The 130,581-nt window shown below is 49.8% G+C and overlaps 6 protein-coding genes across 12 annotated transcripts in view; 4 read left to right on the top strand and 2 right to left on the bottom strand.

Annotated features, from left to right (window-relative positions):
- The window catches only part of LOC102111337 (syntaxin-binding protein 4-like), a 46,502-nt gene extending 758 nt beyond the window's left edge, over positions 1-45,744 (top strand). Inside the window, exons 1-22 of one of the 3 annotated variants that reach the window (XM_088064100.1) lie at positions 52-134; positions 9,598-9,671; positions 15,101-15,196; positions 16,016-16,085; positions 17,058-17,132; positions 25,428-25,513; positions 26,212-26,332; positions 28,720-28,861; positions 29,051-29,157; positions 29,912-30,065; positions 31,602-31,674; positions 34,606-34,703; positions 36,590-36,686; positions 38,645-38,772; positions 39,259-39,351; positions 39,830-39,895; positions 39,992-40,180; positions 40,638-40,754; positions 41,926-41,975; positions 42,828-42,958; positions 44,151-44,208; positions 44,975-45,744. In XM_088064100.1, coding sequence (XP_087920226.1) covers positions 115-134; positions 9,598-9,671; positions 15,101-15,196; positions 16,016-16,085; positions 17,058-17,132; positions 25,428-25,513; positions 26,212-26,332; positions 28,720-28,861; positions 29,051-29,157; positions 29,912-30,065; positions 31,602-31,674; positions 34,606-34,703; positions 36,590-36,686; positions 38,645-38,772; positions 39,259-39,351; positions 39,830-39,895; positions 39,992-40,180; positions 40,638-40,754; positions 41,926-41,975; positions 42,828-42,958; positions 44,151-44,208; positions 44,975-45,077 — 2,148 coding nt within the window. In that variant the 5' untranslated portion in view covers positions 52-114 and the 3' untranslated portion in view covers positions 45,078-45,744. Of the gene's footprint in view, positions 1-51; positions 135-7,967; positions 8,050-9,597; positions 9,672-15,100; positions 15,197-16,015; positions 16,086-17,057; positions 17,133-25,427; positions 25,514-26,211; positions 26,333-28,719; positions 28,862-29,050; positions 29,158-29,911; positions 30,066-31,601; positions 31,675-34,605; positions 34,704-36,589; positions 36,687-38,644; positions 38,773-39,258; positions 39,352-39,829; positions 39,896-39,991; positions 40,181-40,637; positions 40,755-41,925; positions 41,976-42,827; positions 42,959-44,150; positions 44,209-44,974 lie in introns of those variants that run through there. The other 2 variants (XM_088064099.1, XM_014252541.2) reach the window with 2 other exon arrangements.
- Positions 45,745-52,022: 6,278 nt separating this feature from the next.
- On the top strand, positions 52,023-91,572 carry SEC14L5 (SEC14 like lipid binding 5). 3 transcript variants are annotated; one of them, XM_005522794.3, is made up of 17 exons: positions 52,023-52,098; positions 55,813-55,918; positions 57,758-57,833; positions 71,756-71,905; positions 72,014-72,145; positions 74,210-74,338; positions 74,959-75,169; positions 76,876-76,988; positions 81,584-81,773; positions 82,070-82,158; positions 82,532-82,602; positions 83,235-83,406; positions 84,029-84,163; positions 84,528-84,665; positions 85,381-85,626; positions 86,516-86,694; positions 87,666-91,572. In XM_005522794.3, exons 3-17 carry the CDS (start codon positions 57,771-57,773, stop codon positions 87,769-87,771), a joined length of 2,124 nt encoding a protein of 707 aa, XP_005522851.1. In that variant the 5' UTR covers positions 52,023-52,098; positions 55,813-55,918; positions 57,758-57,770; the 3' UTR covers positions 87,772-91,572. The 3 variants fall into 3 exon arrangements, with proteins under 3 accessions (XP_005522851.1, XP_087920035.1, XP_087920036.1); XM_088063909.1 differs by lacking the exon at positions 52,023-52,098 and adding an exon at positions 55,366-55,385; XM_088063910.1 differs by lacking the exon at positions 52,023-52,098 and adding an exon at positions 55,685-55,703.
- A 337-nt stretch (positions 91,573-91,909) lies between these two features.
- On the bottom strand, positions 91,910-101,803 carry NAGPA (N-acetylglucosamine-1-phosphodiester alpha-N-acetylglucosaminidase). Its single transcript, XM_005523133.3, has 10 exons — positions 101,640-101,803; positions 100,907-101,392; positions 98,108-98,247; positions 97,426-97,534; positions 97,067-97,195; positions 96,043-96,251; positions 95,212-95,259; positions 94,016-94,147; positions 93,804-93,864; positions 91,910-93,278 (listed from the first exon to the last, which is right to left on the bottom strand). Exons 1-10 carry the CDS (start codon positions 101,801-101,803, stop codon positions 93,047-93,049), a joined length of 1,710 nt encoding a protein of 569 aa, XP_005523190.2. The 3' UTR covers positions 91,910-93,046.
- A 5,627-nt stretch (positions 101,804-107,430) lies between these two features.
- Positions 107,431-116,801, top strand: ALG1 (ALG1 chitobiosyldiphosphodolichol beta-mannosyltransferase). 2 transcript variants are annotated; one of them, XM_088064360.1, is made up of 13 exons: positions 107,431-107,653; positions 107,729-107,806; positions 108,959-109,062; positions 109,512-109,660; positions 110,162-110,251; positions 110,896-111,006; positions 111,843-111,955; positions 112,829-112,867; positions 113,437-113,496; positions 114,209-114,319; positions 115,253-115,367; positions 116,093-116,168; positions 116,584-116,801. In XM_088064360.1, exons 1-13 carry the CDS (start codon positions 107,431-107,433, stop codon positions 116,716-116,718), a joined length of 1,404 nt encoding a protein of 467 aa, XP_087920486.1. In that variant the 3' UTR covers positions 116,719-116,801. The 2 variants fall into 2 exon arrangements, with proteins under 2 accessions (XP_087920486.1, XP_087920487.1); XM_088064361.1 differs by having other exon boundaries at positions 116,368-116,801.
- A 1,731-nt stretch (positions 116,802-118,532) lies between these two features.
- EEF2KMT (eukaryotic elongation factor 2 lysine methyltransferase) lies at positions 118,533-124,137 on the bottom strand. 2 transcript variants are annotated; one of them, XM_005522793.2, is made up of 8 exons: positions 124,005-124,137; positions 123,872-123,934; positions 123,146-123,226; positions 122,846-122,947; positions 122,529-122,662; positions 121,042-121,349; positions 119,909-120,058; positions 118,533-119,108 (listed from the first exon to the last, which is right to left on the bottom strand). In XM_005522793.2, the coding sequence occupies exons 1-8, from the start codon at positions 124,086-124,088 to the stop codon at positions 119,008-119,010; spliced, it is 1,023 nt and encodes a 340-aa protein (XP_005522850.2). In that variant the 5' UTR covers positions 124,089-124,137; the 3' UTR covers positions 118,533-119,007. The 2 variants fall into 2 exon arrangements, with proteins under 2 accessions (XP_005522850.2, XP_087920132.1); XM_088064006.1 differs by lacking the exon at positions 124,005-124,137 and having other exon boundaries at positions 123,780-123,927.
- Positions 124,138-125,163: 1,026 nt separating this feature from the next.
- NDUFB6 (NADH:ubiquinone oxidoreductase subunit B6) lies at positions 125,164-128,008 on the top strand. The gene is made up of 4 exons (XM_005522792.2): positions 125,164-125,520; positions 125,589-125,681; positions 126,730-126,774; positions 127,856-128,008. The coding sequence occupies exons 1-4, from the start codon at positions 125,341-125,343 to the stop codon at positions 127,922-127,924; spliced, it is 387 nt and encodes a 128-aa protein (XP_005522849.1). The 5' UTR covers positions 125,164-125,340; the 3' UTR covers positions 127,925-128,008.
- The last annotated feature ends 2,573 nt before the right edge of the window (positions 128,009-130,581 follow it).

Raw genomic sequence — 130,581 nt, 5'->3', positions numbered from 1 at the left:
AGCTCTGGAGGAGGCTTTTTTGGTCTGGCCAGACCTGAACCTCTCCCCAGCCGAGACCAAGAGCCCAGGGCACGCTGAAGGCAGCGGGGACCGCGATCCCTGCCCTGCTGGGACATGATCCATCTCCGGCTGAAGTAGGTCATTGGAGCGAGGGCTGGGGGGACTGCGGGATGGCGAGGGCAGCACCCCGGGGTGACTGCGGCCGGGTCGGTGCCTTGAGCTGCTGTGCTGATGCTGCCCTGCTGCTTTTGGGTGCAGAAAAGGCAGAATCAGTTGGCGGTCGGAAGGAGGTGGTGCAGGACAGGAGTGACCGCGTGGCTGCGTTTGGGGCAGCGCTGCAGGTGGGTGCTGATGCTGAGAGGCCGTGGGGAGTGTGTGGGAACATCCCCGTCACCTCACTGGGGGCCCCTGGGCGTCCCTGGCTCCACGGGACTGTCAAACCCTGGTGCCCTGCCCCTGCGAGGCAAAAACGGTCAAACCCCATTTTCTACCTCACAAATCTGCTCATATGCTGGAATTTTGGGTCGAACCCACCCTCGGCTTTGTCCACTGGGCTGTGTTTGGTTTGGAAGGAGAGGGGTGGTCGGGGGGGCCGTCCCCCACATGTGGCGGCTGCCAGATGTGCTGGCTGTGTCCGGCTGTCTGCCGGCTCCGTCGGGACGAGGCGGAGGATGGCGAGCAGATGGCCGGGAGATAACACCTCCCCGGCACTCCGATAAGGATGACCCCGCTCTGCCGCTGATTAAAAGATTAATTTTGGAGTTTGAAATAGGAATTTGATGAATAAACGCGAGCCGTCAGCAGAACCTCACCCGGCAGTATCGGGGCGGGGGGTGGTGACTGTCGCGGCTGGAGCGGCTGCTCATCCCTCATCCCTCATCCCTCATCCCTCATCCCTCATCCCTCATCCCTCATCCCTCGTCCCTCGTCCCTCGTCCCTCATCCCTCATCCCTCATCCCTCATCCCTCGTCCCTCATCCCTCATCCCTCATCCCTCATCCCTCGTCCCTCGTCCCTTGTTCCTCATCCCCGGTTTCTCCCGGTGCTGATGCCGGGGTGACCCCGCAGGGCTCTCCTGGGGAGTGGCTGCTGGAAGCTCTAAGCAAGTTTTGCAGTGATGGCTTCTGTGCAGAAGCTTTGCCAGAGCCAGTAGGAAATAAAACAGCCCTGAAGGTGCCATCGGTGCTGGACCAGGCTCTGTGTGCTCTGGAGGGTTTGCATCCGCTGCTGGATCCTCACCAAGCGTGGTTGGGTGCAAGACTGACCTGGCATTTCCACCAGCCCTCTTGGAATTTTTATTGCTGCCTGTTTATGGCTTGTGCCAGGGTCTGGATTGGAGCACAGGGTTATTTGCAGCTTAAGGATGGATCAAAGCTCTTCCCAAGAGCTGCACTTCCAGTTCAGCAACATGTTCTGAAATCTTTCCCAAAAATATGTGATTTTCCCATCTTTCCCTACTCAGCCATTTCCCTCACCTCTCTATCTCTACTTTTCTGGTTTCACTTGGATGAATTTCCTGCTGTGGTTCTCAGGTTTTCTCCCATTAAGGCAGGGTGGGCAGAGGCTGGCCAGGCTGGCAGAGCAGCTCCTGCAGCCCCCACCAGCCCCTGTTAATAAGTTTATAACCAATCCAATCCCACAGCCCAGGGGATTTAGGCAGCCAGGGAGATTTATAATCCTGTTAACCCTTTGCAGCAGTTGACACCCAAAATGGGGCCACAGGAGTCCCCAAGCAGAGCAGCAGATCACACCTGATGGGAAGGTGAGAAGGAGGAGGAGGAAGGAGAAAGGCTTCATTGAGGGAGAGATGGAGCACCATGGAGCTGCTGTGTTGAAAATGAAGGCACCTGTTTGAGCTCCCCCATGTGATTGTGTCAATCCCCATCTCAGGGGTACATCCAAGGGCTGGGCTGGAGCAGATCTTGGGGGATGTTCAGCTCAGCTGGGCTCTGCCATAAATACCTTTCCTAGAAACTTCTGCCAGACCAAGCCTGACTTCCCTTCTACTTTAAACAGTCTCTCCTAATTACTGAAAGTCAGGCTAATTGAAGAGGGTTTTTTTGCCTTTTCCCCTACCAAAACCTTTTGGAACAGCACAGGAAGAGCTGTGTGTTGATGTCCACTGGAAAGGACCTGTAACCCTTTGTTGTGGTTTAACCTCCCCAAACCCCAGCAGTCTCCAAGAGTGACCATCTTCTCCCTGGGCAAGAAGAACCTCCAGAAGATGCTCCACCACTCTTTACTTGATGCATAACTGTCAGGTGGCATCAGCTTCCTTCTGCAAGCCCCTCTCTGCCTGGGGGTGAAGGTGATGGGCAGCAGAGATCTGACCTTCAGGCAGCAGAGGCTCATTGGGATGAATCCCTCATGGTGAAGAAATCCACTGGCTGAGAAGGATGTTGGAAATAGGGATGAAGTTTAGAGGAGGGTGATAAAAGGGGTTAAGAACAGAAAAGTCTGCACCAGCAGTGAGAGGTGGCATCTCTACCTGCCCGAGGTCGTGGTGGTCTGCTGGTCACTGTCCTGTCCTGGGAGAAGGGGCCTTCCTCCCTGAGGAGTGAGAATGTGCATCAGCCTCCTCCAGCAGAAGGAGGGAACAAGCACTGGAAAACTGCCCAGCCATCAAATTCTCCTCACAACTCCATCTTCAGGCTTGGCTCAGGTGGGAGGGAGGGGTGATCCACCTGCAGGAGTGGGGAGGGTGAAGCACTCCCCAGGAGCCACCACTGCCCTCTGCAGCTGGAGGGTCAGAGGAAGGGATTGAAGGGGTACTGGGGTCCACATGGTGCTTGGGAGGAGGAAAGTGCCCGTGGGCTGTGGGGACAGGGTGTGGGATGGTTGACAGCCCTGCCCATGTGGATGAAGGAAGGAGCAGTGTCACACCCCAGGGCTGGCTGCACCTGCTGCCACCCTCTGCCCACATCCAGGGAGAGGCTGAGCCCTGGGCTGGGATGGGAGCCCAGGACTGCCCATCCCTGAGTGCTCTCTGTAGGACCTACCTGCTTCCTTCCAACTTTGGCACTCCTTTGGGTGCAAGTTACTCCTGGAGTGGTTCCAGCTGGACACGAGAGGAAAACTTTTCATAATGGGAACAATCAGCCTTTGGAATCACTTCCCCAGGGAATTGGTGCATTCCCCAGTGTTGGAGACTTTCAAGGTTCAGCTGGGCAGGGTGCTGGGCTTTTGACAAGAAAGGTTGCACCAAGTGCTCTTTGAGGTCCCTTCTAACCTAGTATTCCATGATTGTTTGTTCCCTCTTCTGTTCAGACTTGTCTGTGAGCATCTCCAATCTCCTGAGCTCATCTGAAGTGACTCCATGGGTGTTGTTATGAGAGTGCCATGGGCTGCACTGGGACTGTGGGCAGCTCCTCCCCAGATCCAGAGCAGCTGATTGATTTTTTGATTTATCCCCAATGCTTTGTAGCTGATCCTGCAAGCAGCACAATTGCATTTTTCCATTTTCCAACCAGATGTAAAAGCCTCTGCAGCCTGTGCTAATTTTGTTGTGTCATGAAATGAACTCAATAATGATCCAGTGTTCCTGCTGCTGCCTGGGCAGCCCGTGGCTCCCTGGAGTCACTGGGAGGACGGCAGAGACCGTGACCCAGTGCCCTGCTGGGGTGAGCCCTCCCACCTCCAACCTTCTTAATGCCACTTTCCGGAGCTGAAAGGCCTCAGACAGATCTCACTTCCACTGCAGGATGTCCTTCCACCTCTAATTCCCACCCACGCAAACCTACCTGGACTCTGTTCCTCCTCTCAGCCAGGCACAGAGGCTCCCTGCGGCTCAGGGGTGCTGCTGTCAGCATAACCTTCCCTTCCCCTTCCCCTTCCCCTTCCCCTTCCCCTTCCCCTTCCCCTTCCCCTTCCCCTTCCCCTTCCCCTTCCCCTTCCCCTTCCCCTTCCCCTTCCCCTTCCCCTTCCCCTTCCCCTTCCCCTTCCCCTTCCCCTTCCCCTTCCCCTTCCCCATCCCTTCCCCATCCCTGTGCCACTGTTGGCCAAGCTCAGGATCCTTCCTGGGGCTGTCCCCTTTTTGGGATGGAGTGGCCCTGCCTGGATCACTGGGATCACCAGGGATGCTGCTGTGGGATGGGGCCAGGCTGGACATCCCCATGGGGTCTGGCCATGCCTGGGCTCAGCTGCTCCCCACTCCTGGTTCCTGGCTTTAGCCTCCATGGAAGGGCTGGAACAGCTGAGGAGACGATGCTTCCATTTCTTTTAAGGCCTTAACATGGAGATGACCCCATGTCTTGGTTCTGGACCACAGTTTTTGGGCACAGGTAGATATGGAATACATTAACAGCCAGGCTGTGAAGGGCTGTTTGGCTGGGGGAGAACTCACTGCGCCCCCAGTTTCAAGTGGAAGTGTTTCATGAGAGATGAGCCTTGAGTGATGTCTTCCCATTCGCTGCTGGACATGTTGGCCATGTGATGCCAGCACTCCCAGTGACTTCAAACCCATCACTCCCCTCGTGATTCCCAGCTCTGTTTGCTTGTTGTCTGGATAGGAAGGACAAGAGCAGACCTGAGTTAATTTTTATCATAACTTTACCATTGGTTGTACTTGTTTCAGCCACTCTCTTCCCCTCTTTTCTTTCTGAAGCCCAAACCCATCACCACCACCTTCTCCACTGCTTCCTCTTGGCAGTGGTTTCTGTGCCTCTCCCTAGCACTCCCAGTTTCACTCTCCCACACTTTCCTCTTCATGCTCTCTCAGAAAAATATACTGGAAATGCACCTGACTTGTGCTGATCCAGCATTTTTAACTCTGTGCTCCTGCTCCAAGACTTATTTTGATTCTATTTACAGTTTCACCCATCCCTGCCTATAAGTGGTAGTGTTAAGTAAAGCTGATTTATACAGTTTCACTCAACTTCTATAAAAATATTTTTTCCAAGGAAAAACATTTTTTCCATTGAGAAAAAAACCCCATTTTTCAATAAGTTTTAAACTCATTTTTCTAACAGTCTATGAAAAAGTGGACAAACAAGTGAAGCATGTGTTTATCTGCTGGCCAGCCCCCATTGTTCTTAATTCATACTCCTTCTATTCTCTCATTTATTTAAAAATCTGAAGTCTCACCAGCAGTTCTGTGGAAAAAGAATCCTGGATTAACTTGGAGTTGCTCAGCTGGGTCCCAGCTCCATAAGGATCTTGAGCACACAGGACAAGCCCTTTTCCAGTAGGATGTTTGCCTTCAACACTGGTTATACAAATTAGTCCTGGGACCCTCAGGTAGACCACAGGGGGCTTAGAAATCCTTCCTGAATGTGATTCCAACTTTTAAACCATTGAGAATCCTCTGAATAGTTTCTGTTGAAACTTCCTCTGATAAGAGATGTGTTCAGCAGCAGTGTCTGATGCTTTTGCCAGGCTTGGTGTGTGTTTTGGAGGATGGAATTCAGAGTTTGGAGGGAGAGTTGGAAGCTGAGCACTTCTCTTCCCTGAGGGCCTCTTGGATTTGGTTTTCATTTATTTTACCAGCTTGTGGACAAGCGTGTGGCTTATTGCAACATCCCACAAAGTGAGAGGACCAGGAATCCCAGCCTTGGGCAAGTGAAGGACTTCATGTCAGAGGTGCTGGGCCCTGAACACATCAGTTTAACCCTGAGTGTAGAACTGTTCCCTGAGATGCAGAAATCAGGGTGGGTGAATTACTGAAGTGCCAGGCAGGAAAATTTTCCCATTTCCCTGCAAATTTTGGGTTGGCCTGACTCTAGTGAGCTTTCCTGCAGCCCCTCTGAAACTGATCTCTTATCACAGAGTCACAGAATGCCTCCAGTTGGAAGGGACCTTAAAAATCATCTCATTCCATCCCTGTCATGGGGATGGACCCTTTCCAACCTGGCCTTGGAGATTTCCAGGGATGGGGCAGCCACAGTTTCTTTGGACACCCTGTGCCAGTGCTTCAGATTCATCCTGTTGCCATTGCCTCTGGTGCTTGTGCAATTCCTTCCCTTCAGCATCCCTGATTTATTCCAGCCAAGACTCTGGCATTGTGTGACAATGCATTAGCAGAGTCCCAAAGGATCTTGGAAGGTTTTATGTGATATTTTTTGGTGGTGGGATGGAAATGTCTCTTCCTCTCACCATTGATGCATCAGAGGACTTGGAGTGTGATCCTGAGTGTGAGTGGCAGGAGGCTGCTGGCTGAGGGGTGCTCAGAAAGGTCACCCCAAGCTGGGTATGGTGCCAGGACTGTCCTGCCCCTCAGGGAGCTGTGCCCTGGTGTGGAACAGCTCCCATCGTAGAGCAGGCACAGAGGGAGGGTTCCACACCCCACCACTGAATTCCTGTGCATGTTCTGCCAGCCTTGAACGGGTCAGCAAGAGCCAGAGCTGGTGGTCATCAGGTGTTGGAACCTCCTGCCTTAATTTTTGGCTCTCCACACCCTGGTCATTTTCTGTGGGATGGCAGGAGAAAGAGCATCTCGCTGCTGTTGGGTTGCTGAGGGGATGGGCAGGTTTGTGAGGCTCTTGAAGGCTTCAGTGTCCAACAGATTTGAAGATGGGCCCAGGTAGCACCCCTTGTGCTTAGTCTGGTTTGGCCAAAGCCCTGACAAGGGCATGAACTGGGTGTGGGCACATCCTGCTGTGCTGGGGTGTGCACAGTGTGTCCATCACCAGATGCATCTACGTTTGTCTAGTTGGCATTACTTATCTAAATTTTATTTTTTTAGCTAGATAATTTAATTTTTAGGAAAGTTTTGCTGTCTAAATGTCAAATTTACTCAGATTTTATATGACATCTGAATGTCTTCAAATGAAAGCAATTAAAAAAAAAGACAAAATGCAGAAGGACTTTTCCAATTTGTCATTGTTTTGAAACCTTGTACTTGCCGAGCGAGGCTTCACACGAGGCCGTCAGGGAAGCTCCAGCTGATAAAATCAGTTGCTCACTCATGGGAACAGCAATATCCAGCAGCTTGGACTCAAGGAATGGTTTGGCAAGGAGTGGCAGTGCCAGGCAGGCACGTCCACTGCAGTCAGTGCTCCCCTAACGAGGTCAAGGGCCACTAATGGGGCCTGGCTAGGAGCCTGCGGAGACGCTGTGGGAACAGCACGAGGAGGACACCGCTGATAGAGTCGGGGCCAAGAGCTTCCCTGTGACCTCAGATGTCCTCAGGGCTGGTTGGGATGCAGGACCAGCGTTCTCCTGCAGGTCCAGGGGAGTACACTTCCTTTCTCAGGAAAGGTCACCAGATCTTCTCCCCCAGGATCGCAGCCCTGCTCCTGCCAAGCCCCGAGGTGGCTGTTCTGCTCCATTCCCATTCACTGGCAAACCCTGGATAATTTTCTTTCATCCCTCCATGCCCCCATCCCACAAAACAGTGGTCCTGCTGCTTCTCCAACTGGATGGTGGCACCAAGATAGGGATGGAAGAGGCTGTTGAAAGGCAAGTCAGGCTTCTGACCTCCCAGCAGACAGGAGGACAGCTGGACTTGTTCTGCACTAAGAAGGAAATATTGTGGGCTGGAAAAGATGCTAAAACAAAACAAAACAAACCCAAAAATCCTCAAAAATCAACATTAACCCTAAACCCTCTCAGTGCCACTGAGTCTGTTAGTGCTTCCAAAGCTTTACTATGGATTTTAATCCTTTAGGGACGGTGACTGCACGCGTCCCACACCGAACACTGCCCTTCCTTCATCCCTGGAGGAGCCATTCCCAACAGTGCATTCCAAGTAATCCCTGAGTTGTGCTGAGGATGAGGGGCCAGCCCTGCTCGGGGCTGCAGGAGCTCCGGCCCCATGCTTTGGGAAGGCACTCGGATGGGCCATGCTGGCTCCGGCTTGCGTAAGCTTTAATCTAAAGTTGGAGATGTTTTGAGCCGATCTGTGTTAATGTTGGGTGGAATTAACATGCATACGGGGAGACCACGTGATGCCCTCCGACCTCCCCCTTTTTTCTTTTTCCATTTTTTTTTCCCCATCCCTTTAACGGATTCCTGCCAAATCAGAGCGGCTGGTGCTGGCAGGGCCGGGCTGCCACCGCCGGCAAAGATGCCTGCGGTCTCTGTCCTTTACAAGGGAGCCATCATCATCAGCAGGTAACCTCCCCCAGCTGGGGTGGGAGTGGGGAGGGGGTCCCAGGAGTCCTGTGGCTTCCACTTCCAGCCCAGGTTCTTCTCTGTGGCTCCTCCAGGAGCAGGGTTGGGATGCAGGGTTTGCTGGAATAGCCCAGGACGCCGTCGCTGGTTGGGTTTTCTGCGCCGGTGGCATTAGCAGAGCTTGGGGCTGCTGTGCCCTGGAGTGGGGATGATGATAAGAGTTGATCGCAGGGGGATGATGATAAGAGTTGATCGCAGGGGGATGATGATAAGAGTTGATCGCAGGGGGATGATGATAAGAGTTGATCATACCAAGGAGGCACCTGCTCTGCTGAAACTGCGTCCGTATGGTGCCTTCCAGCCCACCGCGAGCGCCCAGGGCTCGCCCGGGGAAATTTCCTCGGCGATTTACTCAAAATACCCTGAGAATCCTGGGTGGGGGATTGAACCAGCCTGGGCCCAGGGCTGCTCTGCCTTCCTGGGATGCCTTTGGGCTCCATTTTTCAATAGCCAGATGTGGCCAGTTGTTTGTTCAGTCTTCAGTACAATGCAAGAATAGCAAGGAGAGGCATTTTTTAACAGGGAGAAAACACTTCCAGTCCCAATCTTAGAGGTGGAAGTTACTGGCTTTGCAGGGTACCTCAATGTTTTGAGTTTCATTTTGGACTCCTGGTAGGTCCCTGCAGGTTATTCTTATCCTGCATCTCACTGGATTTGGAGCAGCTTCTTGTTTTCCACAGTGTTGTTCTTCCTCATCCATGTTCAGATCTGGGACCTGATATCAATTAACAAACCTTTTCTGTTGCGACTTAATGCTGGGGAGGTTTTCGGTACCTCCTCAGCTGTGGTTTCCCACCTGGCACATCTGGGTCAGGGTTTCTCAGATCAGGGTTCATCCATCCTGACGAGCCCAAGGAGAAGTGCTGGTGGTCCCTGGTTTGGAGTCTGACATCTGTGGTTGGGGCAGGGTGTTTTGAGGTCATTCATTTGGGACCTTGACTAAGGGTGTTTGGGGGGAGACTGTGGGATGTTTTGAGGAGTTACTTGCCTTGGGGGAATCTCAGGTGTGTGTGATGCTCTTCTACCCACTCTGGTGTGTGATGAGAAGCTCCCACCAGACCAGACAGGACTTGGAGCAGCTCTTGCATCCCCTTTTCCAGACCCTCTGCGTGCATAAAAACCCCTGAGAGCGCATTGTGCCCGGCCGTGTTCATTACAGGCTGCCTGTGTTTGTGAAACTGCTTTATTTGGACACATGGGCCCGAGCTCTGATCTCATTTCCCGGGAGCTGCACAGCTGTCCAGCCCCGATAATCTGGGGTAATGAATCACAGACAGGTCCATCAGATTTGCTGGGTGGGGAGGATGATGTTCAGCCCTGCACATATTCTCTCATTTATCTGTGTAAACCTCGGGGGGGCTGGCTGGGGGCTGAGTTCCGTGGGTGCCTGGTGGGCAGGTGGAAGGGACAATGTGCCTCTGTGTGTGCTGGCTGTGCCTCTGTTCTTTTTGGCCTGTGACAGAAAGCTGCTCCTCTTGTCTCCCCCAGGACACTCATGGGACCGTACGGGATGGATCGAACCGTGCACTGCTTCGACTTCTACGAGTGTGCAAACGGGCTGGGTGAGCAGCAGGGACAGCAGGGTGGGCTGGGATACCTCAAACGTCCCCCCAGTCCCCAGAGCCTGTGGCAGGATGTGCCTCCCTGTGTGAAGTCTGTCTCACTGGTTCTTGTGTCTTGTGCCTGCCTGTGTCGAGCATCTTTTGCACCTTTTGCAGCTGTGACATTAAAAGAATGTCAAAATCCCAACTAATTCCATGGTAATGGTGAGCAGCCAGTGCTGGGATCTGTGCAGGAGCCTGAGGCCACAACCCCTTCCCTGAGCAGGATGAGGAGGAGGGACCTTTCAGAATTTTCTGGATTAAATCAATTAAAATGCTAAATAAAGAAATAGAATCCCCAGCACTTGCCTGCCCCTCTGCAGACTTTTACCCCAGAAAGCCACCCCAATGGGTGAGGGAAGGCGCTTCCTACAGCACTCCTGGGGTCTGGGATGCACGAGCAGGGTCTGGAAAGTTTGGCCCACGGGGAAGGAAATGAGCACTGAGTGAGTCAGGTGTCCTTCCACAGCGCTCTGAACTTCAAAGCATGGAAGAGAAGGGAAAAGAGAAGGTCACATCCATCAGAACATGAGAAAGTCCCAGGTTCATGACACTCAGCCCAGAGGGATCCAGCACAGCATTTCTTCTGACCTCTGTGTATCCAGTTGTGCTCTGCCATGGACATGATAAAATAATCTGTGATCCTGCATCAGGATTTCAGTCTCTCCCCTAATCTCTAATTGTGAGTGCAGCCCACCCTCCCACAGAGCAGCTGGGCACCTCTTGGTGAGACCCCTCAATGACCATTTGGGACAAGTTCTGAAGAGTCACCAGAGAAACAAGTTCAGGTTTCCTGAGACCTGAGATTAATTATGCATTAATTATTGGCTCTCTCCAGCTCTGGGGTAACAGGACTTTCTCCCATGGGAGGATGGTTTTGCTGACTCTTCCCCCAGCCATGGGGTTCATGGGAGTGCAGAGAAATGTCTTTACTTGGTGAATATGATATTTTAATCTCCAGAGGTGGATTTGGTTGAGTTGATGGGATTTCAGCTGCTGGGTTAGATTAGCTCATTAAAGGAGGAGGCCCAGAAAAGCTGGATGGGGCCATCACTGACCTCTGGAAGAAGTGACAGATGTGGCAGCCCTTTGTCAGCCACTTCACTGGGTTCCAGTTTCTCTCCCCCAGTCTGTGGCCAGAGGGTCTTTGCAGGGTCTAGAAGAACCTCTACAGCAAATTGTGATGTGCTGGAGGATGCTACAATAATGTGGATTTCCTAATGCCATCAACAGCTGGCTTCATCCTCTCCTGTGAGGCTTGAAGCACTCAGGATGAGCAATCATCCTCCAGAAATCATGGAATGGTTTGGGTTGGAAGGGACCTCAAAGCTCATCTCAGATGAGCCATGGGCAGGGACACCTTCCACCATCCCAGGCTGCTCCAAACCCCATCCAGCCTGGCCTTGGACACTTCCAGGGATCCAGGGGCAGCCACAGCTTCTCTGGGCACCCTGTGCCAGGGCCTGCCCACCCTCCCAGGGAGCAATTCCTTCCCAATATCCCATCTAACCCTGCTCTCTGGCCCTTAATCATCCTTCTCTGATGAGTGGTGCTTACAGAATCCCTGTGCCTGTGAGAGATGTAGCTGCTTAGAGTAGGTTTATTTGGGAAAAGAAAGTGCCTTCATGAGTTTCTCGAGCTGAATGCAGGTGTTACTCCAACAATTTCTCAGGCTGGATGCAGCCATTATCCAAACATTCTCAGGTAGGATGCAGGTGTTATCCCAGCAGTTTCCCAGGTAGGACGCAGGTGTTATCCCAGCAGTTTCCCAGGTAGGATGCAGGTGTTATCCCAGCAGTTTCCCAGGTAGGATGCAGGTGTTATTCCAGCAGTTTCCCAGGTAGGATGCAGGTGTTATCCCAGCAGTTTCCCAGGTAGGATGCAGGTGTTATCCCAGCAGTTCCTTTGGAGCAGCATCACTGCTCGGTGCCAGGTCAGCGTTTGGCCGCGGGTCTGTTGCTCTGTGGCTTTAGGTGGAAACCCACATATGAACCTCAGCAGAAGTTCAAAGGGGTTACCTGGCAGCTCCTCAAACCTGAACCTCGAATTAAAGAATAGCCATCAAAGGGAAGTGCTGATTAAGGAGCATTTCTCAGAAACACTGAGATCCCATTATCTTGACCTTCATCTGCTTAGGACAGGGCAGTGAGTGATTCACCTCCAATCTGTCCCTTCCTCCAGACAGAAAAAGCTGGCGGGGGCTGCAAGATCAACAGAGGGATTAAGGGAAATGTAATTGAACATTGCCAGCTTAGGCACAGAGCAGGAGGCCCCTCACCATGCCCAGCCTGGCAGCCGGTGGGGTCAGGACGCACCCGGGATGATCCCAGTGGGACTAAACAACCAGATTAGCCAGGACACCCCCTGACCTGTGGGACACGGATCCAGGAGCAGGTGAGATTATAGCCTGAGAACTATGACTCTGACATTAGTAGGAGAGGGATTAGAGGCACCAGAGAAGCTTGAGGGTCTTGGAAAAATTTATAGGATTGTTAAAAGCCCAAAGAAAACACAGATTTGGTCAGTCTTACCTCTAAGTCCATCTGGAGTTTTCCTGGCAAACTTTGTTCTGCAAAAGTGAAAAAAATAGAGACATGGACATCAGCTCCAGGACCTTTGCCAGAAAGGAAAGATTAAATAGAGGGATCCAAAATAGGCTAGATTATCTGGCCCTAAGTATGACTTAATAAGCATTATACTGGGACTTTGATGCTGTGATAATTAAAGAGCCGTTATTTACCTACATTGGGTCCCAAATAGAAATTTGATTGAAGTAAATATTTATAAAATATGTAAAAGAAATATCATCCCAGGAATGCTGCTACCACAGTCCTGGATGATTCAGGTTTGCTGCCATCAGTCACCTGCTGTCCCCTGGTGTGGTCTGAGCCCTCCCTTCTCCTCCTCCTCCCTGCCCCAGTGGGGACTCCCCAGTGGATTTTGGGGGGCAGGACTGGCACCCAGAGCACCTTCGTGGTGAGGTGATGGGTGCGAGTAGTGGGCAGAGCCTGGCAGAATCCAGCTGCTTTCCCACTGGGGAAACAAGGGAGTTAAAACTCGGGGATTTTTCCTCCCCTCGTCCAAGTTTGAGTGTGTCTGGAGCAATACTGTGAGTAATCACCGATTTTAATAACAAGATCGGATTTTCTCATGACATCGTTGGGGATAAAGGAGGATTTGGAGATACTTCAGCTATATTAAGGCATTATTACAATTGATTTGCAGACACAAAAGGGAAATGAGTCATTATTGATTTGATACCTCGGCACAGGCACCTGTCCCACACTGGGCTGCTGGAGATGCTGCAGCTGAGCCTCTGCAAGGTGCAGATTTTTATACTGTTTGTCTGATGTGCTTCAGCATTCCTAATTCCTTTGTGTTACAGTGTGAAGAAAGATGTAGAATGAGTTCCTGCCTCATCCCCTTGGCTTGGGCTGGACTTCCAGTCTCTTCCCCATCCAGGGGAACCGATGGGGCTTTGCCTCTGCAGGACCCCAAGGTTTCTCAAGCCCATCTCTGTTCCCTGGGGTGTCTCTGCAGAGCCAGCACAGGGATCCCCTGGCTCCATAGGGAGCAGAGAAATTTCCAGCTGAGCATCCCTGGCCATGAACATGTTTTACCTTTGGCCCACGGCCACAGCATCTCCTCCCAACTTTTGTGTGACCGACACCTTGGTGAGGCTCATGCTGCTTATAGATACTTTTTTGGGGGCAATATTTCCAATTTGAGTGAATTTATTTTATAATGCAATGGAGAAAATATTAGTGCCCATTCCTGAGGTGTTCTGCTGGGAGCTCCCTGTTCCAGCAGTAAATCAGCTCCTCAAAGGTGCCTGGTTAATGCATTAACCCCAGGGAATAAACTCCAGCACTCAGGGCTGGGATTTGGAGCTTGGGAAAAGCAGCAATTGGTGCATATAGAAATTAACTGGGAAATTGTAATAATTTAGCTTTAATCTAATTTAATATAAAGGTGACTTGAGAGACAAAGTCTTTCCCTAGAGGCAGATGAAAACTGTGAGGAACCTGAGAGCAGAGCTTGGGTTGCAAAAGGAAGGGAAACAGGGATGGAAATGATGCTCTGTTCTGAGTAATCCCGATCCAGGATCCTTTCCCACCTGTTCCAGAAAGGGTTCCCAGGTTTTGGGGAAGCAGCTGTGCCCTGTTTTCCAGAGGGAGACGTTTCTGGCAGCCCAGGACCTCTCCCGGGCTGGGAGCAGCCCCTCAGCAGCCTGGGGATGGAGCTGGCCTGGCGCTGGCCTCAGTGGCACCGCCCGGCCCCCGCCTGCCCTCCCGGCCAGAGCAGCAAAATGCCCGACCGGCGGCTCTCGGGAGAGATTTGTTAATTAAAGCCAGGATTTTTAATTCTTCTGTCCACAGCCTGGATCTTCGAAGTAGGACTTAACGAGCGCTGGATAAATAAGTCTCTTGGACCTTTTCCTGCCAGCCAGCTTACGCAGGCCGCAGGGACGGGCCCGTGGCCGGGGGGGCGGCTGTGAGGAGCAGGAGCCCCGAGGTGCTGCAGGGCCCCGAGCTGAGCTGGGCCGAGGGGTGGCTCACACGTGGAACCGGGCTCATCCCTGTGCTCCTGCCTCTGCTGCTCCCCCCAGGCCAAACTCTGACAAAAGTGGCCACTCCTGGATTGTGGCTCTGCCATCGGTGGCTGTGTCAGAGGCTGAGGGGCTGGTGGGGCCTGAGGTGAGCAGAGGTCTCGTCACCACTGCGGTGCCTCTGGGGCTTGTCCAGACGTGCACAGGGAAGGAATCTCCTGGGGGAAACACTTGTCAGCAGGAATGTTTTCATCTGCAGCAGGAACAGATCCTTTCCCATCAGTGATGAACTTGGAGCTGCTGGAGCGAGTCCAGAGGAGGCCACGGAGGTGCCCCAGGGAGCCTCTGGAGCCCCTCTGGAGCCAGGCTGGGAGAGCTGGGGGTGCTCACCTGGAGAGGAGAAGGCTCCAGGGACACCTCAGAGCCCCTTCCAGGGCCTAAAGGGGCTCCAGGAGAGCTGCAGAGGGACTTGGGACAAGGGATGGAGGGACAGGACACAGGGAATGGCTTCCACTGCCAGAGGGCAGGGATGGATGGGATATTGGGAAGGAATTGTTCCCTGGGAGGGTGGGCAGGCCCTGGCACAGGGTGCCCAGAGAAGCTGTGGCTGCCCCTGAATCCCTGGAAGTGTCCAGGGCCAGGTTGGACAGGGTTTGGAGCAGCCTGGGATAGTGGAAGGTGTCTCTGCCCATAGCTCTGGGGGTGGCATTGGATGGGCTTTGAGGTCACTTCCAACTCAAACCATTCCATGGCTCAGAATTTGGGGCTGCGTCCCTCAGACATGGCCTGTGCGAGCTCTGACTCTCCTGCCTTTGTGTCATGGGCTGTATTATTCCTGCAGGCATTAAGGTCATCGGTGGCATCAAGGAACTCACTGGAGAGGAATATGGAGTTTATGTCAAGAGGATCCTTCCAGGGGGTGTTGCTTACGCGGACGGTGAGTGAAACACTCGGAGTTCATGAGGGGCAGAGTGCCATGAGGCCTGAGAACAGCCCAGATCGAGGTATTTATTTCACACATTTGTTTCATCTCTTATTAGGTATTTTGGGTGCTTGCTTGGAGATTTTCCAGGGGTTGGGGTATTTTTTTAGTGTGGAAGTTCTAACATCTGACAGCAGCCTTGGACTGGCTCCTCTGCATCTGTACAATTGTTTTGTGTGTGTAGAGTCTTGTGTGACCCATCTCTGCCACACAAGAACTTTCCTGTCCTTTCCCACCTCCCTGTGGCCCCAAAACAACCAGAGATCCTTTTGCAAACTCAGCTCTGCTCTGAGTCACTGATTTAATTCTGAATATGTTCAGCTAAGTAGGTATTAGGGGTCTGCAGAGCTCACCTTTTACAACTGCAGCTAAAAAGATTTCTTTTTTTCCCAGCTGTGTCATCATTTTCCCATCCAATAAAGGAAAAGGAATCCAAAACAGGTGGAAGTGGCTCTCATGGTTTTCTACCTGACCTCAAACTGAACTGCTTGACCTCAAAGTGAATTAAGCAAAAGCTTTATTGCAGTTTTCAGTATTTACTTTTGCAACTTCCTAGAGCAGAGGAAGTGCTGGGACATTGGCACTGGTTGTTCCGGGAGGTTGCAGAAACTTCTTTTTTTATGGACATCTGGAAAAACAGGTTAAACAAGCATCTCTGGAACAACCAATGCATTTTTCATCCTGTCTCTGGGCACAGTGAGGAACTGCACAGCCTCTCCCAGTCCCTTCAAGCTGTATTTTCCGCAGTTTCTATCCATTAGTTTTCTTTTCTAGGGCGCCTGCAGCCAGGAGACCAGATCCTGGAGGTCAATGGAGATTCCCTAATTGGGGTTACAAGTGAGAGGTACCATATCCAAATGGAAATTTTCCATTCCTGTTGCTTTTGTGTGATTCTGTGGAGGACACCAGGGCATCGCTCCGTGTGCTGCTCCCAAGAGCCAACTCGGAACTTATCAGACAGAAAGATTCAATATAAAAATAGACCAGTGAGCCCAAATTGTATCTGAGATACTCAGCCATTTTCCCAAAACACTGGGTTTGAAACAGCTCCTGGCACCTCCACTCCATCTGCTGCAGCTTCCCAGTAATTCCTGCAGTTCCCAGCACAGGAGATCAGCTGGTGCCTGAGCCTGACAGTGCTGCTCTGAGCAGGCAATTCCTTCTGGAGCCAGGATCCAGCCTCTCAGCTCCCCACCAAGAGAATAATTAGCAGCTCCACGGGAGCACCAGCACTTTGGGAGCTCTCCTTTCCCATTAAACATGGTGTTATCCTATTGTCTGCCTTGCATTCCTGCACAGGGTGCCGAGGCTGGATGGGAAGCAGCATGAGCAGCTGGTCCTGATGCCAAAGCCCCCAAGCAGCTGGGTTTGGTGATGTCCACGAGAACATCTCTGTGGCTGTGGGAGGCTGTGCCAGGGGTACTTGTATTTTGACCCAGAAAATGGCTGTCCTTGGGATGGAAATTTCCCCAGGCTGGGAATTGCAGAATCATGGAATGGTGTGGGTTGGAAGGGATGCTAAAGACCACCTCATTCCAGCCCCCTGCTATGGGCTGTGCAGGAGGATTTGCTCACCACCACAGGGGTCTTCTGGGTTTTGTTATCAAGGCCTTCTCCCTTACTGCAGAAGTGACAAAATCAGGATATGGCTTGGCTGCCCTCGGCCTTACTACCAGGGCAGGGAACAGGGCTGCTCCACAGGCATGCAGCCAAACCCTGGGTCAGGGGTCTCTGCCCAGCTTTGAGGAGAGCAGGGTGAGACCAGTGGAGCACCACTGGGAGCTGGGATTGACGTGTCATGGTCCTTGTGTTCCAGGGCTGTGGACATCCTGAGGACGGCGTCGGCCACCAGCCACATGCGCCTTCTGATAGCCCGCGATGACGATGCCAGGTAAGGGGGGACATGGCACAATGGGAAGGGGGGTTGTGGCACTGGTTGGCACCACAGCTGGAGAGCCTTGGGGCAAATCAGGCTCAAAGCCCATGGGGAAGGTGGAGGTGGCCAGGGGTCTTTGTTAACTGTGCACTGGTGGGAATTCAGTGGAGCTGTAATGGAAGGGAAACAAAGCTGGGAGCTCCCAGGTGCAGCCCTGCCTGTGAGGGGGCTGTGGGACATTCCAAAGCTGGGAGCTCCCAGGTGCAGCCCTGCCTGTGAGGGGGCTGTGGGACATTCCAAAGCTGGGAGCTCCCAGGTGCAGCCCTGCCTGTGAGGGGGCTGTGGGACATTCCCAGCACTGAGCAGATTTCCGCAGGTGTTTCCCCAGGGAGGACCAGGGCTGCTCTAGTGTTTGGTGTAGGGTGGCACAGCTCCCTCAGCTCTGCTGTGTGCACATTGTGCACAGAGCTCTCCATGAAGATGTACAGGGACAGCAGGATCTTCCCTTTCCTTTCTGGTTGGACACATTAAGGTCTTCCTTCCCCAGAGGTTTCCTCCTTCTCAGGGAGGATGAAAAGTTTCTCCCTGAAACCTGTCCCCTCCCTGGAAAACCTTGCTCTCTCTGGAGAGACTTAGAGGGTTTTGGAAGGAGAAGGAAAGAGCTCAATCTTGTCTTGACTGGATTTAAGCTGTGTGGGACAATGACAGTGCCATGAGAGAGGGCAGAGCTGTGGGAACCAAGGTATGGATTAGTGGGGTCTTTGCTGACATCCCACAGGAGATCTGGCACAATGTCCTGGCACATCCCCTCCCTTGATAGAAACAGGGGCTGGGAAAGCTGAGGTGCTGCAGGAGCCAGAGGAATGGGGGTGGGATTTGGCAGAGCGTGGCTGTGGGCAGGCAGGTTCCTAGCACTGGGGCTCTGCTCTGCCTGGGTGCCTGAAGGTCAGAGTCCCTTGCTCAACGCACCCACATCCCGTTAGTGCTGGAGATGATGGACTCATTCCTTATCCATCAGCCGCTGTGCAGCGTTCCTGCCTTGGCAGAGCAGCGACAGTGCCGTAATGATGGGCGTGAGACTAATTCTGACACAGCAACACACTGCTGGAAGAATTATTTGCTATTAATGATGGGCTGCTTTTAGCCACCCTCTTCCAGGGGAAATGGCATCTCCTATTATTACATTAAGTGCAAGTCCTTCAGCAGCTCTGAGGAAGTGCTGGGTGAAGCAAGTAGCTCACCAGAGATCCTTTGGGAGCAGGGATGCTCAGGATGCAGTTCTGGATCACAGCAGTCCCCTTGGCAGGGCAAAGTGCCAGTGGGCATCTCACACTCTGTCCCAGCAGGAGGGATGGGATCCCACAGCTCAGCGGGGATCCCTGTGTCCAGCAGCAGCAGCAGGACCTGCTCCTGGAAACACTTGATATCTCAGCCAGAGCCCCCAGTGCAGGTTTTCTGCCTCCACCCTGATCTGTTTCAGGCTGTTCATGCATCTCGATTTCCCAAATTGCAGCAGATGTTTCCTAAAGCACCCGCACGCGTGGCTCCAGCTCCCCCCTGCTGTCGGCAGTCCCCGGTCGCCCTGCAGGCAGCTGGGGCAGGCCGGCAGGGCAATGAAACTTTAAGCAATTTATTTGGCCTCCGTTCACTGGTGGTTATCTGTTAAATCTGCAAAAGGTTAGCCAGAGGGAGAGGGGGGAAGTAATCAGTTTATTTATTTTTTTTTTCCCCAAAAGATTTGCAGAGATTTCACTTACATAATCATCTCACAAACTGTTTAATACACGAATACGTATCTCCAGGATTAAGGGCTGTGGGAACATGGGGAAGGATTTTTCTGCTCTCCACTTTTTTTTTTCCCCACATAGTTTTGTCTTTTATTGATGCCCTGTTATCTTTTAAGTCTGTCCTTGAGTGTGTGTGAGCAGCCAGCTGGGTGGAAAGGAGCCATCAGCTCTGGGGGCAATGCCTGTGGAGGTGCCATGCCATGAGCTGTGGGCAGCCTCCCTCCTTCCCACTGCCCAGAAAAGCAGCTCACAAGACCTGAAAGCTGAGGAGGACACGGGGCAGAGAAAATTCAGTTTATTTTCAGATCCTTCCTCCCCAGAGCACTCAAGGCGCACTGGAGGAAGGAACGTCATGGCTCTTGGTTTGGATCCAACCCTCCTGCCAATTTTCCCAATGACTCAGCTGAGTAGCATTTTGTTGTGGTTGCCCTCGGGTGAAATTGAGTCATAAACGCTATTATTTGTCCCTGGAGTTAATTATAGGCCCAAATTACCTGTGCTTTTCATGGAACTCAGTCTTTGGCATGTATCAGATGCATGTTTTGGGCCTGTCGCATCAGCTGGGCTGCAGAGAGCAGCAGTAATGCCAGGGCTTAAAGCAGAGAATTTAGATTTGGAGCTGGACTCACCAGGTTCAGGTGATGCTTAAATCTGATTTTCATCTGTGCTGACCTTCAGCTAATAAGGATAATTTTATTGCATAGTCATAATTATTGTTTATTCATTCCCAGCTTGAAAGTTACAATAGTTCCTTGTTTCTCTGCATTGCACAGATATCAGCCTGGTCTGTCAGGTTTATCACTGGGAGGAGCCAGTTTATTCTGCACCTCTAAGTCCTGGCATGATAAAATATGAAATTCATTGTGTCTACACACGAGATGCACCCCCAGCATCCCAGGAATGGGGGCTGTTGGATTAACAGGGCTCACACAACCAGCAGGAAGGAAAGGCTGCTTCTCTGCAAGTGCCCTCCAGTGTGGAACACAATCACAGACCCACAGGATCAAGAGGCTGGAAAAGATCTTCAGGATCGAGTCCAACCTCTGACTGATCTCCCAGCCCAGAGCCCTGAGTGCTGTGTCCAGTTGTTCCTTGGACACCTCTGGGGTGGGGACTCCACCACCACCGCTCTGGGCAGCCCTTTCCAAGACTTGAGCACTTTTTTCATGAAGAAATTCCTCCTGATGTCCAAACTGAACCTCCCCTGGCCCAGCCTGAGGCTGTTCCCTCTCCTCCTGTCCCTGTTCCCTGGGAGCAGAGCCCGACTCCCCCCGGCTGTCCCCTCCTGTCAGGGAGTTGTGCAGAGCCAGAAGGGCCCCCTGAGCCTCCTTTTCTCCAGGCTGAGCCCCTTTCCCAGCTCCCTCAGCTGCTGCTGCTGCTCCAGCCCCTTCCCAGCTCTGTTCCCTTCCCTGGACACGCTCCAGCCCCTCAGTGTCTGCCTTGTGAGGGGCCCAGAGCTGAACACAGGTCCTGAGTTCCAGGCCCAAGGGGTCTGAATCTGAAAAATCTGCCTGCAAAGGCAGAATCACTGCCCAGGTCATTCTGCCCACACCGTTTTTCCCAGCAGAGGGGTTGTGGCTGGAGCTGATGCCTGGCTTGTTGTAGATGCAGGATGGTCCCTCCTGTCCTGCCAGCCCTGCATGTGACAGTGACAGCTCAGCCCATCGTTGTTCTGGGCACTTGGAGCTAAACTGGCAGGGAGGCCTGGGTGTGCCAGGGACAAAGGCTGTGCTTTGGAAAAACCAGCCAGCCTTTCCCAGCACAGTGAGATGCACTGTGCCTGGCACTGCTTCCACCCCACCCAGAGAGAGGGAAAGGACCGATGGTTTGGCTTGGAAGGGACCTCAAATCTCATCCCATTCCACCCCCTGCCATGGGCAGGACACTTCCCACTATCCCAGGCTGCTCCAAGCCCCATCCAACCTGGCCTTGGACACTTCCAGGACACTTGGACAGCCACAGCTTCTCTGGGCACCCTGTGCCAGGGCCTGCCCACCCTCCCAGGGAACAATTCCTTCCCAATATCCCATCCATCCCTGCCCTCTGGCAGTGGGAAGCCATTCCCTGTGTCCTGTCCCTCCATCCCTTGTCCCAAGTCCCTCTGCAGCTCTCCTGGAGCCCCTTTAGGCCCTGGAAGGGGCTCTGAGGTGTCCCTGGAGCCTTCTCCTCTCCAGGTGAGCACCCCCAGCTCTCCCAGCCTGGCTCCAGAGGGGCTCCAGCCCTTGGGGAATCTCCATGCCCTCCTCTGGACTCGCTCCAGCAGCTCCACGTCCTGCTGCTGTTGGCCCCAGGGCTGGAGGCAGCTCTGCAGGTGGGGTCTCACCTGAGAGGAGCAGAATCCCCCCCTCCTGCTGCCCACACTGGGGTTCAGCCCAGCCCTGGGGGGTTTCTGGGTGCTCATGGCCAGGGAAAATCCAGCTGTCACCCACCAACACCTCAAATCCTTTTTGTAGGGCTGCTCTCAATTCCTTCTCTGCCCAGTCTGGATTGGTGCTTGGAATTGCCCTGACCCAGGCACTTGGCCTTGTTGTGCTTTATGAATTTTGCACAGTTCTCCCTCTCCAGGCTGTCCAGGTCCCTCTGGATGCCCCATCCCTCCCCTCCAGGGTGTGACCTCCCCACAGAGCTGGGTGTCAGCTCTGGGCTGGCTGTGGGTGCCCTGATTCCACTGGAGCTGTGTGTGAGAAAACCTGCCTTTGTGACGTGTTTGGAGTGCTCCGGGTTCACGGCTCCCACTCACCTGCCCGTTTGTTTTTTTTTGAGACAAACCAGTAATTTCTAATGTCACAGACTCCACTTTCTCTCCCAGCTGTGGTGCAGAGCTGAGGTTTCCAGACGCTGTGTAACCTTTGATGTAGGATTCACCCTTTGTTCTCCCAGGAACAAAAGGGCAGGACAAAGAGGCATTATGAGATAAAATAACCATTTTCTTCAGGGAGATTGACCCCTTGCTGCTTAATCTGTAGTAAAGTCATCCTGGAGCTGGCTGCTGCTGGCAGACCCCCCATCCCACCCTGGGGCTGGCTGAAGGCTGTCCAGGGCCAAGCTCTATTGCAAGCATCCTCCAGACCTCAAATGTTTGCATCCTAATGAAAAAAATCCTGGAGAAGGGCTTGTTAAAGTGAACTTTCCACCTCATACAACGCCATGGTTGTTGTTTTTTAATAAAGCTGGGCATTTTAGTCCTCCAGGCACCTGACAATTCACAATGTTTTAGTAAGGGTCAAATTTTAAATATTAAAGACATCTTCTGAAGCCTCTTGGTGTCTGAAAGCACAAAGCAAGGCCTGCTGGCATTCCTTCAGTGCACTCGTTCATTAATCGGCAATGTTTGGGCATCGTCTGCCCGCGTCAAACTCCTCCAAACACAGCACTGAGCACAAAATTAATTCCCAGGAGACTGGCACCAGAAAGTGTTTTACTTTCTGCTGGGAAAAGTGTGTGCCTCAAGTTAGTCATGTGTTTGTGTTCCTGGTGGAACTGGGGCTGCTGGCAGGACTGACCAACAAAGCAGGAGCTGGGATGGTGGCATTTGGTCACATTGTCCCTGGGCTGGACCCAGTCTCACAGCTCATTCAGGCTCCTGAGCAAACAATGATAAACCTCCTTTGTGGATGAATTTCAGGACACAAAATAAACAACATCAAGGAATGCTGAGTCCATGCATGTCCTCACTTATGACAGTTTGGCAGCAGAGGTTGGTCATGGGGTTTGCAGGGTCACAGAGCTGCTGCACCAGTTCCATTTGCATTGACTAAGAGTATTTCAGCCATTGTTTGGCGTTTATAACCTTCTCTGTGCTCTGGTGGATTATTGTCTAAGGAAAATGGAACAATAGATGACCACAGAAATACTCAGCCCAAAATAAAAGCTCAGTGCTTGTAGCTTGGTAACCACTGAGAATAATGTGTGAGATTCCAGTGTGTTGGACCTGCCCCTGCACAGGGTCAGGGAGGGGTAAGGCCAGGGCAGCAGAAACTCAGAGGCTTTACTGGGAAATTGGAATAATTCTGCTGAGATCCTCCCAAGGCTCAGCTCAGGGATCCACAGATCAGCAAACCAGGGCCTGACTTGTCTTCTGCCTTCCCAGTGCTTGTGGAATCAATTTAGGTTGGAAAAACCCTCTGAGACCCTCGAGTCCAACCCTTAACCTACCACTGCCAAGGCCACCATTAAACCATGGCCTCAAGTGTCACATCCACATGTTTTTTGAACACTTCTAGTGATTCCACCGCTTCCCTGGGCAGCCTGTTCCAGCCTGACATCCTTTCCATGGAGAAGTTTTCCTAATATTTTACGTAATTTTGGTGCCTTACATTATGGAACTGCCTCCCCCCGCCCCCATGCACAGTAAGTGCAGGTCACACAGAGCTGGCCCCACACAGCTGTCCCTTGCTGGGCCACCAAATGCCTGTCACTGTCTGAGGAGTAGATCCAATAAAGAATTCCAGTGCTTGGAGAATGGCTTTGATCATCCTCATGTCCCCTCTACTGATTTATCACCACAATCACCGGGAGGTCACAGCATCTTCTCGATGTCTGGTGGCATCTCGGCTATTCCTGGGGAAGTTTGTGCCCAAGAGGTGAAAGCCAAAAGAGCTTTGTGGGACATGGGGTTTCTGAACAAAGTCATGTCTTTTTTAAGTCCATGGGCTTGGTTGATAAAGACAAACTATGGATGCAAATATTGGGATTCACCAAGGCATGTCACTGAGCATTGTGTGACACTTGGGTTTTAAATTAGCATTAAATGGAATGAATAAGGCATAAATTTGATGGCAATATTAGATAAGGCATGCGCTGGTCTTTGAAGTTTGTTAATGAGCTGGTTGTGACTGGGAAGATGTAAATTACTGAGAGCACTTCCAGCAGGAACCTGAGGAGCTGATGATTCATTCATCATTTAATATTGTTGACTCTAATCTAGCCAATAACACCCAACATCTGTCCTGGTGAGGAACGCAGATGATGCAGCGTCTGCGAGTGTGTCACAGCAGTCTCCTCACTCAGGGATCTTTGCTGTGGCTGGGTTCCTACAGGTTCACCTCTTGAGCTTGTCTGACTGTCAAGCCTGAGAGGGAGCCACTCATAACCAGGCTCTTCCTGAGGCTATGGCATCAGGAAGGCACCTTCCCATGGGGATTCCCTCCTGCCTTCAAAGACAACATCTAATGGTGTTACTGTGGCCACTGAAACAACATTTCCAGGGTCTCTCCCACTGCCTGGATGCTTATTAACTGGCATGTGTAAGAAATTAATCATCCTTGAGGATCTCTCTGCCAAAAGGTCAGATCTGTCAGGTGGGGTTTGGTTATGAAGGGAGAGAACCCCCAGCACTGCAGAGGGAGAACATGAGAGCAAAGAGCCAGCATGGCAGGGGTGGATCAGAAGGCTGCTGGACATGAACATGATGAAGATGTCATTCCTTTCTGTGCCTCCTCATCTGAAAGGATGTGAGGGGCTCACAGCAACTCAAAGAAAGGTTTCAGAACTGAGGCAGGATCTGGTAAATGTGCACAATGGTAGCTCTTAACGGAATTCAGAAAAACTCAGGATGTCACACGTGGCAAAAAAAGGTCACAAAGCAAATCACCTGTGGTGTTCAGGTAGTTCCAGCTCATCAAGGGCTCAACACACGGTGGTCAAACTTAATCTGGAACAAAGCATCTGGTGCTTGGGCATGGAGATCGCTTTCCAGGGGATCTGGGGGATGCGACTGCATGCAGGTCTTTGTTGTCATGTCATGCTCCAAGGGTTTAGCTTGTGATGTGTGTGGAGAACATCATCATGGATTGATTGGGAGAGTGGGCTGATGCTTCTGCAGATGCCCCAAAAGCCATCTCCCTCTTTACTCCAGCAAGAGTTACAGGATCTGCTTTCTGTCCAGGAAAAGAGGAGAAAAAACAGAGAATAACCTGTATTTAACTGTCCTAGAAGGAGTCACAAGTAGGCCAAGAATTTCTGGATTATGTTTTCAGGAGTTACAGCACCTTCTGGCAGGGTTTAATTTGTGTGGTGTGTTTGCAAAACTTTTGAGCCTTATAGTTGGGGGTGAAAACCTTCCCAGGAAGGTTCATGAGGTGGGGTGCAAGACAGGATGCAAAGCAGGGCTCCAGTATCCATCTGCCCTCTCTCAGGAATGACAGTTCTCAGCACAGAGCCTGTCCATAGAATTATAGGATCATAAAGATTGGGAAAGACCCTTAAGGATACGTCCCTTCCCAGCTTCTCTTGCCCTGAACACACTCCAGGCCAGGGAATGTGCACTCTGGAGCTCCAGCCCATCAGAGGAAAGCTGCACTGTCATGAGATTGAGTACAGACCAGAAGCCTTGCACAAGCTCTTGAAACCCACGTGTTCTCCTTGTGCATGAGGAAACTTTGTCTGCTCCCCACAGCTGGTGAGCACCAGCCCTGCAGCCTTGGTACCATCACGGCCATCAGAGGCTCTGTTGCCATATAACATGTAGGGGAGTTCTGAGCAGCAGCTGGCTGGTTTTGCTTTCATGTGGTTTTGTTTGCAGGAGAGAGTTCTCTGAGCTGCTGGAGAAGTTCGGCTCCCAGAGCAACACGGGCTCAGCGCGGAGCTCACCGATCCTGCACAGCGGCAGTGAGTAGCTCAGCAGGGAACTGAAAGCCCCTCTCTCTGCAGAGACAGTTTCCTTTATCCCAGTGTCATTCTGAAGGAGCTGTGCTTGGATTTGAGTAGGTGTTGGGGTGGAGGCTTGAAGAAAGCTCATCCTTATTGCAGACCCTTGGTGCAAGCCCAGAGCGTGGCCAATGCTGCCATGGGATGATCAAGGGAGACTTGAATTGGGGTCATAACTGCTCCCCTGATCCCCAGATTCTGCCTGATGTGCTGGGCAGGTGACTCCATCAATAAATGCAGCTGTAGATTTTTGCTCTGGATTTCAAGGTGTTTCAGCAATAATTCATTCAAAGATCATTATTTTTCATTTGCAAATGGGAAATGTTTAATGAGATTCAACAAGACTGACCTAAGCAAGATGCCAGCACACCGAGCAGTGTGTGCCTGGGGAAGGAAACTTTCCCTATGCCTTGGCATCCCACCAGAGAGCTGCTGGCCCTTCCCCTATGGCAGAGGTGTGTGGGGCTGGCAGAGGGGTGAGTCCCACGCTGGAATTGTGCCAAGGAGGCTGAATGTGTCCTCTCCTTCAGCCCTATCCTGATGCCTTTAACCACCCCAAAAATCTAGGAGTGCAGCATCAGCTCTCAACAGCAGAGCAGGGGGGTGGGTGATGCTGGAGTGTTTGTGTGCCCTGGACTGACTCTGCCTTTGCTGTTCAGGTCGATACCTGGAGAGCACCTCCTCAGGCTCATCCTCGCGCTCCCAGAGCCCGCTGCTGCTGAGCCCTGCCAGCTCCCACGGCCCCTTCCTCGGGAGCCTGGCGCACGCTCCTCACGCACAGTACGTACGCATTTGGTGGTCATCAGGACGCCACCAAATGTCAGAGGGTACAGCCAGTAAATAATTCCAGTGCTTGTTGAGCAGTTTTGTTTATCCTTATGTCCTCTCTACTCTTCTGTCACTACAATGGTTCAGAGGCCACAGCATCTTCTGGATGTGGTGGTGACATCCTGGCTGTTGCTGGGAAGTTGGTTCCCAAGGGGTGAAAAGTTTCCCAGTTGAGACAACCAGTATGTCTGCACCATGGTTAACCATGCAGCAGCTCCTCTTCCTCCCCTCTGAATCCCAGGGAGAGGCCATGGTTTACAGCCAGGGCTTTTCACATCACCTTATAAACCACGAGCAGAGTGTTCCTGTAAGGCTGGTGCTGCTTTCAGGAGGTGTTTTAGGAGCTTGTTTCCCATTGCCCTGCTCCTGGCACTTTGGCTCCGTGCTCCAAGAGCGCCAGCACCCCTCCATGCAAACATCCCTGATGCCCTTTGCTTTGGGGTCATCAGCCTGCAGTCACCACATCCTTTGGTGGCCAGGGCATCTCCCAGAGTGTGTTTTCATGTGGTCATCTGCCCTTGCATATTCCACAGGGTCGGAGGTTTGGACAGGCAGAGCTGGTTTTCCTGCAGAGTCTCATCTCCAGGCCCTTCTCCAGAGGGACAGCTTGGAGTGTGTTCACAGTCATGGAATGGGGACCATTTGTCCCCAGGGCTCACAGCTCCCCTCCTTTCCCAGCACAAACAAGCCAAGTTACTGGTAAAGAGAATCAGCCCTCACTGCAGAACCAGTAAATCCTCTTGCTAAATACCAGCTTATTAGGGATTTGCAGGGGACAAATATTTGGCACCAGAAGTTTAAGCTGCTTGCATGGAGTGAGAGACCCACACAGAGGAGACACCGGATCATCTACTTGGCAGCTGGTTTGGACAAGCCCTCCTTACTGTGCTGTTAATTCCTTCCGGGCTGAGATGTAGAATCCAGAATGGGTTGGGTGAAATGGAACCTCAGAGATCATCTTGTTCCAACCCCCCTGCCATGGGCAGGAAAATGGGCATTTGGGCTACAGGGGCCTCTCCTGGTGGCCTCCTTGCCATGCTGTGCTGTGTTCTGCTTGTCTCCATGCTGGTGCCAGGCCCAAGTGGTCTTCCCCTGGAATCACAGAGCACTGGTTTCAGCTGAGCATTGGTGGTCAGCTGTGAGATGTAATTTGGGCCATGGGTCTTTCCATGCGTGTGGCTGCCACCCCTTCTGCTCACCACATGTCCCCAGGCTGTGACTTCTCATTGTGGCATCACCTGAGGTCCTGCCACTCCACTGAGCAATGGGAATTGGATGAGATGCAATCTCACCACAGTCAGTGTCTGAGATTTTGGGTTGAACAGAGCATTTGAATGTTGTATTTCATGACATCATTTCCCTAAGATTAAAGCAATGTTTTTTCATAAGACTAAGGCACATGGACAGCTTCCACTGGGGTATCTGACCACCAGGGATGGCATTGCTTGGGAACATGTGCTGGTGCCACTGTGAGGCAGGGGATGCACAGCTGCTGCTGTGTCTGAAGTTGTAACACAAGGAGCCAGTGCAAACAGTGGCTGCTATGGAAATAAACTGAAAAGTGAAAAGCCAGCTGCACCCACCAGCTTTGGAGGAAAAGGCTTGCTGATCCTCATACACCACCAAATCCTTCCTCAACCCACTCCCATGCTGCCCATGGGAGCTCAGTGAAATCTCTGCTCCCACAATTCTGCTACTGCCAGACCTCCCTGCGGTGGTGGCCTGTAGAGTCCTGTCCAGCAGCTCTCAGGGGGAAGGGCCCAGCCTGTTTGCTGCTCCTTTTCATCCTTGACTGAGCGAGCCACCTGCCACAGCAGCAGCTCTCAGTGTGGTGGGTGTTGCTATAAAGGATGCCCATTTCTTAGGGAATCTTGGATGATTTTGGCTCCAAACCCTGGTTAAGACACACCCAGCTGTGTATCCCGAGCTTCACTCTGGTGTTTGCTAAGAGCTGCTTGATAGCTGATCCATCTGTAAATTGCTGTCTGGTTATTTAGTTGGATTCAAGTAACAACCACGTTGATCATTTGTGTGCTTTTGGCTATAAAACCAGGAATGCCAAATATATTCTAGTTAAATCTTTAGTTTCTTCTTTAAATGAGTAATTCTCTATTTAGGATTAGGGGGAATCAGTCACCTTCATAGCATTGAACAATGTCTGCCAAAGAACAGGAGCCCTCACCTCCCCTTTCCAACGGTGGGTGGAAGAAAGGATGCAAATAAAAGGCTGGAAGAAGGTAGAAGGATCAGGCATGGAAGAAGATCCAGGCAGTTTGTTCAGCGATATGAGAAGATAATCCAGATCACCCTGAGTTACCTGCTGACTTCTCTCCTTGCAGCTACTCCATTGACTCTGGGATCCAGAGCATTTCTATAGCAAACTCCTCTGGCTTGGGGCTGACAATCAGTGGTGGATCCAACAGGCCTGACGGACCCATGATTTATGTCCAAGAGCTTCTGCCAGATGGGGACTGTTACAAAGTAAGTCAGCATGGAGACCCTCAGGAGCTCTGCCATGGAGACCTTTCCTAGAGGCTGTGGCTGTTCTGAAGCAGCTTTTCTAAGAGTAGATGTATAATTGCATGGATTAATGAGGATTTGTGTTGCAGGAGAAGGCTTTGGGCAGAGATATCCCCTCTCAATGCTGCGTCTTTCTCTGTGCTTGTTTAGGATGGCCGGCTCCGACCTGGAGACCAACTCATCGCTATCAACAGAGATTCTCTGGTGGGCAGCACACATGAGGAGGCCAGAAAAATAATTGAAAAAGCCAAATTCAGGTAGGCATAGAAAGTATTTCCTTTCATCATCAGGTGGTGTTGTGTCTTAGGCAGAACACTTCATGCCAAGGTTTGGCTTCAAGGGCACTGTTAGTCTTAAATGATGCTTTAAGGTGGACACATAAGGAAATCTTGAAGGCATGGATCATCCTGGAGTGTAATCCAGACCTTCCCTATGTTCTGGGCTTCATGAGTATCTCCTATCACTGCCCAGAAGAGCTTTGAAACAGAACTGAAGTTAAAAAAGGGAAAAAAAACTCAGGAGAGGACTTATGGATCTGTACAGGAGGGCAGAGCCAGGTGGAGATTGGGCTTTTCTCCCAGTTAACAAGTGACAGCACAAGAGGAAACAGCCCCAGGTAGTGCCAGAGGATGTTTAGACTGGATATAAGAAACAACTTCTTCATGGAAAGGGTTGTAAAGCTCTTGGCACAGGCTGCCCATGGCAGTGGTGGAATCAGCATTTGTAGAAGTGTTCAAAAACCATGGAGATGTGGCACTTGGGGACAGGGGTCAATGGTGGCCTTGCCAGTACCTGGGAAATGGTTGGACTCGATGATCTTAGGAGTCTTTCTCAACCTTAACCATTCCATGATTCAATGGAATGCAGCTGGTGGAGATCCAGCTGCACTGGTACAGGCTACTCAGGCTTAGGTGAGGTTGTCCTGGAGACAGAACCACAAGCATGGGAGCTCTGCAAATTTGTGCCTTTTGTTTTGTTAATAAGATGTTGTGTGTTTGTTGTTTGTTAAAGACACGAGGGAAGCACAGAAGTGGCCTTTATTCCTGGGAGGGGACGGTTACATCCGGGACTGTCAGTTCACAACAACATCCCATCCCCGCCTCCAAAGGCTGTGGGAAATGGCCTGAGCTCCTGCAGGCTGAAGGTCCACGTGAGGTCCCCAGAGGTAGGTGGAAGTTCATCTCAATCCTGGGATCTTTCCTTGGTCAGAGAACTCTTCTTTAGGGAGTCCCTGATAATACTTCTGGAAATCCTGTGGGAAGTCTGTACTGTTGATGTATTTACCTGCAGGCAGATATTTTAAATCAGAAATAATTTCTTCTCTCTTGGGTTTGAGACAGAGATAGATCTGTGGAGGTAATGACAGGAGTTTCATCTCCAGGGCCTGCATTCAGACCTGTTTCAAGAGTCTCAGGTTTAAAGAAAAAACAAAGCCCTTCTGTGGATAGCAACCTGCATCTCATTGGGCACCAGTCATAGGGCTGGAAGGGATCTCTGGAGTCAGTTTGATCTAGGCTCCTAGCCAAAGGCAGGCACAACTCTTTATTCTTCAAGCCCTCTGATGAGGATGAATCCCCAGCATTCCTGCACAGCCCATTCCTGCTCCTGACTACTCTAATGATAAGCCAGGTTCATTCCTCCTGCAAAGCCAAGCTCCACATTGTGTTTGCAGAGAAGTGCTCGAGCTGTGAACAGCTGGACAGGGTTTATCCACACAACCCTCAGGGTCTGCAGCTCCATTGTGTGCATTTGTCACTCCTCTCCTGAACTGGTGCCATGCTGGGTGTCCTTTCTGTCCTCTTCCACACAAATTTCCTTCAAGAGGGGCTGGCTGGATGTTCCTGTCATACACCACCATTCACAAAACCTCTTGCTTTCCAGCCCTGTGGGGACACAGACTTGTATGAATGTCACATATGTGTTGCCTAGGCTGGAGATGTGCCCTAGAAAGGCACCAGGGCCCCTGGAGCTGTGCTGAGTGCTGTGGTCAGACCCCTCCCCCCCAGCCTGTGGGATGCTATACACTTGTATGAAATCACACCACTGGCTGGACTGAAATGGCTCCTTTCCTCACTTTGCTGCTGCAAGATGGAACTTCTGATGAGGTCTGGACTTCCACATCAGGGAAAGAGTGCCCAGGCACATGTGCCACCTGTCTGTATGTCCTCAGCAGTCTGTGCCCCTCTTGGCATCCAAGCCCCCAGCTGTGTCAGAGATGTCTTGGTGGTGCTCACCCTCAGGTTATTTTTCCCTCTTCCTTGTGCTTTCAGCCATGACATAGCACACAAGAAAGGGTGTGAACTGATCTCAGCTTCCTGCCCTGCTCACTGGGATAATTATGGGTTTGGGGTAAATATTACACCTGGCTGTGGTCAGACTTGGGACCTCCCTGCTGGGTTGGATGCAGAGCTTTGGGGAGAATCTCTGTGGAGAAACCAGGTGAGGTCAAAACCAGCCTCAGCACTCAAGCACAGTTACAGCAAGGACAGAGGTGTTTGTGTGTGACCAGAGGTTTTGGGCTGGCTCAGCCTGTGCCAGGTGCTCCCAAAGGAACCCCTGGAGTACTTTCAAGCCCACCTGCACAAGAGATATATGTAGTGCCCTCATGGCTCTGCCTTGAACTCCTCTATCTCCTGCTCATTATTTACACCAGCAGATTCTTCTTAGCAACTGTCTGTGCCATTTTGTCTTGTTTTTCTAGAATAGGCGTGAAAATCCTTTTCCTGTGCCTTCTTTGTCACCGGACATTTGCCCACCAGAGCTTACGGTCTCAGGTGAGTCCTGCTCAGCCATTCTCTTTGTGTGGGTGACAAACAGCTGCGGTCCCTCAGAGCTGAGGATTGTGAAATTATAGAATCACAAAATCACAGAATGGATTGGCCTGGAAGGGACTTTAAAGCCCATCTCATTCCACCCCCTGCCATGGGCAGGGACACCTTCCACTGTCCCAGGTTGCTCCAAGCCCTGTCCTTGGACACTTCCAGGGATCCAGGGGCAGCCACAGCTGCTCTGGGCACCCTCCCCCCCCTCCCAGGGAACAATTCCTTCCCAATATTCCATCTAACCCTGCCCTCTGGCAGCAGGAATCCATTCCCTTGGTCCTATCACCAGATTTTTATCAGTGTTCATACTGCTGGAGTGGAATTTAATGGGGAGATAGTGACACTCAGCCTGCTCAGAGAGAGGGCCGCCAGCACCTTGGTTTACTCAACAAGTAGTAATTATGTCCATGTTTGCCCATAGTAGCAAAACTCTTTACTAAAGCATTCAAGGACTGAGGTATTCATAGGAGACAAATTCCTCCACTCTCAGCCTGTGGTTCATTTGCAGCAGTGGCTTTGCTCACCCCAGACATGCAGAAGGTTCTCCACAGGCCACATTCCCTTCTGGTGGGAATGGGGGGTCTTGGACACACAACATGAAAGCAGACAGGTTGGGATGTACACAGCAACTGTGGGCTCTGCCCAGGCTTTGAGGATGCGCTCAATTGGCCAAACTGGGAAATGGTTTAGAGGTGTTAAATAAATCAGATTTCTCTCTACACCCAAGCTTCAGTTTTTTGCTTATTTTTCCATGTTGTGTTTCATCTCTGTGTTTTGGGTCTCCTGAGCTCTTACCTTTTGTGGAGAGACCCACTCTGTACATCCAACAGTGTGACAGCAACAGGGGGTGAACCCGAATCACCCTCCAGCTTCCCAAATCCCTTAATACTGTTGAGGAAACCTCAATAATCCCCAGAGTCCAGGAAGACAACCTCCACCAAGGTACCCCCATCCCTGTGATAGGAAGGTAACTCCTGCCCCAAGGGAAGGATGGACTTTCTCAACAAATCCTGAACAAGTGCTGCCTCAAATCTTCAAATACTTTCAGCCTCAAATCCAACAGCCCTTCCTTCCCTGGGACATTGGCTCTGCTTACAAATCCCTGTGCCTTGCTGTAATTCCTTCTGGAAGGCTAAGAGCAAGCACTGGAGGTAAATCATGTTTAGTCCATACCTGGGATCAGCAGGAGATGGAGCAGCTGCTCCCAGGGTTGTCTGGCTCACCTTGGGCAAGCTCAGCAGCTTCAGCTCTGCCTTCCATGCTCCACTGGAGAAGTCCTGGGACAGGGATGAGCTCTGTCCTCCCTGCTCTGAGTGCTCTGCAGATGCCAGGGACACTCTCAGGTGGCCACCATGGACAGCCAGTCCCAGTGATGGGGACAGAGCAACCCAGCCCCAGCAGTGACCCACCCATGGCCTGACTTAGCTGGGGGATTTTATCACTCCAGGGTTTGAATGTGGGATGCCAAGGAGGCTTTATGTCAGTGTTGTCATCTGTGGAGACAGACAACTGGCTTTGAAAGAACAGCCAGGCTGGGAGCCTGGGCCAGGCAGTGCCTCTCTCTGGGTGCCTGATGGATGCCCTGGATATGGCTGTGTCCAGAGCTGACAGCAAAGCCACATGGAGCTAATCCTGATTAGCCATGGCTCCAAGGGTAACGGCTCTGCCCTTGAACTTGGAGAGGGAAGTGGTGGTGGCTGATCCAGCAAACCCATTTGCTACCTCTTGCTGCTTCCCAGCTGCTGGCCTTAGCAGAGCAGATGGATGCCTGGATTAGGAGGATTATACAGCACCTCTGCTGCTCCTCACTGCCTTCTCCTGGCACCTGGGCTCTGCCCTGAGGGACAGGAGGGTGAGGGGAGAAGTGCTGCAGGGATTCCAGAGGAGCTCTGTTATTTGGCAAAACAGGGCTTCCCGTGATGTTAACCAGATCCCAGGCAGGCAGAAGGAATTGCTCCCTGGGCAAATCTCGTGGTTGGCACAAGACGGAATTTTGTCCCCTGAGCTGATGGTTTGAGGGCGCAGGGTGGGCAGGGACAGGCACAGCAGCCCTGCACTCTTCTGGAGTCTGGTTGGGTTCTTCAGGAGCAGGTAACGCCTTCTACAGCCCTTTTCCCTGGGAGTATCATGGTTCCTTACAGCCAAGGGTTAATCATAATGGAAAAGGTGGGGTTCCCTCCAGGGATGGAGGGGCAGGGCTTGTGCTCTGGACCTTTCCAGCTGTGCAGCAGTGCTGGCAATGCTGAGCCAGCTGTTGGCAGCTGGATCGTCCAGCTCATGACAGCTTTTCACCAGCACAGCAGCTGCTGCTTCTGCCTCTCTCTGCCTCTGTGGCTGCTTCACAGCACATGTGGCTCCTTCTACCCAAAAAAACCTGCCTGCCCAGCTGAGGGGAAAAGGGTTCAAGGCTTTTTGCAGCCTTGGGGAGGGAAAAAAAATCTCAAAGTGGTGCTTTTCTACATCACTTCTAATCTGTTCATTCCTATGGGTGTCAGGAATTCTTTCAGTTTTGCTTAATCAGAGTAGACAAGAACCAGGCAGATTTTAATTAATTTTTCTCACAGTTCACCATAACTCCAAGACTCCACAAAACTCTGTGACTGGAAATTTCCAAAGTGCTATTTTTGCAGTTCTTTGTTCCTGGATGAAACATATTGTTTTAAACCATGCTGAAGCCCAGTTTCAGAAGGATTTGCCTCAGTATCCAATCTTTCCAACAGAGGCCTAGTTCAGCCTTCCAGAGTCAGTTTTAGTAAATCCTGGACTTGGATTTTTGCCCTGCTGCACACACTTTCTATTTCATACATCAAGAGATCTGAATTTCACTTTGCAGACGCCTCTACCCAAATGCTTCCCCATTAATATTTATTTTTGATTTTTCAGCACCAGCTTCTGCTTCTAACTACAAAGCAGCTTCAGGCACCAAACCTAAAGTAGCACTGGATCCCCATATCCGGCTCAAGGATGGAAAACTGGAACTGGTAAGTGGCAGATCCCTCTCCCCAAAGCAAGGTCTCCTCCTTGTGCACTGTGCAGGAAATAGTCCATCTTCAGGTGAGCTTGCTGGAGGTCGAGTCCAGTCTCTGAAGGTAAAGAGGGTGAAACATTCTGACTGTGTCCATCCCTTGGCTCATCTTGGCTGTTTCTTGGCTCCATGAAGCTCCAGAAGTCTTCTCCTGGCAGCTGCACCTCCCTTGGACATTATGCTGTTGGCTAAGGTTGTGCCCTCCAAACTTTTGGTCACTGCTAGGGTGACCTCAGGCAGTCTGGTGTGGGGAAGGGAAGGCTGAGATAGGAGATACCTCATCGAGAAGCCATCCAGAATCGCTGCTTTTTCCATCATTTTATAGAAAACACATTCCATGGGCATGGAGCGGAGCTGCCCGTGTGCTCACCGAGACCCCGGTGAGGGGCAGGGTGCCTTGGGGGCCGTGTCCCAGTCTGGCACTTTGGGTTTTTCCGGCGTTTGAGAGGGGACGTGGGGACAGAGGGCCCGATGTGCCGAACATCTGCTGCCCCCCGCCGGCAGCGCGGCGGAGCCATCCCCGGAGCAGAGTTATTCTGCCAAAGAGTGATCCCGGCAGCATCTGCACAGGACCCCTGCTCCTCTGGGGGACAGAGCGACCCCTGCTCCTCTGGGGGACAGAGCGACCCCTGCTTCTCTGGGGGACAGAGCGACCCCTGCTTCTCTGGGGGACAGAGCGACCCCTGCTCCTCTGGGGGACAGAGCGACCCCTGCTCCTCTGGGGGACAGAGCGACCCCTGCTTCTCTGGGGGACAGAGCGACCCCTGCTCCTCTGGGGAACAGAGCGACCCCTGCTTCTCTGGGGGACAGAGCGACCCCTGCTCCTCTCGGGGACAGAGCGACCCCTGCTCCTCTGGGGAACAGAGCGACCCCTGCTCCTCTCGGGGACAGAGCGACCCCTGCTCCTCTCGGGGACAGTGGCTCCTCTCGGCTGCCAGGAGCGCCTGGCTTCGCTTTGAAAAGCTGGGTTAGGCTCGGGCGGTTGCAGTGGTGACAGGGTGTGGGGTGACACCGGCTGGGACAGCCTGAGGTGGCTTTCGGGTGGCCAACCCCGCCGACATCCCAAAGCCTGGGAGCCTGCAGCGCTGCCTTGCACTGGGCAGAGGAGCAGGAGGTGGGACAGGAACGGGACAGGGACTTGCTGGGGCTGGAAAGGTGAGTGAGGGTCCCTCCGCAGCCCCTTCCCAGGGAATTTCCGGGAGCTGCTGTGAGAGAGAGCTCCGAGTGCAGCCTGGCACAGGTCAGCGTTTCACTCGGGCTCTTTCTCAGAGTCTGCTGAGCTCGACTTTGTCTTTTAAAAGCTTTCAGCTGCTGCTGCCAGCAGGGAAGTGGGGCTTGCACAGTTTATCTGCTCCTGTGCTGCCCTGAGGTTGAATTGATAAATATCAGTATTAGTTAGGGCGTCAGGAGTAATGAGAAAGCAAAACATGCAGTGGAGGAGCAAAATGTTTGAATGTCTCCTCTCTCCATGAGAAATACTCTGTTAACAGCTTTTATCTTCCTGCTCCCAAACACAGTTTCTGGGAAGAAAGAGAGAGAAGAGGCAGAGCTCTTGCCAGTTGAGTCTTGCTAAAATTCCACTGGCTTTTGATAAAAGTCCTGAAAACTCATCAGATCTGCAAATCTGATTGCAGATAAAATGTTCTTGGAGGGATGTGAACCTGTGCTCAGGAACAGACATTTCTGTACGTGTGCAGCAAAGGAGAGACTGGAAATCCAATCCAAGTCTGTTCCTTTGGGAGATGCTGCCTGGAGAAACCCAGAAGTGTCTTCCCAGTGCTTATGCCAAAGATTTGCTTTTCCAGTATTTTTCTTTTCAAAGGCTCCTTGTTTCTGCTCAAGGTTCTGCAGTATCTTGGTCTGGATGTGACTGAGGAGAAGAAGAGGCAGCTCCGGCAAAGCCTGACCACGGACTCACAGGGGACTGTGGCCTACGGAGGTGAGTGGGAGCTCTGCCCAGGGGGGACCTGACCTTTCTGTGTAGTTTCACTGGCAGCTAAAAAGGGACAGAAGTGGCAGGAGAGACACCTGGGTAGTGATGGAGCCTGTAAAGAGGGAAAGTCACAGGCACAAAGGAAGGCATTCTGTAGAATCATGGAATCCTGGAATGGTTTGGGTTGGAAGGGAACTCAAAATTCATCTCATTCCACCAGACACCTTCTACTATCCCAGGCTGCTCCAAGCCCTGTCCAAGAGGACACTTCCAGGGATGGATCAGTCACAGCTTCACTGTGAAACCTGGGCCAGGGCCTCACTGCCCTCACAGGGAAGAATTTCTTCCTAACATCTAATCTAAACCTACTCTCTATCAGTTTAAAGCCATTCCCATTGTCCTATCATAAAGTCAGACTAAAAGAAAGTTGGTGCAAGGGCTTACTTTCCTTAAAATCCCACCTTTCCTAGCAGGAACTGGCCAGAGGGGACACAGAAAATAAAAGCCAGTTCTGCCTTCTGTGGCCTTCCAGAGCATGGCTGACCCACAGGGTCTGCTCCACAGAAAACTTCCAGCAAAAATCCAAAACCATCAGCAATGTCCCCAGCAGAGAGAACAGTCACAAGGCATCTGGATCAATGTTTTGTGCAGAGTGAGGGATGGGACACAGAACCACAGCCCTCTCCTACCAGTGACTGGCATTGTCGTTTCTGGCAACAGAAATAAGGATGTTTGGGGGTATTTAGCAAATGTGCTGCTTTTGCAGAGACTCTGGCTCCTGCTGCAGCCCAGGGACTGAGCACCATCCAGGACAGGCTTCAGGATGGGACCATGTGAACCTCACAAAGTTCAACAAGGCCAAGTGCATGTTCTGCGCCTGAGTCAGGGCAATCGCAAGCACAGATCCAAGCTGGGTAGAGAAGGGATGGAGAGCAGCTCTGGGGGAAGGATTTGGGGTGTTGGAGGATGAGAGCTGGCCATGCCCTGGCTGTGAGCACCCAGAAACCCCCCTGGGCTGGGCTGAGCCCTGGTGTGGGTAACAGGAGGGGGGGATTCTGTCCCTCAGGTGAGACCCCACCTGCAGAGCTGCCTCCAGCCCTGGGGACACCTCAGAGCCTAAAGGGGCTCCAGGAGAGCTGCAGAGGAACTTGGGACAAGGGATGGAGGGACAGGACACAGGGAATGGCTTCCACTGCCAGAGGGCAGGGATGGATGGGATATTGGGAAGGAATTGTTCCCTGGGAGGGTGGGCAGGCCCTGGCACAGGGTACCCAGAGAAGCTGTGGCTGCCCCTGGATCCCTGGAAGTGTCCAAGGCCAGGCTGGACGGGGCTTGGAGCAGCCTGGAATAGTGGGAGGTGTCGCTGCCCATGGCAGGGGGGATGGAATGGGACCATCTTCAGAGCCCCTTTGTGCCCAAACCATTCCATGCTTCTGTGATTCTGTGACTGGAAGCTCTGGGACCCTTGTGCCACCTCCCTGATGGTTCCCACCTGTCCCACGCAGCCTCTTCTGCTGTGCTTTCCTTCATGTCTGAAAGCAAAATGAATGTGGATTTTCAGACTTGTCATTTTAACACCTTTTCTAAGTGCTGAACTCACTGAGTTGTCTTTTTGTTTAAATCAGCAACATGACAAATGTCAGCAAGTGCCTTTTGTCAGGGAAATGTGGGTTTAGCTTAAAATTTTAAAACTTTCAGAACCACAGTGGTGAAAATTCCCCTGTGAAAATATCTGGGGTTTTCTGGGTTTTAGAAATGTAGGTTTTTTCAGTTGGATAAGAGACAGGAGTCCGATAAAGACTGTCAATAACTCATTTGAGCTTGCTGGGATTGCTGATGAACCCAGGATTATCATCTCTAAACCCTGCTCAGCACCAGTGGATGGCCCCAAAATCAGTGCCATTTTCTCCTAACACACAGCAATTTTCTCTTTTAGCCTGGTATAAACTGATTGTTTCTCACAGATGTTCTCCAAGCTCTCAGGGATCTGATGCAGGAGGAGCTGGATGAGGCTGGTCTGGATTCCAGCTCTGTGCTCTTCACTCAGCATGAAGTGGCCAATTTGCTGGATACATCGGCTTTTCACTCCCCGGTCAGTCACCCCAAAGCTCTTCTACATTGAATCCATGGATTTTCTACATGAAATCCATGGGATTCTGAGATGGGAAAAGCTAAATTACCATCTTCTGCTTGTTCTAGAGTTAGAAAGACAAGGCAGAACTATTCATTAATCATTTTTTAATAGGTAATTCTATAAAAGACTTCAAACTTCTCATTTTTAATAAGGAAATAACAGTGTCTATGGGATAATATGAGGAAGCAGCATGGCAGTTATGCAGAAGGAAAAATAGCCATAATTAATCAATTCTAAGTAATTTCATTTGGTTCATGAAGTGAAAATTCACTCTAGCTATTTCAGCAATGATGAGGGATCAGAGAGTGAAATTCTGTGGGGCAAAATGAACCATCCTGGAGCTGAATTATTTAATGTGCCTTTTGATCTATTGCATAAAAATGCTGACTTCTTTTTGAGGCGATTTTGATTCAATGTGTGATGAGTCTGTCCCTCTCCTTGCAGACTTTTGACTCTCTCAACTGCAATGACAGCGAGGACCTGGAGCAGCTGCAGCTGGAGATGAGGGATCTGCGGCACGAAGTCCGCAGGCTGAAGGTGGAGCCTCCCTTGGAGCAGATTTCTTGGCTGGGGTGTTCTGTAGCTCTCCATGGGGGTAATGGGGTGGCCCATCCCTCTGGAGAAGTCACCAGTTTGCATTCTGTGCATTCCTCGTCACACAGGAGCCTCTCACCCTCCACTCTCCTTAATTGACTCTTTCTCACTCTCAACCTCAAAGGAAAACTTATTTGTACTCAAAGCATGCAGTCCCATCTCAGCAGGTAGTTAATATATTTAAAAAGCAGGTCTCATTAAGAGTGTGTGATTAACAGAAGCAGTGCCTGTCCTCTCAACCTCACCTGGCTCTGAGCACCTCAGCTGTGTCCAGCTGGAATTCTGCAGGTCACAGCCCTAAAAGCTCTCCCTGTGGGGGAGCAAAGTGCACAGAACTTCTGTAAAATAATATTTTGGTGGGTAGGGGCATTCTAGAAAATGTCATTTGTTGCTTCTAATCTGGTGAAAATATTTCCCACAGTCTCTCCTGAGAGAAGTGGAGAGCAGCAAGAAGTTGATGGAGGATGAGCTCCAGAGGCTGAACCAAGTTAGTGAAGGGATTTCTGGGGTGTTTGGGGTGGGTTTTGGGGTTGGCAGCTGAGGGGGATGTGGTGTGTTCATCAGAAGTTCTGGGTGCTTGCAGAAGGCGCTGGGGTTCCTGTCAGAGAACCGGACCCTGCACAGCAAACTGCAGATGGCCGAGGTGGTGCAGAGACAGGCTCACAGCGCAGAGCAGGACTATGAGGAAGTGATCCACCTGCTGGAGGCTGAAATTGCAGAACTGAAGATGCAGCTGGCAGGGAAAAAAGCAAAGCACGTCTCTGAAATAGAGGTAATACAACCCCTCGGTCTGGGGAAAAACCCACAACCCCTCAGACTCTCCTTCTGTGGGCTCAGAGAATCATGGAATGATCTGGGCCAGAAAGGACCTTAAAGCCCATCTCATTCCACCTCCCTGCCATGGGCAGGGACACCTTCCACTGTCCCAGGCTGTTCCGTGCCCCATCCAACCTGGCCTTGGACACTTCCAGGGATGGGGCAGCCACAACTAAGGCTACCCTCCTTCAATTTACACAGGAGAAAATGAAACAGCACATAGATCATTTGCTGTGTGGGACCACAAGGCCAACACAGTCTCTGGATCTGTTATAATATGCATAACTTCCACTGTCCCTTCCCAAAGGACACTGCTTTTGCTTTTTGTAGCAAATGTCACAAACTGTTGTTTCCAAAAGCTAAGGCTGGAGCATCACCACCACCTTTCTCCTCCTCTTGTGTCCCTGCCTCAGGAGGACATCCTGGAGCTGAAGAGGCAGCTGTCCCTGGCTGATGGCCAGCTACGAAAATCCGAAGTGTCACGGAAGCGCCTGGAGATCTGCAATAGGAAGCTGCTCCTGTTTGTGCAGGTGAGGTGTGGAACTGCCCCGGTGCTGCAGCATCACCACGGCCTCTTTCCTTCAGGGTGGTTTTGCAAGTCCAATCAACTTCCTGCTCCATAAGCAAGAGGGGGACTTTTTTCCTGTCTCACCCAAAAAGTCACTGTCTGTTGATTAGGAGGAAGCAGGGAATGAACTCAGATCTCCTCATATCCCTGGGAGCGATGCAAACTCCGTGGTGCAGGTTTTGCTGGTGGCTCTGCTCTGCCTGGCTCCCTCTGCTGAGGCTGCTCTAGGAACTTTGCTGTCAAAATCATCCCTGCTCACCTTCCCTTGCAATAGCTGAGGGTTGCTTCTCTATAAACAGGAGCCTGGAGAGTGGCCTTGCTCTTCCAGTGCTTTTTCCTCCCTGGATTTCCTGCAAAATCTCACAGTTTAGTCTTTCAATTGGCAGTTTTTCCACTTCATTCCCCATATTGGGAACACCAGTATGTGTAATTAATAAACTGGCCAGCATGGGAAAGATTAGTACTCAGTGAATCTGCTTTGGCTACTGGTGGCCTGTCCCAAGAACTCTTGAAATCAAGCAGAAACAGTGGAGCAAAAGGAAATGTAGACACTGTGTCCTCTGCCCCAGAGAAGGAAGAATTAAATGCCCCCAGAGATTCAGCACTATGTGCTAGAGCCTGTGCAGTTCGGGGTCAGACTTTGGAAATATATCTCACTTGACCCCAGGGTCAAACATCACAGGATTTTGAGCACTTGAGCAAAATATCTTCCTTTTTTCTCCAGCCCTCAGTAGTGTTGGAGAAGTGCATGGTAATGAGAGCTTACACGTGCAGGTCCAGGAGCCAGGGCTTGCTGGCAGCAATGATCACTGAAATGCAGCCTGCAAAATTATTCCTTGGAAGAGGATTTTTGTGTTGCATTTCATATATTTTAGCAGCAGTATTAAAATGCAGAATTCAGATGTGTCTGTAGATTCATGAATACTGCCTGAGCTGAAAAAGGCCTTGAGATATTCGCTTCAAGGGCAATGAATAAGCAGAAGCTGATTACTGTCATATTAAATCTGATCATCAGGAAAAACCCATGGGGTTTGTTCTCAGGAATTATTCATTCCTCCAAGTTTGAAACCTTTTTCTTTTTTTCTTTTTGTTTTTCTTTTTGTTTTTGTTTTGTTTTTTCTGTTGCATGACAGAACATTCACAAGGTCCTGAGTACACACAGTCATTTACCAGATGAGAAAAGGTAGGAGATGGCTTCTGGGAATGTTGAACAGCAACATGAAATGTCCTTTTCTGACATTTCTCAGGGGAAGGTGCTTCACACGTAACCTACCCAGAGTTTCTAAACATACTTTCACTTTGGAAGTGAAACCATGGGAGAAAGATGATCTGAGGCTGCTGGTGGGTTGGTGTTGGGGGATTTTGGCCTCTGTTCAGGCTTTTTTTGGGAGTGAGTTGCTGAAACTCTGCTTGGGTTAAATTGCTCTTGTCAGCAGAGACCCCAGGCATGTTTCAGAGCAGCAGAATTTTTACCCACCTGATTTTCCAAACATAAACCAGGTTTTGGCTCCAGGACCACATCCTTTTTTATCAGCAGTTAGGGTAGATAGCGTGTAAGCAAAGCAAGGAGCTGTCAAGACTCTCAGCTGCATGAAAGGCTGCAGAAATAGAGCTCAGGCTTCTGGACTCCCCTCCAACCTGAGCCTATCTCCTGCCACTTGGGCAAAAATGTACCACAACTCTGTGTGTTTTTAACTGATTAAATCATTGAAAAGTGGTTGTCCCATCAATAATGACCAGTCCCTTTAAAGACCAGTTTTTAAGAGGGAAGGAAATCAGTTTTTAAGTTTTCAAGCTGGTTATTTCTAATATAATGCAGGGGAAATGCTTTTAACAGATTCTAAAGAATACTTTGCTATTTGTCTGTAACAAAGCAATGCAAGCGTGTCTAACAGACACTTAAATGCAGAGGGATGGACATGCAACCCCCCAAACACGCAGAATTTATGTAGCACATCCTTCCTGAGAGGCTGCCCAGGATTGTCAATGACCATTCTCTGACAGAAGTATTGATGGCACTTTCCGTATTTATAAGCGTCAGCCATGAAACAGAAGAGGATAAAACAGATGCAGTCTCAGACACATCTCTTCCATCTTCAGATCTTGTTGACCTTTTGCTATCAGAAGCTAAAGAACTGTTAGCACCAATGCTCTCCAACAAGGACGGTAAGCACTAAATTAACCAGAGAAAGCTGAATCCCAGCAAGTCTTAGGGGTTTCTGTCAGTGTTATTGACAGTTTCCAGCACCTCCCTTGTTTTTCCATACCAGTTGAGCCTCCCTGATTCTCTCATGCTCACTGAGATGTAATTGCCCTCCCTATATCCATGTGACTCATCTTTGAATCTGCAATGCAAGACTTGTGCCAGGGCCAAAGGAAAGGTGTTTATCCAGGGAAAAGAAACAGGCAGGAGGATGGTTTCACAGAGTCATTGAAATGCTGGTTGAAAGGGACTGCTGGAGACCAGATCTTCTGCTCCAGGTAGGGCTATCCCAGTAGAGGGGATCTGCAGTGGGTTTAGCCAGCCAGGATGGAGATCCACAGCCTTCCTGGATGGTGTTCCCTCACTGCTCTGAGACAAAGACCTTCCCAGCACCCAGGGCAGCCCCCAGGGGCAGCCTGTGGCAACTGCCCCCAGTTACACTGGCTGCACTGCTCAGCTCCAGCATCCTTTAATTGCCCCTGACACAGCAGTGGGGGCTGTGAAGTTGCCTCTTGGCCTGTTCTTTGCCAGGCTAAATAAGCCCAGCTTCCTAAGCCCTCCCCACCCTCTCCCTGCAGGCCTGGGGTTCCCTTGCTGGACTCTGTCCAGTTTCCCAACAGCTTTAAACCCAGGATCCAAACTTTCCTTACACCATTCAGGTACAGCTACAGCAGTGCTGAACAGAACAGAAAAGTCATCTCCTCATTTCCTTGGAGTAAAAACCAGCCATGCTCCTTTTTCCTCACATCTGTGATAAAATCAGGGAACAGACATCGAGCTCCATGGGAGTCTGGATTAACTTTCCCAGTCTGGGACTCTGAGCTGGTCCATGAGCCATAAACATTTCTTGGTGGCAGTTATTTGACTCTTCCCACACAAAATGAGAGTCTGACCTCCTCAGTGTCACGTTCAGGTGAATGCACAGCCCCAAACAGGTGCTATTCACCAGCTCAGTGTGGCCACAGCCCAGCACTGGCTTTGTCTCAAAGCACAAGACACAAAGGAAATAATTGCAAGCTTTCAGGAGCACCTCTGGTTTACGAGCACTGTCAGCATTTTCTGAGCTCCTGCCCCATTTAAATGTGCATTATCATAATGCAGCAGCATTGGGCATGTTCTCTGCACTAACATTTGGCTCTGTGCTTCCATCTGCAGCTCTGCCATGGGACAGGGACCAGTGCCTGCCTGCTGAAGGAATCCCAAATTACAAGGAGTAGGTGTCAAAACTGCTGTGGTCTGTAATTTGGACAACACAGATACTAAAAATTCCCGTTTGTTTTGTTTGGGTTTTTTTAACCAAAACTGTTGCTTGACAACTTTTGATCAGACAGTCTAGGAGAGGCCTCCAGATGGCCATGACAGAGAAATACTGTGAATTTCCTAGACAGAAAGAGACTTCTGCCCTGTAAGGTGTGAATTCCTGGATTTCTCTTTTGCGTTACAAAATACTGGTTTTCCTCTGGGCCAGATGGGAATTTGTGGTTCTGTGGCTTGTCTAGCTGCCATTTTTATAGTGCACCCTGTGTAAGGGAAAAAGCGTCACTGAATATGTTAATCTTTCATGCTGTGATATCGAGATGCTGTGAAGCTCCAGACAGGGAGAGCAGGATGATATGGCTTTGTTTGGACCTGAAACTGTTAAATTTCCCTGAAACCTCTTAAATGCCTTATGTTTAACAGAGCCATTTCCTAAAGTTATCTGAAAGGGCACTTTGAGACCTAAATATCTCGTAGCACTTTCTTAGCTTAACTCAACATGAAGATCTGCCAGCACAGTTTTTTGTTTAGGTACAAAGTACCCATTTGCAAATGATAATTTCAAGGTTATGAAAAGCGTTTTCAGACAAAACAGGCAGCCTGCACAGTCTAACCAGGCAAGATCTGTGGCTTCCTCTTTTTTCCTAAATTACGAGTGCTGTCTTCACATTATCCTCTGTGTCCTTCTCCCAAACTACCTAAGGCATGTTTCTCCTTTTCAGCCACCTTCATCAGAAGACCACGTGGCCCCCTCCTGCAGGCCAGACCAAGAGTGACCAACCACAGTCACCAAGCCCAACAGAACTGCCTAAGAAGCCAACATAAATATCCCATGGCTTGGTGGTGCTCCCAAGCACGGCCACCCATGCCATGGGAGAAGGGAAAGACACCCCCAGGCACCTCAGCTTCCAGGCCAAGCAGACTGAGAACAAGCTTTCTAACACAAGACTAATTCTTCCTAACTATCCAAGACTTTTTCAGCCACCTCCCCTGCATGTCTACCTCTGAGTTACCATACAAGGCTTTTTGCTCACGGTTTTGCAGCTTTATAGGAAAAATATTCTCAAGAGGCTACAGAGGCCTGGATTTCAGTGGCAGCCTTTTAGAGCTTGTATTCTGGGTAGCATGAATGTACCTGAGGGACTCAGGGGTCTCCAACAGATCCCTTTTGGTATTTCAGATGAAAAACCAAAGTCTATTTAGTGGCTGTAATCAAAGCAGCTTAATCCGTAGTGTCCTAGCTGTCTTGGGGTAGGTAATTCTCTTTTTATTCTTTTTGTATAGTTTATCCCAGCTGCAGTGCTTGAAGGGGGAAGCAGCACCTCAGCAGTTGCTGGCTAGAGTGCAGGACAGCCAGCAGGGTGCTCCGGTCACAGTGTGGACACCGAGCCCTCCCTGGAACGTGGGGCAGGACATGGTGGGCATAGTGAACATAGCTCAGGAAAGGTCCCTGGTGTCACTGGGAAATGAGATCCACACAGTGCAAGACTGAGACAGCAATGAATGGGGATCGGATCTGAGATGGGCAGAGGTCTGGAAAATAAAATGGAAACGCTCCTCACAAGGAGTTTGCTCTCTGGGTTCTGATTGCAGCTGCTGCGTTCAGCGTCTCACAGACAAAGACACAGCTTGAGACCATTTTTCCTCCCTCTTATTTTGGCAGCTCCTGGGGTGATGCATTGAGAAGTTGCAGGAAAATGGGGTACAATCTGGCTTTTACAAATAATTTGTTAAGATTACTTCAAATCTTCTTTGTGAGGGTTCAAAGCATGTGGATCTTTTATTGTCTAAATTAAAGGCTTAGGAAAAATCATGACCCTCACCAGTATCTCTTGCACTCGAGGTATCACTGCACTGCTAAACCAGCAACTGTGTGGTGGAATATATCACATAAATAACTAGTCTGAAATTTTGGGTAAGCTTAATTTCATAGCTTGGGGTAAATTAAATCTTGGGAGTGCATACCTCAGAATATAAATTAAAGGACTTCTTTTAAAAGGAGATATACTTTTGGACTGCTTACAAGGAATATTCCCAGGAAGAAGAAAATACTCATCTTGGGATACCCTGTGTTTAATAGCTCATTCCCCAATGCTCTCTGCTGTGATGGAATGATAGCAAATCCTGGTGTTACCTGTGGGTTTGGCCCTAGAGCTCTGTTCTCATCTCCTGTATTACACAGACAGGAGGTACACAAAGCAAAATCCAGTATCTCCAGTCTGGTGTACCCTGACTCTGGAAAAACACCTCCAGTTCCCCTAGGGTTACCCAGCAGATCCCAATCTGCTCCTGGCAGATGCTTTTCTCCAAAAGCATTTGGCTGGAGGTGGCATCCTAGGGAGATGTCTCCAGCCACTGCTTGTCACACTTGTCAGGGAACAGCACAAACAGGATTTTGTGAAGGAGCAGGTCTTGGGCTATGTTATTTCATATACCCCATGCCACTTGAGACACTTGGGAGAAAAGGGGAAAGTTATGGGGAAAACACACCTATTTAGGTTGCACTTGATCAGCTAGAAAATCAACAATCTGTTGTGGAAATCAACACAAGTTTCAACACCACCTCTGACAATCATGGAATACTTCTCACAAAATACAAGTATTGAGCTCCACCTCCTTGAGTGCTGGAAAGGCACAGACCACTGACCCAGCAGGGACCAGTCATATGGTCTGAAAGAGAAATCCTTGATGCTGCTTCCACAGTCTGTATTATTCAATAGATCTCTATTTTAATGTCCCAAGAAAGGAGATTTTGTATTAGAGCCTCACAGTGGATGAGGGTTTGGATGAGATAACCACTGTGCAGTTGGTGCTGGCACCTGGCAAGGGGTGGAAACAAGGGGATGCTGTCCCAAGTATTTGGGGCCTCCTGAACTGTTTCCAAAAGAGCTGTGAAGTTCTTAACTTTTTAAATAGCCCAAATAGCTCTTTGCTCTCAGCTTACTGGCAGCCCCTCTGGAAAGGAAATCCTCCATGTTCCCATCGGTCACTGGAGAGCCTCACATCAAACAAGGATCAAGCATTGCATGCTTCCCAAAGCTTTCATGTTTCTTAGCTGATGTCCAATATTTCCTTTGAATTTACCATATTCCTTTTGCCTTTGCTCCGAGCCCAGGAGACTTCCCTCTCTCTGTGAACCCCATTGTTCCTAACGCCACCTCTGCTAAGCTCTGATAAGAGCTGTGCTCCTGGAGGTGATGCTTATTTTGGTGACCCAGAATAACAAACCCGTGTCAGGCTTTACTCCCAGGCAAGGGGAATCAGGCAGAACTCAGCAAGGCAAGGGGTGACATCTCCTCAGAGAGCTACCGAGAAGCATAAGGGGAAATGCATGAAGGAACAAACAGCACAGAAAGAGAAGTTATTTAAATAGGATGTTCTTCATTCACACAAAGCCTGTCTAGCACTCTGCAAGAGAGCTGAATTCTGGATTAATTTGCAATACTTTTGGCTTGCTTGTTAGGTTGTGGAGATGTGCTGCTGTCGCAATGTGCTGTGTTTGTCTCAGAGAATCTGCCTCAAAGGGTATCAAAATGACTGCACAGAAATGAGGAGGAGTATATGTGATAAAAATGAGACCTGAATAATATTAGATCTTCCTGAGTGGCCAGATCCTAAGGGGATCCTATATGAAAGATGGAGGGGGGTTGCTACAAGTGCATGTACTAACAGGACAAAGGAGAACTCTTCACACTGACAGAGAGTAGGTTTAGATTAGATACAGGAAAAACTTCCCTATGAGGGTGGTGAGGCTCTGGCACAGAGAAGCTGTGGCTGCCCCTGGATCCCTGGAAGTGCCCAAGGCCAGGTTGGATGGGGCTTGGAGCAAACTGGGATAGCGGAAGGTGTCCCTGCCATGGCAGGGGATGGAATGTGATGGGCTCTAAGGTCCCTTCCAACCCAAACCATTCTGTGTTGCCATGATTCTATGATAGACTGGAATATGGTAAATATTTTAGTAGCCAAAATGCAGAGGGGCACCCTATAAACAGAGCATGTCAAGACACTGCAGGTGATAAACTCAAAACTCACAACTCAAAAGATGCATTTAAAGAGCATCAGTGGGATCAGCTGTTGAGCTGGAAGCTTTGGGGGTTAAATATCACTGATGGGATGAGTTTAGTTTGTATTTATCTTATGCAAAGCAGAAATTCAGTTCTTAGCTGCTGGTGGGTCAGAGGGTGGGAGACCCCTCTACCTCACAAAATAAACCAAACCAAGGTTGGGGTATCTATTTTAAAAGCTGCAGAAGCAGGGAAGGCAGGGCAGGGAGTCACCTCGGCATTACCTCGGAAGGTGAATGTAGCAGGGCCATTAGCACATTGTTCATCTGCAGTCCCACCGGGAAAGGAACACAATCTCAGTTTACTGGTCTCTAGTTTCATCCCTGCCACTGATCTCTGCCATCTCGCTGTGTGACCTTGGGCAGCACATTTCATCTCAGTTTTGCACCAAATAACAAACGGGACTGAGAGTGGTATGGGGAAGGCAAAGCCCTAGGGATCCACGGGATATGGGAGCAACCTCCTGGCACAAGAGGGTCTGTGAGTGCTGTGGGGTTGGATACTGCTGGTCTGTTTACAGTGAGGAAAGCCTCAATATTTCTTTCAACTTTTCCTGGATCTCAGAACAGCAGATCCAGCTTTTGCTCAGCTCTGGTGAAACACAGTAAGATGAAGTGCTTAAAAGGTGTCTTTAGTGATGTGTGGAGGTAGCAGAGGTGAGCTCCAGCCTAGAACAGTGCAGTGGAGTAGGCTGGTGTGTCTATCCCTGTGTGTGGAGCCTCTTCTTTCTCTCAGCTCCACTCAGTGACACCTGGACTGAAGCCCAGGTTTAAAGAGTGGAATATACCTTCACACTGCTTTAAGTGGGGCTTCGAAAGGCAGGTGAACTTTACTGATGAATTTTTAAAGCAAGTCTTTAATGTTTAAACAGTGCTGATTTTCTAAGAGCTGTTGAACACATGTGGCAGAGGGCTGGACAGCACCTCCTCAGCATGACACTGCAGAAAGGGCAGGGCTGGCGGTGTGAAACTTCCCTTCCCTTCCCTTCCCTTCCCTTCCCTTCCCTTCCCTTCCCTTCCCTTCCCTTCCCTTCCCTTCCCTTCCCTTCCCTTCCCTTCCCTTCCCTTCCCTTCCCTTCCCGCACCTTCCCGCACCTTCCCGCACCTTCCCGCACCTTCCCTTCCCGCACCTTCCCTTCCCTTCCCGCACCTTCCCTTCCCGCACCTTCCCTTCCCTTCCCTTCCCGCACCTTCCCTTCCCTATCTTTCCCCTGCTCAGAGCCAAGCCCACCCCAGCACCACCATGACAAACACTGAATTTTCTGGCCTCACTGATGCAGCTTTGTCACAAACCTCCTTTGCAACCTCTTTCATAACAAGATAAATAGGAATAACAATACCCTGAACAATCCCTACCCCTGCACGTGACACACCAGTGCACTTGAATTGCTGTTGATTTTTTTTTTAATTTATGCCACCAGATGAGGCATAGAAGTTGAGACAAAAGCAGAATTTGAAGTTCAGTGCCCTTGCAATGGGGGAAGTGGAGGCTGAATGATATCTCCAGACCAGATGTCCTTCCTGGAAGACATTCTCCTTTCTAAATGCAGGAGTTCCTGGGCTGGGCTGCTGAGGGGTGAGAACTTCTTTCTGAGGAGCTCCCATGAGAAAAAAACTGAGGGTCAGTGCCAGCCCTTGAGGCAAACACCCAATCCTGGTAGGTGGAAGGACAGTCAGGGCCCTTGGGAATGCCCCAGAGAGTTGGCCCAGTGTCAGGGGAAAATGCCAAGGTGACCTTCTGGTAGCAGGAGAAAACAAGTGATGGAAAATGGGAATTATAGTCAGGGCTGCACAGCAGAGAAAAGGATCAGTTGGGACTCACCAAAATCTCATCCAGCTTTTATGACCTGAACAAAAGGGAAACCACCACAACTAGGGCACAAAGTAGTTACAGGCTGGTGTAAATTCTGTAGCAAGAAGATGGAAATAATGCTTTATTTTTTCTTCTGTTTTCTTCTGAGGAAATTTAGCAGTAAATGAGGAACAGAAAGTTGCATTGTGATGGGAAACTCAGAATATTTATTTATAAATAATTACATTTTGTTTTTATTCTGAATATATATTTATAAAGTAGATGTTGCAAGCCTTGAGTAACTTGGTGGCTTTTGATGCCAAGTCGTGCTGTAAAGGTCTTTAGGAAAAGTGCTCTGACTCTGTGGGCTGCAGCCTTGGGAGCTCTGACATTTGATGGTCTGGGGGTTGGTTGTTTTTGAGCAGTGTCAGGCTGGTCTCCTCAGTCTGAGACAGCAGAACATTTCAAGAAATATTGCTGATCAGAAATAGCACTGCAGCTTCCTGAAATGCCTGCTCAGATAAGGGGACACTCCACAGCTGGAAGTGATAAGCAGGCAGGAAAAGACAAAGCGGCAGTAAATGTGATGTTACTTCAATACCAGCAGGCAAAGGGGCAGCTGGGCCTTAGAGAGAACCTGAAAGGAGGCTCTGAAGGTGCAAAATGTTCTCCAGCCAATCTCTCACATCCCTCTCCTCCACCACTCTTGGTGCCACACACCCCAATGCCCCAGAACCAGCTGCTCAGCCACTCTGATACTCCAAAGTTGGCAGTGTTGGCATCATTTTCTCCATAGAGCCACTGCACCAAGGACTGTCACTGGATGGTGACAACTGCCCAGCACATGGCCTGAAAAACAGGGGCCACTCACCCTGAGCTGCAAAACCTCCCAAGATTCACCAAGCACTGCACAGATTTTCAGAGCTGCTGGGAGAGGGGGAAGCTGAGAGGTGAGGATGACTTCCAGTGTCACTTGGCTGGGTGATCCCCTTGTACCTCATTAGAGAGTACAGTTTGGGGAGTATTTGCTCAAGGTGCGGTTCACAGGTGTATAAGAAGTCACATAATAAATCAAACAATACAGTGCAGTGATAGGGTGAGCGAGTCCCTCGTGAAGGGCTGATCCACCCTGGGATGAGCAGGATTTGATTGTGTTTGGGAGCTGCGGCTCTGCCTCTTCCAGCCCCGACCCGAGAAGGTTCCTCCTCCTCAGGGGCAGGTGCCAGTTTGGGGAGAGTCATAGAAACATGGAATATCGTGAGCTGAAAGGGTCCCATCAGGTTCAACTCCTGGTCCTGCACAGGACACCCAACAATCCCACCCAGTACCTGAGATCACTGTCCAAGTACTCCTTGAGCTCTGGCAGGGTTGTTGCTGTGACCACTGTGGGATGGGGTGAGCTCATCTCCACACACACCCCTCGTTATTCTCCCTTTCTGCTCGCATGAGAACTCACCTGGAGACGTGCCTGGGTCTGGAGTCCTCAGCACAGGAAGGATATGGAGCTGCTGGAGCGAGAAAGAGCGAGTCCAGATGAGGCAGGGAGATGATCAGAGGGATGGAGCAGCTCTGCTGTGGGGACAGCCTGAGAGAACTGGGAGTGTTCACCTGGAGAAGGCTCCGCGGAGACTTCCCTTCCAGTGCCTAAAAGGGCTCCAGGAGAACTGGAGAGAGACCCGGGACAAGGGATGGAATGACAGGACAAGAGGGAATGGCTTCCCACTGCCAGAGGACAGCGTTAGGTGGGGTACGGAACAGGAATCTCCCCCCTCACGGCCGGGGCCCACCTTCCCCTCAGCGAGATGGCGGCGGGAGCGCGCGGCGGGGGGGGGGGGGGGGGCGGCACGTGCGGGGGGCGGGGCCCGCCTGCGCCCCCCGCAGCACAACGGACAGCGCCCTGCGGGGGCGGGGCCGGCAGAGGGGCGGGGCCGCCGCAGCCGCGGGACCGGCCGAGAGGGGGATGGGCCCGGCCGGGCTGCGCCGCGCCCGCGGTGAGGGGGAGCGGGACGGGCGGGAGGGGAGCTGGGATCGGGAATATGGGTGTGGGATACGGGAGGCGGCCGCGGTGAGCAAGGCTCTCCGAGGGTCCCTTGGGGCCGCCGTGTGAGGGAGAGCCGGGGGGGTGTGAGGGGTGTGAGGCTTTTCCTGCCTCGTGTGCCCGGGCCCGTCGTGAGGCGGCAGAGCGGGGCCGCCGGGTGGGTGTGCGGCGCCAGGAGCCGCTCTCCTTCAGCCACGAGAAGCTGAGAGGGAAATTTTAGTCATAATCCTGTGGGATCAGTGAGGGAGCCGGTGAAGACCCGGGCGGTGGGCTCGGAGTGTCGGGGGATCCCTTCAGGTGCAAGGGCAAAATACAGCGGTTCTAAAGTTGTCAGGTTTGTGGGGGGAGTGGGACGGACGCCGGCTGAGGGGCGGGCGGGGTTCGCTCCGGGTGGGCTGAGCCATGGAGGGGGCTGCGAGTGCGACCCCAGCACCAGCCCCGAGCGGCTCCGGAGAGCCGGGCACGCCGAGCTCCCCGCGGACTCGGGGTTCAACAAATCTGCCCTGAAACTCGCCCTGAAGTATTTATAAACTGAAAGGGTGATCCTGAGCAGTGGCTGTTAAATGCATTGATGGGTTTGGCACAGGGTGCCCAGAGAAGCTGTGGCTGCCCCATCCCTGGAAGTGTCCAAGGCCAGGCTGGACAGGGCTTGGAGCAGCCTGGGCTAGTGGGGCTAGAGCTAGCCCATAGCAGGGGCTAGAACGAGATGGGCTTTAAGGTCCCTTCCAAACCATTCTGTGATTCCATGTTTTCAAGTCAGCTTGACTAGGTGAACCGAGTGTATTCTCTGGGTCGCTTGGCTTAACTCCTCCAAGCAGTAAAATTGGTCTATAGATGGTGAGGTGCTTGATGTGTTGATGGCACCACTTACCTGGTGGGGCTGATGACAGCCAGCCTCTGTTCAAAGAAAATACAGCTGCAAACTTCATTCAAGGCAGACTGAAACAGTTTGCTGGTGCTTTGATGTACTGTCGAGTGAGCTGCTGCCTGGGTCTACTCTTGATTTACACATGAAACTGAAGCATGGGTTCCTTGGCAGAACAAGGATGTGAACTTGTTGAAGTGGGTCCAGAGGAGGGCACAGAGACACCCCAAGGGCTGGAGCCAGGCTGGGAGAGCTGGGGGTGCTCACCTGGAGAAGAGAAGGCTCCAGGGACACCTCAGAGCCCCTTCCAGGGCCTAAAGGAGCTCCAGGAGAGCTGCAGAGGGACTTGGGACAAGGGATGGAGGGATGTGAGGCTCTGGCACAGGTTGCCCAGAGCAGCTGTGGCTGCCCCATCCCTGGCAATGTTCAAGGCCATGTAGATGGGGCTTGGAGCAGCCTGGGATAGGGGAAGGTGTCCCTGTCCATTTCAAGGGGGGGAAACAGGATGGGCTTTAAAGTCCCACTCCAGACCATTCCAGGATTCAGTGTCTCTTATTTTTAAATTGTGTTTGAGAACTGAACTATTTCCTACACTGTGGATGGATAAATCAATGTGGTATGACTTCCTGTGGAGTAGTAAGGTGAGGAATGAGGGGGGGTTTACTTCAGGAATGCTTATCTCCTGCTGCAGGCTGGCAAATATCAGGGAGTTAATGTATTGCTGTGCGTAAAAGTTCTGTGGCAGTTGTTTGGTGAGAAAATTACCTTATGAGATGGATGTGTGGAAATATTGGGCATGGAGCTTGTTGTGATACACACATGGAAGAGAAACAGCTCTGAGAGCAGAGTGCTGGACACTGTTCCGTTTCCTTCTTCCCCTCAGCCAAAAAGACTGTTCCTTATTGTGTGGTTAGGAACGTTTAAATGTTGTTTGGGTGTTTGTGTTGCTTGTCTTTGGTTTTGATCCATGCCAAGACTGCAGGTACTTCTGCCAGGTGTAGGAATGACCTGCACCCTCTGTGCTGCTTCACCTTCTCCAGAGGTGTTTCTCAGGGGGCAAAATCAAGTCCTGCCTGAGCAATGTCTGCTTCTAAAAAATGGTAAAGGTTTATTGTGGCACCGTTCTGCCTTGAGGCTTCCTTATATCAAGCTTCAAAAGACTTGTTCTTAAGTTCTTAGGTGAAAAAGCTCTAATAAATATCCTGCAGCTTGGTACTGTGTTATTATTCTGTGTGTAAAGCATCAATTACAATATCTCCCTAAGTGAAAGGCACCCCAGGCAGAGGAAATGTCACACATCTTTCTCTCCACCTTTCTCTAGAAGACAGGAGGAAAGAATGCAGCCCTGTGGAGTCTCCCTTTTCTAACTGGAAATATCAGCCTAGCTGGGTGCCACAGCTGGCTTTCACGTGGTGTAATGGTATTTGAGGAAGTCAAGAATCCTGCTATTTTCAGCAGGTCTTTGTCAAAAACAAAACAAAAAAACCTGCTTAGTTCTCTTCAAGATGAAAAGCAGCCACCACAGGTGGGAGAAGTTAATAAAGTCACTTGCTGCCAGTTCCACATCCAACAGGCAGCTCCAGTGTGGAAGGAGCTGACTGAGCTCTGTGCCTGGGAGAGAAGCAGGGGTAGGGGGTTTGATGCAGGGATTTCTGTATATTTAATCTATACGCTCAGTTTCTGATTTCCGACCATCTGGCTATATTCTGTTGAGTAAGCTGCTCCTACAAATAGTAGAATAGAATTCAAGCATATGGAAAATCCCTTAGGTGCACAGTGGCTGATTGTAGATGAGAAGGAAACACACAGTTAATGTCACTGCCTGTCCCTTTGCTGTGTGTGGTGATGTGTGTTCCTCACGGGAGCCCTCACAGGCCTGCTTTCTGTGTTGGGGGAGCTTCGGGTGCACGACTGTTTCTTCAGAATTCACGTCTCTGGAATGCTCCCAGAGCTACAGCAAATGCCATCAGGGCTCCATATCCCTCCTCTTCCCTGGAACACCCAGCAGGTGGATCTTGAGCTTGTAATGAGCTCTCTCTGCTTGGTTCAGAGAGGAGTTGCTGTGTGGGCTGGAGCAGAAGGGGTGCCCAGGGAGCTGAGGCTCTCGGGGCTCAGTGCTGTTGTCACAGTGTGTCACAGGATGCTTTGTGGAATGTGGTGGCTGTTGCTGTTTTCCACTTTCAGGTGTGCAAGAATTGAAATACTTTTAATATCTGCTTGAGATGGTTGTTATTTTTGCAGATTTGTTGCTTCAATACATTAACAACTCCAACTTCCAGGCTTTTATCAACTACTCCTGGGCTTTTATCAACTACTCTGGGCTTGGCCAGCTGGAATTGAGCCTCTTTCTGAGTGTTTCCCCATGGATGCTCCAGGTGTGCCTCCACCTGTCGACTGAGATTTCTAAGGTCATGCTGCAGTTCAATGTGTCACTGCTCTTCACCTGACCTGTCTTTCTTGATATGTTTTTTTAGCCAGATGCTAATAGGAAGTCGAGTAGGGAGCTTGGGCCACTGTGTAGAGCTGGATGGGTGTTAGAGGAGCAGACATACTCTCTGGTTAGGTGGTTTCTTTCTGGTAGTTGAACACACCTGTTTATAATTTGAGTGGAACACAAGATGACTTTAAAAACACATCTGTCTTTGATGCTAAAGCCCTGGGAAGATGCACGTCTTGAGCCCAGATGCCCATTGGTAACACCTGAGACTCTGTCCTTACCTGTGCTAATCATCACCTTCAGCCAAATATGTCAAGTAGCCATCTTTCACTGCCTTTTCTGATGTTTTTTTCCCTTTTTTCCAGGACTTAGAGCAGGAGTCCCTGTTGCTTTGAGAAGCACAATGACCATCTCACAGCTCTGTTTGGAGGAGAGGGTGTAGAAGGTCTGCTGCCACTGCACTCTCCTGAGGTATGAAAGATTTCTAGGCCAGTTGTGAGTTATCAGCTGTCATTTTCCCACTGTTTCCTGTGGGTAAAATAGTCACTGGCTCTTTTTCCCAGCCTTCCCTTAGCTGGGGAAGCACGGAGGCAATAAACCTGTGGTAGCTGGGTCCAGCAGCTGCCAGGGAGCAGCAGGTCTGTCCAGGCAGCTAAAGGCTGCTGAGCTACACTTGTGCCATCCCACTGTTCTGTGGTTGGTGCCTCTGTTCCTGGGCTGTGGGTGATTCTAGACTGAGTTCTGTTCTAGACTCTGTTCTGAGCCTTCCTGCTGTGGAGGTCTCTCACCTTCTCCTGCAGAGGTGCAAGAAGTCCTGGTGAAGGAGGTGAGGTCAGAATAAGCAAGATCCCAGCTAAATGTACTTGAGGAGGCTTCTCCAGCTCTATTTGCACTCACGGGGAGGGTCCCCACCCAGCCTAATCATGTTACAGGTCGTGTTCCAAGGTGCCCTGTGCCTCTTGGCTCGGGTATCTGATACCTGATAGCAGCCCGGGCTTCCTGGGGTGTGCTTGCCCTGCTCCTCTCGCTGCACTCTGGGTTGGATGCTCTGCTGGTAGGTTTTTCCCTGCATTGACTGGCTTTTAGCACCAGTGAGACTGTGAGAGATCCAGCGATTCCTGACTTTTGCTGCTTGGGTAATGTGATCCTCTGCAGAGAAACTGTCTGATTGCTGGACCCTATTTCTCAAAAAATCCCCCATTCTCAGGTACTCAAACTTTTAAAGTCCTTTCCCCCTTGCCCTTGCTTAGATTTTACAGTGTGATGGCATTTTGCAGTAATTTTTGAGGGAGAATCTATTGCCTTTTCATGTTTCACCTCTGGTTTTGGGCTGAAAATGTCAGGGATAAGTTGTCTGAGTGCTCTGACTGTTGAGTTCAACGCTACACTGCGTCATGTTGCCGAGGGCTGTGTCTGCTCAGCAGTGGAATTTGAGTGGGGTGGAATGAGCACAGTGCCTCCAACCAGCCATCCAGCCTTTTGTGTCCTGATGTTCATGGATGGCATTAGCAGGAGCAGTACAAAGGAATTCCTAAAGGAATTGCAGAAAGCACCCTAATAATGATTTGTGTAGCTCCCTTGAGATGCTGGTTACTGATGCATGTTTGAGGGTTAAAACCCAGGCAGGAGAGTCTGAGGGAGGAATCCTGATGAGGACAGTGAGAGGTGGCTGGGAGCAGGGAAATGCTGAGGACTGAATTGTTCCCATTGCCTGCAGTTCTTGCCTCAGTTCAGCTGGAACAGTCGGCATCCAGGCAGTGGGATGTGATTGCCAGCTTAGCATCAGGCATGTTCTTTCAGCATGCTGCTTCCTTTTCCTTCCTTTCCGTGAGCTAAAACAACTGAATCCTACTTTGTGCACAAAAGTATTTAAAACACTGAGCTATGGGAAGCTGTGGAAGCTTTCAATGAGAAAGATTTTGCCCTAATGATTACAGATATAATGTAGGGAAGGGGGATATGGAAAAGAATTTCCATTTAAGCTCTGCAAGGCTTCTAAGACAGGCTTCTTCTCCACAGTACGATTCATTCTGCCTTTACATCTCTGTTTTGTGCTTTAATTGTTGGGAGTTCTGTTGGAGCTCCAAGTTGAATTTACTGCAGTACTGCTGGGAAGCAGCACAGGATGCTGGAAACAGGGACTGCAGAGTCTTGTCTCTGCCACTTACTGGGCAAGATATTCTACCTAGTAAATCTTCTCTCTATTTGTAAGGAAGAGTTACAACTTCTAGTAAAATCTGTAAAAACGACCTATGTATTGCACTGCTTGACGTGGGGGATCTAAAATATTCCAATTTTTCTCTATTACAGGTGTGTGGTAAAAATGGTGCAGAAATACCAGTCCCCAGTTCGAGTCTACAAATACCCTTTTGAGCTCGTCATGGCAGTGAGTAACACTCAACACTTTCTCTGCTCCAGCTGCTGAGGGCCAGTGGGAGGTGGGGACTGCAGGTTTGGCTGATGTCTGTGTCAGTCCTGCTGCAGGAGCTGAGCCTTAGCTCCCCTCCTTCAATTCTCCAAGAAAAATAAGGATCAGTATCTCAGCATTAAGAATGGAAACTTAATTGTTAGAAGGGGGGGGGGGAAGAAAAAAAAACCTAAGAAAATCCAACCTTCTGTAATTATTCTTTGACAAGGAAGGAAAAAAAGAAATTGACATTGTTAGGCAGGGTCAGTTTGTGGCCAGACACCTTCTTTGCCATATCACCAAATGCCACTCAGTTCAAAATCTGTCCAGATGTGATCCCAATTAGCACTGTAGTATGGATGTATCTACTGGATGCTGAATAATACTGAGCTTTTTGATTTGGTTAAAGGCTGGAAATCCTAGGAAAAGGTCTTCTGTGTTGTTCTTCCCAATCCACTCTGATTGAACTGTCAGGTGATCTCTTTCCAAATTTTGTGATTTCCACAAGGGGCTTGAGGGCTGTCATTGAAGTTCATTTACTGGGGATGCAGAAGGCTGATGTTGACCGTGGGAGCTGCTTTAGGCAGAGTTTCTCTCTGACATTCTGGGCTTTGTCACAATGAGGTGTGAGTCAGATACCCTTCTCAAAGGTTTGCTGTTGCATTTCAAGGCAGCATTTGGGCATTTTTAGAGGAGCTTGCTTATGGAGTCTTGCAAGGTTTTGTTTTGCAATCTACTGGGCATTTCAGTCAGCTGAAGGGATCCCCAGACTTGGTGTTTGCCACTTTTACCTGCTGCTTCTTCCATTGCCTGCTCCCAGTTCCTTTAGTCTATGGGAGTCTGGGAATGAGGATGGAAAGCTGCAGCCCTTGCAGACAGCTGATGTGATTCCCATGAATGGAAGGGAGAGTCTCTATTGAGTTCTTCTTGACAATGTGGCCTCTTCAAGATTCCTGAGAAATACATGCCTTTAGATTTGTTTTGTCCAAAACAGCCTCCAGTCTTTTATTTCAACGGTCAAAACTGGGGCAGTTTATTCCTCATTGTGAATAAGGGACCCCAAAAGTAGCAGCAGCTGAGAGTGATTGCTGTTCACTTTGCTGTCTGATCATCCAGATGAACACTGCTTTTGCTGTCAGTTGAGCTCCTTCCCAAATGCACCCTCTTTTTTCCCAGTCTTACCCAGATTTGCCATGTCTAAACCAGTAACGTGCCACAGAATTGCCCTGCCCAGTCTGGGGCTGATGTCTGTGGCAGTGAAGCTTTCCTGGCTATGCTCTTTGCTCTCTCAGTGCATCCTACCTGAGAATAAGACACCAGCACCTGTGATGAAGATCCTGGGAGCCTTTGCTCCGTGCATACCTCTCCACATTTCTGTTGTCTCTTTTAGCAGGATAAAGCTACCACCAGATGCTCCTCAGTAGATTGGCTGCTAATTGAGAAGGGCTGCCTTGACACAAATCCTTTGTAAGCTTGTTAGCACGTGTCTAAAGGCTTAATTTTGAAGTGGTTTAGTTTTATTTGCTTTCAGTTTTTCAGTATTACAGAACTTAAAATTCCCTGGGAATTGAGGGCTGGCATTGTAAATGCCACCCTTTAGTTGTTCAGCAAATCTTAGCAAAGTTGTTAGTTCTCTTTCCAATGAACATGTTCCTTTTGCAGGGTCACCCAGCAGACTGTGCTGTGGAGTAGGGAGCTGAATATAGACCCCTTAGCCCCCTCCTCCCCCACGATGTCCTGTGAAAATCCTGTGTTCCCAGCAGGATCTGCTGTTGTAGAGCAGCATTTCAGTCTTGTGGTGGTCCGTGCAGGCTGAGCTGGATGCAGACATGGTTACACCACAGTTGCTGTGTTCAGATGGAGGCTCCCGTTGGTGTGGAGGCAGCGCGGATCTCACGGATCTCACAGAGCTGTCAGGTACCAGCTGTCAGTTGCTGGAAGTTTTGTAGGGAAGAGTGGGTGTGCAGTGAAGCTGTTTTGCTCCTCAGCACGTGGCATTGCTCTTAATCTCCTTCACCATAAATCTGACAGCAGCTGCCTCAGCACTGAGATTCAGCTGCTTTCATCTTTTCCCTCAAATGCTGTGTGGGAACCTTTGGAGTGCTGAGGTCTCAGGCTGTGGTAGGAAAGCAGAGGATGCAGGGGTGACCCCAAGACACCCCTATATTTTACAGATCTTTGGGCACCCTTCAGTCTGATACACTTGTGCTTAATTCCTCACAGGGGAGGGTAATCCCTCACAACACGGCCTGAACAGAACACAGGAAGTAAATTGGGAAAAGTATTTTTCCCTCAGAACCTCCAGTGTTTGGACCGTACTATAGAAAGCAGTGGGTGTGCTTTGCTCACATAGGAGAGTTTGAGAAATAGGGTTGTCACAGCCAACTTTGGCAAGCAATTCCTTGTTTCCTGGCCTGGCTCACACAAGTGGTGTTTCCCTGGCCCTTTGTGGAGCCCACCCTCAGGAACAGGAGTTCTTCAAGAAGGAGAGACTTGTGGAATTGTGCAGAGGCCATGTGTGTGCCTGGGGCTTTGCTCCAGGGCCGAGCTGGGGCTTTTCCTGGTGATACCTTTGTTATTGTGTGTCAGGGTAATTGTCTCTGGATTTACACTCTGCCATTTGCTAATGCTCCCGCAGCTTGGGCTGGAGCATTTGCAGGCAGGAGATTTTACATGTATTCCAAGTCCTTGCAAGGACATTCCCCTCCTTGCTGTCTTTGCCAGTCCTGTGCATTTGAGGAAGTAAAAAGGAATCAGCTTAATAAGTCTTGTCATTTGGGAGTTCTGAGTTTTTTCTTTTTTCTTGTCCTTACTTCTAAAAAAGATTTAAGCAAAGGGTGGTTTTTCCACACCTGCCTAAGGTCAGTGTAGTCATATCCACCTGCTTTGTTCCTAACTTGGATACACATTAATGGATCAAAAGTATTATGCTCTTCAAACACACATTCAGTGCCTGACACCTTCATGCCCTATACTTGAAACAAACCTTGCCTTCCATTATGCTTTGTTATCTTGTTGTGTTTTTCCTTTCTATTTTATCTTTTTTGTCTGTGTCCTCTTTTAAATGGAGCTGTTCCTCCCATGGATTGTCCATGCCTCTCTGGGCCCCATCTTCCCTTCAATTAGATCAGTGGATTTGACATTGCATGTCTTCTGATTTTATCTTATAGCCAAGAAAATTCCCAAGTATAAACTTTTCATTTTCTTTCCGTTGTAGTTGGAAAGCTAAAAGAGATTTTTGAAAAATGTTGTAATGAGTGAAAAGTCCAGAAGGAGAGGTACCTGTGCCACATACCGGCAAATATTTCTGAGCTTCCTGTGATATATTTGGGATGAGAATTTGGCTTGGGTGAGCAAATCCAACATGCAGGAAACAGCTGAGAGAGAAAGAGATTGCATATTTAATGTTATTTGCAATGAATTATTAGGTTAGATGAGATAGCTGTAGCTGGAGGGTTTCAGCTTTGAACAGGGTGGGGAGTTGTGTTCCTGTTATTTTTAGTAGTGCCTCAGCCCTTCATGCTCACGGTTGACATCAGCCATTTTCACACACTTTAGAGGATTTATAGGATTAGGTCCCTAAAGCTACAGGTTGGGAATAACCCCCCAGAGACCTTACAGGGTCTTCTGTATGTGATGGATGATTTCAGTTGCTGCATTAGTTGTGCAGATGAGAAATCTGTGACAACACTTGTCAATGATTTGCTTCTCTTGCCACAGTGCACTTCATGTTCCACTCTCACTGCTGAGAGCAGTTTACGACTTCTGCTGCAAGAGAGGGATCTTTCTGCACTACTATATAAAAATAAACAATGATTTTGGGGAAAAAGAACAAAGATCAGGGAGGTTTGGGAGGTTTGCAGGAGCATCAGCTCCTATTGCCTGTGCAGTTGTATTTTGTGCTTGAGACAAAACTGCTGTGGAGCCCCACATGTGCCTGATGTGAGTCAGTGCTGCTTTCTGCTTGACCTCATTTCTTGGTGCTGCCCACGGCATGTGCTGACACATATCTGAGCAGCTGGGAGCCTGAGCTCTTGGACACACACACATGAAGAGCCTTGGTGTGTGTTTCTGTGCTGGCTGAGTGCTTCTCATCAGGCCAGGGCAACTCTGCTCCTGCAGCAAGAATTTGGGTGGGGGTGGCTCCTCTGAGGTTGCCTTTTTGGTGTGGGGATGTTTCTGACTTCCAGCATCACTCTGGTAGACCTGTGGCAGCTCATGAATCCCCTGCATGGCTCTGCAAGTGAAAGCTGCAACATCTGAGCTCCTGGCCTGCACTTCCAAGCAGCTCCCTGACTCTTCTGGTTTTAGTGGCAATTCAGTGTTCCTTGAACACTGGGTGTAGAACAGTTTGGGTTGAAGGGTTGAAGGGACTTTAAAGTCCCCTTTAAAGCTCATCTCATCCCACCCCCTTCCATGGGCAGGGACACCTTCCACTATCCCAGGCTGCTCCAAGCCCCATCCAGCCTGGCCTTGGACACTTCCAGGACACTTGGACAGCCACAGCTTCTCTGGGCACCCTGTGCCAGGGCCTGCTCACCCTCCCAGGGAACAATTCCTTCCCAATATCCCATCTATCCCTGCCCTGTGGCGGGGTGAAATCATTCCCCTTTGTCCTATTACTCCAAAGTCTGTCTCCAGATCTGTAGGTCTCCAATGTTCTTTACATTTAGTTGATCTGCAGTTTTTTATTTCACAGGCAAGACAAAGTAGGAAATTAACAGTGGATGGTTCTGCTCCAGCTCAGTACAATTTGAGTGTCAGAGGTTCTAATGAGCTGAGTGACAAATTTAATTCAGGCTATGAATGCTGCAAGTTTATTTAAAGTCAGAACTTGCTTCTCATGGAGTAAGCAGCAGAAATATTCCTTCTCCATCATCTTTACTCTCTCATCCTGTACACAGGGTCATACCCATGAAAAGCAAACATCCACTGTCCCAATGTGAGATGTCTTTCTCTTGTCTGTTGTCTTGCCTGACTCTCAGGAGCTGTCCTGATGGTTGTCACTGGATTTGGCAGTGATCTTCACTGCTGTCCCTCAGTCATCAGCCTGCTCTGCACTGCACACTGGCAAAGCTTTTGCTCCTTTCCAACAGCTGAGGATCTGGCTTGAGGGTTACAAGCAATAGTTACCATCCAGGACAACTAAAATCAAAATGCATCACTCATTTCACAACCATCCTAACCTTCTTTTGTATCACCAGTTTTAGGAGGGTTGTAGATGTAGGCTAATAGAAAACAGCTCCTTGCTGTTTTGGCTGTCAGGCTTAGCTGCAGGAGAAGAAACTGAATGCTGGAGATCAGGTCCTGACAGCCAGAACTGCTTTCTATACACTTTTTCAAACTTATTTTCCTTTTCAGCATCAACATGCATTATGTTAAAGTTTTTCAATTTTAAATAGCTTTATTTAATGACTTCTTCCTGTTGCCTTTAGCAGATTGAATGTATAAAGAGACTGCTTAAATCCTGGTGTGCTGAATGTGCTCTCTTCCCTAGTGCTGTGGTGTCTTAAAGGGTTTGATATTTCACTGGCTGATGAAGTGATGCTCCTGCAACAGAACCTCTGAGCCCTCTTTTGCTACTTAACACCCAAACAGCTTGGGCTGTGCTGGTAACAGATGAATGGTATGAGAGCTGTACAATGCACAAGCAGGCTGATGTCTAGCAGGGGTCACGTCAGCTCTGTGGGTTTGTTCAGAGTGACAGTTCAGTGTGTGTGTTCACAGCCCAGCCAGGCCTCAAAGGCTGCTGCTGTCTTGCTTCCTAAGTGCTGCAGATTGTCAGGTCACCTACAGTGCCGTGTCCTACAGTGCCAGGGCACTGATGCACCACAGAGGACACTTTGGGGGGTTCCTGACTGCTGAGTTGTAATTACAGGCTGGAATCCCCATCTGGAGCTCCACATTGCACCATTATGCTATTGTCACAGCCTGGTTTTAAATAAAGTAGAATCTTAACTAAAATAGTTGATGCTGGTTCGTAATCTCTGCTTTCAAGTGTGAGCTCTGGAGCCAGGAGAGCACTTGCTGCAGGGAAGCAGAGCAGTTTCTGGCCACTGGAATCCTCAGAAGCAGCAGTGAAGGCACAGAGGGCTGTGTGGAGCAGCCTGGGAGGTTGGAGTGGAGCTCTCAGTGCAGCAGCTGCAGGAGTGCCAGGGGAGAGGATCCTGGTGTCCTCTGTGTCCCTGGGTGGCTGCAGGTGACACAGGGAAGAGCTCTGCAGTGTGTCCAGTGCTTGGAAGCTGCTTTCCAGCTGCTGTGACACAGGTAATGGCACAGCTTTTAGTTACTGCCTGAAATGGTATTGCTGGCTGGCAGGACCCTAGAGATGGAAAATCAATGTGCAAGGGGGAAAATGCTTCAAAGTAGGTGCTCTTTGGTGTCAACCCATGCCACACATGACATGAAATGCCTTGATAGTAACCTAAGCTGTATTTAAGAAATCTCTGCAAAACAGGATCTGCTTTGTTTGTTATTGATTATTATAGATATAGGTTATAGATTTTTATTTATATATAGATTGTTTGGCACATGAAACTTGACAATTCCTCCTTGGATGTGGATGGTGTGCCTGCAGCCATGGGCTGTGCCAGGTATTGTAAAGAAGGCAGGTTCCCTCATCCCTTTTTTTTTGCCATGTTTGGAAGGTGAGTTTGCTGTGACTGCCAGAAGCTACTGGGTTAACATTTTATGCACTTAGAGATAATCTAGTGTTGACTCAAAGACATGATGCTTCAGTGTGACTTGAAGGCTTGAAACTCTGCTGTCAAGATACACTAAAAATATCTCCTCATCTTCCTGCTGAGCAGCATTTGGCACCAGGAGCCTGGGAGTGATGCTCTGTGTGTCAGCTGGGCTGGCTCTGCACTGGGGGGCTCAGCCCCAGGCCCTGCCACCTCCTCCCTCGGCATGAAGCAGGTTGAGAGTGAGCAATAGTTGGGAAAGAGCTGACGTTTCTCCTGGGATATCATGGTGTGGGATGTTTCCCCTCAAGCAAATAGAAAGTGTTCGGTGCGTGCTGTTTGTCACAACTGCTGGGTGATGGAAGAGCTGCTTATTCATTGGGAGCTCTGGAGAACTGCTGGCAACATCTGCACATCTCCCTGTGTTTTGTGGGGACAACAGAGGACTCAGAGCTTTGCTTTGCCACTGCTCAGGCTCCATTTGCTGGGCAGGATGGTGCTGGAACCACGTGTGGACTGGAGAGGGTTTACACTAATTCCAAGGGTCTGTACAGGTTTACTCACCTTCTCCAGCTGCAGCATGGAGGTTATTTCCTTGAAGGATGGGCTGTGTCTCAAGTTTAATCTGGTGGGTGCTGGCTGGTGCAGGGATGGCTGAGCTCTGAAGGGAGCTCCAGTTCAGAGGCACAGCACAAGGAGACCCCTCCAGCTCTGCTATATCACCTTTACCTCATCTTCCAGTAGTGGCCAAAAGACCCTTCTCTACTTAACACATAGGTGCAGAAGACAAATTATGAACTCTTCAGCAGGGGCTAAAAGAGGTGGTAAAATTTAGAATCATATTTAATTCTTACATCTCAACTAGTATGGGCTTGTTTTAACTGCTAAGCACAGTGACCTGCCCAAGTCTGACCCTGAATCGTGGCCAATTTGTATAAATTCTCACTGCAGCTTCTGGCAATGACAGAGTGTCCTTCCAAGTAGCCATTAGTTTGTGAGCCAGCCTGTTTGATTTTACGGTGAATCATCAAGCAGTGAATGTGTGATGTGACACTTGACTGCTGTGTTTTGCTCTTTCAGGTGTTAGTCACATGAGATCTCTGCTTCCTTGCCTTCCCATTTGGTTTCTCTCTCTCTCTCCACGCTGGGCTCTGGCAAGCAGTGGTTCCTGGATAAGGTGTCACTTCTACAGATTTTCGTAAAGGCCAAAGCCTTGTGCTGTTGGTGACCCCAGCTGCTCCACACAGAGTTCCCTCTCCCAGCAGAGGAGAGAGAAGACTGCAGCAGCAGCAGGACAGCTTGAATGGGATATTGTTCCTTCTCAGACAGGAGGTCAGGCACGTTGGTGGCTTCCAGGGAGGGCTTTGTGCAGCTGCAGTGCAGGGCCTGGGTTTAGGGAGTTTGCTGTGGCCCTCAGTTGTGTCTGTATTGCAATAGATGCTGCTGCTCCCTGAATTGTCTCTTTCACCAAAATCTGAAGGAATGAGGCAAATAATTGGCTGTAGTCCAGGCAGAGATAACACTGGGTCAATGTTTGCAGTCTGGGTGCTGTTGTCCCATGCACTTCTCACTGGCAAATCTTTTTCCTCTGGCCAGCAGAAGTGTTTCTTTTTTTCCCTCAGGTCCCAAAGACTTTTACTGTGCATACTCTGCACCTCCTTGAAATGAAGTTCTCTTTTTCCCTGAATCAGTGCTTTTCTATACCCTAAATATGCATTTGGTGCCTCCCACATTGTTCCTTGTATATTTTATCTTACTTTGTGGCTAGTGGGAAGCTGGTATCTGATCTGTTCAAAGCACGTGGATTATTGTGTCTGGTGTGTGCAGACTCTGTGGTTCCCTTCAGCACTGAGACCAAGCAGTGGGAGGGACTGCAGGATGAAATTCCTCTTTCCTAGAAGGCCTGAATCTGCAGAAGAATATTTATGTATCATCAGAGCTGCTCAAAAGCTGTTCCAAATGCATCCTCTTCCTACTTAAAAGTGATGAGGTGTCTTCATCTTGCTTCTCATCATCTCTTTTCAAAGGGCTGATGATCTGGGCATCTTCTGCTCAAAATCTGGTATTGTAACTCCTCGCTTCCCTTCCTCTAAACACAGGGGTTCCTTTTTCCTGGAAACCTGCACATGGCTGTAACATAAACTTGAAGAATCTCATAATTAATACAGATTTAAACATTGTCTGATCATGAACATTTGAAGTGTTTTAGCACAAGGATGAAGTCTTCTCCTTGTCACATATTCATATAATATTGACTATAAATTCTGTCTACATCAGGTGTACCACAATTCAGTTTCTTTGTTCTCCACACAATGCAATTTAATTTCCCCCCCCCCCACAGCTTTTATATTCTTGGGGGTCCCATCTAACAGAAGCACATGGAAACCACTTGGGACCCAGCAGGCTGGAGGGAATCACCTCGGGATGTGCAGGGGTTTGGCTGCTGAGGTGTTTTGTTTCCTGCTGTAATTCAGTGGTTACACTTCCCTGTTGTTGTGCATTCCTGAGGCCTCTGTGGTGTAATTGATTTCAAGGTCACTTCCTAGAAAACCCTGCCAAGGAGAAACAGGAGTAGCTGTTAGAAAGATGCTGCCTGCTGGCCATGGCCTGTGGGGCCTGTAGGAACAGCAGTGACACAGCTCTCAGAGAGGAGGGCAGGAACACTCTGGCACTGGCAGGATCTCTGGAGCTGGGAGTGTGCAGGACCTGCAGAGGGTCCCTGCTCTGCAGGGGAAGGGGCTGAGCACATGGTGTACGGGGGGTGTAGAGGAGGGTAATTTCCTCTTTTCTCTATGGCTGTGAGGCTTTAGAATGTCACTTTTGGGGCTTGACACTTGTGGTTTTGTATCATTTGTTCTTGTTTGGCATCTGGCTGACCTTTGGAGTACTCCTCTCACAGGAGATGTGGGGTTTGTACTGGTTACTGAGTATTTAGCCAACAGTTTAGAACATTTCCAAGCATGGCTTCCTGTGTTGTGCTCAAGCTCTCACAACCTTTTTTCACTTTTCAGTGTTGTGTTGGTCCCATAATCCATTTGGGGATGGATATTTACCAGACCAGAAAAAATCACTTGGATGCATTTTCCAGGAGGTCACAGGGCAAAAGCTTGGTCAGGGCACTCTGCTGATTTCACAGTCAGCCATAGCACTGTTAATGATCACTCCTTGTAATTAATCATTTGTCAGCTTCAGTGGCACTGAGGGGTCTTTGTTGGTATGCAGATGTCACTATAAGCAGTTGGAAATATCCTTACCCTAGTTTGGGCTCCCTTCAGTGTGAAAGGAAAATGTGACACCATTGAACCTTTGAGATCTTTGACTTTCCTGCATATTTTAACTTTTCAGCTAGAAATGGTTTTGCTTTTTTTTTTTTTTGAATTTAATTTCGTCTTTGTTGAATTTTTTCATTCCAGTGAATGGTATCTAAATGCTTCTTTTTTCTTTATATTTAGATGCACCCAAAATAATTGGTTATAGTTCTAAGCAAAATATATTGACGAGTTCAAACAGATTCCAGGTCCCTCTGTCTTCACTGAGCCCTCTTGTGAAATTTAATGTGTGATTTCACTTTCAGGATTGCAGAGATTTAAATGACTCTTTGAACTGTTGGTCACAGTCCACTACAACAAAAGCACTGATTTTTGCAACAATTCTTTTGTCAGAAATCTGGGAAAAAACAACTTGATTTAGGGAAGGACGCTGGTGGGCCTGAGCCAGCACCTCTTCTGAAATGGTTGGTTTGGGTATGAGGTGTTATCCCAGTGGGGTTTAGAGGAAGGGAGGGAGTGGCTTCATGGCACCATTAATTTTGTTATGCATATATATATTTGAAATACATATCTGATCTCCTGTTGGAGACTTTAGTCATCCCAATGTCTTTCTGAGGTGCAGACCCACAGTAGAGCTTTTAACACCCAGTGCTGGCACAACACTGCTGTTGTTCCTTCTGGGAAGGGAGAGGCACAGAAGGGAGAGACAAATCCTGGGTCCTGTATCCTGCTCAGTGCAGATTTCCTGCAGGAAGGAGCTGGAAGAGCAAGTGCAGACAGCCACAGCATTAAAACAATTAATACTGAATACTCTGTGCCTTTAATTTCTGTGGGATGTTCTGTTGTCCACGTTGGACTGCAAAATCCCAGAGGAGGAGACATAACAGCCTTGTGATGGCTCGAAAAAAATTAAGGATTTCTCTGTCTTTATAACCTCCCTCAGTTTCCCTGTTGGAGCAGCAATGGGCTGTTGCACAGAGATGCTGATTTTGATAAGAGGATGCTGGGTGCAGAAATGGGCTGTTCTCCTGCTCAGCTCAGGCTGCAGGGGTGGAAAGTTTGGGTGCTCTGAGAACAGCTTTGCTGTGACTGCAGCGTGGGGCTTCAGCTGTCCTTCATGTGATCTCAGGCATCTTCCCTGCTGTATTTTTAGAGCTGTTGTGCAAAGAAGATTAGCAAAGGACTTAATATCAATGTGGATATGGATTCTTTCTCAAATATGGCAATGTTCCCCCTATTTAGGTGATGTGTTTGGGCTCGTGTCACAGTTATATCACCAGGCTGTGCACTGCCATGTACCTCTGCCCTGGCCTCTCTTCCTGCTCCAGATGTTGTTTAGTTCGCTGAAAAAGTGGCTGCACTCATAGTCCTGGTCTTAGTTTTGCTGGATCTAATGACATTTTATTAGGGAGTTTGTTTCCAGCTGAATCAAGTCCCTACTTAGTGGAGAAAGAAGCAAGGAAGTTGAGATCCAGTGGTTTACCTTCAGATGGGAGCCACAGGCACCTGGATTCAGTGGTGGTTTCAGACTGGCTCTTGTGGCCTCTCTGTGGTGAGGGGGCACTTACAGGTGAAGCTGTTCAAGTGAGGCCTTTGGAGGGTCCTGCTCCTAGGAGAACAGCTCTTGTTTGTCTGGAAACTCCCTCAAATGTTGCTGGCACAGCTGCACCCCTGAAAGAGCAGAATCACTGGATAATTTGGGTGGGAAGGGACCTTAAAGCCCATCCAGTCCCACCCCCTTCCATGGCAGGGACATCTTCCACTATCCCAGACTGCTCCAAGCCCCATCCAGCCTGGCCTTGGACACTTCCAGGGATCCAGGGACAGCCACAGCTTCTCTGGGCACCCTGTGCCAGGGCCTCAACATCCTCACAGGGAAGAATTTCTTCCTAATATCTGACTTAAGTGTGTCCTCTTTTAGTTTAAGACCCTCTCCCACTCTCCTATCACACTGCCTACCCTTGCTGTGGAGTTAATTGGGGCAGCCTTCTCTCAGGAAAGGGCTTTCAGTGGCATTTTTTGCAAGTGTGTTAAGGGCACATGTATGGAGTGACATGGGACAAACTGCTCAAAACCAGTTGCTAAATATTCTTGTATCCCAGTGGCCTCTGAAGGTGTTCTCATCAGCATGCACTGTCCAACCACTTGGGACTCCAGTAACTTAGAGTGGGTGGCCTGAAGAGATACATTTTTTATGTGCTGGAACAGAAGAGACCAGCAAGGTGAAGGCTTTGGCCTCAGGATAGCCCTGGATGGTGCTTTGGAGTCTGGAGGGTTGGCAGAGGGCAGGTGGGAGCACAGATAGGAGGTGTTGACTGTGCCTGGGCAGGTGAATGGGCTGGCAGGTGCAGGGAAGAGAGCAGGTACTGAGGTGTGCAGCCCTGGAGCAAAGGGTACCAGGAGAGGATGGCTGGGAGTGTCCTGTGGCAGTGCCTGACACAGATCCATGAATTCCCATCCTAACAAATAAAGCTGCTTAAAGCAGCGAGTGTGCTTCTCTTGGCTGGAGCCAGGTGGATCTGTGTTAGAAACAGTCACTTACCATTGGAATTCTGGATTTATCTAAGCTGGTTTTGTTATTCCTGTGATGAGGAGTGAAAGTCACGGGTAGAAGAACATGAGAAAAGTTCTCTGAGAAGTGTGGCAAAGCAAGCAGGACAGTGCTGAGGGACTGGGAGAGCAGGGTTTCAAACCTGCGTGCTTCGCTCTGGCCAGGGCTCCAGCTGGCAGCTGCCTGCACTTCCCTCCTGATACTGGAGCAACACAACAATCTGAAATAACTTCTTTCCCGTCCAGAGGTCCAGGAGCAGGAGATATGGAATGTGTCCTTAAGTGCCTGGGCTATTTTGGGAGCAGGGCACATGAATCTGTGCAGGGGCATCCAGGCTTTGCATTGCTGTGCTAACGGGAAGCTGACAGCACAGCTCCAGCATCAATGTTTACTTTTGGGGCAGAGAACTCATGAATATTTTTATTTTTCTGTGCTGTATAAAATGATGGCATCTTCTGGAAGAAGGGAAGATGACAGCAGTTCCTATAGGAATTGCCTTGGAACGATGGTCAAAACATCTTATGATGGAGATGTGGAACTCTGAGAGTCCGGTGGCAGGAGAGCACAGGTTCTCTTCCTGGAACAGCTGCAGTGGAATTCTGGGCAGCTTGTGCAGCTACCACATATTTGCAACAGCAACACAACATGCAAGAAGTTTTTCAGAAATCCAAGGAAAACATTCCATCCTGCAAACATCTTAGAATATAATAAGAGATTAAAAAGTTAGGGAAGGAGCAGCAGCAGCAAGGTACTGTTTGTGCAAGTTAACTTCACTGCAAGTGCCAGCGAAGACTGGATTTCTGCTGGAGCTGCTAAAGAAGCTTTGGGGAAAGGATTTTTCAGAGGGATGTGCTAATTAGAACAGGGAAGATTTCAGAGCCAGGACAGAGTTGTTTTAGAAATGGATAAATTGAGGCAAAGTGAGTAGCCAGTAATTGCTGGTCATACCTTTGATAGTTGAGGGCAACTGAACTGTTGAGAGAACTGTTTGGCACGTGACATTTTAAGGCTTCATACAGACAGTATTGACCTAGAGATTATAAAATTCAAGTCTTTAGCCAGCAGAAGTTGGCAGAGCTGTGTTTGCTTTTGCTAGTTAGGAGCTTCCTGATGCTGAAGTGATGATTCCCTTCCTAGTATTCTTCAACAACAGGATTCTGTTACTACTTCATGTGTGAAGGAAAAGTTATGTTAGGACATGCTTGGCTGGTGACCAGCGTGGTGCTGTCCCTGCTTGTACCTGCTCTGCTTTAACTTCATCTCTGAGGAAACTGGGGCTGACTCAGGGTTCGGGGACCTCAGTTTTGTTGGACTTTCACTGTAAGGGAATTAATAAATTCAGAAAGAGTTAAAATCAATTTACCCAGAAGCTGAAATTTACTTTATTTTCACTTCTAGGCCTATGAGAAGCGCTTTCCTACATGCCCAGAGATCCCAGTCTTCCTGGGGAGTGAAATCCTGCATGAATCCAGGAGTGAGGACGGAGCCATCCATGTCATCGAGCGGAGCTGCAAGCTGAATGTGGATGCTCCCAGGCTGCTGAAGAAGGCAGGTGGAACCTTGGGAGAGAGAGGCCTGGATTTTGTTGGCTGGCTCAGATAGATGAAGGCTCCTAAAGTTACTCTTTTCTCTCTGTGTTTCCTCCCTCCTCTTCAGATTGCAGGGGTAGAGTATGTCTTCTTCATCCAGAAGAACACCGTGAACTGGAGAGAGAGAACCCTCCGCATCGAAGCCCACAACGAGACCTTTGCCAACCGTGTGGTGGTCAGGGAGACCTGCAGCTACTCAGTGAGAGCTCTGCTGTGGCTGGCTGTGCTGGGAGGGGGCACTGTGCACTCACACACAGGGTGAAGGTCCCTGAATGGATTTGGAGCACCTCTGCAACACTGGGCTGTGATTACAGACTCTGGGGCTGGAAAGGCTGTTGGGTCCTGCCTGTGGGTTTGTTCAGTTGCTTTGGAGGAAGGGCCTGGAGAGACAAGACAAGGAGGAAAGGCTTCCCATGGACGAACTGGGCATTGGGAAGGAATTCTTCCCTCTGAGGGAGGTGAGGCCCTGGCACAGGGTGCCCAGAGCAGCTGTGGCTGCCCCTGGAGCCTGGAAGTGTCCAAGGCCAGGTTGGATGGGGCCTGGAACAACCTGGGATAGTGGAAGGTGTCCCTGGCCATGGCAGGGGGTGGGACTGGATGGGCTTTGAGGTCTCAATGATTTTAAAGGTCTCTTCCAACCTAGCGATTCTGTGTGTCCATCCAAAGCATTCTGTGATTTCATATGGCTTGAGAAACTTCCTCAGGTTGATTGTGATTCCCTGCTTGAAGTGAAAGTGGAAAACAGAATTGATGCTCCAGAACTGCTGGTGTTCCCTCAGTTTCTTTTTGATTGAAGTTCAGGCTAACAAAAATATCTAGAGCTTGGGCATGTCTATAAATCTAGATATCTAGAATTAAACCCTTACTCTTCATTATTTTAAGGGCCTGAGTGAAATCTGTCAATTAATTTTGCCCACAAATCAGTTAAAGTTTTAGCACCTTGTTTGCTGTCATTTTCATGCTTTAAAGATTTGGAGAAAGGACTTGAGCCTTGTTTGTGGCCTGGGCTGTCTCCCTTTGTGTCTGTTTCTGTGGTGTTTCACTCTGCTCTGAGGGCCCAGTCACCATTAAATAGCCTCAGCTGTTTCTGGAAGCAATCAGATCCTGCTTGTTGTTCCTTATACAAATGTCCAGATCCTGTTACTTACCTGCCCTTCTGGCAACTTGACAGCACCTCAGCTTCTTGGGAGTAAGCAGGCTGTAAAGAGCTTCAGGCAAAAGGAGGAATGGGAAAGCTGTGAACATTTTGGATGGTGAGGGTGTTCTGAGCCAGAGATCCATTGGTGGCTGCATAAGGCTTCCTAAAAACTGCTGTAAATCAAACTTCCATCATCCTCAAAGGTCTGAAATGCTCCCAGGTCAGCTCTGAGATTGTTACACTTGCTGATTTTGGCTGTGTCCTTAGGAAGGAAATGTCAGCATCTGGACTTTGAGGGGAACAGGGTGGGAGCTGCTGGCTGCATCCTCAAGATGGTTCCCTGCTCTATTTTTACCAGTTCCCTTTTCCCTGCCAGAGTGCACCGGAAGCAGGTTTATTCTCATCTTTCCTTTTCTGCAGCACTCTCTGAGGCAACTTGGAGAAATATGATCCTGCTCCTGCAGTTATTTAATATCTCCCCCAGGAATTTGTCTTTTATGCTGTCTTTGTGTGGGGGCTGGAGTTGTTTTTCTTTTGTGTCAGTCTGTGAACAGCAACACCTGCAGAGAGAAGGCAGAGCCTTCTCAGGAAAGGGTTAAGTTTGAAAGAGGAAGAGATTATACCATATATAGAGCAACAGAGGGGAAATAAGGGAAAGGTGTATGTTGAGCAGAAGAGTGGGAAAACTCCTGCTCTGCCACATCCCCAGCATTCTGGGGAGAAGGCTGATGTTAGTCTCCCATCCAAAACTTAAAAAGAAACCTGGTTTGCATTTTTCTTCTTTGCTCATGTAAGAGTTTTAATTGCATGTTCCACAAGGCCATCCCTGTCTTTCCATAAAGAGACCTTGACTTGATGGTTTGAAGTGGGCTGTTCCACTGTTATTTTTGTGCAGCTTTTCCTACTACAGTTCAGGTCTGCTGGGGCAGGGATGGGTTTAAATCTTGATTTCCTTGTGTGTGTGAAGAACGTTGGGTTAGCAAAAGTCTGAATGTCCAGTTCACGATGGGTTATCACAGTGGGAATGAACCTGGCTGGTCAATCCAGGTCTGCAGTGCCTCCTCTGCCCCCTCTCTGTAGCTGTGGAGGTTAAACCACCCCTCCTGTGTGTTCCCCTGGCTGCAGGTTCACCCTGAGAACGAGGAGTGGACATGCTTTGAGCAGTCGGCCTCTCTCGACATCAAATCATTTTTTGGCTTTGAAAGCACTGTGGAAAAAATTGCCATGAAGCAGTACACCTCCAACATCAAACGGGTAAGGTGGGCTTCCCTGGCTGCCAGAACAGCCCAGGTCCTCTATTTGCCTCTCTGTAAACAGACCCAGTGTAGTTTTGTGCCCTTGCTTATGACTCTGAAATCCCTCAGTTGGTCAAAGGAAGGCAAAGCCTGCATGCAAAGAGCACAGAATGATCTGGAATGTGTCTGTGCAGGGATGGGGCAGGCTGTGCCCTGTCAGGAGGATGGCAGTGGGTGCTGTGGGTGCCAGGCTCCTCGGACACTGGGGACACTCTTCTTGTGCAGGAAGGGAAAGTTCTGGGTGAAGATTGCCCCCCGTCTCCAGAGCTTGGGCTTGGGTCAATGGCTCTGGGCTGCAGAGGAACAGGGCAGCTAATTGGGTTTGGGAGCAGGAGGATGGGGTAAAAGTGTTAGAAAGGCAGCTGCAGCCATAGACTGGGATTTGCCTGGCCATTATTGTAATTCATCATTCACAGGGGATTTTTCATACTGGAGGTTTTTTGACAGGATCATGAGGATGGAAGGAGAGATTTCCCCTCTCTTTTATCCTTAACACCATTAATCATCTGTCCTGAGGAAACTCCTGTGCCTTGCTGGTTCTGGAGGAGGTTTTTTCCTAATGAGAATTTTCCCCTTCAGGGCAAGGAGGTGATTGAGCACTACCTGAAGGAGCTGATCTCCCAAGGGATCACGTTCATCCCTCGCTGGAGCCCTCCCGCGGTGAAGGAGGAGCAAGCCCCGGCTGTGGGACGGGTCCCTGGTGACATCCTGCTGGATTCTGGGGCTGCTGGCACCAGCAGGGAGCCGGCTGCCAGCCCCTGCCCTCCCCCAGAGGCTGCCAGCCCCGACGGTAGGCACTACCCAAGCAGCAGACTCAGTAGCACTAAGCAAGGAGCTTATTTTCATTTCTCTTGGCATCAGGTTTTTCATCTGGAGTGTGGGGGAGTTGGAGGAGGAGGGAAAGCTATTTTCTTTTTTTCAAGAAAAATAAACAATGGAACTTTTTTTCCCCTAAAACAAAAAAGCTGTGCAGGCAGTATGTTTTGGAGTGTAGAAAAAAATTAGGTTTCATCAGCCTTTTAAGGTATTTTATACTTTAAACTGGAGAAGGTCTCTTCAGTATGCTGGAATTAAATATTTTATCTGTTCCAAAATTAATATTCTTTGGGACAGGTTTGGATGGTTTTTGGCCCTGTATCAGGCCAAGACAAACTTGAGGAATGCCTCCTAATGCATTTTTCCCACAAAATTCCCAAATCAAACTTTCTTTCCCGTGTGTTGGTCTGATGATATCTTCTAGACTAAATAATATATTTCTGCGGCAAAAAGAATTAGGAGGGACCTTTGAATCCGGATCTGCTGTAGTAGAAACAGTTGTTGTCATTCCTGAGAAGGAAGGGCAGCACTTGTTTTGCTGAGTGTAACTAGGGAAAAAGCTTGGAATTTGGGAATATCAGTAGTTCTGCTCTCTCCTGACATTCTCTGTGAGCTTTTCTGGAAAAAGATGGGACTCCACAGAGCAGCTGATTAGAAGAAATGTTTGAGATTAATGTTGACCTCAGAGTGGTGGGTCCAATCTAGCAGAAGAGGAGAGTAGCCCTTATTTTTCTGCCCATATTCCTGTTCAGGATAGGGTTAGCTTCCCTGGGTCTGCTCCCAACTTCTGGGGCTTCCATGGGATGTCTCACTTCCAAATGCAATTTCTGTGTTATCTTGCTTATCCTGTGGGTGTTCAGGCCTCTTTCACTAGGTGATGGCACTTACTGAGAAGCTTGTGCCTGACAGAGCCAGCTCTGAGGTGTCCCCAGCCCTGCTCCCTGTGTCTTCCACCCCAGCTGCCCTGTTCTGTGGGCTGGCAGCTGCCAGCCCTGGGTGGCACATCCCCGTGTCCCTCACTGGTGCTGGCACATCCCCGTGTCCCTCACTGGTGCTGGCACATCCCCGTGTCCCTTGGTGCTGGCACATCCCCGTGTCCCTTGGTGCTGGCAGTCACCAACCCTTTGTCCTTTGTCCCTGAGCTGGAGGAGCCTTGAGCTGCTTGATGTGCACAGGACTTCTCCTGCCAAAAGCCTCCCTGGCTGTCGGAGATGTGCTGTTGTTCTCCCTTTGTCTCTGGTGTCCCTGGGCAGAATAATGGCTTGGTTTTCCAGCAAGCCACTTGTCACTGCAGTTGTGCATGAGATTTAGATGTGAGATGGAAGTGCCCAGGTCTTGGAGCAGTTGGTGAGCTGAGTGCCAGAGCTCATGACAGAGCATTTAAAACTCCTGCTGGAGCAATTCAGGACTGAATGGAATATTGGTGTTCCTAGAGACAAGTGGAGTGATCCAGCTGTGATACAGCATGTACTGCCTGTGGCCTGATGCCCCAGTCACCAGGAGAGTGTCCCTCCTCCCTTCCCTTCCCCCCTTCCCTCCCTCCCACCCACAACCCGCAGCTGGAATGAGGCTCCTGAGCAAATCCCATGTAAATCATAGGGAACCCAAGGTGTAGAAATAACTGCTCACCTTGCTTCTGGCTGTGCCAGTCTGCTCTGAGTTGTTGTTTCCTCCCTCCAGCTGACAAACTGGACGCTGATTACATCGAGCGCTACCTGGGCCAGCTCACCCCGATGCAGGAGAGCTGCCTGATCCGCCTGCGCCAGTGGCTCCAGGAGACTCACAAGGGAAAGGTGGGTAGGGCAGGCACAGAGGGGCATCCAGGGGGAATCCCCAGCTGGGATGGGAAACCCTGGCTGCACAAACAACCCAAGAGGCTGGAGTGCCACCACAGGAAGGGACCTGGGGCTCCTGGTTGATGTTGAGCTGAACGTGAGTCAAGCCTGGCAGCCCAAAGGGTCACCATGTCCTGCAGGCACTGTCCTGCTCTGCTCTATGCCAGAGTGGCCTCACCTCTAGTCCTGGACACCACAATATAAGAAGGATCTAAAGCTGTCAGAAAATGCCCAAAGGAGGGACACGAGGATGGGGAAGGGTCTGGAGGGGAAGCCATAGGAGGAGCAGCTGAGGGCTCTTGGTTTGCTCAGCTGGAGGAGATGGAGCACAGAGCTCACCAGGGCTGCAGCTCTGATCTCTGCTCTCTGTGACAGGGACAGGAAATGGCTGGAGCTGTGTCAGGGAGGCTCAGGCTGGAGATCAGGAGAAGGTTCTTCTGCCCAGGCTCCCCAGGGAATGGGCACAGCCCCGAGGCTGCCAGAGCTCCAGAAGCGTTTGGATAATGTTCTTGGGGATGCACAGGGTGGGATTGATGGGGTGTCTCTGCAGGTTCAGGGGCTGGACTGGATGATCCTTGTGGGTCCCTTTCCACTCAAGGAAATTCTGTGGTTTTCTGATTTTTCCCTGAGAAGCAGCACAGGCACTGAGGGGCAGGTGTGTCTCTACTCTGCTGCAATGTCCAGAAGCTACCTGGCCTCCTTTTGGAGGAAAGTCTCTGTCAGACCAGCAGGGTAACCAATATGTGACTGGGAAAAGAAAGGGTCTAGGGCAGCATGAATGCCTCAAGGGGGTTTAACTCCAGATTTTCTGATGGAGAGGAATTAGGAGGGAAGGAAAGAAGGACCAAGGATAGCACCAGAGAGAGAAGCTGGGTGGGCTGTGTAGATAAAGGGTGCTTGGGAAGAGGAGCTAGTGATCCCCCTTGGAAACAGAAGACACCTGGATGAGGTTTCAACAGTAAAAGCTGCCTGGCTTACAAGGAATCAGCTCAGTCAGGATGGGTTAGGTGAGTTACTTGGCATTCCTGGGTTTGGGAAGATTTTCATTCTCTTTTCTTTACCTGGCCTTTCCAAAAGTGACTGCTGCTTACAAGGTGCTTTGCATGCTGTGCTGTATTTCTCAGAGCATGTCTCATCTGAGTACAGGGAGTCTGAACATGATTTAGAATGCTGTTTTTGCTGGGAAAAGTGAATGTGAATCACCTCAGTAGAAATAAAATGTAGCTAAGATTTAGTGCTATTGTTCTGCTGCTGTTGAACTCCTGAAGTTCCCTTGTGTGTGAGCAGGCGTGCAGCTTTTGTTGGTACCCAGGAATGTGGATGGAGAAAGAGCTCCCAGAAAACCAGAAGAGAACAGGAGGTGTTTGGGCAGTGTGAGAGGCTCCCAGCAGCTGATAAGCTCCAGACACCAACAGTGCTGTTGAATTGTAAGAGCTGATAAATTCCCACCACCAAATATCTGCCAAAGCTGGCCAAGGCCACTGGTGTACAGCAGCATCAACAGTTGGATAACATGGACCAGAAGGGTGGTGGCTGCTGGAGGCAGGTAGAGACAACAGGAATATATGTGTGATATATAATATTGTGTATACATACACTATATATATAACAATATATTATACTACATGTATTTTTATATATATATAATATATTCTTTTTATATATATTATATATAAATATATATAATGTATTGTGTATACATACACACCTGATGCAGCAAAGGGCCCCTTGAAGGGCTGTGACACCTCCCTGGCAGCTGTCCTGGTGTCACTGTGACGTTCTGCCTGTGAGGAAAGAGCTGGGGCTGGGCTCCCATCCAGCCAGGGGGTGGTGAATGAGCTGTGTGAGCAGGAAGGGTTTCACCAAGAAAAGGGCTCTGCTGGAAATTGCTTTAGGTCTGTGTGTGCCTGTGATTCAGCCTCTGGTCAGATGAGAGGCACTGGACAGGCAGGGCTCAGTCCCCAGGTGTAACTGTGCTCTGAGACAGAGGAGGGAGACTTTCTATGGACACTTGAACAGTGAAATGGTGTGGGCTCCATTGGGGTAGGAGACATCTCACCTAGTGGGTCGTGGATGGGAGGACATCCCAAAGACAGGGAGGCTTTGTCCCTGCTGTGACCTGCAAGGATCCTGCTTTCAGCCATAACAGGCACCACCTAAACCTTTGTTTAGGTTGAAAAGTATCAACCCACAGGTTGGTTTTCCTCCCTCCCTCCCTGTCAGAGGCTGGGGAATGGAAGCTGGAGAAGGAAAAGGTGAGAGCACATGAGCAAAATGTGGAACAGCTCAACTGCCCCTTGGGTGCTTGGAGCTGGCAGGGAGTGGCAGCCCTTGTCCCCTGTGCTGTGCTGGGAGCCTTGGGAAGGCACAGCTGAATCCTGAGCTCCAGGAACAGTGGGAGCTGTCTCAGACCTTTGGGTGGCCTTGGTGGGCCTTGTCCCCAGGAGGACATGGGCACGTGGGAAGGGAGGTGCTGGCTACTGAAACTTCATCTTGAACCCCCAGACTGCTCAGCTCTTTGCTTCTCCTGATTCCCTGGCAGTGCAGGCCAAAATCGGGAGCTTATCCTGCAAGGCTGGGGTTTTCCCTGGAGAGGCTCTTACCTTGCTGTGACAATCTGTTCTTTTAATTTGGAGCAGAGATGGCCTTATTCCTCTGTCAGAAATTATCAAAAAATAGATCTCCTGTTTCTTGGAAAATGGCCTTTCTTATTTTTGTCCTCTGTCCTATTTCACTATCCCTTCCCTGTTCCTTCCAAAGCAGACATTACCTTTACAATCAGATATGTTGTAGCTTAAAAAATCTGAGGAACTGAAGGAACAAACTGCAAGAGGTGTTAAAATTGCAGCAGCTTAAAGCTCTGTTCAAGGCTTTGCACCATGCAGGAGAGTGCAAGAGTTTAACCAGTGAATACAAAATCAGCCTGAAATTAAACCTTTGTTTTCTTACATGTGGGAGTTACTGCTTTGGTTGGACAAGGATAAAAGACTAATTCCACTGTGGAATAGGTCTTCTTGGAGCTTCCTGCCTTTGGTCCAAAGAGAAGTGATGGATTTGCCTCCTGCCTGGAGCCCTGTACAAGGGAGGTTTGAAACATGAGAAGTATCAAACCTTCCAGCAGCCATCCCCTCTCCTGCAGAGATCCAGGGGTTGTTGTGGGTGTCTGGGCTGGGTGATGAGTGATGGCTGCCTCTGAGCAGCAGGAACACAAACCTGAATTACCTGGTGAACACTCTGCTGGGTTTAAAATTGCTGTGATACTGAATTGCTCTAAATTCTCCTGAGACCACCCTTGGGAAGGCTGCTCTCTCCTTTCCAGGACACACAGGTGCAGTGTTAGAACCAGTGTTAATCTCCCCCCAGCTCCTAAAGTGCTTTAGGATTGGTTTAGGCTGCTTGAACTCTGCCCCTTCTTGAGGTGAGTCAACTCTTACCATCTCTTGCTTGTGGATCCGAGATTTGCTCCCTCCTGACACAGCTGCCAGCCTTGCTTTCTACCCAGCTTTCTGTTTCCCTGAGCATGGCAGAGGACAAACAAAGGAGCTTTGACTCCTGAACACGGGGGTTTGTGTCCCAGCAGGGCTGGGTTGTGCTAGCACAATATGGATGCTCTGGAAGAGACAATCCTTGCTCCACAGAGCTAGAATTTTTTATGGAAACTTGTAGAGAATGAGGCCAAGCACTTTTGGGGAAGTTGGAGTGAGGGACTGGGAATCCAGCAGCACATGCAACTTTAATCCAGTTGGATTTGCAGCTGACAGGCTCTTAGATTTGGCACGTCTGTGGAATCCATCAGGTTTGTTGTTAATTCCTGCTGCTTGGCATTCCTGGCAAGTTTTCTTTGATTCTTCAGCTAAAGAGAACATGGCAGATCTGGAAGGAGGTTGGAATAAGCCATTCTGCAGACTTGCTTTGGAAAGCATTAGTGCCTGTGATGTCAGGATTACTGCTGGTGCTGGGGTGAGTGATTGGGAGAGGGGGTGTTGTAGTTTGGGTTGATTTGGATCAAGAGTTGTTGTGGTGTGATGGGGCAGGGAAGCCTTTGGTAGCACTCAGCAGCTTTCCTGTTCAAACAGCAGCAGGGCCTGCACAAGAGCTGGAATTGGTACTGGTGGCATCATTCAGCCTGCAGTTGTGATTCCCCTCCAGTGCCTGGTGTGCTCTGTGTTACCTGTGGCTCTTTGTCACCTCTTGCCATCCTGTACTGATTTGTCCCAGGCAGGTGAACCTGCAGCTCCCTGACTTCCACACAGTGTTTTGGAGGTCCTTGTGGATAACAAGCCAAGGGAAACATCAGCCAGCCCAGGGTTTGCTCCCGGGAATTATAGTGGGGATAGGCTTCTCACAGTCAGTGAGTTGGTCCCTTCTTTTGTGCTCCTGGCACCCTCTGCTGCCTCCAGCTGGGTTAGCTACGGAGGGAGGGAGGTGGAAGAGAAGTTTAATGTTTGCTATCTTCATTTTAAGAGATTAAAAAATGGTGTAAACTGTGCAGACTCCTCTGCAGGCCAAAGTGAACATTCCAGCCGTGATCCTGGGACTTTCTCTTCTCGCAGATCCCCAAGGATGAGCACATCCTGCGGTTCCTGCGCGCCCGGGACTTCAACATTGACAAAGCGCGGGAGATGCTGTGCCAGTCGCTGGCCTGGCGCAAGCAGTACCAGGTGGATTTCATCCTGCAGTCCTGGAGACCCCCAGCCCTGCTGGAGGAGTACTACACCGGGGGGTGGCACTACCAGGACAAAGGTGAGGAGCTGCCCCTGGCACAGGCTGGTTCTGGCGCCTCAGCAGTGACCTGGGGTGTTGGAGAAAGCTGTACTGACATTGTGTAAGTGAACAAAGCAGTTCAGTGCCTGTGAGTAGCCACTCTGCTTCCCTGTAATTGTATTTCCTCTGCACAGATCAGGCAGTGCAAAGGAATTTATCTGAAAAGGTTGCTCTTGATTTTTATCTTTTTCAAATTTAATGTGGCATTTCTAAAAGATGTGAGTGATAGCCTGGGAGACTAAAGTGCTGCCCTCTCTAAACCCTTTGTTTTGAAGATGGGCGGCCGCTCTACATCCTCCGCCTCGGCCAGATGGACACCAAGGGTTTGGTGAAGGCCCTGGGAGAGGAATCCCTGCTGCGACATGTGAGTTGTGCCTTTGCATGTCACCTGTTCCCCTCAGGCTGTTGGGACATCTTGTCATGGTGCATCAGGAATCCTGGAATGGTTTGGGTGGGAAGGGACCTTAAAGCTCATCCAGTGCCACTTCCTGACACCTTCCACTGTCCCAGGTTCCTCCAGCCTGGCCTTGGGCACTGCCAGGGACCCAGGGGCAGCCACAGCTTCTCTGGGCACCCTGTGCCAGGGCCTCACCACCCTCACAGGGAGGAATTCCATCCCAGTATCCCATCTATCCCTGCCTTCTGCTTTCTGTATTTTTTAAAATAAGATCTCCAGGCTGTCCTGGTTACTCAGACATACTCAGGCTAATCCCTGTCTGTGCTGTCTTTGATTTCAGGTTCTGTCCATTAATGAGGAAGGACAGAAGAGATGTGAGGAAAACACCAACATCTTCGGCCGCCCCATCACGTCAGTATGGTGGTTTTGATTTTATTATATTCCTGAGTCCTTGCAGACTCACTGCCATGGTTAAGGGTGCTGCTGTGGTTTGGGGTGATGTCCTTAGGGTTACAGTACAGACAGCCGTGTGTGTTATGGTCTGGATGGGGACCACAGATAGATATACATTTATTTGCTGGACTTAAAATGCAGACAAATCCTGCAGTTTCATTGGAAAGCAAGCATTGATCCTTCCTTACATCATTTTCATATCCCATCTCAGATTAGTTTAATCTTTGTGTCTTGGTGATTTTAATCCACATCTTTGAAATTCTAGATTTTTTTTAATACAGGAGCCTGTCTGCCAGATTCCACCTTCATTTAAAACACATTTTTACATTTTTTAGCAATAGTCTTGCATACCTTCACCTTCTTCCAGAGTGGCAGGTGTTCTTGCCCTTGGGGTTGGGTCTGTATTGCCTGGAGCTCACCTGGATTCAGGGGTTCTGCTGCCCAAGTGGAGATGTGCCTTTATTGGAACTTCTCGCGTCCCTTGTTGTATTCCCTGGATCCTGCACAGGCTGTGGGGTTATTGTGGATCCTAAACTGAGCAGCCACCACACTCTAAAGTTCTGACAGGTCTTTCTGTCTGTTTATTTTAGATCCTGGACATGCCTGGTGGACTTGGAAGGGCTCAATATGAGACACCTGTGGCGGCCTGGGGTGAAGGCCCTGCTCAGGATCATTGAGGTGGTGGAGGACAACTACCCTGAGACCCTGGGCAGGCTTCTGATTGTGAGAGCACCACGGGTCTTCCCCGTGCTCTGGACCCTGGTGGGTGAAACCTGGGCTCTGCAGGATCACTGGTGCAGATTCACAAATAGCTACATCAGCAGAGGCAGGGAGGGAAAATCTCCAGGCAACTTGTAGTGAGCTCCTGGAGAAGCCACAGCAGAGCCAGGTCATGGGGTGCCTGTAGCTCACTGCGTTCTGGTGACTTCCATCCACCAGGACAGGATGAGAAACCTGAATGGGAATTCCCCATTGCACCCAAACTTGGTGGGCTTTCATATAGGTGGGAAAAGACAGACACCTTTTAATCTCGTGCCGTAGGACACTGAAGGGTAAAATAAGTAAATAATAAATCTGGTTCTGCCTGGTGCCTGCTGACTGCTCTGGCAATGTGAGAACGTGGTTGTTACATTTCTTGGGAGGTTTGTAGGTGAGGCAGTGACTGCAGACTTCCTTTACATGAAGCAGAAAGTGTTGTGAGATGATGCTACAGAGAGAGAGAACATTTTCCATTTGTTGTGCCTCTCTTTGGGAGGTGCCTCAGAGCTGTGAAGCTGCTGAGATGTTCCAGGCTAGAGGCCAAAGCATCGTCATGAGATGGCTCAGACAGTGTCTCCAGCTGCCCTCAGTGACAGCCGTGTCTCGTGTGCCCTTTGTCTTTCAGGTCAGTCCCTTTATCAATGAGAACACACGGCAGAAGTTCCTCATCTACAGTGGCAATAACTACCAGGGCTCAGGAGGGCTGGTGGACTATGTGGACAAGGATGTGATCCCAGACTTCCTGGGAGGAGACTGCATGGTGGGTTTTCTTTCCTCTAGTGCGGGTGCAATCTGGAACTGATTCCCTCTTCCTCACCACCCTGGCCTTCCACTGCTTTCTGGAAGGGGGTAAGCTCTGGCCAGCATCCCCCTGCTCTGGGCACAGGGCAGTTCATTTGGGCACAGGGGGCTGCCCCCTGCAGTGGTGGTGCTGTCCTGGGGATTCTGGAGCAGGGTCAGAGGGCAGCTCTCTACAGGGAGCTCACATAAACCTTGGCAGTTCCAGTGAACTGTGCAATTCTGGCTCAGGTGAGGGGTGAGCCCATATCTGACAGCCAGCAAGTGTTCCTGCTTCACTTCTGGAACATCCTGAGCCCTCCTGTTTGTCTGTCTGGCCATTGCAGTGCACTGTCTCAGAAGGGGGACTCGTCCCCAAGTCCCTTTACCAAACCGAGGACGAGCTGGAGAACCCAGATCACATCCGGCTGTGGACAGAAACCATCTACCACTCTGCAAGTGTCCTCAAAGGAGCCCCACACGAGGTACAGAGCACAGCTTGAGGTGCTGGGCTGGGACAGTGACCTGTCCTCTCTGCTGGGCCTGACTGCAGCAGCCAGGGGTTCCCACAGAGGGAGCAGGAGAGGGCTCGGCAGCAGCTGCTGTTCCTGCAGTGGAACAGCTGAAGAGTGAGAGTTAAGAACAGCAGTTTGAGCAGCAGTGTCTCATCTCTACTATGGCCTGACCTTCTGTAAGGTCCAGTCTCTTCCTCCTCCCCTTCCTCCTGGGAGAAATAAAGGCCACTCAGTTTCCCTTCTGATAGTTCAGCTCCTGTTCCCAGCAGTGGAGCTGGGACAGTAATGGGGGTGATAAAGGAAGGTGTGTGCTGGGAACTGCTGATGGGAGTGACCAGGAAACAGGATGTCCCAAAAAGGAGCAATTGTCAAATCAGTCTTCTGGCCTCTCTGATGGAGAGTGACTCTGATTTGGCTCTTTGCTGTGTCCTGCTTTGTGCCTCAGTTCCACTGAGGTTTTCCTAGAATGAGTAACTGATATGGGGAGAAAAGGCAAAAACACCTGAGTGGGTGTACTGTGGTGGGGTTGGGAGTGGGAGTTGGTATGTATCCCCCTCAGGAATCCAGACCATCAGCCAGCTGAAGCATTGTGGAGCCAAGTCTGTTTGCCCCAGAGTGGGGAGGAACACACTGCTGCCACCTGAGCACCTGACCCTGCAAGGGGCTTGTTCTGTTCCTTTCTTAGATACTTGTGGAGATCCTGGAAGGGGAATCAGTCATCACCTGGGACTTTGACATCCTGAAGGGAGATGTGGTGTTCAGCCTCTTTCACTCCAAACGAGCTCCTGAGCCAAGTCACAAAGAAGCCACATCACCAAGTCCCTCTGCTGCAGGGGACAACGTACAGCTCATCGACAAGAGCTGGGTGCTGGGGGTGGATTACAGCCGGGTGGAGTCTCCTCTGGTCTGCAGGGAAGGAGAGAGCATCCAGGTCAGAGGGGTTTGGGTCCTGCCATGGGTTCAGAGTCCTGCAAACTCCAAATTAATTAGATGGTAGGGAGGGAATTGATGGTGTGGGAAATCAGATACTGCTGGAAGTGGGGGCTGTGTTTATTCCCAGCAGCAGAGAAGGGGGAATTCTGCCCTCTCAGGTGAGACCCCACCTGCAGAGCTGCCTCCAGCCTTGGGGCCAACAGCAGCAGGACGTGGAGCTGCTGGAGAGGATCCAGAGGAGCCCATGGAGATTCCCCAAGGGCTGGAGCCCCTCTGGAGCCAGGCTGGGAGAGCTGGGGGTGCTCACCTGGAGAGGAGAAGGCTCCAGGGACACCTCAGAGCCCTTCCAGGGCCTAAAGGGGCTCCAGGAGAGCTGCAGAGGGACTTGGGACAAGGGATGGAGGGACAGGACACAGGGAATGGCTCCCAGTGCCAGAGGGCAGGGCTGGATGGGATATTGGGCAGGAATTGTTCCCTGGGAGGGTGGGCAGGCCCTGGCACAGGGTGCCCAGAGAAGCTGTGGCTGTCCCTGGATCCCTGGAAGTGTCCAGGGCCAGGTTGGACAGGGCTTGGAGCTTGGAATAGTGGAAAGGGGTGGAATAGGATGAGCTTTGAGGTCCATTCCCACCCAAACCATTCTGTGATCATTTTGTTGATACCCAAAGAAAGTGGGAAATCCTAGAGTGAGTCATTGGGAAGAGACTCCAAGCTAAAATTCTAATGGAAAGTAAGCTAAATAAGCTGCTTTTTTATTTTTTTATTTGCTACTGGTACTACAGGGCTATGTCTCAGGCAGGTGAGACAGGTGAATGACACCTGTGCTGGGTCATTCAGCCATTCCCCAAGACACCTGTGCTCACTTGCTGTCCCTCCCTCCCTCTCTGCAGGGTTCCCATGTCACTCGCTGGCCTGGCTTTTACATCCTGCAGTGGAGGATGCACGGGCCCCCGCCCTGCTCCAGCTCCAGCCTCCCACGCGTGGACGACGTCCTGGCCTCCCTGCAGGGCTCCAGCCACAAGTGCAAGCTCATCTACTACTACGAGGTGCTGGCCTCCAAGGACTTCAGGTAGGGCATTTACAAGGGGTTTACTACAAGTTGCACTGAGTGTGGGTTAAACACGTGAATATCAGAGACCTTCACGGGGTGTGTTTCACTGACATGTGGATGCACACAAAATTGGTGGCATTTTGTGTAACCAATCTCCTCTGGTGTTGTAGATTCCCTTGACTCTGTGTCCACCAGTGGAATTTGTGCTTTGGGTCTTACTTGCAGCTGCCTGAAGAGCAGAAGGTTTTAGACTCAGGAGGGTTTTTATCTTAGTTTGGAATATTTTGAGAAGTTGCTTTTGGAGTATTTTAAATATCAGCTGGGCTATTTCCCCCAGATGATTTTGTTTGGCACTTGAGAAGGATGAGCAGTTCTGAACAGGTGAACAGCCAGCCTTGGCAGGGTGTGCCTGGCCTCCTCCTTCAATCCCATCTCCTGTTAATCTGAGCTCTGTGGGAGTCCTTGAGCCTTCCCTGGAACTGGAGGGGGCATTGGGCAGAACAGACTCGAAGGTGGTGAGCTTGAGGTGTGACCTGGCCAGGTCCTGTGGGCTCAGAGCAGCAGAAATGCCTCATTCCAGTCGTGCTTGTTCCTTGGGGCTCTTCCTGAGCTTGTCCTCCTGCTTTTGGCAGAAAGAGCTGAGTTGGAACTCTGCTGTTCAGCAGCCTGGAGTCCTTGGGTTTACAAGGCTGCATTTGGAGTGCTCTGGAGGTTTCCTTTCTCCTCAGGGACAGTTCCCAGAGGCTCCAGCTGTGTCCCCTTCCCCAGAACAATAGTCTGAGACAAGGGATAATATCTGTAACTGGGAAAAAATGTCTCTGACTGATTAATTTTTCATCATGACACAGAGATTCTTAGAGAGCAGGTGGGAAATGATGGGCCAAAAAGCACTTGTCTAAGTGGTGGAGAGGGGGAGCTGATCTGTGGGAGGAATAGCTGTCCCTTAATTGCTGCCTTCCTAACAGCACATCTGTTCTGTCCCATCCCAGGGGATCCATGTCGAGCCTGGAATCTTGCAACAGTGGCTTTTCCCAGCTGAGTGGAGTCACCACATCTTCCAGCCAGTCCCAGAGCAGCTCCCACCTCTCCAGATAGCAGAGAGCCAAGGCTTCAGCAGCAGGGGGACCCCTGGGGCTGCTTCAGCCCCAAACCAAAGAGCTCCAGGGCTGAGCCTTGGGGCAGTCACAGACATTTGGACACAGAGAGGTCTCTGGGAGCTGCTTCAACCACAAAAACTGAAATTCCAAGGGCAGCTTTAGGAGTTTTGGGTCAGCTGCCTCCTTCTCAGTAGCCTCCTTCACCACTTTGGATTTTGGGTGCCTGTGAGTTTGCAGGAATCCATTCCACTCCACTCCAAAGGGCTCTTCCCATCGGTCCTTTTCCCACAAAAGAGGCTGATGTTGCCTTACCTGTTGGACCTTTAGATAATTCCTGGGTGGCAAAACTAAGGGAATGTCCTGGGTGCCCACAGGGTACTGGTTCCACACTAGACAGCCAAGTGGGCATTCCAGGGGCAGGGCCTTGGAAGGAACTGCCAGTACCTGGTTACAGGTAGGACAGTTCAGAAATCACTTCCCAGGCCAGACCAAAAACTTCTTCTGGTCTGGCAGGATGCTCTGGGAAATGTGTTGGATTTTTTTAACCCTGCTAAAAAACAAAGTCAAAATTACTTTTTTTTCAGAAATTCCAGGCGTTGAATCTGCCTCCAGTGAGTGGCATCTTCCAAACTATTGATTCTTTTTACTCAGGTTTACAGCAATAATGAGTAGGTCTGTCCCATTCCCGAGTGGATGGGAACTGAATCCAGTACTAAAGGGCTAAGAAAAGCAATATTTGATTTCCTGAAGGCACAAGATTTTCTGGCAGTATTACAGCACTCGCTTCTTTTAAACATGAGCTCACTTGAAACCTTTCAGAGAGGAGTGTATGTATGTAAGCACTTACTGGAGCCTATTTATTCTATACTAGCGTATTTTAAATTAATTCTTAACTTATTTATAATGTCAGAAATGACTATTTATTAAATACAGTCACCTTTTTTAATGGGATGAACTTTGTTTTAGAAAGGAATAACTGATTGTCTTCAATCCCAAGCAGTCTTTCTGCTTGGGTCCAGATCTTTGTGATTCACTGCATGTTCTTGCAAAAGGGCTGCATTGGAATAAGGGCTGTGTCACCTTCCTTGCAAGGAAAGGTGAGAGTCCAGTGCTTTTTTTGGGCAGTTTTTTAGGATTAAGAAACAAGGACTGAGTTCAGGAGTTGTCATGAAGAGGCACCGTCTTCCTACACACCAAAAATGCCATGTTTGTCCCTAATCTTTGATTGTTCCTTTAGTCAGGTTGGGGAGCAAAGTTACCCATGTTCTTGTCCAGGTGAAAAAAAAAAGGAGAGCAGGTGTCAAACACTCAGCAAGTTTTTATTCAGGAATCTGTGAAGTTGTTCCTTCCTGCCCTGCTTTTTGTAATCAATGCTTTTGAAGCACCAGGCTCTGCCAAAGGAGAAGAGAGCCAAAATATTTGGGACAATGAGAGACAAAGAACTTGACATGGTTTTCAGTTGTTGGTGGGGTTTTTAAAGGATTGGAGCCAAGGGAATCACTGTCCACCTTGCATCTCTCCCTGTGAACAGGTAATTTGGTTATGTAGAGCTCAGGAAAGTTCTGATTTCCAATTCTCAGTTGTTCCATAAACCTTAATATTTCTCCCAGGCAAATGAAACTTTTGTCTCTGGCATTTCAGCATAACTGGCATCTGATAAAGGAGGACAAATACCACCTTTCCTCTGGAAAGTCAGGAATTCTGGAAGCAAAAGTGCATCTGTGTGTATCCCTCATGGAAAATCCTTGACCTACAATAAAATCTGATTCTAGAAACAGTTTCAGATTCCCAAAGCCCCAGGAGCAAACCCAGCCCTGCCCCCCCTGTGCTGTTTCAGGATTTTGCTTGCCTTTCTCACATGGTTGCTCACATCCTACAGTGGCAACATTCCTGTTCCCTGGGTAAGAATCTCTTCCTTTACCCTGTTTTTTAAATTTTATTTTGAAATGTGGGATATGCTGTTTTCTGCCCACTAGAAGTTTTGGGTGTTTAACTTTTGTCAGTGAAGCACCTGGAACTTGGTCAGTCTCTGAAGAGTGAGGTCAAGGGCTGGTTCCACAGGGTGTTCCTGGCTCTGGGGATATCCCAATCCCAGTTTTTCCTCTTGTCCCTTGGCAGGACCATTCCTCTGCCCATCAGAGATCATGGCACAGGTCTGTGAAGCAGCTTGTGCCCTCTCTTTGGCAAGGCTGCCTGGTTTATCCCACCTGACAATTTACTTTGAAACCAATTTAAATAATCCAGTATTTTTTTTCCCTTTTCCTCCTTGATGTTAACAGGAGAAAGGGAGCAACAGCCTGGATGCTGTGCTGTGCTTTTTAAACCTGACCTTGTGAACTGCAGATACCAGAGACACCAAATTCTTCTACATCACCTTTTTCCTCCCTCAAATGACATCAATGCGCTTTAGAAAATAAACTCAGAGTTTTCTTCACAGAGAGCTGAGTCTGGGAGGGGTCCTGGACCCTCAGAAATCTCCTAAGCCACAACCTTGGCCCGTGGCCTCATTTTGGGTGATGCAGCAAAGCCCTTCCTGCTCCCTCCCTGCTCTGCAGCGAGGCCAATGAGCTTGGGCTGTGTGCAGGGAAGGAGCTGCTAATTAAAAACTGGCTCCCAGTAAATTTGGGCTGTCCCTGGTTCAGATGTTCCCTATGCAAACACAACACCTACCTCAGAGCTGCTGTGGTGTCTCGTGGTGCTGGGGGAGTGCAGGATGCTGTGCCAGAGGTTGCAGTTAAATACAGCCAGATGTGACACCTTCATTCCCAGGGAGCTCTCCGGGTTTGCCCCATTCCCTGGGCTCTGTCCCAGGGCAGGGAAGGGCAAACACAGAGTGTGAGGATGGATGGTGGCTGGCCTCAGCTGTCGTTCAGGGCACAATCCTGAGCCATTCTGCTGCTCTTCTGGTGTGAAGAGGGCTTTGTCCCCGCTGAAGGAGAAGGGCTGAGCTCCAGCCCCGCAGGTGTCACCTCTGCCGGGTGCCAGGGGAGCGCTGAGCGCCACCACTGGGGGCTCTCCCAGGGAGGCACCGGAGCAGCCCCGTCCTTCCTCAGAACAGAATTCCCAACAGGCCAGGGAATCCTGAGTGACTGAGAGCAGCTGTGTTCCTGTGCTCAGCCAGCTCAGTTCTGTCCCTTCCCTTCCAGGAACTGTGAGTAACAATTTGTAATCCCAGTTTGGTTTATTGGCAAAAGGCTTTGAAAATGCCACAATCCACTCGCAATTCCCAGTAGGAAGTGGCAAGCCCAGCTGTCCACCACACTGGGCTGGGAAGCTGCTGGTGCTGAGGCTCCAGGCAGGGAATCCCTCATTTCAAAAGGCATTTTATAAACTCACACTGCTTTAATATCCCAAATGTTTGCACTGTGAGCAATTAATGCAAGGAACAGCTATTAGGGACTTACTTGACAGCAACTGTCAAAGATTCCTGCATGCAATTAACTTTAATATTCCTCCAACACGTTTGTGATGCTCCTTATATCTGATTATTTCTCTCTTGGAAGGTGAAATTGGAGTCAAGTCACATTTACTGGATTTTAATGACACCAACACCCACTTCCAAGCTTTCCGTTACACGTGTATTAAATGGGCATTAATTAAGTTTTTTAGCAGCACTTTCCTTTGCAGCTGGCTTTGGTTTTATACATTGAAATCTTAATTTTTCTCAGCCAAAACCCCCAAACCTCCTGTAAAAGCCCACTGCAGGGCACTGAAATAACAGATGTCCTCCAGTGGTGTTTGTGGGTCCTGGTAGCGCTGTACTTTTGGGTATGTGAGAAATAAAACATCTCTGAGAACATGTGGACTTGTTTGATTCAAACTGTTGATTTCAAACTTGAAATTGCAGGACAATTAAAATTGAAGCCTGTGTGCTGCTCTCTTGCCCCCACAAGTAGAAGTAAGGCTTGTATTCACTTTTTGCTACTTTTTAACTAAAACGTTTGGGCTTCCTTCTACAGTATCAGCATCTTTTGTTTAGTTTCCTAGCACAGAGTGGGCTGGAGCAGCACATCCTACAGTGTGGGTGTTATTAAAAAGGAAAGAGCCCCTGGGTTCCACTGGGTGGCTGAGGTTAAACTGGGAAAGGATCAGCTCCTTCTGCAGCTGCACATCACAAATTCTGAGTTTCAGGCACATAGCACTAATAGACTTTATTCAAGTTTCAAGTAATGTTCTGTAAATCATAGAAAAATAGAGTCTCTTGGTTACAGGCTGATTTGATGCCAACACTGGCACAGAAATTGCACATCCTTTACTTGGAGAGGTAAAAAAGGAGTGAATGCATAAAAATGTGTGGGGCTCAGACAGGCTCTCACCCCTCTGCAGCATCCAAGGGGCTCGTCCAAGGCTGGGTCTTCCCTCACAGGGAAGCAAACTCACTGTTTTCATGTAACTGTGCAAGGATGTGTCCCAGATTTCCAGGAGGTGCTGAGGAGCCTGACTGTGCTGGAGATCTTGCTGGTCCCTCTGAGGAGTGCCGAGCTGGGGCAGGGCAGCCCAGTCTGTGTCATGCCAGCCCTGCCAGGCTGTCCCTCTCTGTGCCCCTCCCCACAGGGACAGCTCCAGGCTCTGTCAGTGCCCACAGAGCCGGGCAGAGCCTTTGGCCCCTGCAAGTTGGAGAGATGCACAAATGGAACCTGGGATCTGGCAGAGCTTTTTGTGGTGCTGTGCTGCAGGAGCTGTCCCAAAACACAGCACTCATCACCCCCTGGGGCTGCTCTGGCCTGAGGATTGGTCAGACAACATTCCAGCCCTGCACAGGGCTGTCACAACCCTGCGTGGCTGGGAGAGGAAGGCTCTGCTGGCACTGGCGGCTGCAACTTCTTCAACATTTTGGAACTTTTTGTCACTTTTCTGATTAAAATCTGAGCTTAGCAAGGAAGGGCACGCATTGACTGTAATACCCTTAAGCCCAGCTTTGTACTAGAGGCAGTTTAACTTGCATCTTAAAAAGCACTGCTTGGGTGAGCAGGGATCTTTCTGAAGTACCTGTAACTTGCATCCCTCACCTGTTTTGCTCAAGTTTTGGGAGGAACCAGCCCCTCTGGAACCTGCAGCTGTGTAATTCCCTGACCCAAGGGATGTCCTGCATCCCCTAATGCTGTAGTTCTGGGTGCTGGGGCAGCAGAGGAAAGGAAACCACAGCCCCAGCCGGGCAGTTCTTGGGCTGAGGCTCCTCAGACATCAGTTTGAGGTTTGCAGTGGGAACAGCCCCAGTCCCAGTCGGTGCTGAGGGGCAATGCAGGGTGAAATACCTCATCCCATCCATGACTCTAAAGGAACTCCTGGTTTGGCTCCTGAGTGTCCTCAGGCTCCTGAACATCCTCCTGGTCCCAGGCAGCAGAGGTGGAGCTGTGAGGGGTGTCCCCGTTGATGTCCCTCAGGGGGAGGTAGCGATAGTCCCGGTCCTGGTGCTGCCGTCCCCGCAGCACCAGCCCCACGTTCCCCAGGACACTCAGCACAAGCAGCAGGGCCAAGGCAGAGCTCAGGGACAGCCACCAGCTTCTGTGGGACACACAAATCACATCACCAACAGCTCACCTGTGGCACACGTGCCCACTGTGCAGAGGATTGTCCCTTCTCTGTGTTCCCAAGCTTCTGGCCCTGCTCTCAGGCAGGAGAGAAACAGGGAATCGTTCAGGTTGGAAAAGCCCTCCAAGATCATCGAGTCCAACCATTAACAGTGCCAAGGCCACCACTTACCCATGTCCCCAACTGCCACATCCACACAGCTTCTAAATGCCCCCAGGGATGGGGACTCCACCACCCCCCTGGGCACCCTGTACCAGGGCCTGACCACCCTTTCCAAGAAGGAATTTCCCCAATATCCAAACTAAACCTCTCCTGGCACAACCTGAGGCCATTTCCCCTTATCCCGTCCCTGTTCCTGGGAGCAGAGTCCGACCCCCCTGGATGTCCCCTCCTGTGAGGGAGTTGTGGAGAGTGAGGAGGCCCCTCCTGAGCAGACTGAACACGCCCCCCATGCTCTGTGACAGCCCTTGAGGTGCACAGAGAGCACCGCACACTTACTCTGACAGAGAGAACTTTTCTTTGCTCTTTTCTTTTTTCTGGGAAGCCAAACACTGTCCAGCTGGAAAACAGAAGGAAGAAAGGTGGTGCAGAGTTTAAAATTCCACTAAGAAGAGCAAAGTTAAGCAGAGCTTGTGACTAAGCAAACATCATTATTCACTAAAGGTACTGTCCCAGCTGTTTCCCAAAGCCCAGCCCCCTGCAGCCGGTACCTCTGTGTAAGTGGTCCTGCAGTGCCCCGTGGTGGCTGATGTTGCAGCTGCCCGTCTCGGGGTCACAGGGACACGAGTGGTCACACGCACAGCGGCTCTGGCAGCTCGGCCCAAACCAGCCCAGGGGACACTCTGGGGATGGGATCACAAAGGGATTGGTCATTGCCAAAGCTCCACCTGCTCTGAAGCTGTGGCTGCAGCTCCCTCAGCTCAGCTGAGCCTGCAGCAGCCTGGGAGCACCATGCTGGGAGTTCAGGGCTGCTCTTTGGTGTGCCTCAGAGGGGATTCTGTGTAAAACTGGGATCACAGAATCATGGAATGGTTTGAGTTGGGAGTTTAAAGCTCATCTTGCTCCAACCCCCTGCCATGGGCAGGGACACCTTCCTCTATGCCCCAAGCCCCATCCAACCTGGCCTTGGACACTTCTAGGGATCCAGGGCAGCTACAGCTTCTCTGGGCAGCATCTCTGGGATGGGATTGGCTGAGTGTTCCCAGGCTGGAACAGAACATCACTGACAGAATCAGCCAGCCAGGAAGCTCACACCCCACTATAATAAACTCATTCACTCAGATACAGGGGGGCCTGGGGTGGTTACACGAGGCAGAACAGGGCCAGCTCTGCTAGCACTGGCACAAGGAGTGTGAGAGTGGGATGGCAGGACAGCCCTCTGGAACATTCCACAGGCACTGACCTGCAGCACCTGAAGCACGGGCTACAGCAGGGTCTGGTGCAACACCCTGGAGCAGAGGATGTTTTGTGCTCACTTAAGGGCTGTCAGAAAATAATGCAATTCTTTGGAGCTGAGACTAACCAGGAATCCACAATTTTCTGTTGCTGAAGCAAATTCCTCTTTCCTCTCTGCTCCTTCCTCTCCTTTTTAGCCCATTTGGGTAGGCAGGCAGGCCCAGAAGAGCTCTGGGGCAGAGCTGAGCAATCCCAGCACTCAGCCACAGCTCAGGATGTGCAGGGATGCTCAGCAATGAGCTGAGTGTGTGTGCCCTGAACAAGGAGCAAGGAGCAAGCAATTGTAGATGCTCCAGCTGCAATTAAGCTCACACTGCCAGAAAAGAGCAACCCAGTCCACAGGGTGGCTTTTCCCTTCCCTGTTCCCCTGGGGCAGGCAGCTGTTGGAAAGTGGCTCCCAGTCCCCTCTCCCAGGCTGTGAAGAGGCAGTGGAGTAGCAGTCAGTATTTACCTTCAGTGCAGTTGCTGCCAGTCCAGCCGGCGTCACACAGGCATCCAGCTGTGCAAACACATGCAACAGGCATTACTGACAGCAAAAAAACACTTGCAAGCAGCAAGGACTTGAAATTAGGAGCCTCTGTCTCTTGAGGTGACCTCTTACCCCTGCTAGCAAACCCCCAGAGGAGAAACCTGCGTTCACACAAAGGGTGGGCTCACACACACCCCCCTCCCCAGCTGCCAAATGCAGCAGAATCCCTGCTGATGGCATTCCCTGGGATCAGCTCTGGGTCAGCTACTGGCAACACCTGCACCCACCAAGCTCTTCCCAGCCACTGCACTGGGACACACTTGAAAAAGAGTCAAGACAGGAAGAGGGTAACGGGACTGGGCACGAGGGGCAGAAGCTGGGGGCAGCCATTCCAGCAATCCCCAGGTTCAGATTCGTAGAAAAGCAGCAACTGCACCCTTGTAAAAGTTATGAAGTAGGAAAGGCAAGTGAAGAAGGAACAGTAAGGGGAGGGGACAGAAGCAGCTGCTGTCACACAGCAGAACACACAGCCCTGCCCATCAGCAGCCTCAGAAGAAACCAAGAGCACAACCCTGGGGCAGAAAGGGAAACCGAGGCACGGAGCTTGCACACAGCCAGCCCTGAGCCCCAGCCCAGCCCTGCTGCCGGCTCCTCAAGGCAAGGTGTTCTGATCAGGAGAGGGGAAGCAGCCCCACCCACCCAGCTGGTACCCGGCAGGCAGGCAGGATATTCCCCAGGGCTATTCCCCAGGGATGCACGGCCAGGCCGTGCTCTCCCTGCAGCGCCCCTCGGTGTCAGCCCGCAGGGACTCACAGGCGCTGCAGGCGCCGTGCAGGCTGCAGTTGGCAGGGCCGCAGTCCAGGGTGTCGCAGGCAGGACCTGCCCAGAAGGGGCCGTGGCAGTGGCACTGGCCGGACACGCAGAGCCCGTGGCCGCTGCAGTCGGGAGGGTCACAGCCCGGCTCGTGCACACACACCACCGTGGAGATGCTCCGGGGACACCGCCACATGCTGTTGAAGGAGCTGGGACAGCAGAGGGGACAGCAGAGGGGACAGCGTGAGCTGAGCCAGCGCTGCCCTGCCCAGCCCAACCCAACAGCTGTTCTATAACCCAGAGATTTCCTCCTGATCCACGCTGGCAAACGGGAACATTAATACTGGGAAAATACAATAATAAAATCACATTGGAGTCAGTGTTTTAACTGAGTTATAAATCCCATCTGATAGGTATCATTTCAAATATGGAATTACAGAAGCAACACAGTCTCCCTTAAAGCAGTCCCAGCTTCCCTCATTTTGGCACCCAGCAGACGTTTTCTTGAATGTTTTTTGCTTTGATATAAATTATATCACTGTAGTTATGGCAACTGAATGTTAAATCCCTTCATGTTTACAGTCAGAACTGAGTAAAAGTTGAATTTAAAACAAAATATTCTTTAGATTCCCTCCAATGGGGCAGGGCAGGGTCTCCCAGTCAATGTTTCTCTTCCATAATAATAAGCTGCTGACAGATCTCTGCTAATTCCCATGGATGTGCAGCTCTGAATCTCCCAGACTAAGAGCTGCTGCCTTATCCGCTTCCCACATCAGCTACTCAGTCAAAGCCACAGCTTTGCTGCCTGTCTGGAACCAGCTCAGCTTTAATCCTGGATGACTAAATGGAAAAAACATGGAGCCACTCAATCTCTTTAAATTCTAGAGCTGCTCTCTCCAGCTGATCCTATCACCTGCCTTTGCTGTGCCCTTCCAGGCAGGCCAGGGTGTGGGGCTGGGCTCTGCACCCTGACAGGAGCTGCAGGGCCCCGGGGCAGCCCTGGGCACGAGGCAGCAGCACCTACCAGTGCTCAGAGGGGTAGTTGGCCAGGGTCCCATTCAGGACCAGCGTGGCAGAGCCTCCACCATCCAGGTTGATAGCATTGATGACTCCCTGCTGCTTCAGGAACTCTGCCATTTCCCACAGGTTGACCCTGCAAAGCAGAGGTTGTTTGCTGATTTGCCTTCAGTGAAGCTGTTAGATCAGGAACTTGTTCTCTGTGTGGTGGAAGGGGAAGCTCTCCCATCCCAGGCACCCTGAGGAGGGCTGGGTGAGCCTTTTCTGGCTCTCCTGAGCTCTGCAAGTCTCTGCCTTAAAACATGTCCCTGACAGCTGCAGCGTCCCTCCAGTCCCAGGAATTTAAGACCTTACCCCAGCCCTCACCCTCTGGATTCTGTCTGTCCATCCACATGAACCAAGACCAGGCGGCCCTGACGGTCGTGTCCCACCGCAGTCCTGGCTGAGAGGACATTGATGAACCTGTCGAAGGTTCCTGCAGGACAGGGAACAATTCACACTCAGCTGGGGGACAGAATGGGCTGTTAAGACACATCTGTCTGTGAAAGGGCTCCCAGCAAGGGCCTCATCTGAACTGAAACACAGTGAGAGCACAGCCCGGGCTCCCCTTGCTCATCCAAGCCCTACCAAAGTGCTCTTGATTAAGCTTTTGTCTGGCACAGGGACAAAGCAGGGGATTCACAATCCCTTGGCTTTAAACTCCTGTAAGAGGGACATGCTTTGAATTTCTCTGGACAGGTTAGACAGGATAGGAATTGTTCCCTGGGAGGGTGGGCAGGCCCTGGCACAGGGTGCCCAGAGAAGCTGTGGCTGCCCCTGGATCCCTGGAAGTGTCCAAGGCCAGGCTGGACAGGGCTTGGAGCAGCCTGGAATGGTGGAAGGTGTCCCTGCCCATGGCAGTGGTGTGGAATAAGATGGTCTTTAAGGTCCTTCCAACCCAAACTATTCTATGATTCTATGAAAGTTGGACTTCTTAAGTGCCCCTTCTCCCAAGAGTCCCAGGAGGACAATCCATGGCCAGGCTGCAGCCAGGCCCCACAATATTTACCTGTGGTTTGAGTGTCACCACACTCGGCTGCCCGGCTCTGGTTGATGTACACCTCTCCATTCCTCAGCAGCCAAACCACCCCACTGACAAGCTGCACAAAAGGGTTTGATTGATCCAGGACATCCTCCTCAGACAGGTAACTAGGAACAGAGGGCAGAAGGGTTACCCACAGTCACAGCATGTCATGTTAAAGCCTCTCCTGCTGCCAGGAGGCTCCTGAAGCAGGGAGAAGGGCAGAAGAAGGCAGAATGAAGGATAGTGACATCCAGAACCAGGGGTCAAGCAGTGTGAAACATCATTTTAGCAGCCAGAGCAGCCCCTGTTCTCTGCTCTTCTGCACAAACCCACAGCTAATGATGGTCCCAGGCCACTGTGCCTGAAACAACACTGCCAGCAATGGCAGCAATGGCAGCAATGTGGCCAATGGATCGGAGCCAAGGTAACAAGGGCAGAAAACACCTGGCAGAACACAAGGACAGAGCCACTGCCAAATACTCAGGGATCTGTGGAAGCAGCTGTAACATCTTGCTGCCTGTCAGCTTCTATTCTCCAAAAATGTGACACCAAACAGGTTTGGAGAGCATTTGGAGCTACAGCATCCAGCCTACCTGCAGCTGCACTGGATGCTCCTGCTCCTTCCATCTGGGAAGGAGGTTCCACTGCTCCTGCTCAGCTGCCACCTCCATGCTCAGGTGTTGTGTGTCACCACAGGTTGCTTCCTGAGGGATGCTCCTCTCTCCTGAGTCAGGGTGATGAGGAACACCTGCCTCATCAGAGCCTGCTGCTGGGGGATGTTTGCAACTGAGAGGCTGGGAGCAGGGGCTGGAGCTGGACAGCTGTGCTCTGCCAGAGAGTTTGGGTTTAAAGGTGACTTTTTTGATGTCTTGTGGGACCTGGATGCCCAACTTTTACTTGTTTGATATCTGTGACTGTGGGCAAACAAAGCTTTATGCTTTGTAGAAAAGTGTTACTGTAAATACCTGAATGGAAAATATGCAAAACTAATTCCCTTTTCCTATGGGAAAGAAACGAAGACAACATGAACATGGCTGAAAATAGATCAAACTACAAAACAGTTTGGGCAGGGACTGACAGCTTGTAAAGCCTGGATTCACCCGCTCAGCCCAGGGAGCGGCAGCAGCTTTGTGGGGTGGGGTAACTGTGTCCTGCTGGTCGTGATACAGGGTGAAAAACTGAAGTTGTGAACAACTTTCCCCACTGTCCTGACAGCCAAAATTATTTACACCTAAACTATTTTTCTGATCATGATTTGGAAGGCACAAAGCCACCAAACACCACGATAGTTCCATTTACCAGGGACAGCCTGCCAGAGCTGGGGAGCAGCAGGGCAGAGCTGAGGTTAAGGACTCAGTCACTCTGAAATTGCTGCTGGTCCCCTCTGCAGAAGCTCCCTCACAGGAGTGACATGTCACTGACCCACACAGCCCCTCTCTCACATAAACCAAGGCCATGATACTCAGGGCTGTCAGAATGGCTGCAGGATAAAGCCCTGGCTTGGCACACTCAGTGTGGCTTTGCAGGGATCCTTCTTGAGGCCTGGGAGTGAGCTACCACAAAGGTGGAGGATGCAGCTTCCAGGTTGCTGCTGCATCTTCTGAGACCATCAGAAGGGTCCCAGGACCCCTTCTGTGACTTTTAGGATCCTCCTGCTGCTGGGGAAGGGCAGCTCCTGGAGGTGTTGCAAATATCAAGCTAGATATCAAAGTCAAATATTCCTCATCAGAGGGTGATCAGAGCTTCTGTCTCCAGCTGCTTGGGGAGGGTCACATGCCCAGGTGAGCAAGAGGCCAATGGCACCTGGCCTGGAGCAGCCACAGTGTGGCCACAGGCCCAGGGCAGTGACCATCCCCTGTGCTGGGCACTGCTGAGACACCTCCAGTCCTGGGGGCAGTCCTGGGCCCCTCATGACAGGAAGGACATCGAGGGGCTGGAGCGTGTCCAGGGCAGGGAACAGAGCTGGGAAGGGGCTGGAGCAGCAGCAGCAGCTGAGGGAGCTGGGAAAGGGGCTCAGCCTGGAGAAAAGGAGGCTCAGGGGGCCCTTCTGGCTCTGCACAACTCCCTGACAGGAGGGGACAGCCGGGGGAGTTGGGCTCTGCTGCCAGGGAACAGGGACAGGAGGAGAGGGAACGGCCTCAGGTTGTAAACGTCAGGGGACGTTTAGGTTGGATATGGGGAAAATTCCTTCACTGAAAGGGTGGTCAGGCATTGGCACAGCTGCCCAGGGCAGTGGTGGAGTCACTGCCCTTAAAGTGTTCCAAAAAAGTGTTAATATGGTCAATCACAGGTTTTCCCAGAGAGGATGTAGAGTCTCCACTCTTGGAGATGTTCAAAATCGAACCAGACATGGCCCTGAGCAGCCATCCAACCTGTGCTGAGCAGGGTGAGGCACCTCCTGAGGTCCCTTCCAAAGCCCAGCCTCTCTGTACTGCCACCAGAGCACACGCACTCCACTCTGCATCTCCTCTGTGGTGAACACAGAGCCCTCTCCCCTTCCACCCCACCCAGTGTCCCTACTGCACGCTGGGAGAGCAGACACTGGAACCTAAGCAGCTGGGGATCATAACTTACTAAGCTCCTTTTCATCCTAGGACACGAGCCCAGGGCCACAGAAATAGCTCCACGAGGTACAGCTAGAACATCCCCAGCTTCAGCACTCAAAGTGAGCTTCTGTTCTAACTGGGGAGGCCAAAGAGGCAGTGCTGGGATAAGCTTTGTGCCCAGTGATGCCTGAGAGTCTTCAGGCTAGACAGCATTCTCCAAACACCCCCCAGCTCTTACCCAAACACCATGGTGCCATCTTTCCGGATGCCAAACTGAGCGTTTTGTAGGCCTCCAGAGTCTCTCACCAGCTTTCCATCGCTCACAACATTCCCAAGGCACTCTCCAGTTTCCATGTTAAAGTACCCGCCGTTCTGGGCCACCAGACACTTCCTGAGTTTTGCAGTCTCCTCCACGGTGGCTCTGCGTTGAGCCAGGCAGCCGCCGGCACCGCCCGGCTCCAGCACAGAGAAGGTGCTCAGGGGGTTCCTCACGAAAGTGAAGTGCCCATAGATCACCTTGCGGTCGCTGCCCTCTGGGTGGATGTACGAGACAAACGTTCTGGTGACAGCCACCGGGCCGGCCGTGCTGTTGTCGCCGGGCCACGCTTCGTGCGTGATGTTGCCGTATTTGACGGGCTGGCAGTCCCTGACGTGCCGGTGGCTGTGCCGAGGGCCGTGCTGCCGGGGCGGGTAGGGCTGCAGCAGAGGCTCGCTGAGGGGGCTCCTGCAATGACAACACCCGGTTGTCCCGAGGCCGCAAACGCGGGCTGGTGAGAGCGGCGCAGCTCTGGGTGGGCACGGCGTCGCTGACACCCCAGGCCCGCTTCTCCCGCGTCCCCGCTGTGACCCACCGCCGTTCAAGGGCGGCTGTCCCGCTCGGCACCCGCTCCACCAGCCCGACCTCAGGGCACCGGGAGCCCCCGGAGCCGGGCACGGCCGCGCCCCGGGACAGGGGGTGCCCAGACACTCACCCGGCGCCGCGGGCCACCTGCAGCAAGCCGAGCACCGCCAACGCGGCCGCCAGGGCCGTCCCGACCCCCGCTCGCCCCGCTCCCCGTCCCGGGGCCGGGCCCGCCCCGACCCCCGCCCGGCCGGGACCCCCGCCCGCGGCACCCGCGGCCCCACACGCCGCCATCTTGGCGGGTGCCTGGCGCGTGGGCGGTGGCAGCGCCCTCTGGCGGCTGGCGGGGCCGGGAGGGCGTCGGAGCGGGGCCGGGGCAGCTCCCTCAGGAACACGGGCCGGGAACCCGGGACAGAGCTCCCTCAGGAACACGGGCCGGGAACCCGGGACAGAACTCCGGACACGGGCCGGGAACCCGGGACAGAGCTCCCTCAGGAACACGGGCCGGGAACCCGGGACAGCTCCCACAGGAACACGGGCCGAGGGTCCGGGTCTTTCCCCACAACACCTCTGACACTCCCACGTGTGGGGGCAGCACAGCACACACGGCCCTTACAGCCACTGCAGATCCACCAGCCCCTTTCGGAGAATTAAGACTGTGTCCGTTTCCCAGAAGGGAAAAATAACTACTCTGAGGAAATGATGGTAGATTCAGGTAGCTCTGGGTTATCCTGAATCCAGCTTCTGTTGCTGGATCCTGTGGTATGCCATGGCTAATGGAGTAATGATGAAAATGAGCTGCAGTTTACAAACTGGGGAATTTCCTCTTTAAAGTAATGTCTAAGTCAAATACATTATTAAAATAATTAAATCACAGAGTCATGGAATGGTTTGGGTTAGAAGGGACCTTAAAGCTCATCCAGTGCCACCCCTGCCATGGGCAGGGACACCTTCCACTGTCCCAGGCTGCTCCAAGCCCTGTCCAGCCTGGCCTTGGACACTTCCAGGGATCCAGGAGCAGCCACAGCTTCTCTGGGCACCCTGTGCCAGGGCCTGCCCACCCTCCCAGGGAACAATTCCTTCCCAATATCCCATCCATCCCTGCCCTCTGGCAGTGGGAGCCATTCCCTGTGTCCTGTCACATTGTCAAAGTCCCTCTCCAGCTCTCTTCAGGCCTTGATTCCATAAATGAGGTGATACAAGGACAGGTATCACCCCTGTGCCCTTGGGAGCAGGGCTGTGGAGCTACAAACTTGAGGCTGTATTGCAGGAGTTTCCATATGTGCTGTGTTCCAGTGTTTCCATAGCCAGCGGATTATGCTTCAGCTTTCCCAGGATAAGAACACCTGGTTCAGGTAAATAAATGTGCTGCTGTCTCAGGTGTCTTGCAGGTGGGAAAATGTAATTTTATCTCACAAATTAACCAGAAAACTCCCTTAGGACAAGCCACTGCATTAAAAGATCTTAGCTAATGGGTTATTATGCCTCTAGTTTTATTCAGCCATGGAGAACTGCAGGTGTCCTGCTTATGTTTCCAGCTGGCAGTGAGCTGTCCAGTGGAACTCCAGGGTGGCCTAAAGGTGGTTTTCATGGTCTAAACTCAGCTCTACATGAGGCATGAGTAGAGTGCTCTGGGAGTTCACTCAGGTTTGTGCTTGGTCTTTTGCTCAAACAGCTTCAGCTTTTCACAGGGATTGTCGTGTTCTAAGGGTTCCACTGGGAGGCTTCCACCCAGTTCCCAAACTCACCCAGTCTTTTCCATAGCTTACAGGAGAGTCTGGAATCACAACATACAGTATAGAATCAATGGACCTAAAGTCACCTTTGGAAATCCTCTTCCAGCTTGGAATGAAAAACAAAGCAGTATTTGAAAATGGAATAGTCTCTCCTTTCCATATAGTGCATTTTCTTTTCAGTTTACTTTCCTCTCTAAAGCAGCTCCTTCCACCTCATTAAGTGGAGTACAAGGGACTTGTTTTTCCAGAATTGCTCAGAGGAAAGGGTGGCATTGCCAGAATTCCAGTGTTTGTTTTGCAGTGACACATGATTTCCCCACTAATTGAGATAATTACCTGTTGTTAAAGATAACCAGTCTCCATTCCAGGTGTGTCACAACCACATTCATGTCCCCAAAATGCAGGGTCTAAAGTACATGTGTGTGCAGGGGCTGGGAAAACACCTTGTGACCACACTGGGCTGAAAAAATCTCAGCAGCTGAGCTTTGGTATGAAGACACAGCCCCAACCCTAACTGTAGTCTTAGACTCAGTCAGGCTCTAAACCAGAATATCTCTGTTTCATCACTCAGTGGAGGTCAACCAGTGGGTGTTTTTTCCTGTTATCAGAATGAATATCATGAGAGGAATGTGCATGCTGATGTCTAGATCTAATACTAATTCCAATTATATATTGGAATATAAGGCAGATATTCTCCTGTCTTCAGCCTGTAGTTCAGTCCAGCTCTGAAAAATTTGAGCATGAAGAGATTAAAAAGTATTTTATTATTTTCCTGCAATTTGAAAATTTTATGGTGGGAAAAAACCTTGTCTAATAATTACTAATTTGAATTTCTGTATGGTTATCAGCCATATACACTGGATTTGTTTTTCCTGATTATCTCCCTTCTTCCTCTTCTATGCCCTGGGAGGAAATAAAAAAATGTATTTCTATAACCTAAACCTGTACCTGCCTGAAAAGATGTCTAAGCCAGTATAAACCATTCAGGGGAAACTGTCTTTGAGAAGCTGCATAAAAATTTCCTAAGTCACTTCTTTTACCTTCACTCCTTCCTTAGGTATTTTTTGGGTGGGGAGAAAATGAATAAAGCAGATAAAAAGCAGCTGGTGAGGTTAAAAGGCAGCAGCTGTAAGAAGGGCACAGAGTTTGGAGTGGTTGAGGAGAAAGGAGCATTAAAAGGGTCTTTGCATGCAGTAAGCTGGAACGAGATGATCTTTAAGGCTCTTTCCAATCCAAACTATTTAATGATTCTGTGATCCTGCCGTGTTTTCTCTTCAGACAGGAAGGTCGGAAGACTTGATGAAAAGTTTATGGGAAACAGCTGACATTAGATGAGGTAAAGCAGGTGCACAGTTCATGCCATTGTAGGTACTAAATGATAACATTAATTTCATATTTTAGAGCATGATGACTGTTAGAGGAACATTAGGGCCAGTCCTCCCTTCAAGCACCACAGGCTTTTCATCTTCAGGGCAAAGCCCAGGGGCGTCCCAGCAGCACCAGACCAGGCCATGGGCCAGTGCTGGGCCACCTGCAGTGGCATTTCAGGCCACCTGGAACAGCTTCCCAATTTAGGTTTTTCTGCAGCCAACTCCTTTCATCTCCACTGTAGCAGGGTTTGTGTTTTAGAAATTGAGTAAAAAGAGAACAAACACAAGAAACAAATTGCCTTGCTGTTAAAAATGGCCATAATTTATCCCTCATGATATAGCACAGTGCCAGTGCTCTGAGCCCTTTAGAGTCACATTGAATTTGTAAGCACTGTTAGCCTGTGCCCCACAGTGCAGGTGTGATTGGTGCAAGTACTTGTTACTAGGATATTCTGTGTTAAAAGAGAAAAAAAAAACCAAAAAACAACAAAAAGTGGGTTTTAAAAGGTTTGAACTACATATATCATGTGGCAATAAGGGTAACCAGGGTAGCAGCAGGTTGTCTTGAGATTTGCTTGAAATATTTGAATTGGAGACTTCTGAGATGGTGAAGCTCCATTTGTGAGAGGGATTTTGGCTGCTCTGTCTCTTTTTATTTCATTCACAGCAATTCATCAAGGGCAGGAGGACTGGGGATGAAGTTTAAATAGACTATTTCTAGGATAAATGCAAACAGCATTTCTGAACTTTCTGAAATGGTTAGGAAGAAGAGACAGGAAAAGCCTTTTTTAGAACAGAACTGCTATTCAATACATATGAAAAAATTTATGGGCAGAGATCAGTAGTATCTGAAAATGCATTTCTCTCAAGTGCATCCCTGTTTTCAGAGCCTCAGCCAGAAGTGATGTCTGCTCCTTCTTTTTCTTTCTCCAGCTAAGTGCTCTGAAGATTACATAGGTCAAAAGAACTTTTATTGCAACTCTGCCTTCATAAACTAAAAGCCACTGCATCCATAAAGCTGCTACACTTGTAATTTTAAGTACTTTGATAACCTGCCAGAAAATACAGCTGTGTGGAGTTGGGTGTTATGCCTGATAGCCTGCAAGAATCCATCAGTCCCTCATTCCATTGCCAGGGTATTTGCACTTTATTCAAGGAAGAAAACAGAAAAACTATTTGCATTTTGCATTAAAACAATACACAGCAAGGAGCTGTCAGGTGAGACAGAAGGGACTGAAATGAGGTATTCCCAAAAGATCAGACCTACAGCTTGGAATGGATGTGTGTCAGCCATGGCAGGGCTGCACGTGTAACAGCAGAACAGAAATGTGGGACAGTGGGACTTTTCTTGAGGGAACCTTGGCTCCCCAAGGAATGGGCACGGTGCAGAGGCTGCCAGAGCTCCAGGAGTGTTTGGACAGCGCTCTCAGGGATGGACAGGGTGGGATTGTTGGGGCGTCTGTGCAGGGCCTGGAGTTGGACTGGATAATCCCTGTGTGTTTGTTCCCACCCAGAAGATTCTATGATTCTAGGCTTTGTCAATAGAAAAATATGCATTTTGAACAGAATCTTTGCGCAAACATTCCAGGCTTTATTTTGTTGTGGAACCAGTCTGCCCACACTCATAATTAGTTGTGTGTTTTAAAAGGTAACAATGGTTTTATTGTTACCACCTACTTGCTGTTTGGCAATATGGAGAGTTACACTGGAAATGCAGTATCTGACAGCTGGCTTTGTCACAGGGGGCAAAGAAACATAACTGGAATAGTGGGATACCATTCAGATGGGGGGATCACAAGGGTCTGCAGAGAGAATAATGGAATTCTGAAATTTCCTGGTTGGGAAGAGTCCCAAAGGATTCATCTAGTCCAGCTCCAGCCCTGCACAGACACCCCAACAATCCCACCTTGTGCATCCCCAAGAGCATCATCCAAACACCCCTGGAGCTCTGGCAGCCTCGGGGCTGTGCCCATTCCCTGGGGAGCCTGGGCAGTGCCAGCACCTCTGGGGGAAGAACCCTGATATCTGACCTGAACCTCCCCAGCACAGCTCCAGCTGTTCCCTGGGGTCTGTCCCTGGTAATCAACATCTTTCATTTGTGTCTTTATCCCTGTTTGTAGTGAAGAGATACCATTTGTCCTCTGCATTGTGTGACAACTCCTATTGGATTCTTGGCCAGTACAACTGACTTACTTTTAAACTTTTATACAACTTAATGCTTTTTTCAACATGGTGTTCAGTCACTGCCATAGTGCCAAGATAACGTGGGAAATGTTTCTGTCAGCAGGCTTCTGTTCTGTATTTCCACCAGAAAACAGGGATCCACAAGCTGAAATAGATGAAAATTGTGTATTAGGTACATGTATGAGAAACCAGTGGGATGCAGATGTTGAAGGAATTTAGTACTTAGTAGGATCAAGGATTGAGACAAGAAACTGAGGGATAGCACAGAAATATGGAGACTATCAACTCAGATCCAGAGAAGATCTAGTTAGAATTCAAAGGAATTCAAACTAAAGGAAAGTACACACATTGAGTGGTAGTGGGGCTGTACTGAAATCAGCCCTGACTTCGAGACACTCTAAAATTTACGAGGAAACCCCAGACTGCGGACGAGTGTGCAGTGCCGCTGTGATTAACTAACCCTTCTCTATTGCTGTGATTAATTAACCCCTCTCTATTGCCGTAATTAATTAACCATTCCCTCGGTAATTGCCCCGCTCGCACCGCCTGTCCGGGATCCCCTCAGAGCGCGGCACCTCCGCGCCGCCAGGGGGCGCCCCCCGCGCCTTTCCCGCCTTGCCGGCGCTCCAAGATGGCGGCGGCGGGGCCGTGGTTGTGGCCGGGACCATGGCCGGCGGTGACGGCCGCGGTGGCGGCTCTGCTGTTTCTGCTGCTGTGGCGGCGGCGGCGGGCGGGCGGCGCGGGCCGGGTGTGTGTGGCCGTGCTGGGAGACCTGGGCCGCAGCCCGCGGATGCAGTACCACGCGTTGGCGCTGGCCCGGCACGGGCGCTCGGTCGCTCTGCTGGGCTACCTCCGTGAGTGAGGGGCGGCCGGGGGAACGCGGGGCCGGGCGGGGCGGCCGCAGCGCTGACCGGGCTCTCCCCCCGCAGAGAGCCGGCCGCACCGGGACGTGCTGCACAGCGAGAACGTCCGGCTGGTGCCCGTGGCGGAGCTGCGCGGGCTGCGAGGTGCGTGCGGGCCGGGCAGCGGAGGGAGCGGGGTGTGTGGCACCATAAAGAGCCCGCAGCGTGTGCGGGACCAGCCCCGCCGCACGCACCGCTCCACACTCGTGTCTCCCTTTCTCTGTTAAGCAGGAGCCGATGGAATTAAACACCTGCCGGTACATTGGTGCTGTTCACATGCAGAGTGAAATGTGGAAATTATTTTCATTCTACCTCTTCCTCCCCACCTTGTTTTACCCCTGTTGCCCAGAGAAGCTGTGGCCTTCCCATCCCTGGAAGTGTCCAAGGCCGGGTTGGACAGAACTTGGCGCAACCTGGGATAGTGGAAATTGTCCCTGCCCATGGCAGGAGGTGGAATGAGATGAGCCTGAAAGGCCTTTCCAACCCAAGCCATTCAATGAGTGTAGGATTTCTTTCCGTACAAAATACAGAAAGAGAACTTGTAGGGATCACGAGATGTTTACATAGCTTTATAGTGATCATAGAATAAAATCACAAGGGTTGGAAAAGCCCTCTAAGAACATTGAGTTCAACCATTTACCCAGCAATGCCAAGACCACTAAGTAGACCCATGTCCCCAAGTGCCACATCCACTTTTAAATCCCTCCAGGGATGGTGACTCCTGACCACCCTTCCAGTGAAGAAATTTTCCCAATATTCAGCCAAAACCTCCCCTGGCACAACTTGAGGCTGTTCCTTCTCCTGTTCCTGTTCCCTGGGATCAGAGCCCAACTCCCCCGGCTGTCCCCTCCTGTCAGGGAGTTGTGCAGAGCCAGAAGGGCCCCCTGAGCCTCCTTTTCTCCAGGCTGAGCCCCTTTCCCAGCTCCCTCAGCTGCTGCTGCTGCTCCAGCCCCTTCCCAGCTCTGTTCCCTTCCCTGGACACGCTCCAGCCCCCCAGTGTCTGCCTTGGAATGACCCAGCCCATCCAGATCCCTCTGCAGAGCCTTCCTACCCTCAAGCAGATTGACACTCTCACCCAACTTGGTGCCATCTCCAAACTTGCTGCACTCAATCACTTACCCAGGTCATTGGTAAAGTTATTGAACAGGTGTCCATTTTCATGTTATTTTCACCCTGTCTCTGCAGAGCTGGCTGGTTCTGATGTTCACATTTCTGTGGGGAGAGCTCTAATATTCTTGTTTTTCTGTCACTTTGCAGTGGGTCCAAAGCTTTTCCAGTATGTCCTAAAGGTGCTCGTGCAGTCAGTGCAGTTACTGTACACGTTGCTGAGGATAGATCAGCCATCCTATATTCTTCTTCAGGTACGTCTTGTGTTGGGACTAATTTCAGTAAAAATAAATAGTTCTATATTACAGGGCATCTCAGATATTGCTCTAATTATTTCAGAGCTGAACTGGCCTCATCAGTGGTGTAAACATGTATCCAGGTATTTTTTGGCTCTAAACTTTGATTTGTCTGTTAACAAGTTATTTTCTTTTCCTGTTAGTTGTGCTGTCAAACTTCATTGCCATGGGTAGTAGTAAGGAATAAATCTTACTTGAATTGTTGATGTCTTTATTGGAGGGGAATTTTGATCTTCATCTAAGGGTTAAATTAGAAGTATCTGCCAGTGTTCATAAGTGAATACAAACAGTCTCTGTTCATGAAGCTCCTTTAAGGTGATACAAATTTGATTTTTTGTTTCTGGTAGTTGCTTTGTGTTTGTCACTTGGCCACAGTCTTGTGCTATTTTGGTTTTGTTTTTGAGCAGAATCCCCCAGGCTTGCCCGGTATAGCTGTTGCCTGGGTGGCAGGGCTGTGGTGGGGGAGCAAACTCATCATTGATTGGCACAACTATGGATACACCATCATGAGCCTGAGCCACGGGAGGAACCACCCACTGGTGCTGATTGCAAAATGGTTTGTACAGTCATTTCTGCTCTTTATAAATGGCATGCCTTGGTGGAATTCAGAATGGAGGCCAGTGGGGAGAACATAATTGGCACAGGGAGGGGTTTCTGGGCTTTGCTGTTTAAAACTGGTTTCTGTTCTGCCGCTGCTTTATTGAACACGTGGGAGGGGAGTTGCAGGAAGTAGGCAGGTTGCTTTTATGTACATATGCTAATGCTGATCTTGTTACTGGAATTTCTTTATATGCCCTGGGTTTTTTATTCTCTAATGCTGCTTTACACTCCAGCTCTTCTTTGAATAGCTCCTTGCTGAATATAATTGGTTATGTGTAGTTAAAGTTTTTAAAGGCTTTGGAGAATAGGAGTCCATCAAAAATTGGCAGTTGAATTTCAGTTCTGGGGGCAGTTGGGTTTCTTTGGGTTTTGTTTGGCTTTCATCAAGCATGGGCGCTGGGGACAGTTGCTGCAATTGCCTGCCTGTAGTTTCTGACTAACATTTCATTTTTGTCAGGTATGAAAAGCTTTTTGGGCGCTTGTCTGACTATAACTTGTGTGTCACTGATGCCATGAAAAAAGATCTCTGGGTGAATTTCAAGATAAAGTAAGTCACGTGCCTCAGACAATTTAGTAGTGTGTGCTAAGTAAGTGAAGGAACAGATCCCTGAGGATTCAGGATTCAGAGGGATCTTACAAAAGCAGCTCCCCTGAGCTCATCTGTCACCACAGAAGCACATCAGCTCAGTTTTGTGATGGGCCAGTGCAGTGTGGGCATTCAGGGATGTTCGTTATCCTTCTGAACTATCACTGCATTGACTGAGGTGGCAGACCAGGAGCCATGGAAGTTTGCTGCAGGTTGCCTGTGGAGTCAGAGTGGGACAGATATCACTGGGATTTTAATGATTACTCTGGCCTGCCAGCTTGTCTTGAGGGCTTGAGATCAGAGCTGCTCAGAGGCAGCTATGGAGTAAGTTTGAAAATCAGGACAGTGATGTCTGCAGTTTTTACAGATGCATTTCACCCCTAGAATAAGCACACAAGAAAGGGGTTCTTTGTAACTTGTGTCCACCTTGGTGTGTTCCAGCAAACTTCGGGAATACAGGACGTTGTAAGAGTAAAAAAATTAATTACTTTGTTGTGTTGATTTAGTTTATTTCTTTCTGATTACATTGTTGCAGCCTGTCACTGTACCATGTGCATGTTGTTACATCTGTATCTTATTTAAGCTGCACATTTATTTCCTGCCAGGGCTGTAACGTTGTATGACAAACCAGCATCTTATTTTAAGGAAACACCATTAGACCTCCAACACAACCTGTACATGAAACTTGCCAAGGACTATGAGCCTTTCAAACCACGGTATGTGCAAGTGCAGCTGCCCCTGCAGTCCTTAACCCAGGGACATGGAGTTGTGGCACTTAAATTACCAGAAATACTTGTGTGGGGTATTCTGACTCACAGCAGGCACAGGGGGCACTGAGTCACCTTATTTGTCACTAGGAGAGGCCAGAAGAAGTGAAATGATTGAGCTGTGGTAACACAAGTAGTAGAAGTGTTTTGTTTTCAAAGAAGTTGCCATAAGCACTGACGCAATCTCTGAAGATTGTGGAGGGTGGAACTCTGCAGTTGTCTGCATCCCACTGATGCACACTGCAATGTTTGGATGCTTCCTTAATAGCATCCCTTCCTTAATTACTGTGGAGAGCCTTCAGGATCTTGGTCCAAGTGTTAAACACTCCCCTCTGGACTTCAGGATGTCACCTGTAACAGGTGTACCAGGGAGTTAACTTCACCAAACTAAGGCTTGAAAAAGAAGTTAAATCCACAGTGCATGGTGGGATTTTTTGGAAATGCCCAGCTCAGAATGTGTAGGTTTTGAGTTTAGTTGAATAAATGTGCTGTTGGCCTCTGCTGTACTAAGTGTGAGACAGGCTGTGGAAAGGGAGGCTGACTCTGCTCAACTTGTGAAGGAAAACATTTGGTTGGAAAGTGGAATTGTGCCTATAGCAGCAGGAAAGAGGGAAAAATTGCCTGCCCTGTCCTGGTATTTCTGTAATGTAATGATTCCGTTTCCAGACGAGTTGAGAAGCAAATCTGAAGCCAAATGTGTGGAAATTCGTGCCAGTTAAGCAGAGTGTTCCCTGCTGTTGCTGGCTGTGTGTGTAGCTCATCCTCAGGAAGTTGTGTTTCCATAGTACAGAGCTCAGTGCCCACAGATCGGCCTTCACGGAGAGGGATGGGAAAAGTGGGAATGTGCTGAAGACCAAGGGCCGGCCAGCCCTTCTCATCAGCAGCACCAGCTGGACAGGTTGGGAAGCAGTTTTATTTTTCATACAAAATAGGGCTGTTTGTACTTTCTCACAGTTGAAGTTATGTTTGTCCTTTGTTTTCATGGAAGGATTTGAAGACAAGATGTGTATCATGCAACTAAATGTTGTGTAACTTACATAATGCTACAAATGAATGGTTTTTTAGAAGTTGTATTTTAATTATAAAGCTCAACTTTAAGAATGATTAAAAGAGGTTTCCTATTTGCTTTTTTTAGCTTTCATTCTAGACATACTGTCTTGCAGGGTGATGTAAAACAGATTAAGAAACTCAAATATTTATTCTTTACTGAGTACCCTGAACCCTGAAGTGTCTCTGCCTATGGCAAGGGACTGGGATGAGATGAGCTTTAAGGTCCCATCAACCCAAAGCAATTTGTGATTCCATGATTTCTGATGATGCTTATCACATAATTATGTATATTTTTTTCCCTCTGTATGAGGAAGGGAACAGAGACTGGAAACAAATCCATCACCAGTGACCATGGGCAGGATTTTCTTTATCTTTGAATAATCAGGGCAGTTTTTAGACTTAATTCTCAGTTTTAGAAACTAGAAAAATTTAACTTGATAGCTTTGAAGTTGTACAGTATTTGTCTGTCATATTGTCAACAAGGGAAATAAATAAACACTGTGCATGGTTATGGACTTTTATTTATGAAAATAAACTGGGAGATTTTTAATAGCACATTCTAGTAAACAGTATAAGTACAGACTATGCACTTAACCTTTGAGTGCATGGTCTGTATTTAAATTGTGTAGGTGAAGGTGAGGAAAATCTCAATTGTTATTTAAAGATAAAAATTAAAAAGGGTAGAAATATGAATGTCACTAATAAAAGTCTTCTCTTTCAGAGGATGAAGACTTCTCAGTCCTTTTAAGAGCTTTGGAAGGTTGGTATGAAGGAATTGATCTCACTTTTTCAAAGAGGTCTTTGGACACTTAAAAATAGTTTTGCTAAAGAGCAGTGCTTCTATATTCAGGTGAAAAAGCAGTTGTATTTGATTAATTAGCACTAATTTCAGATTAGTAATTAAAATACAGCAGTGCAACATCTCAATTAAATTAGAGGAGTTGTCAGGGGAAATTAAATATCTAACTGGCTGCTAAACTGCAGTTTTATTTTCTGAGCTATTACACCTACTCTCCACAGGTATCTGCTAATGGGAAGGGAGGGAATACATTGTCTTATACTGTAGACTTTGTAGCTGCAATTCCAAAATGATCTATTGAAGCAACTGATTGGGGAGCAGTTGAAGAAATGCTTTGTGCATAAACAGCCTGATTTATTTCTGTAGAAGTCTGTAAATGTTAACACTGCTGAATTTACTGCTGTGTTACTAATACATGCTTGTAAGGAAATTGCTTGTAGTGGGAAGCTCAATAATTAATGCACTGTCACCACTCTTCAAACAAGCACCCTGAGATTTCTGAGCTCTGATCATTGTTTTATCTTCTCCAGATTATGAGAGGTTTATCGAGGAGGGAGCCAAGCTTCCAGCTTTAGTGTGTGTCATAACAGGTAAGAATGTTTGTGTTCAATTCTTTCAGTGCTAACAGAAGGTTTAGTTGTCTCTTTTGTTCTGTGCTGACTCTTCTGTTGCTGGTGGGAGAGAGAAGGGACTGCTGTCTTTGTGTCTGGTTATAAGGACAGTGATTTATAGCTGAGTTATTGCACCATCCACCAGTTATCTTTAAGCAGCCTCCCTGTCTGCTCCAGCTTTGCAGAAAAAACAATCCAAGGTCAATGTTGAGATGATGCTGCAAAAGCAATGTCAGAGGAAGCAGCCTCAAGCTGTGCCAGGGGAGGTTTAGACTGGCTACTGGGAGAATTCCTTCATGGAAAGGGTGGTCAGGCATTGGCACAGCTGCCCAGGGCAGTGGTGGAATCCCCATCCCTGGAGGAATTTAAATCCATGTGGATGTGGCACTTGGGGTCAGTGTTGGCCCTGACAGTGCTGGGGAACAGTTGGACTTGATCTGAGAGGGCTTTTCCAACCTTAAAAGCTCAATGATTCTACATTGATGGAAAAGTCATTGAAATACTGAAGAAGTCCAGGTGCACATTGCTTTCGAGGGAACTTAGATTTTCCATGTTTTTTTAGGGTACCTGTCTTTTTAGGGTACCACAAGTGTTGTGTCCTGATTGTGCACCTGATCTAACAGGGGTTTGTATTTCACAGACCACACTGTTTTCACTCATCTTGATACAATATTTTTTCTGTTTTAAACAGGTAAAGGACCTCTAAAAGATTACTACAATGGACTGATCCAAAACCTGCACTTTAAGCATATCCAGATCTGTACACCATGGCTGGAAGCTGAGGATTACCCTCTTCTGCTTGGTAAATAGTGGATGATGGAAAAGGCTTGAGGATGTGTGGGAAACAGCTCGGCACAGTTGCAGGGGGCTGATGTAGACTGCACAGAAGCTGGGAGAATATAGTCAAGAATATTACTGGTTAGTGACAGGATATTCATGGATTTGACTCATTACAGAAAAGCTGTTTAATTCCTCTGGCTGGCATTTCCCTGTTTTCCTAAGAAGGAGCTGTGTTGTTTTTTCAGCCTGCTCTTTGCACTCTTTGTTTTTTCCAGCTGTGCTGAAATACAGGTACCTGTGCAGGTTCTACTTTAATTTCAGGGTCACTCCAGCAAATTAAATGAGAAAGTTGTTGGCTGACCAACCAAAAGTAGCTGAAATTCTAAATTAACATGTCATTGGAATGTTATTCCTTCAGCATCTTCATTGCAACAGCATAAACTGGGAGTAATAGAGTTATAAAATACATATTGAATGTGATCTTCATTCTGCAGGGTTAGAGCCTGACAATTTATGTGGCTGTAAAACACTGTTTATTTGGTCCTTTTCAAATAATGAACATAATGTCTGTAATACCACACTGTAATTCCTCTGTTTGAGCTGACTTCAACTGGGAGAGGTCACTAGTGAGCCATGCAGTGTATCCTGATTGGATTGTGATGGGATTTGCCTTTACTCTCCCATTCTTAGCAGACTAAGAGGCAGAAAGGCTGTTTTAAGATACATAAAACTTCAAAATCTCCTTTAATTTAACATGCACTCATTTATTACTTTTCTATAACATAACCATTTTAAGTTCCAAAACACCCTGTGCTTTATTTTTTTCCCTGATTGCTTGAAATTGTGTCTGGGTAGTTGAAAGTTTCACTTACACCATCCAAAGCAGCACAGAAGTAAAGGATTGCAGGAGGAGCTGCTTTCAGAGAGTTGAGACTGTGCTGTGTTGGTTTTTCAGGCTCAGCAGACCTGGGGGTGTGTCTCCATAAATCCTCCAGTGGTTTGGATTTGCCCATGAAGGTGGTGGATATGTTTGGCTGCTGTTTACCTGTGTGTGCAATTCATTTTGAATGGTAAGAGGTTATTCTGTTACAGCTCCAAGGTATCACATAAAACAATATTCTTACAAAGCCAGAGTTCAGCAGCTACTGCAGGAATTCAGTTAGATTCCTGTATTTTGTAATTTTAAAATTCAATAAGATAGAAATCAAGGTTGTTTTCAGTTTAAAAGTTAATACTTATTTCTACAAAATTAGGAGCATTTAATGCAAGCACTTGCCTTAAAGTATCCCTGTATTCCATTGTTTCCATATATTTAATTTTAAAAAAAAGCTTTCTTCTGCATAGACACATCTGTTCAGTGAAAGGCTGAGTGTGTGCATGGGCATTCTTGGAATTTATGGTCCTTTGGGAAAACAAAGCTTTGTAAAAGAAGATAAATTCTCTGTGAAGATTTCATGATGGATCATGGACAGATTTTCCTTGTGGGAAAAAAAATATCTAGCTTTAAAGTAGATCATTGCCCTGGTTTTTAATGGATGTCCAGATGAGTGGCCCAAAGACAGAATGAGGGAACTTTGGTATAGTTGTGGTTTATTTAGTCTGACATAGACAGGAGAAGAAGTCTTTAACTGTTTAAAATTGCCTGTTTAATTCCATTATGTCAGGCTTGTGCCATCTGGGGCCATAATGGTACAGATATCCTGCTTTGGTCCCTTTGGATGTCATTGTGCAATATTGAAAATGTCCCACTCGCTGCTTTTTGCCACAGCTTTCCTTCTGTGACTTTTTTTCACAGTTTACATGAACTGGTGAAACACAATGAGAACGGTCTGATATTCAGGGACTCGAAGGAACTCGCAGAACAACTGAAGGTAAAGGCTCTGCCTGATTTCTTTCCCCCTAGAAATAACCCCAGGGGTGTTCAGGGACATTCAGGGACTCGAAGGAACTCGCAGAACAACTGAAGGTAAAGGCTCTGCCTGATTTCTTTCCCCCTAGAAATAACCCCAGGGGTGCCACTGTGTGAGCAGCAGTTCTGAGCATCACCCCTGTGTTTTGCATTCTCACAAGGTACTGCCTGGCCTGGTGGGCATTGTTTGCCTCACTTACATTTAAATGTGAACCTGAAGCTGGCAAAAGCATTTCAAATAGTGGCCTTGTTCTCCCTGTGTGAGGCCAGAGCCCAGAACTGCAGCTGTAGTTGAGGGTTAGTATTGCAGAGGCTGGAATGAGCCTGAAATGGAACATGATAGTTATTTGCCTGTGGTTTTGCTTTTTAAATTACAGATGCTTTTCTTGGATTTCCCTACCCTGGAAGGGAAACTCCACAGCTTCCGAGAGAACCTGCGAGCGTCCCGGCAACTGCGCTGGGACCAGAGCTGGGACCAGACTGTCCTTCCCTTGCTGGGGAACAAGGAATGACTGGGGGGAGGGAGGGTGTCAGACACATTCCTGCAGCTGCAGAGATTTGGGAAACAGTGAATAAACACTTTGTATTGTCTGCACTTACTGTTTCTAACTCCTTCATCTTGGAACAGGGCTCACACTTCCTTTACAGTTTCCTGGTGAGTAAGAGGTGCTGAAGGTGCTGAGGTTGTTTGTTGTGTGAGAACCTGTGCTGCTTGAAGGTCCCTTTTTGGTGAAGATCCTTGAATACAGATAGAAGCTGTTAGCAGCTTTACCTCCTGTACAGTCAGCACTTTAGTAGGTGATTTGGGTCCTTTTTTTTTTGGCATATGGCAGATGCTTTTAATTTGAGTTGTTTCACTTCAGCTGGTCAATTCGATGGCCAGTTAATTGCCCAAGCACTGAATATCATCCTGTGTGGTTTTATTGGCAAAGAACCATTTTGTTTTCCAGTTGTTTTTCCTTTTGACAGTGTGTGCAAGAGTGTGGATGCACAGCACTGTTGTGTGACAGCTTTACTGGGCACTTGGAGCAAGCAGAGCTTGCAGTGAGTGTTCTCCTTGTACTCTGAAATTAATGTGCCAATTTACCTTGGGAAAAAACATAAAATTCACCTCTTCTTGAACAGATGAACAGAAAAGGGAAAAAATAAACCCAAAATATATGAACCAAGTATGTAGAACTTATTTACTTTGTGAGTGCTTACTCAGGCACAGCCTTCAGCTTTTTATTAAGCTCAGTATTCACATGCAAGCCTAATGCTTACAAGATTTTTTCATCACCTTCTTGATGATAAAATAGATGTCAGTCATTGGTAAATGTGCTTGGTTTGGACTGTGTTTACTGCTCCTGACAGCTCCTGAGGGCACCTCAGGGTGGGAGGTGAGGACAGTGGGTTCTGCACCAGAAATTTTAAATTCTGAGCAACTATTGACAATCTGCTTTTGTCAAAAGAGAAAAGGTGAAAAAAGAGTCAAGGTGTTTTACTGCAGGAATTTGGCAAAACTTCGAGCTTATTGATTGAAGAATGATCCATAAAGACTGATTTGCCAATTTTTTAGTGGGTTTTGTTCCTGTTTTCAGTCAAAATCCTGTCTAGGGGTTTGGCCAGTCCTGTGCACATGGAAATAAATCAGGCACTTCTCTAATTAAACAGTAATGCCAAAAGCTTTAGAGAGGTTTCCTCTTTCTATAATAGATCTTTTTAGATCCAAAATGAGCTCTGTATAGAAAGTTTGACTTGAATTTTGTGTAAAGGGAGATAAGGGCTGCCAGTTTGTTTACTCTGGAAATAACACCTTTAAGTTCTTTCTTTTTAGGGACAGGGAACCAAAACCTGGGCTGGGGTTATTTCTGCTTGATCCCATCAGTCATGGCCTCCTTTAGCTTGAAGAATAAGTTTCTTCAGGTTTCAAGTTAGGTATCATCAGTTTTCTCTCCATTGCTACAGGAGGAGGAGGTTGAAGTTTTTAAGTAGTTTTTAATAGAGAAAAGTCAAAAGAGAAGACAGAGCAGCACTTTGATTTTTATGCTTCAGGACCAATGCTGCCCGACAGGAGAAGGATTAATGGGTGATGGAAAGTTCCAGAGCAGGGGAGCTCAGTCCCTCTTTGCAGGATACCTGGAGCACTGCTGTGTGGAGTGATTCCTTTTTCATTCCCAGCCTGAGGGGATGGATTCCCAGCAGCCACTGTGGAAGTGGCAGTTCTTATGTGAGAGAAAGGAACATCAATTCTGACTTGTCATCCCTGCAGAGTAAAGATGCACCTGATTTACAGCAGTCTGTGACCTGCTCTTACAGCAGAGTCATCCTGGGACACAACTACAGGTACTGGTCACTGTTTTATTGGGGGTTTTTAAGCTAACCCAAACTGCAAGTATGTACAGACATAAAAGACCAGAGTAGACAATTACAGCTGGTTTTAGAATCAAAACCCACTAATTACTCTGAAACATTATTTTGTTCTCTTGTCTGTGTGAGCTGCTCATCCTGTGATCCTGCAGGTCGCCCCCAGTATTTACAAATCACAACACAAAACACCCCCCACTTGAATTCTGTTGTCTTCTACAAAATCAGAAGTGAAGTGTGACTGGGGCTTTTTGGTTTCTGCTGCTTGAGGTTCAGTCACTTCCCAGGGGCAGCAGCAGGCTCAGATCCAAGCTGGGAATTAGGAGAAGGAAGGACTCCAGTGTCCATGTGTACAGTTGTATCCTCAGAACCTCATTTCCAGAATTCAGGATAATCCTGTTACAAGGCTGAGACAGCTCCTGTTGGTCTCAAAATTCCAGTTCTGTTTGCCAAGCCTATATAAATAGCTGTAGAATAGTTACATCTGGCTGCACATCATAGAGGAAATTACAGCTGCTGTGGGCTGGAATCATCTGCCACCTGATGCCAACTTTATCTGTGAAAAGAGTTTTTTATATTTATGCTTAATATTTATATTTATATAAATTTTATAATTTCAATAGAATATTTAATAAAGTTAATATTTTAATATATTTTCATATCCTTTTTTTATATTTATATAATTGTATTTATGCTTAATAAAATGGAGAGCAAAAGTTGCATGACAAGTTCTTGTGTTTAACATGCTGTCATTGACAGACAAATGCTTATCAGTGTTTTTATAAAAATCCCATTAATGCCTCTGCTGAACACTCAGTGTCACTTTGTGAATTAACCAGAATTTCACAGCATATCCTGAGTTGAAGGAACCCACAAGGATCATCAGTTCCAGTTGGTGAACACCAGCTGAACAGCAAAGAGACTGCAAAAGATCGGCTTTAGAAGTGTATATGAAGAAAAATCCCCAAATCTCTATTTAATCTCTGCTGGGGGTTTTAACCCTCAAAGAACATAAGATAAGATAAAGGCTTCAGGCTGCATCTCAGATGTTATCACTGTGACAGTGCAGCACTGATTGCTCCCTCCTTTCGGCTTAAACCTTTTTTTACTTTCCTATTGGCACCAGACTTACAAATCATCCCTGGCAGATGTGAGCTGTGATAGCCAGGATGTACCTAAAGGTGAGCTCCAAGCTCCTGAAGACATCCAGGAGCAAAAGCTGCTGCTCTTAAATCCAGCTCTAGGATAAGCTCCTGCTCTTGGACAATGCTCCTGCTTCTCTCTACCACAGAACAAGTAATGGGGAAAGAGGCAAAAATGCAAAACTATTGAACACTTCATGGAACAGGCACCCACCCAACTCAGCCTGGAACAGCTGATACGTGTCTGGATTTCGGATTGTGGAGGCAATGAACACCTCAGGAGCTTTCCTGTCTGCTCTGGAGGTGGAGAGTTTCTGCAGCATCCCAATGAGGGCCAAAATTATCTCAGGATCATATACCACATCTATCAAAAAAAAAGAAGAAAAAAAACCCCATACAATATTTATTGAGAATTGAGCAAAAAACAGAATAAAAACTGCAAAGCAGAAATTCAATCTTCACAGTGCAGGAGAATATTGATATTTTATGGGCTATGCCCTCATCACTAAAAATCAGTGCTCCTTTTTGTAAATGGATTGTCAGATATTTTATTTAAGCCCATCCTAAGGGAAGCAGCAAAAACCACTGAGTGTTGGTGCTCTGTTCCCACTGCCCTTGGCAAAACAAACCTGCCTTGTTAGAAATGAGAGGTTTAGAGGCTGATGCCAAGAACTTGCAGAAGTTTTCATCTGGAGTCAGTCCCTGGAGAGCAGAAACGGTGATGTGAGGTCAGTGAACAGCAGGGGGAGTGGAATGCTGATGCTCAGAGGGGGTTGTTTCCTACACAGAGGTGCCCAGATATGTGCACCACTGCAGTAACTCGTGCCACAGTGTGCTCAGGGCACATCCTGCTGCACTGAGGAACAGCAAATAGCAGGGACATGTCAGTGTCCCTCAGTTCTTGCCTTCTGCTGGGGCTGGTCTGGGCACTGAGCAGTGTCATTGGCATTAGGACTGTGCAGTGACTTTATTTTATAGAATTCCCATTCACTGCATCCTGTAATATCTTGGATGTCAAACTAATTTTGGCATCCAAGGTATCACCCACAGGTGCACAAGGGATCAACCCTTTTTGCACCTGGAGTCTCTGGGTTTTCTTTGCAAAGCTCCAAATCAGGTGTAAGACCTACAGCTGAGACATTCTGCTCTCACTGGGGATCACCACTATCGTCCCACTGGCACTAGGTTTTCCATGATTGGATTTTTTATAAAACTCCCTCTAAATTTATACACAGACAAGTCCAAGACAAGGTCTGTGGTTGGTTTTTGTAATTCTGTTATTCCTCAAGAGGCTGCCAGGGCTGCTGAGCCCTGCCCATCCCTACTCCCCATGAGTGGCTGCAGTACCTGCTGCAATGACAACATCAGCTCTGACACCCAGCAGTTGTTTTTCTGTCACTGAGCCCCAGTCAAGCTCAGCAACAATCACTTTTGGGTTTTGGCACTTCTCTCCTTCCACCTTCTGTCCTTGGGACTCTGTTTGGATGCTCCAGGTCACGTCAGGCTCCGGGATGAAGCCGTTTAGCCGGATGTTTTCTCCCAGCTGTCTGAGAACTTGGGGGTGGCAGTCACTAAATATGAATGTCCTGGGTTGGCAGGTTTTGCAGATGGCAATTCCAGTGAAACCAATCCCACTCCCTAATTCCAGGATTGTCCTGAGGGTAAAGGAGTAAAAAGTACTATCAGGACTCTGCACTGAGTTGGAAATCAAAACATTCTAAATATAATTAAAGGTAAAATCAGTTCCAGATAATTACAATAATTTTTGAGTGAACGATCCACAATCTAACCTTTGACCCAAGCAACTAGAGAGTTGGGAATAACTGAGGGTGGAACTGTCAGCACAAAATTAATTAGCTGAAATGCTGATTCCTGTAAGGCACAAAGCATTCCCACTACAGGGATGAGAGACATTCCCACCTGGCTTTAGCCATCTGCAGCACAGTTGTTTCCACCTGAGCTGGCTTTCCAGTTTTTAGTCAGTGGTGAGAAACAGACACTGAGCAGCACAGTTCCTTCCCCTGTGAGCTTCATTATTATTAATTATCTCTCCTCAAAAGCCCTTGCTCATCCTGACTGCTTATAAATAAAGCAGAAATTATGTGATCAGAGCTGCACACTAATCATCTAATGTAGATAATACTTGGTGAACCCCACCACGGAGTGAAGGTCGTTAGTTAAATTACTGAAAACTGAACAGCTGACCTCACAGAGCAGGTCAGACTGCACAGTGCAAGGGTTTGATCCTAAACCACATCTTGACAGGTCCTCTCCTGGGTTAAAGTTTGGTAGAATAGACAAGAGCAGCAATTACTCAGCAGCAAAAGGGCTTAATTTCAGTTATTTTGGGTGTATAGTCTGTTATTAAATTACAGCTACTGTGTAGCTTACAGTATCAGGACTGGAGCCCCTCTGCTCTGGAGCCAGGCTGGGAGAGCTGGGGGTGCTCACCTGGAGAGGAGAAGGCTCCAGGGACACCTCAGAGCCCCTTCCAGGGCCTAAAGGGGCTCCAGGAGAGCTGCAGAGGGACTTTGCGTGCCAAGACACGGAGTAATGTCTTCCCACTGCCAGAGAGCAGGGAAAGATGGAATATTGGGGAGAAACTGTTCCCTGGGAGGGTGGGCAGGCCCTGGCACAGGGTGCCCAGAGAAGCTGTGGCTGCCCCTGGATCCCTGTAAGTGTCCAAGGCCAGGCTGGACGGGGCTTGGAGCAGCCTGGGACAGTGGAAGGTGTCTCTGCCCATGGCATGATGTCACTTCCCAGCCAAACCATTCTGTGATCCTACAGGAATGAAGAGCTCTTTCCTCATAACTCCAGCCCTGCTGCTGCCATACCTGTCCCTGAACACGCTGGGGTTCTGCAGTGCCCACTGGGCCAGGTGCAGAGCAGCTTCCCACGTGACGAGCCCCGTGGTGCCCCCAGAGATCAGCGCTGTGCTCTCAGAGAGACTCATACAGTCCCCCGTGGGCTGCAGGACAAGGGAAAGCAAAGATGGATCAGCACAGGCTGTGGATTTAGAGTTTACAGCAATAGTAACACCTGGAAAAAAGCAGGAAGCACTCCAGGCTTCAGGGTGGGTGTTTTTAAAGCCACTTCTTGCTTAGTTTGGGAGAGTAAATGTGGTTTAGAAGATTGCAGTGTCAGTTTTTACCAATATGTAGTTCTTGTAACAGTGAGTAGATTCTTCTTCTTTTAGAACATTTGCCAGTGACTCGTAGAGCTCATCCAGGGGTTCAGCTGCTGTGGATTCAAGCTGTGGGGAGGAGAACAGGGCAGCTCTGAGCATCACATTGTCATGAAACACAAAACAATTGCACTCTAAGCCCCATTTTAGTACAGTGTATTTACACTGAATGATGTGGGTGGTTATTACATGAGATATTTTCAATTAAAAAAAAAAAAAAAGAGCAAGTGAACAAGTGAAAAATAAGCTGAAAAAAGCAAAAGGTACCTTTTTGATAAGCTCAGTCAGGAAACACCTCCTGTACTTGGCCGAAGGGGGATATTTCACACACAGAGGGTGAAGAATTGTCTACAATGAGAACAGCCATGGAAACCAATTACCCAGGACAGGGTTTATGCAAGGCACTAAGGACTAGAGAAGGCCCATTAATTGGCTCTGGGTGCCATGAAATGCATTGGAATTTAGTCTGAACAAAATATGCTAAGCCAGAAGTTTAAATGGGATGATTTCTGACAGATTTGTGAGTTTCCAGATCTGTGGCCACAAATTTCTTACTTTTTGTGGCAACAAAAATCTCAATTTTCAATAGAGTAAAGAGAAAATGAGTAAAATAGTAAAGAGTGGAAATGATCCAATTTACTCTCTCCTTCTTTTCTCTTCTCTTCCTTCTTTCTGTTTTGGTTTGCTGCCTGATTTGTGATCTCCATCCGCAGGGACAGTTTGGGCACCACCATTCCCTGTATCCCCGAATATCCAGGAGCAGCTACGCTGACTGTGCCATTCACCACATCAGTGCTCTGACACGCGGGTCTCAATTTTGATCTAAGAGCACGCAAATACCAGCACAGGAGGAAACCTGCAGTTCTGCAGAGCCTAACTAAACACTGCGACACCGGCTCACCGATCTCAGCATTTCCGAGCAATTCCGGGGGCTTTGGGACGCGCTGGCACCGCCCGTCGGTGGCACGGGGGTGACTCCGAGCTGTCCCTCACCTTGTGCAGAATATCCGCCAGCAGCTCGGAGTCCGGCGCAGCGCGCAGGCTTTGTTCGAGCTCCTAAAACAGGATAAGTAAATAAATAAATAAGGCGGCGGTGCCGCCTCCCCCCGCCCGGCCCCCCCCGTACCGGCCAGGGCAGCGAGCGGAGCGGGCGCGCAGCCAGGAACCGGCGCTGGAAGCGCAGCGCCAGCCCCGGCCGCGGCTCGGCCATGGCCCCGCAGAGCACGGCCGGGCAGGCCCCGAGTCCCCGGCCTCGCCTGGCGCCGTCCCCGGAGCAGGAGCCGCCCACAGGGCGGAGCGGCACCGCCCGACGCGGGCTGGAAGCAGAGAACGCCGGAGCGGGGATCGAACCCACGACCCCCCGGGACACGGCCGGGGGCCCCCACTGAACTGCCCGGGCCGGAAGGGGGCGCCACGACCCCACTGCGGCCACAGCGGGCCGGGCCTGACCCGGGCAGCGACAGCGCGGGAACACCGGGAGCAGGAAAACAAACCTCGGGATCTGGGGAAAAAACCTCGGGATCTGGGGAAAAAACCTCGGGATCTGGGGAAAAAACCTCGGGATGTGGGGAACAAACCTCGGGATCTGGGGAAAAAACCTCGGGATCTGGGGAAAAAACCTCGGGATCTGGGGAACAAACCTCGGGATGTGGGGAACAAACCTCGGGTTCTGGGGAACACCGGGAGCAGGGGAACATGGAATCACTGGATGAATCATTACGAACATGAGAATCATGGAATCATGGAAACACTGTAATTATGGAATCGTGGGATCATTAGAAACATGGAAGCACAGAATCACAGAATATTGTAATAATGGAATCAGTGGGATCATTGAATAGTTTGGCTGGGAAGGATGAGGGACCTTAAACCTTCCACCCTCTGCCATGGGCAGGGACACCTTCCACTGTCCCAGGCTGCTCCAAGCCCCGTCCAGCCTGGCCTTGGACACTTCCAGGGATCCAGGGGCAGCCACAGCTTCTCTGGGCACCCTGTGCCAGGGCCTGCCCACCCTCCCAGGGAACAATTCCTTCCCAATATTCCATCTATCCCTGCCCTCTGGCAGTGGAAGCCATTCCCTGTGTCCTGTTCCTCCATGCTATTGCAAATAGACTTGCCCCGTCAGTTCCCTGCAGGCACTGGAAGAGGCCACATTTGAATCACCCCTGAGCTGTTTTTTCCCAGACACTCCCGGTTCCCTGAGCTCCCCTCACAGCAGAGCCGCCCCAACCCAGCCATCGCCCCGGTGGCCTTGGACGCGACACAACTGCGCGCGCCGTGACGTCACCTGCCGCGCGCCGCGGCGAAGGACACGGCGCCCGAGCGGGGCCGAACCGGACCGGAGCGAGCCGAGCGGGGCCGAGCCGGACCGGAGCGAGCCGAGCGGGGCCGAGCCGGACCGGAGCGAGCCGAGCGGGGCCGAACCGGACCGGAGCGAGCGGGACTGGGCCGCCTCAGGCGCCATGAGCGGCCCCGTGCAGGATGAGAGGCTGCGGGTGCAGCAGCTCCGCGCCCTGCGGCGCCGCTGGCTGCGGGACCAGGAGCTGAGCCCTCGGGAGCCCGTCCTGCCGCCGCGGCAGCTTGGGCCCGTGGCCGCCTTCTGGGAGCGCTTCCTGCAGCCCGGGGATCTCTGGCGGCAGCAGGTGAGCGGCGGGACGCTGGCACCATACGGCCTTTCCTGGTCCCGGCCTCACTGTCCCTGTGCCCGCAGGTGCACAAATTCTACCAGGCCGGCCGCTTCGTCATGCTGCGGGTGCTGATCCCCGCCTGGGCCATCACCTACTACCTGAAGTACCACGTCCAGGTGCGTGCGGGCCCGGGGTGTTAAAGGGAATGCCGGGGAACGGGCGGGGAAACACTGGGAAAAGCCCAGGGAGATGATGCGAGGAGTGATCCCACACCGAGTGTGTGAATGTGCTGCTTACATTCGGTTACAGATGAAGGCCGGATCCCCGTGGCCTGTTCACCACTTGTGTTTCCTTGCTGGGGTAGCACTTATGTATAAACGTTGTGTGATACTTCATCCCAAAGAATCTCCCTTGTGAGACCCCACCTGCAGAGCTGCCTCCAGCCCTGGGGCCAACAGCAGCAGGACATGGAGCTGCTGGAGAGGATCCAGAGGAGCCCATGGAGATTCCCCAAGGGCTGGAGCCCCTCTGGAGCCAGGCTGGGAGAGCTGGGGGTGCTCACCTGGAGAGGAGAAGGCTCCAGGGACACCTCAGAGCCCCTTCCAGAGCCTAAAGGGGCTCCAGGAGAGCTGCAGAGGGACTTGGGACAAGGGATGGAGGGACAGGACACAGGGAATGGCTTCCCACTGTCAAGAGGGCAGGGCTGGATGGGATATTGGGAAGGAATTGTTCCCTGGGAGGGTGGGCAGGCACTGGCACAGGGTGCCCAGAGAAGCTGTGGCTGTCCCTGGATCTCTGGAAGTGTCCAAGGCCAGGCTGGATGGGGCTTGCAGCAACTGGGGATAGTGGAAGGTGTCCCTGCTATGGCAGGGAGTGGAAGGTTTAAGGTCCCTTCCAACCAAAACCATTCCATGGCAGTGCCCAGCTTTTCCTGTGAGGTGAGCAGAAAAGTTTTGTCTGAATTGTTCCTGTCCTGCAGGAACAGCCCTGGGAATAACCAGGGCAGCTGTTGCTGTGGGGAGAGAAAAGGGCCAGCACTGCCTTCCATGGCAGATGTGACTGTTGTAGCCTCAGGTATTTCTCTAAGTAGCAGAAGGTTTAATGAGACTTGTGCTTAGCCCAGTTTGCATTCTGGAAAGGTCGTGGTGCCCATTTTGAAAGTCCTTTGTGCAGTAACACTGTTCTTTCTACTCTTTCTTTCTTTCTTGTGTCCCCCGCTTCCAGAAATTGCCTCACGGTGTGGTTGCGGCAAATCCACGGATATTCCCAGTAAGTCTCTTAACACTTGTCTCCCAGCTGTGTCACACAGACGGGAAGGGGTTTCCAGGGAGGTTTGTGCAGCACCTGAGAAATGTCTAGTGAATGACTTTCCCGAGGGATGTGCTGGGTCCTGTGGGCAGCACAGGGACAGTGGGTTTGGGCACTTTCATCTTGTCCTTAGTCCCTGTGGGACTTGCCCTCATTCCCCTTGGGAATGTTTGTGATTATTAGCACTCAGAATTATTAACACACATGATTATTAACATAGAATCAAACAGGAGTGGCTCTGCTTCTCCTCATTGTCAGCACAGGGAATGTTGGTTCTGGCCTCTTGGTCCTAGTTGTCCCTGAAGGTCCTCCACACTCATGTGTCCCCAAAGAGTTGTGTCACCTCAGCTTGGGACAAGTTTCATGAAGCAGAGAGTGTCACAATGTTTGGTCCTTTCTGTTTTCAGGCTGCTCTGAGCTATTAGTGGTGTAACAAATTAGAGGGCAAATATTCCCACAGAAGATCAGCTCTGCCCTGACTGCTGCCCATTTTTGAATAACACCTCCCAGCTGTGCTCTATCTAAAATAAAATTATAAAATATTCCATCCCAAACAACCACAAAGCAACACACTGAAGGTCAAGCTGTTGGCCTCAGTCTTCAGCCTAATTTTTCAGTTGAGTTAGGTCAGCTCAGCAGGCCAAGATTGTGCCTGGAGCCAGAACAAGTGGTACTGGGGCAGCAAGTTGATTTTTGAGGGATTGCACGGCCTTCCATGGGCTCTGGGCTGTGGGTTTGGACTCATCACTGCTGGAGGGGATTATGCAGCGTTGTAAGTAATTTTTAAAATAAAATGGGCTCAAAATTTGTTGCTGTTGTTCTGTAGTGAAAACAAGGGGTAAAGCAAGTACAGACTCCAGGTAATTGTGCTGTGATGTTATTCCTGTTTTCTGGGAATGTTGAGTGAATGAGAGTGTTCTGAGTGAGTTGTGGTGAGATTCTTGCCTGGAACTGGGGACAATTGCAGGTTCACTGAAGGACTGGGCTGTGCAGGGGGAGCCTGGATGCCACAGGGAATGCTCACCACGCTCTCATCCCACAGGGGGACAGGATTTTAGAGACTGGAGAGATCATGCCACCCCTGAGAGACGAGCTCCACAAGCACCACTGATGGCCAGGAGCAGATTTCCTCCTTGGGTGAACATGGTGAGAGCTGCACCTGCTCTGTCTCTTCCATAAAAGAGTCTTTATTCTGCATTGTCTCAGCTCTTCTGTCATGTACTGTCTCCTTAGTCTGTGTCATTGCAGGTGCTCCTCATGTGGGAGTTCATTATTGCTGGATCCTGGGGATCTCCAACCCCCTTACTCACCTTTCAATGAGACCTGGCAGCAGGACAGTGTGGGCCTTGAGGTGATGAGACACTCCGGATCCCAGGGATTTTGGAGCAGGCTGCTCCAAAGAGCAGAATCCCACTGAGCTCACTCACACTTGGTTCTCCTCTCCCACTCTACCAAACCCTTTCTACCAGCCCATTCTGACAGAATTCCAGTGAAAACCTGGCTTCCACCTATGTCATCCCACCTCTCTGCCTAGGGAGGGTGGCAGAAGAGGCACTGCTTCCAAAAATCCTTTTTACCACTCTTTCCTCTGCCTTCAGCCCTTTCTGAGGAGGAGTCTTCCAGCCCCCACATACCTGGGGCACTTTGTACTGGGAAGACTGGTCTCTTGAAGAGCAGGGAGCTGGAGGCAATGATCCCTGTGGATCCCTTCCAACTCGACATATTCTATGATTTGAAGTGTTTTAGCAGCTACTTTGGGGATAGGAATGGTTAAACCAGCAATCCAAAGGGTAACCTGTGGGGCTGTGACAGAATCCCCTCATGGAGACACGAGAGAGCAGCCCAGCCTGTGTGAGGAGCAGGAGACTGGTCTGAGCCCCTGTACTGTGTTTGGGGACAGCCAGACCCCTCATAACAGCTCTGGTACAGACTTGAACCATTGGGGCCACGGCAAACATGGGGAAAACTGTCCAGCAGTCAAAGGAGATCAGGGGGCCCATGGACCCCATGCCCAGGGCCCTGCCAAACCCATGTCCCTTTCTTTCCTTGGGTAAACAGTGGCTCAGGGTGGGACAGCAGGTGGGGAATGAAGTGGTGGGGCAGTAGGATCCTCTGGGTCATCACTGGTGGGGCTGGGGAGTGAGCAGGGGCTGTTGGGGAGCACTGGGAAAGTAGAGTCAGGGAGAGACTGGGTGTTGATGGGCTATTGAGGGGTGTTGGGGTTGGTAGAGGGGCTGCAGGGGGGATGAGATTTGTCCTTCCCAAGGCCCTGGGGGTCCCTGTCACTACCCCTACCCCAAGGTGTGCCCAAGGGCCACAGCGAGCCCACCACCCTGGCCAGTGATCCAGGGAGGCCTCACCTCCCTGGGGTCCCCTCTGATGACAGCTGGGGTACCCCAAATCCCCGAGGTCTCCATGCATTTGTGCAGTGATTGTGAGGAACTGGGAACTGTGACATCTGTGGGACACCACACACCCAAGGGGTGCCTGATGCTCCCAGAGCTCCCAGATTCCCTCAAGAAGGTCCTGATATGCCCAGGACTCTGAAATTCCCCTAAGGAAATGCTGACAACTCCTCCTCTAGTGAGAATTCCCCCAGGACTACAGGGAATTCCTAGTAGCCCCAGAATGCCATGAACATTCCCAGAGCTCCAGCACCACAAGAGACACCCCAATCCCCCATGTCCCCATGATGTGGGGCCCAGGGGAGCATTTTGGGCCACAGACTCTGTCCCAAGGACAGGTGTGGGCCCCTGGGATCACCTGGGGGTTTTGGAACAGATAATCCTCCCTGAGTAGAGGAGATGGATACCTTTCCCTAGAGCAGGGAGAGGTTTGAGTGTCACAACCACACAAAAAAAGACAACAGAGCACACTGTACATGTCCTGGCACAGCTGCAACGGAACCATTCATCTCCATCCCCTCAGCTGTCCCACTGCAGGTAACAGCACGTGGTGCTGGGTGAGCAGCAGGTGTCAGACTGCACACTGGACCTCTGCTGTGCCTCCACAAACAGTCTGGATCTTCCCTGGGGCATTCCTGTACCTCTCTCAAAGTCATCAAGTCCATTTCCCTAATACCAAAAACGTGGGTGATGCACTCTCTTGACAATGAAAGCAAAACTCTTCTGGGTTTGTACCACATTGTTCCCTCAAATGCTCTCAGTGTTGCACACACAGATATTACACACAGGACTACATCTTCTGCATAACTTGGAGATCCCTACCAGCTAAAAACATATCACTGGTCAGTGATAGATATACACAGATAATCAGAGAGTCGTGGAGTGGTTTGGGTTGAAGGAACTTTAAAGCTCATTTTGTGCCACCCCCTGCCATGGGCAGGGACACCTTCCACTAACCCAGGTTGTTCCAAGCCCTGTCCAGCCTGGTATTGGACTTTCCAGGGATGGGGCAGCCACAGCCTCTCTGGGCAACCTGTGCCAGGGCCTCCACCACCCTTATTCAATATATATACATTATATATTTAGTTGAGGGTTGCATTTCCTTGCATCTGCCTTGCTGCAAAAAGCCTTCCATTGCAACAGCTCAAGGATGAAGATCTCCCCCAAACCAGTGATGGATCATTGACCTTCTGTCCTGCCCAGTGCGAGCCACCGGGACCCCCTCTTGCTCAGGCTGCAGCTGGGAGGGTTGAGGGCAGGTACTAGGAAAGAGCCATGTGCCAGTGTGGAGGTCAGCAGAGGTTAGAATGGAGGGAAGGCTCCTGGTGTCCTGGGAAATGAGGACTGGGAGACCCTGGGATGT

Source organism: Pseudopodoces humilis, chromosome 18, assembly GCF_049639895.1.
Source record: "Pseudopodoces humilis isolate 2021_Gansu_Grassland_sample_001 chromosome 18, ASM4963989v1, whole genome shotgun sequence".
NCBI lineage: Eukaryota > Metazoa > Chordata > Aves > Passeriformes > Paridae > Pseudopodoces > Pseudopodoces humilis.
The sequence above is the reverse complement of the archived record's forward strand: the minus strand, read 5'-3'. Positions and strand labels throughout refer to the sequence as shown.

What these genes read in the sequence shown, in the direction of transcription:
- ALG1 (XM_088064360.1), top strand. Translation starts at nt 107,431, where the DNA reads ATGGCGGCGGCGGGGCCGTGGTTGTGGCCGGGACCATGGCCGGCGGTG. An exon ending in TTTAGTGTGTGTCATAACAG is followed by an intron (nt 113,497 to 114,208) that starts GTAAGAATGTTT and finishes TGTTTTAAACAG; the next exon opens with GTAAAGGACCTCTAAAAGAT. An exon ending in GGATTACCCTCTTCTGCTTG is followed by an intron (nt 114,320 to 115,252) that starts GTAAATAGTGGA and finishes TTGGTTTTTCAG; the next exon opens with GCTCAGCAGACCTGGGGGTG.
- NDUFB6 (XM_005522792.2), top strand. Translation starts at nt 125,341, where the DNA reads ATGAGCGGCCCCGTGCAGGATGAGAGGCTGCGGGTGCAGCAGCTCCGC. An exon ending in GGGATCTCTGGCGGCAGCAG is followed by an intron (nt 125,521 to 125,588) that starts GTGAGCGGCGGG and finishes CTGTGCCCGCAG; the next exon opens with GTGCACAAATTCTACCAGGC. An exon ending in CAAATCCACGGATATTCCCA is followed by an intron (nt 126,775 to 127,855) that starts GTAAGTCTCTTA and finishes CTCATCCCACAG; the next exon opens with GGGGACAGGATTTTAGAGAC.
- SEC14L5 (XM_005522794.3), top strand. Translation starts at nt 57,771, where the DNA reads ATGGTGCAGAAATACCAGTCCCCAGTTCGAGTCTACAAATACCCTTTT. An exon ending in CTCCCAGGCTGCTGAAGAAG is followed by an intron (nt 71,906 to 72,013) that starts GCAGGTGGAACC and finishes CCTCCTCTTCAG; the next exon opens with ATTGCAGGGGTAGAGTATGT. An exon ending in GGGAGACCTGCAGCTACTCA is followed by an intron (nt 72,146 to 74,209) that starts GTGAGAGCTCTG and finishes CCCTGGCTGCAG; the next exon opens with GTTCACCCTGAGAACGAGGA.
- NAGPA (XM_005523133.3), bottom strand. Translation starts at nt 101,803, where the DNA reads ATGGCGGCGTGTGGGGCCGCGGGTGCCGCGGGCGGGGGTCCCGGCCGG. An exon ending in GCACGGCGCCTGCAGCGCCT is followed by an intron (nt 95,260 to 96,042) that starts GTGAGTCCCTGC and finishes GTGTTTGCACAG; the next exon opens with CTGGATGCCTGTGTGACGCC. An exon ending in GCAGGACCACTTACACAGAG is followed by an intron (nt 93,865 to 94,015) that starts GTACCGGCTGCA and finishes TCTGTTTTCCAG; the next exon opens with CTGGACAGTGTTTGGCTTCC.
- EEF2KMT (XM_005522793.2), bottom strand. Translation starts at nt 124,088, where the DNA reads ATGGCCGAGCCGCGGCCGGGGCTGGCGCTGCGCTTCCAGCGCCGGTTC. An exon ending in GTTACAAGAACTACATATTG is followed by an intron (nt 122,663 to 122,845) that starts GTAAAAACTGAC and finishes CTTGTCCTGCAG; the next exon opens with CCCACGGGGGACTGTATGAG. An exon ending in CCCAGCGTGTTCAGGGACAG is followed by an intron (nt 121,350 to 122,528) that starts GTATGGCAGCAG and finishes CTTTACCCTCAG; the next exon opens with GACAATCCTGGAATTAGGGA.